The 140102-nt window shown below is 49.2% G+C and overlaps 4 protein-coding genes and 1 pseudogene across 4 annotated transcripts; 2 read left to right on the forward strand and 3 right to left on the reverse strand.

Annotated features, from left to right (window-relative positions):
• Nucleotides 1-17193: 17193 nt before the first annotated feature.
• Nucleotides 17194-21729, reverse strand: LOC135317677 (HMG box transcription factor BBX-like). The gene is made up of 3 exons (XM_064474100.1): nucleotides 20381-21729; nucleotides 18578-18776; nucleotides 17194-17259 (listed from the first exon to the last, which is right to left on the reverse strand). Exons 1-3 carry the CDS (start codon nucleotides 20417-20419, stop codon nucleotides 17225-17227), a joined length of 273 nt encoding a protein of 90 aa, XP_064330170.1. The 5' UTR covers nucleotides 20420-21729; the 3' UTR covers nucleotides 17194-17224.
• An 8128-nt stretch (nucleotides 21730-29857) lies between these two features.
• Nucleotides 29858-54318, forward strand: LOC135317470 (protein ELYS-like). Its single transcript, XM_064473764.1, has 24 exons — nucleotides 29858-29978; nucleotides 31185-31438; nucleotides 34209-34389; nucleotides 35177-35384; nucleotides 36655-36771; nucleotides 37734-37818; nucleotides 39799-39949; nucleotides 42389-42521; nucleotides 42609-42790; nucleotides 43265-43401; nucleotides 45463-45553; nucleotides 45641-45730; nucleotides 45893-46037; nucleotides 46538-46542; nucleotides 46808-46903; nucleotides 47671-47764; nucleotides 49234-49357; nucleotides 49487-49543; nucleotides 50757-50903; nucleotides 51653-51840; nucleotides 52012-52156; nucleotides 52251-52364; nucleotides 53873-54020; nucleotides 54106-54318. The coding sequence occupies exons 1-24, from the start codon at nucleotides 29858-29860 to the stop codon at nucleotides 54240-54242; spliced, it is 3150 nt and encodes a 1049-aa protein (XP_064329834.1). The 3' UTR covers nucleotides 54243-54318.
• A 5558-nt stretch (nucleotides 54319-59876) lies between these two features.
• LOC135317471 (olfactory receptor 14A16-like) lies at nucleotides 59877-60854 on the forward strand (annotated as a pseudogene).
• Nucleotides 60855-66756: 5902 nt separating this feature from the next.
• LOC135317472 (olfactory receptor 14C36-like) lies at nucleotides 66757-67716 on the reverse strand. The gene has a single exon (XM_064473766.1). It carries the CDS (start codon nucleotides 67714-67716, stop codon nucleotides 66757-66759), a length of 960 nt encoding a protein of 319 aa, XP_064329836.1.
• Nucleotides 67717-75857: 8141 nt separating this feature from the next.
• On the reverse strand, nucleotides 75858-99951 carry LOC135317473 (protein ELYS-like; the record flags this gene model as incomplete). Its single annotated transcript, XM_064473767.1, has 20 exons — nucleotides 99831-99951; nucleotides 98371-98624; nucleotides 95626-95806; nucleotides 94631-94838; nucleotides 93244-93360; nucleotides 92198-92282; nucleotides 90067-90217; nucleotides 87494-87626; nucleotides 87225-87406; nucleotides 86689-86750; nucleotides 83106-83192; nucleotides 82395-82403; nucleotides 82245-82330; nucleotides 80637-80760; nucleotides 80454-80510; nucleotides 79094-79240; nucleotides 78158-78345; nucleotides 77842-77986; nucleotides 77634-77747; nucleotides 75858-75986 (listed from the first exon to the last, which is right to left on the reverse strand). Coding segments are annotated over exons 1-20 (2580 nt in total), but the record flags the coding sequence as incomplete, so codon positions are not given.
• Between the last annotated feature and the right edge of the window lie 40151 nt (nucleotides 99952-140102).

Here is a 140102-nt window from a genome sequence, read left to right on the forward strand (position 1 = left end):
AGCGATTCCCATAGGATTCGTGGGTGGGTGATAGGTCCTAAACCCCCTGCAAGACACTCTTACCGGTAACCAAGGGCTGTAGGAATTGCCACAGTAAAATTCCTAGATGGGTCAGACAAATTCGAGGACCCAGGACCAGAAGAAAGGGAGCAAATTACCAGACATACCATCAGAAAGTCCATTGGGAATAATGATTAGAAATTGGAATGAAAGGGGCCCCAGAAAAGGAAAAAGTAAATTAAAATTGGTTCAATATTGTATGGTTGAATGGCCGAAGAAACCTTTAAGACCACTTGTCTTTTGGCCTGTTTTTGGATCTTTTGAAGACTGGATTTGCCAGGCCTTGAATATATATGTTAATTCAAAGGAACCTTTTAGTCAGGAGGAAAGTGAATATGCAGAATTATGGATCAGGACTTCACGTCCTTTTCCAGCCTCAATACTTACATTAAAGAAAAGAGATGAAAACTTTGAGGAAGAAGAAGGAGATAAAAATGAAAAAGGAAGGGAAAAAGATGATAAATGGGAACCACTGGATAACCTGCCGCCCCCATATCCTAATAATTCACCTCTGGCAGCGGCTTCCCCTCCAGTGGCCGTAGTATCTCCACCAGTCCCACCGTTATCCCTGCCTCCCCCACCAACAGCACCGGAATTAGATAAACCACCGGCTGCATGTACGAGAAGTAGGACTGCCGTATCTGAGGGGGCTTGTCTATATCCCTTACGAGAGGTACCCCTCGGAGGCAATCAGGGAGGCATCGGGTTTGTGGCAGTCCCATTAAATACCACAGATGTAAGAAACTTTAAGAAAGAAATGGGGACCCTATTAGATGATCCCCTCGGAGTATCTGAAAAACTAGATCAATTCCTAGGCCCCAATACTTATACCTGGGAAGAAATACAGTCCATTTTAGGAATCCTATTTACTGCTGAAGAACGGGGAATGATTAGACAAGTTGGAATAAGGATTTGGGAAAGACAGAATCAGGCAGGGCTCCCGGGAGATCAGAAATGGCCAAATGTGGATCCCCACTGGGATCATCAACAACCTCAAGGAAGACAGAATATGAGGGATTTGAGAACGTTAATCATACAGGGAATAAGGGAAGCGGTTCCCCGAGGGCAAAACATTAATAAAGCATTTAATGAACAACAAGGAAAAGAAGAATCTCCAACAGAATGGTTGGAGAGGTTGAGGAAAAGCTTACAAATGTATTCTGGAATTGATCCGAATACAGTGGCTGGGACCACAATCCTTAGAACACAATTCGTAGCTAAATCTTGGGGGGATATAAGAAGGAAATTAGAAAAGCTGGAAGACTGGCAAGAAAGAGGATTAGAGGAGTTACTTAGAGAAGCCCAAAAAGTTTATGTTAGAAGGGATGAAGAAAAACAGAAAGCAAAAGCAAAAATTTTTGTAGCAGCAGTAAGAGAAAGTCAGAAAAATAAGACTCCGTCTGGAGAGAAAAGGGAAAAAAAAAATAGAGCAGACACCCCCGCGACAACCTTACCGAGAGAGATTTACAACTCCCGTCTGTTACTACTGTAACAAGAGAGGACACGTTCAGAAGAACTGCCGAAAACGGGAACAAGATGAGAGAATGTTTAAAGAAGAATAGGGGTGTCAGGGGCTATATCTTCTGGGGACTCCAACATCAACAGAGCCCTTGATAAAATTATTAATTGGTCCCCATAAAGAGGAAGTTTTATTTTTAGTAGATACAGGAGCTGAGAAATCAACCATTCAAAAACTTCCAAAAGGAATAGAAAAAGGGAAGAGCTATATGTCTGTAGTTGGGGCAAAAGGAGAACCTTTTAAAGTACCAATTTTGAAAGATGTAGAAATAGAGACAGAAAAGAAAATTTGCCTTAATGATTTACTTTTGCTCCCTGAAGCGGAGTACAATTTATTAGGAAGGGATTTGATTTTGAAGTTAAATTTGGACATTCAGAGTAAAGGAGATAAATTGCAGATTAAATTATACACTTTAACACAAAAAGACGAAGAAGCTGTTAACCCCTCAGTGTGGTATAAAGAAGGGGAAATTGGAAAGATAGAAATGGACCCCATAAGTGTTCAAATTATAGATCCTTATCGCCCAATTAGAATCAAGCAATATCCTATACCCAGGGAGGGCCGAAAAGGATTAAAACCTGTAGTTGACAGACTTCTGGAAAAAGGAACTTTGGAACCATGTATGTCACCCCATAATACACCCATCCTCCCTGTAAAGAAGCCGGATGGCTCATACAGAATGGTACAGGATTTAAGAGCTGTAAATCAGCGAACGATCACTAAGTTCCCTGTGGTGGCAAATCCTTACACTTTACTGAGTCATATTTCTCCTAGATATACTTGGTATAGTGTAATAGATTTAAAGGATGCTTTTTGGGCCTGTCCTCTGGATGAGGAATCCAGAAATTATTTTGCCTTTGAGTGGGAGGACCCCGAAACAGGACGAAAACAACAATTAAGATGGACTGTGCTACCACAGGGGTTTACAGAGTCACCAAATCTATTTGGACAAACTTTAGAGAAAATCTTACAAGATTTTACATTACCCAAGGAGGTAGGGAATAATTTAGTGGATAAAGAGGCCCAGGAAGCAGCCCTGAGGACTAGGGCCGCTAAAATTAATGTAGTACAAACACAGGAGGACATCAGCAAAAAACACAGGAGACGAAAGAGAAGAAGTTTGCCCCTGAAGAAAAGAAAAATGGAAAAAATAGGGGCTAAGTTAGAACAAGGAAAATGGATATTGCCTGACCGGAGAGAAATTCTGCCGAAAGCCTATGCCAGACAAATATTGGAAGTTTGCATGCGCAAACACATTGGGGTACAAAGGCGTTAAGTGATCATTTCCTTAAACAATTTGGCTGTATTGGGATTTTTGAAATAGCAAAGCAGATTACACAAGGATGCTTAACTTGTCAAAAGGTAAATAAGAAAGTGTTTCGACAAGTAGCAATAGGAGGGAGAAAAACAGCTTACAGACCTTTCGAGAAAGTACAAATAGATTTTACTGAACTACCTAAAGTAGGGAGAATAAAATATTTATTGGTAATAATACATCATTTGACACAATGGGTAGAGGCTTACCCTGTAGCACGGGCTACAGCACAGATGGTGGTAAAAATTTTATTGGAACATTTGATACCTAGATATGGGATAATCCAGTACATTGATTCTGACCAGGGCACACACTTTACTTCCAGAATAATAAAACTATTATGTCAATCTTTAGGCATTCAGTGGGAATACCACACTCCATGGCACCCACAAAGTTCGGGGAAAGTAGAAAGAATGAATCAAACAATAAAACAACAATTGGCTAAATTAATGATTGAGACACAATTGCCTTGGACGAAATGCTTACCATTGGCACTGTTAAATATAAGAACTAAACCATACAGTGAGACTGGATTATCACCATATGAGATGTTATATGGCATGCCCTACTTTCAAGGGATGCCTTTGGGGAATAATATAATTGAAGACCATAGTATCCAAAAATATATAATTACCATTGGAAAAAGATTAAAAGAGTTAAGGGAGATTGGGATGGTGGCCCAGACACCACCTTTAGGATTTGCAATTCATCAGTTAGAACCAGGAGATAAGGTTCTAATAAAAACATGGAAAGAAAGAAACTTATCTCCCCTTTGGGAAGGACCTTTCCTTGTTTTATTAACTACAGAAACGGCTGTGAGAACTGCTGAAAAAGGGTGGACACATGTGTCGCGAGTGAAAGGTCCAGTGAAGGAGTGGACAGTCACATCTGAACCCGGAGAAACTAAGCTAACCATCAGAAGAACCTGATGAGGACATCGTCAAGGAACATAAGCTAAGTTGCTGTGGGAATTTTATTGTGACTACTCCTGTAGAATTGGTAAACGGAGAAGCTCCTAAATGAATACCCATTAGGGGAGACAATATGTCAATAACAAGGATCAGTTAAATATTGGTTCCTGGGAATAGCAATAGGCTATCCATGGTATACCCTGGATTTCTTTCAGACATAGCATACGAATCCTTAAATACATTGAGGTAACTCAGGAAAGGACACCCCTTAAGATTATGGAAGAGGGCAAGACCGGATAGGGAACTGGTGCTGTGGTTTGAAAAGGTCTGCCAAGGGCTGCAACCCCTTTGGGCCGTGACCGCCAATCACTATGGCCCTTACCGGACCTCTTCTAGTCCTGCTTGGGGTGAGTTCCTTAACCCTGGCTGTGACAAACAACTGCAGTCAATGTGTGATAACCACTAGAAGGGGACGGATAAGTTCCCAAGCTTTGGTATATCATACTGTCTACGACTGTAAAGGCCAGGAAATAGGAAGCTGCATTCATAATCTGACCCAGTATGCTTTATGCAGAGAAGGTAACAGGACCGTATGCTATGATCCAAAAGAACTCCCTTACCAATATTGGGTAGAAATGAAAACAAATTCGGAAGTAGGAAGACTAATTGGAACAAGTAAGGTTATAGCATTTTATCATGAAATAGAAACAGGGGTAAAATATGAAATTCCCACAGTTGCTAAAAATCTATTTGTAAATCTTGCTGAAAACATTGCGAAGTCACTGAATGTAACCAATTGTTATGTTTGTGGTAGGACAAACCAGGGTGAACGATGGCCATGGGAGGCTATGGAGAGCAATATAAGTAACCCCCAAGTCTGGAAAACAATGGGAAAGGGTAATAGGAAACAACAATGGGTGCTTCAGACGAGTATAATTGGAAGGAGTTGCTGGCAGAATCTAAAAGACAATGGAAGACCAGTAGGTAATCTAGAGTGTGAGGGAGGTTACCTATGGAATGAAACTCAGAACAATTGGGATAAGTGGGGAAACCCACTGGAGATGAATGATCAATCTAAGAATTGGACCAATGGAACAAATATACCAAAAGGTTGGCCAACTCCTGAAGGACAGTATTGGATTTGCGGCAAACTGGCTTATGCATATTTGCCAAAGAATTGGACAGGATCTTGTGTATTGGGAACTATAAGACCCAGTTTTTTCCTGTTACCCATAAGTCGGGGAGAGCGACTGGGAGTCCAAGTGTATGTTGAGGCTGATGAGTTAAGAAAAAAAAAAAACGTCATAAGCGGAGCTTACAAATTGGAAATTGGAAAGATAATGAATGGCCTCCGGAGAGGATTATTGCTTATTATGATCCAGCTACGTGGGCAGAAGATGGATCTTGGGGCTACAGGACCCCAATATATATATGTTAAATAGAATAATTAGATTACAGGCTGTGGTAGAAATAGTTGTAAATAAGACTGGAGATGCACTTGGATTAATTGCAAAACAGAACACCAAAATGAGAACTGCTTTGTATCAAAACCGCTTAGCTTTGGATTATTTGCTAGCACAAGAAGGAGGAGTGTGTGGAGAATTTAACCTTAGTAACTGTTGTCTAGAAATAGATGATGAAGGAAAAGCTGTAAATGAACTTGTAAAAGAAATTAAGAAAATCGCACACGTCCCAGTTCAAACTTGGAATGGAATCAATCTAGGAGAATTAGGGTGGAACTTTATGGATGGTAATTGGCTTACTAAAATTGGAATAGCTGTACTGGGGATATGTGGAGGACTGTTAGTAATTCCATGTTTAATACCCTGTTTTACTAGACTAATACACTCGGTTATACAAGGAATGCAGATAACTGCAATACCTGTTGATCCAGAAACAAGGAAAAAGAAAACTCATTCCTTGATGATAATAAAGACAAAAGAAGACCCAAAATTGATACCAATTCAGCAAGTATTGACTAGATTGGAAACAAAAACACGAATCAATGCCATAAAAAGAAAAGATGAGGGATTGTAAAATGTGTTCGTCTGATTCGTGTCAATATGGAACAATGCTAGAGTCACACGGTGAAGTGTGACCCTCTAGCATTTGACCGTTCTGTTTGTGCTTGTGTAACGGAGAGGCCGTTCAGTGTTCAATTGAATTGTTAACTGTCTTAATGGTTGGGATGTTGATTGACAATTTGTGTAGTTAATTGTTAAGAAAGAATTTTAGTTAGGAGTAGAAACTAACATCTGAGAATTTTAACAAGATAATAAATAATGCTTAGGCCAGACAAGACGGCATTAGCAATGAATGCTTCACTGTCAAGAGGCCTCCTAAAAGGATACAACTCAGTAACTTCAAGGACTAACAGTGGAAACATCTTGCTACAAAGGAGAGAAAGAAGATAAGGGAAGGCCACAAATCAGCCAGCAGTGATAACAGGGAACTTCTTGGCTCAGGAGGCGCTGAAGCATGAAAACTGGGGGAAAGGTAATTCCGGCAGGGGGAGATTGCGACCACCGACCCAATTCAGGACCAAAAAGACTTGCCCCCCCACACCTGTAAAGAGCATGCGTGCTCATCTACATGGCAAGCGTGGCTAATTTAAATACGGCTGACCAACGGCAAGTGGGATGCTTATCACTGACCAGTGAGTGTAAACTTAGGCGTGTTTTTACTAATTGTTATTAATTAAGTAACTGAATATAAACCCTGTAGTATCGTATGACGGTATGCACGTTAGGAGGAAGGATCCCCCGTGCATCCAGCGCTGCTTGCTTGTCTCTATTCAATAAATTGTATACTTTGATTAAAATTCCTTTGAAGGCTAAATTAATCATAACACTTTCAAGCACCCAAACTCCTCTTTTAACATCAAAGCCTTATAGCTAGGACTGCAAACCTCACTTTCAGGGTCCAAACCCCTCTTTTAACGCTCAAAGCCTCATTTGTAACAGCCAAACCCTCCCTTTCAGGGTTCAAATCCCTCTTTTAAAACCCAAAGCCTCAGTTTTAACACCCAAAGCTGCACTTCCAGCATCCAAACCCCACCTGTAACGCTCAGTGCCTCCTCTTTAGCTCCCAAACCCTCACTTTTAGCAGCGACTCCGGTCCCTTCATGCTCTAACCGTCAGTTTTTCTTTCAAAACCGTGCCTTTTAGAATCCAAACCCCTCGTTTAAGGCTAAAAGCCTCATCTATAGGCCCCAAACCCTCACTTTCAGGGTCCATACCCCACTTTTAAAGCTAAAAGCCTCCGTTTTAAATTCCAAACCCTCACTTCTAGGGTCTGTGGCGGTTTGGCCGGCAGCTCAGCCCCACACAGTCGCTCGCCCCCTCCCCACCGGTAGATGGGGGAGGGAATCAGAAGGGTAACGCTCGTGGGTTGGGATAAGAGCAGTTTCATAAATGAAATTAAAAGAAACAACAACAGAAATGCAACGGAAAGGAGAACAAGGAGAGGCGCAAAGCCCCGCGGGGTGGGGGGAAAGGGGTGGGAAGGGGGGGGGGGGCGGGAGAGGGGGAACGAACCGCCGGAACAAACCGCCCGCGCCGCAGCCGCTCACCCACCGCCGACCCGCCGCCGCGCCGCTCCCGAGCCGCCACTGCCCCCCCCACCCCCGCCCCCCCTTAATATCCTGGTCGTGGTGTCACGTGGTATGGAGTGACCCTGCCACCGGCCAGTCGGGGTCAGCCGCCCCCACCGCGGCCCCGCCCCTCCCAGCCCCCCCCACCCCCGCGGCAGAGCGCGGGAAGCCGGAAAGGCAGCCGCCCCCCGCGTTGAGGAGAATTAACCCCTTCTCAGCCAAACCCAGCACAGCCCCCTCCCCCTATTCCGCACCGCTCACGCCGTGCCCAGGTCCCACACCTGGGCTGCTGCCCGCCGAGTCAGCCATCGCTCCGTCGCTGCTGCACTCTGCTTGTGCCGCAGTTTGTCCTCCATGGCTTGGGAGGCTCGTACTCTGCTATCGTGGGTACAACACAGAGGTGACACACAATATTATATAGCAGTTCGCATTGCCCCATTCAGTTCATTGCCTGTTTTCGCCCAAAATCAAACCCCCTTGAGGCACACATCGGACTTCTCCGTCCTCCCGCACCACCCACCAAGTGCGCCCAGGCCCCCGAGCAAAAGCAATCCCACGAATGGCTTTGCCTTTGCCGGAGGCAGGGAGGACCCAGACTGTGTTGCCCAGCGTACTTTTTGCGTGGCTACAGGGGCTCCATCCCCTTCCCCAGTATGTAGGATTTCTGACTGGGCAGGGCCAGCTCGCCTGGCAGATCCCCTCCTGTTGACTAACCACGTGGCTTTTGCCAAATGTGCACCCCAGGGCTTGGGAGGGAAACTGTGGGCATGGGAAACCATTGGGATAGGAAACCATCCCAGGGCTGAGAAATCATTGCTGGCATGGGAAGCCATCACTGGGATGAGAAATCATCGTTGGGATGGGAATTCATGGCGGGGATGGGAAACCCTCATCGGGATGAGAGATCAGCAGGATGGGAAATCATGGTGATGGGCAGTTGCTGAGGCATGACAAATCCAGCCCTGGCAAGGCTGGCTCAGGCAGGTGCTGGCGGAATCATCGCCCTGGGGATGGAACCCCAGAACAGTGTTTGTCCCAAACAAACCCCACACTAACCCACCGCCATGGCAGGTACAGCAGCACGCTCCTGCTCCTCGTGGTGCTCCTGCCCTCCAGGTAACCCCCCAAGGGGCTCTGCCCACCAATATCTCACCCCACCACCCCTCTTTGCTTCCCCCAACAGAGAGGTTCCCTCTCCGGCTGCCCACGGCATCGCAGGTGCCCAGCATGAGCTTCACCACCCCAGCCATGCCAGCACCGGTCAGTGCCCACGTGCTGCCCTCTGTCCCGGGGCTGGCAGTGTCTGGTGAGCCTGCCCAGCTCCACACCGGCACCCACCAGCTGTCCCAGCCCACCGTCTGGCAGGCGGTGCCAGGGCCCCTGGGGGCCCCGGGGCAGGTGGTGCAGCTCCCCAGCGGGGTGCCACCTCCCCCAGTGGCACAGCTCCCTCACGGGGTGCAGCTCCCCACTGGGGTGCAGCTCCTCAGTGGGGTGCAGATGCCCATGGGGGTACAGCTCCCCACTGGGGTGCAGCTCCCCATGGGGGTACAGCACCCGCAAGGCATGCAGCTCCCCACTGGGGTGCAGCTCCTCAGTGGGGTGCAGATGCCCATGGGGGTACAGCTCCCTGCTGGGGTACAGCTCCCCACTGGGGTACAGCTCGCCACTGGGGTGCCTCTCCCACACGGGACGCAGCTCCATGCTGGGTTGCAGCTCCCCCACGGGGTGCAGCTCCCCCACGGGGTGCAGCTCCCCAGTAGGGTGCAGCTCCTCCATGGGGTGCAGCTCCCCCACGGGGTGCAGCTCCCCCATGGGGTGCAGCTAAACCATGGAGTGCCGCTCCCCACCATGGCTGCTCCCTGTCCCCCTGCCTACGGCTGGGGACAGCAGGTGGTGCCACAGGTGCTGGTGCCCCACCAGCCGAGGGGGATGGGGCCACGGACCCTGGACCAGCAAGAGCCCATGGACCCCACGGGCTCCTGCTCGCTGCGTGCCCCTGACCACACTGGCGACCCACCACCGTGCCGCCCCACGGCTCAGCCTTGGGTCCAGGAGCACCCTGTGCTCCACACCCTGCCTGGCAGCGCCCAGAAGCCATCGGAGGGCTTCAAGAAGGAAGTGGTGGCCATCGAGGACAGTGTCCCTGCTGCCAGCCCCCACCAGACCGGCCTGGCTCTGCCGACCTGCAGAACCAGGATGGAGCCTAAAGGTGAGCTCTGGGGGGTGGCAGAGCCCGCGGGCAGCTGCCCTGAGCCAAGGAAAGCTTGCATCACCCCGCGCTTGGGTTGGATCTCTTTGCTTTTTCAGCAGTGGAGACCACCCCGGCAGCCCCAGAGAAGCCCGTCGACCTGCCCGAGCAGGGGCCACAGGCCTTCGCTGAGGCCTGTCCTGAGCTGGCAGAGGACACCATGGCCAGCTTGGTGCTCTCCTGGCTCAACACCTTGGAGAGCGAGGACAGCCTCCCCGATGGGCCTGACAGCCCCAGCCTCGCCGCCTTCCTCCACGAGCTCCCCGACCTCTCCGAGTACGTGGCGGAGGGCGGCTGCCCCAAGGAGCCAGCAGCGGCGGCGGGGCTGGGGGACGGCGAGGTCTCTGTCGACGACGTCGACGACTTCACCAGCTTCCTCGGCCGGGTCCCTGACTTCTCCGAGTACGTGGCAAAGGGCGGCTGCCCCCATCAGCAAGTGGTGGCAGCAGGGCTGGGGGACAGCGAGGACACCATCCCTAACGGCCTTCCTTTCCCCAACAGCCTCATCAGCGCCGATTTCCTCGATGACCTCCACGACTTCTCCATGTACGCGGCAGATGGCGCCTGCCCCCAGGACCATGCGGTCGTGGCAGGGCTAGGGGACAGTGAGGACACCACCCTGACCACCAGTGTCCCCAACGTGACTGGCGAGGCCCTTGATGAGCACCCTGACCTCTGTGGGTATGTGGCGGAGGGCGGCTGCCCCAAGGAGCCACTGGTGGCGGCGGGGCTGGTGGATGGCGGGGACACCATCCCCAATGTCCCCGACTTGACAACTTCCCTTAACAAGCTCCCCCACCTCTTGGAGTACAGGGCAGAGGGCGGCTGCGAGGTGGACAAGTTGGCAGCAGTGATGCTGGTGGACGGTGAAAATATCCTCGCCGATGTCCCCGACAGCCTGGACACCACTGCCTCCTGCAGCGAAGACCCTGACCTGGAGTACGAGGCGGAGGGCGGCTGGTGCAAACGCCGCCTGCAATCGGGGATGCTGGGGGATGCCGACCCCTTCTGGGGGGTGCCGGCCTCCCCCTTGCAAGACACCAAGGGGAACCAGGGCGGGGTGTCGGCAGTCCTCCCCACCTGGTGGCGGCCGTTGGACACATCCGAAGAGAGCTCTCCGGAGACTGCATGGGAGACTTCTGAGGACAGTCCTGTGGACAGTCCCCAGAACAATCCCCTGCAGGCTCCTCCGGAGACAGCAGAGGAGACTTCTGAGGTCAGTCCTGTGGACAGTCCCCAGAACGATCCCCTGCAGGCTCCTCCGGAGACGGCAGAGGAGACTTCTGAGGACAGTCCTGTGGACAGTCCCCAGAACGATCCCCTGCAGGCTCCTCCGGAGACGGCAGAGGAGACTTCTGAGGACAGTCCTGTGGACAGTCCCCAGAACGATCCCCTGCAGGCCCCTCCAGACAGTCCCCTGCTCAGCGTCCTGCAGTTCCCAATGCTGAGTCCCTTGCCCAGCTCCCCAGAAGCACCCCCAGTGTCACCAGCCCCACATGGCCCAACTGGCGGAGACGGCGCTGCGGAGGCAGCCTCGGATGGGTCCGACCCACCTGCTGCTGCCGCCGGGCGTTGTGTCCTGCCAAGAGGGGCCCCGATGGGGAGAAGCGGGCGGCAAGCAGGCCAAGGGAAAGCTGGACGGCGACAGGGCAGTGCAGGTGGCAGCGGGCTGCGGGTGGGAAGCAGCAAGCGCAGAGCATCCAATACCACCAACGTGCCTGCCAAGAGACGTAGGACCCGAGAGGAAGCCAGAAGGCAAAGGCTCTTCATGGGGCGGAGAAGAAAGGTTTAATGCAGCGGCCCACCCAGACACCACAGCACGGAGGCCTTGAACTGCTGCTCTGGGACTCCCACCCCACGCCCCACCCCAGCCTTGTGACCCTCAACTGCTCCAGTCCCACAGACCCGTGCTGGAAGCTACGGCCCCCCGCTGCCCGGGGGCTGCGATACGTTCCAGGGAACACACAGCATTGCCAGGTGCCAGCACAGCCGGTGTCAGGGCCCAGCCGGGCCCCGCAGCTCCCGGCAGCACTGGGCCGCACGCCCCTGCAGCACCCCAGGGAGGCCCCAGGAGGCCCCGGCCCGGGAGGAAGCCGCGGAGCAGTGGGCGCAGGGGCAAGGCGGGGCAGACACGCTCACCGCTCCAGTGAGACACGGGAGTCCCCTCTGCCCGCCCTGATGGTGCCAGTCCTAGGCCCACTGGGTGCCACCTCTGATCCCACCGCCTTGACCCTGCGCTGCTGCCGGCATCCCCACCGCAGCCTGGAACCAGAGTCCCCAGGAGCAGCATCCCCACCCGGCGCTGAGGATGCTCCGCATCGTCCTGAGGGTGCCCTTGCTCAACTCCAGCCACAGTTTCCACCTGCTGGGGCACACAGTGAAGGTGGTGGGGCTGATGCCCCAACCACCCAACCCGGAACCCAATTCCTTGATGGCAGCCCCGAGACCCAGCGCAGCACTGGATGCCTCAAGCCCCCGCTGACGGCAAGAAGGACACGGCACCGGCGGCACCATCGAGCAGCAAGGCACGCACCAGGTCTGCCGCCAAACCTCAGCAGCCAAGCGGGCTGTGCTTGTCGCCCACGGAGGCCAAACCCCACGGGAGGGGCTGCCGCAGCAGCTGCACATGCCGCCACAACCTCCCAACGACTCCCCGCTGTCCTTCGGGCCCTGGGGGGGCTCACGGCTGCGCCCACCCCGCTGGAGGAGCAGGAGCAGTCGGTGCCCATCACACCCGAGCAGCGGCCCCAGCGGGAGCGTGTGAAGACGCTGGCCCAGGAGGAGCGGGAGCGGGCGGCCCTGCAGGTGTCACCGGCCAGCTGCACGTTTGTGTGCAGAGGGAGGCCAGCATGGACATAGCCAACGACTACGGCTACCCATAACCCACCGGCCCAGAACCGTCCCCCCCTCTTCGGAGCTGCCTTTTCCTCTCTAGCATTTGACTGCCGACAGAGCAGTGCCGCGGTGACGGCCTCGGTCAACACCTTCCTTCCGGCTGCCCTGCGAGGTCCTTGCACCTCTCGTGGTCAAGACAGTGTGATCCTGCTCTACCTCATTTGGCTGCAAGAAGAGTAAAGGAAGAAGCAGCTCCCAGAAGCCTCAGCAAACAGTTTGGCAAGGTCTTCTAGCCTGCTTCCACAGTCACAAGACCCAGTGCTGTTAGTATAATGTCTCGTTGCCTTCTCTAGAAAGGCACTGAAGCAGAATGGCCTCCCTGTCACTGCTCGCTACCAGCAGCAACAGAGGCCTCAGAAAGGCCAGGATTTCGAGTCTTTCACCAGCAGGCCAGGAGTAGTGCGTACTACGGGATGTGGCCACTTGTAGCCACTTGCAGTCCAGACGCTCAAGGTGGTTTTAGCTTCAACTGCGGTGGTTGTAGGCACTGAAGCTTAAACCCAAAAGGAAAGAGAAAAAGAACAGCTCTCCAGGCACACGCTGTTTGGAAGTTAAAGCAGAAGAAAGGCCAGCGTGGCACACGCTCAAGGACAGGGCTGCCTATAGCCCTTTGGCAGGGAAGCTTCTCCCCAGCCAAGCGCATTTCTCCTCCTCTCCTACAGTTCTCCTCCCTCTCTGTCCCCGTACCTTCAGCTGCAAGGTCTGACTGTGATTCAGCACTGCCCGGAAAGTGAACTGTCCCACGAGCCTTCCCTGCTCCTCACGTTCCTACTTCAGGCCCAAGAGAAACACGGGGGTGGAGAAACCAGAGCGCCTCACACACTGTGGGAAGACTGAACTTCAGTCGGTGAAGCACGGGTTTATTTCAGCTACGCAGTCAAAGGAAGACGAGCGCAAGGAGCAGACAAGAAGCTGCACCTAGGTAGCACGCCACGCTTGCCTACTCAGCGAGTCTAGGCTGCCACCCAGAGAAGGAGCAGATGTTCCCAGGCGGAGCGGGGTAACCTGAGGGTCACAAATGCCCACGGGGATTGAAAGCCAGAAGGGCTAGGACAGTGCGCTGTGCCACCTCCTCTTCCCTGTGGCTCCCCAAGTTCCATCATGCCCCAGAACCTTCCTTTCGAACAGTACATTGGACAGAAGCGCAATACAGCTCCAGGGAGCTTGCTGCTTCTGCGAGCCAGGAGGAGGCCAGAGGCCGCTGGACTCTTTGACCCATACTCACCCCCGGCTTAGAAACGCTGTGCAACCCCCAGCCCCCCACTCTGGAGAAACCACTCACGTAGACAGCCATGTCCTTTGGAGCTCTGCCGAGGCTGTCTCCAGGGAACGTTGTCCTGAAACGTGGTCCATGGTGACTGCTCTGGGAAGGATTGGCACAGACAGCTTGATGAAGGCTTGTCCCCGACTTCCCAGCAAGGGCCAGCACTTTCCCACATGGTTTTCAGGCTGGAAGGAGAAGAAACTACGTTCACATGGAGAAGGGTGCCCTGGCTCTCATTCCTGCTATGAGCATCACAGAATTAAGAACTGATTAGGCCAAGCAGCTCGGCTCTGAACCGCAGACAGTGCCTTCGGTCAGACCCTGCGGGTACCAAACAGAGAAGCAGCCGTGAGAATTCACGGGTCACAAGAGCACGTCAGTGGAGAAGCACTTGCATGGCAGCGAGCTGGGTGCGCTGCCTGAAGAAGCTCTCTGGCCTCTCTCAGTGTGCAGCAACTCGCCAAGAACAAGCAAGGGATGGTGCGGCTGAAAGGCACCGGCCCAGGGCAGGTGGCAACTAGGGTCCCACCTGGACAAGCCTTTCCTGTAAGGAGAAGCCATTGCTCCCCCCATCCAGTCCCACCTCCTCCCACTGGCACCTGCCAACTCTTCAACTTGTGCAGGCGGCTCAGGGGCAGTGCCAGGACAGCCTGCAAACGCAGCGTGAGGCCCTCCAGCAGGGCAGGCTCTCAGCACCCGCTTGTGCTCACTAAGAGCCCCCGTGAGCTCACGCCCGAGACCTCTGCAGGCACCTTTCCCACTCTGCTTCCACGCCATGCTGACAGTTTGCACGATGACTGGGAAGACACAGCATGCAGGACCAAGCGACCCTGTTAGAAGCTTGCACAGAGGACCTGGGGCACTCCGGGGGAGAAAATACTCATTTAAATTAAAAGAGCTGGGTGTTGGCTTTGCAGCGCCTCTCTCTGCCTGCGGGCATTTGCTCAGTGGGGGGGAGGGAGGGTGGGGGGTTAACGCATCCCCTGCCCACCCCGCGGGTGGCTGAGCTGGGCTGGGGATGGCTTATGTCCACAAACAGGTATTTTTACATTTAAGATAATATGATTCTATTTTTATAAATAATAGATTTATTTTTTTACAAATAAATATTTTGAAATTATAATATTTGTATTATGTATACGTCTATGTATAATATCATATACATATACACACATACATAGATATGTACCTACGCATCCCACCACAAATCCACAGAGGGAAAGGGGAGGGGGTGTCAGGAGGGACTGGGATGCGGGAGAGGGGTGACATGACCCCGGGGCCCAGGACTCACCGCAGTTCCTGCTCTCTGCACTGCCAGGCACATGGCACAGCTCAGGCACTTCTGTCTCTCTCTGTCTGTCTGTCTGTCCCTCCCTCCCTGTGCTGCAGCCCCGCTCACCCGACTGCCTTCCACCTCAGGGCACCCACGGGTGCCTCACAGCTCGCACCCCACGAGGCCGCCCCGAGGCACAGCTCAGGGGGGCCGGAGCGGGGCCCAGGCCCAGCTGGCTGCTGCCAGGACAGGCCCGGGGGCGGCCTGGGGCTGCGGGACAGGCCTCGGGGCAGGGGCTGGGGCCGGGGCAACATGGCCGCCCGGCAGCCCCTGCCCCAGGGCTCCAGCTCCCAGCATGCCCCGGGGCGCGCCTTCCCGCCGCCCGACCCTGCGCGGGCACCGCGCCCCCAGCCCGAGCCAGCCGCCCCCCCGCAGGCCCCACGGCCGCCCCCCCGGGGCTGCGGGACCCGCCGCCACAGAGACCGACAAGGCACCGGGAGCGCGCAGGGACAGAGACGTGGCAGAGGGAGCGGGGCAGGGGGACAGCGGGGAGAGGGGCAGAGGGAAAAGGCAGCGGGGAGAGAGAAAGGGAGAGGCCGGGACGCAGAGCGGGACACAGGGCGAGGGGAGGGCGGGAAACGACCCCGAGAGACTGAGACAGAGGGGCTGTGGGTCAGGGCAAGGAGGCGCAGAAGGGCACAACAGCCGCGGCCTCCAGGGTGGAGACGCAGGAGGAGCAGAAGGGGCCGGGGAGCAGGACGGAGGCCCCGAGAGCAGCAGGGCCGGCCGAGCGGGGGATACAGGCGGGAGAGAGGGGACAGGCGGCAGCACAGAGGGGAAACAGGCGGCCAGGACACGGCGACAGAGAAAGGAGAAGGCCAGGGAGCGGGAGAGAGGTGTAGGGAAAGGAAAACATAGCAACAGGCTGTAGGACAGACAGGGAGGAGTTAGAAAACACAGGCACGGAGTCAGACAGGGAAGGAAAGAAAAAACCAGTGATGGGAGATGGGAAGAGAGTAAAAATAGCAGTTCTGGGTAACTGCCCATTTCCTGATCACTGCCCAGGAACTGCTTGCACCGTATCCGATGGTCGCTCATGGGCCCTTCCCTGAGCCCGTCTGACCGTACGCCAGCAGCGTGGCGTTATAACCGTGCCAGGCGCTCTCCAGCACTCCCTGACCTTATCTCTGCTTCAGTCTTCACTGGGAAGGCTGGCCCTCAGGCATCCCAGGTCCCAGAGGAGAGAGATAAAATCTGGAGAAAGGAGGACTTCCCCTTGGTTGAGGAGGATTGGGCCAGAGATCACCTAGGCAAACTGGATCCTTGCAAATCCATGGCCCTGATGGCATGCACCCATGAGTGCTGAAGGAGCTGGCAGTTCTTGCCAAGCCACTCTCCATCATCTTTGAAAGAAAATGTCACTCCACTCTTCAAAAAGGGCAAGAAGGAGGACCTGGGAAACTATAGGCAGTCAGCCTCACCTCCATCCCTGAAAAGGTGATGGAGCAGTTCATCCTGGAGGTCATCTCCAGGCATGTAGAGGACAAGAAGGTTATCAGAAGCAGTCAACATGGGTTCACCAAGGGGAGATCACGCTAAGACCAACCTGATAGCCTTCTATGGTGGCGTGACTGGCTGGGTCGACGAAGGGAGAGCAGTGGATGTTGTCTGCCTCAACTTCAGTAAGGTGTTCGACCCTGTCTCCTATAACATCCTCACGATCAAGCTAAGGTAGTGTGGGTTGGTGAGGTGGACAGAGAACTGGCTCAACAACAGAGCTCAGAGGCTTCCACAACCTCTCCGGGCAACCTGATCCAGTGCTTCACCACCCTCCTAAAAAATGTCTTCCTTATATCCACTCTCAATCAACTCTCCTTTAGTTTAAAACCATTACCCCTTGTCCTGTCAAAGCAGGCCTTGCTAAAATGGTTGTCCCCATCTTTCCTATAGTCCCCCTTTAAGTACTGACAAGCTGCAATATGGTCTCCCCGCAGCCTTCTCTTCCCCAGATTAAATATCTTTGATTTCTCTTTCAGGCTGAACATCAGATGCTTCTTAAAGGGAAACACTGGGGAAGACAACCCTTTTCAAAGAAACTCACCTCTGCACGCGGAAACAAGGACAGCTTCTGACAAGCTTCCATAGAATTAGTCGCATCTGACTGGCAAGTACTCGAGGAAACCTGAAACAAGGAGTGTGGAGAGTAAGTCAAGACCTCAAGGGTGTTTCTTCCAAGCTAAGAACATGAGCGACCAAATCAAAATACCAGGGAGCAGAAACACAAAGCAGGCTTTAAGAGAAGATGGACACCCTAATGCTTCACAGTCCCGGACAGCTTAAATCAAATTAAAAGGTGAAAACATCGTTTGGCACCTATTTTAATGTATTTGACAATCGCCTCAGAAGAGAGCACAAAAATACCAGATTTTTTTTTTCTAAACTCTGCAAAGGAGTTTTGTGCAACAAAATACTAACCTGGTGATTTGGGGCTACGTACACAGGCACCTTGTGTTGGTGATGCTATGGACACCGCTCTACCTGTAACTTACGCTACCATTCCGAATAACAAAATTACTTAGAAGCTAAAAACCAAAAGTTGTTGAAGACACTGAGGGTTGCTAAGTGACAGAAATACTTATTGGAGAAATAATCCCAAACCACCGAACTGCGTGACAATAAGTAGTTAAGGGTACCGCAAACCCCAAACTGCTCAAATAACGTGCCTAAAGGTCTGCTTAGGGATGCTTATGAGAAGCAGTGCAAGAGTCATCGCTTCTGAAAGGAAAACACAAAGAAATTACTCTTCCAAAGCAACAGCCTCATTCAAATGGACACAGAGCTTAGCTGTACTATTCTTATTAGCCAGAAACATGTTAATCAAACGTCAGCCTGTAAAGAAATTGTATCAAGATGATACATCCATTAAATCATAGAATCATAGGATGACCTGAGTTGGAAGTTAGAACTCACGCCTCCCAGGTATAATGGGCAAAAGAGCACGTTTTCAGTGACATTAGATTGCGCTTCTCTGGATTTAAATACAAAAAGTTAGCTCCGCCGGTACATTCATCCGCGAGAACGTTAACACCTCCAACTTCATAGACACCCGTACATGATTTTTGTAAACAGCAAATTAATACACTCTATGAAAAAGAAGGCACATAATCAGCATGTTCCTTTTTGACCTGAAAAAAGAAAATCTCTAACAGCAGATAAGCCTGAAGTAAAACCCAGTCCAATCTGGACCCCAAATGGGGTTTGGGTTACGATGTGCCACATATCTGCCCTCGACTCTTGAAAGCAATCATGTGCTGAGGAAAATTTTAGGTTGTTATGCAGAGGTTTAACTCGAGTCTTGGCAACTTAATTTGGGCCGTGAAAGGTATCGGCACTGCAGCACCACGTGCAGTGAGGAAAACTGGTCTTGCAGTTCGATTCCAACGCCGCACCCTCAAACAAAACAAGGCTGCTACGTCTGAGGAACAGGGATGGAATCTCACCTGCCGTCCCAAAGTTACGCTGCGGCATTCCTTCACTTTTTGTCGCTTTCCCCAGGCTTGGTAAACCTTTTGCAGAGTCTGAAGCAAAGGCCCATAGCTTTTTCCTGTTTGTAACAGTGGATGTCCGGGCTTTCACAGGTTGGTTTGTTGTGGGCCACCACTTGTACCCTGGATTTGCCTTCATAAATGCATCCTTGTACTAGAAAAGAAAAGGAAAATTACCAGTCAGGCCAGTCATGACATTATACTGTCCACAGGGCAATAGGGGGCACTGCTTCTAAGAGGACTTCAGACAGTAAATAATGCTGAAATATCTTGATTCTTGATTTGACCTGCCTGAGCTGCGGCCAGAGCCATTCACCAAGGCCTTTCCCGAGCTGGCAGGGGACAAGCTCCAGTTTCAGGATGAGCAGTCTTTCACTGTAGACATCACTGAGACGCTCGCCTGGCTTGACACCATGGACAGTGAGGACGTGTCCCTGGTGGCCCTGACGGCCCCAGTTTGGCTGCCTACCTCCACAAGTTCCCTGACCTCTCCGAGTACGTGGCAGAGGGCGGCTGCCCTGATGACAGAGTGGTGGCAGCGGGACTGGGGGACAGCGAGGACACCGTCCCTGATTTCCTAGACTTGCCCAACAGCCGCACCAGCACCAGGTTCCTCAGTGAGCTCCATGACTTCGCAGGTACACGGCAGAGGGCAACTGCCCCAAGGACCAAGTGGTGGTGGAACAGCTAGGGGACAGTGAGGACACCATCCTGACCACCAGTGGTCCCAGCATGACTGGCGAGGCCCTTAATGAGCTCCCCGACCTCTCCGGGTATGTGGCAGAGAGCAGCTGCCCCAAAGAGCGAGTGGAGGCAAGGGGCTGGTGGATGGTGTCCCCACAATCCCCGATATCCCCGACTTGACAACCTCCATCAACAAGCTTCCCCCACCTCTTGGAGTAAAGGGCAGAGGGCACCTGCGATGTGGAGCAGTGGGCAGCAGTGATGCTGGTGGTTGGAGAAACCATCCTCCTCAATGTCCCTGACAGCCTTGCCACCACCGCCTCCTTCAGTGAAGTCCCCAGTGTCTTGGATTATGGAGCGGAGGGCAAGCGTCCTGAGGAACACCTGGCAGCAGTGATGCTGGGGACGATGAACCATTCTCAGGGGGGCCGGCCTCCCCCTTGCAGGACCTCAAGGGGAACCAAGGTGGGATGGCGGCAGCCCTCCCCACCTGGCTGCCCTTGGACACTTCTGAGGAGAGCTCTGCAGAGACTGCAGAGGAGACTTCAGAGGACAGGCCTGTGGAGAGTCCCCAGAAGGATCCCCTGCAGGGTCCTGCAGAGAGTCCCCTGCTCAGCCCCCTGCAGATCCCACTGCTGAGTCTTTTGGTCAGACCCCGGCTGCATCCCCAGTGTCATCCACCCCATAAGGCGTTATAACCGTGCCAGGAGCTCTCCAGCACTCCCTGACCATGACCACCAAAGACCTCTCTCTAACAAACCACCAAGTGCCTCCTCTTCATAAGCGAGCCACCAAACGCACACACAAGCACTGCTCTCTGCCAGGAGAGCCCTCACTAGCAGTTTAAATTAGCAATCAAGACTTGCAAGCACGCTTGACAGCAACACTGAGTTCCAGGATGACAAGACATGTAGATAAAATCTAGCCACTGCTTCACACCAGGAAAGTGATAAATGCCGGTCTTTTGCGTTACGCTGACATGAATGTTAGTAACGGGAGATAAAGGAACTGACCGGCCTCCAGCTGCGTATCAGTGACAGCTGCTTCCAGCTGGTTCTTTGACTCAAGGCTTACCTGGCCCACGGAACTGCTGGATCCTGCGGAGATGAGCATGCCGTTCTTGTCCTTTAGGAAGCTCCTCTGAGACCAATAGGCTGGATCAGAAGCAAAGGCTTTGCTGTGCCCTGGATTCCTAGGGTCACACACGCCTGTGCTGTCGCTGTTCACAGAAGTCACACACCTCCTTCCCGCATCCTTCTCTCCCTGCCTATTAACATTACAATTGCAGCATCAAACTACCAGCAATCAGGCTTTCACTAATAACTCATGGTCTAGTCTGGGTTTAAACCAAGTTCATCCGCAAGGCACAGCTTCATCTCCTAAGCACACTAGAGAAGATGCTGAGGTGGGAAGGCTTGTAGCTGTGGCTCATCTAGCCTAACCCACAGCCCAGGAGTTAATGACGTATGCCGCACTTTAGCTTTCGTCGTGCAGAACAATCCCTAGAGTCACACTGATGCAGCCTGCTTGATTTCTGGGTGCAACAAGCCCTCAAATACCAGATGTGTGGTTTCCTAAGCACAACTCTGCTGGATCGGTCAGCTCCAAAACTTAAAAAGCTCAACTCACCCCAAAAATGTTAACTTGCGCCCCTCTCCTGGTTTGGAATATCCACACAGCGAAGCACCACGGAAGCCTTGTTCACCAGACAGTTGCCGGACAAACCCCTTTGTGACACAGAGCAGCAAGTCAACAGGAGCACAGGCTGCACAAAGTCAGTGCTTGGCAGCAACCTCATCCAGAGCAGGAACTCCACTGGCAGAAAACCTCTTGAGCTTCCGCTGGACTTGGGAAGGGACTTCCTCAAGCCTCTTTCCTCCACGGCTACCCCAGCAAGCAGCAGTGGGGCAGCAGTGGGGCAGCGCTGCCCGGCTCCCCTCCTGCACCACTGACAAGCAACACAGCAGGCACGGTGCAAAAATCAGCCTCCACCAATGGCCCCAAGCGATCCGCATCAGAGATTCAAAAGAAGGAACGGCGCAACGAAACCACCAACAGAAACACACTGGTTACTACCAGGGCGGAGCAGCCGGCATGGTGTGTGCTATCCTAAAGCACTCTGAGCATGAGGGACACAGTTTCCCCTCAAACACAGCAAGTGAAATCCACCTGAGGGTGGCACCCCAGCGCCTCTCAAGGGAGGCCAGCCGTGCGGCCGTGTAGCCGAAACAACCAGCCAGAGAGCGCAGCGTGACCACAGCAGTGCCCAGCGCCTTACGAGACGCACTGCTGGCGCTGCTGCAGGGACAGGGCTTGTGTCCACCGGAACAGAGGCTGCTGTCAGCCCAGCGGCAGCCGCCAAACCCAAAAGAACCCTTACACCTGGCAGCATTGCCCCAGTCCGGGAACAAACCCTAAATCCAGAGGCGCCCCACACCTGGCTGCACCCACCAGACCTAGCAGCATGCACCTGACACAGCAACGCCCCCAAATCCTCAAGTTTCCCCCAAAATTGGCAGCAACCAGCAGACCCAGGCACACCCCCCAAAACCTGTCGGCGACCTGTCAGCACAATCAATATTTATACAGCTAAATAACAAAAGGATTAGACAATACTTTGTCTTCACTGCCCCCCAATCCATTTTCTTTCTCTTATTTCATTCTTTTTTTCCATTTTTAATTTCACCTTGTTTTGCTTGTGGTTTTTATATAAGACCTGCTTTTGTAGAAGCGTGAAAGGTCTCTGTGGTCCCTCTGCTCATGAATCCATTTGCTAAAATAATGTTTTTGAAATCCTCTTTTTTGAATACCTCTTTTTTACGTATCTTACTGACCAGTTCATTCATGTCTAATATTGAAAGCTTTTGAAAAGCAGGAACGGGTTCGGTTCTATACAGGACAGCGCTGCTCAGAAATGGACCCCAGTCCCTGCTGGCCTCAGCGACCCAGTGGCACACACTCCTGTTACCGGCTCATCTGGTGGCTGGCTGTACAGAAATGTGACCTTTTTTGCCGTGGCTGGGGGTGGTGATGGTGGTGTTGCTGGTGTTCTGTCTCAGCTCTATAATCCATAAAGGAACAGAGACTTTAAGGTGTATCATGTTACTGGTTTGACAGGACTTGCATGCTAGAGAAGAGTTGCTCAAGTGACTTGCTACTTTTACAGCCTCTTGCTAGAAGGAGCAAGAGGGAACAGGGAAGGGTGTAGAGGAGGACCGGAGCAGCCCCGTAGCTGGTGTGTGCCGCCAGCATCGCCCTCGTACAGCCGTCTCGCCAGCAAAACGCAGGAGGAACAGAGCAGCTTATGGCCACTGCACGAAGCAGCTGCAGCGCGGGAAGGGGAATTTAACTGCGAGGCTGTGAGGCACAGCACGCGTGGTAGCCGAAGCCCCGCGGGAAACACGCGGAGATGTCAAGCTCTCTAAAGGACCCTGAGATATGAACAGCAAGAACTTAGCAATTGTTGACCTGGTATTTCTTGCAGACGGAAGCAGCTGACGGCTTCCTCTTTATTTGCTCCTAGTCCAGTCCTTGGGCAGATAGGCCAGACCTTGCAGCAGGGCATGCCTGCTGGAGAAAAACTGCTAAAGCCGCCTCTTTGTTGCTGCTCCTGTAACCAGAGCGATAGAATTAACCAACCATAGATGTTGCTATACTCCTCGTACAGCCTTATCCAACTGGACGTTAAGTCTGGGGACATGGAGTATACCAATCAGTGTATTCTTTGATCTGCATTTTAGTCCCTCCGTAATCATTAATGTGAACGAAACAATAGACAATGTGCTTCTGTCAGAAAAGGATGACAAAATGTGGTTTCGTGTAGTGGGCTGAGAAAACTGGCCAGGACTGCCAAGATTAAGAGCCGAGTAGGTAAAAGGTAATTCCGACAGGGGCAGATCGCGACCACCGACTCACGGACCACCACCGACCCAAGTAACACCACCTACTCAAAAGAGAACAACAGAAGAGGATAACTGAGCCTGCGCAGTAATTTACATACGGAACGAGCAAGTTTGTACCAATCGGTAGAAAGGACAATAATGAATATCTATGAATATGTAACTTTTTGATCTATAAATTGTACGGGAAAGGTGCGTAAGGTAGGCACGTTAGGAGGAGCGACCCCGCGTGCATCCGGCGCTGTGAATAAAGAATGCCTGCTCTTTAATACTAAATTGGTGTTAGAGAGCTGTTTCTGATTTTACCGCGTTTTTCGGTAACACTCCTACCAGTCTGTCACGATCCACTGTCGGGCTGAACAATTTGGCAGAGGTTAAACCCCCTTGCTTTCCAACCGACCTCAGGTAATTCTGGGAGGTTGGGGGCGGCTGGGCTTAACTTCTGACTGACTCCAACGTGTTGCCGTGGCCAGGTTCCTTCTACATTCTCGGGAACAGAACTAAGACTCAAAACGGCATCAAAGTGCCAAGTCCCTTCATTTGGCCAGCGACGGAGACGCGAGAGAAAAGCAGAGAAAGAGAGAAAAAAGGGAGAACGGGGGGAGAGAGAAAACGAGAGCGACACGAGAGTGTTGTAATAGCTACCGCCGCGGGTCTGGGGCGGTCCGTCCCTCCGTGCGGTCCCTCCCTCCCTGCGGTCCGTCCCTCCGCGCGGTCCGTCCCTCCGTGCGGTCCGTCCTTCCATGCGGTCCGTCCCTCCGTGCGGTCCGTCCTTCCATGCGGTCCGTCCCTCCGCGCGGTCCGTCCCTCTGTGCGGTCCGTCCCTCCACACGGTCCCTCCCTCCGCGCGGTCCGTCCCTCCACACGGTCTGTCCCTCCGCGCGGTCCGTCCCTCCGCGCGGTCCGTCCTTCCCCGCGGTCCGTCCTTCCGTGCGGTCCGTCCTTCCCCGCGGTCCGTCCCTCCGTGCGATCCGTCCTTCCCCGCGGTCCGTCCTTCCCCGCGGTCCGTCCCTCCGTGCGGTCCGTCCCTCCACGTGGTCCGTCCTTCGGTGCGGTCCGTCCCTCCGCACTGTCCGTCCCTCCGTGCGGTCCGTCCCTCCGTGCGGTCCCTCCCTCCATGCGGTCAGTCCCTCCGTGCTGTCTGTCCCTCCGTGCGGTCCCTCCCTCCGTGCGGTCCGTCCTTCCCCGCGGTCCGTCCCTCCGTGCTGTCTGTCCCTCCGTGCTGTCTGTCCCTCCGTGCGGTCCGTCCCTCCGCGCGGTCCGTCCCTCCGTGCGGTCCGTCCCTCCATGCGGTCCGTCCCTCCGCGCGGTCCCTCCCTCCGTGCGGTCCGTCCCTCCGTGCCGACTGTGAGATTTGATTCTGCGCTTTTGAACAACTGAGGAGACGATAAGCAGTGAGTCACGTGTCTCTCTGATAATGTTTTCCTAGCGTAAGCTTACCTGGGGCTTGGGGCATGATATAATTCAATAGGCTGGAAAAGGAGAAAGAGGACAGTTACCCTTTTTCCTTGTGGTAAAGCTGCACTTGAGCCTGAGCTCTCAAGAAACACTGCTGAGTTTATTTCAGTAAAACTGAAATCGAGGGGTTCTAAGGCAGTGTTGCAAAGCCCTTCAGAATTCAAGGGACACCTGGAATTATAAACGTGAAACGTTCTTTTTTCCAGGTCATAGACGTTAAATAAGTCCATCAATCGCTCTCTGAGAGCTTGCTTGCATCTTTTTCTATATTTCAATATTGCTGGAAATGTTTTCAGTTTTCAAGTCCTTTAATGACGGTTCACGGTTTTTAGTATTTCGTATAAAACCAAGATGTTGCTGCTGACCCCACCTATTGAATAGCTGCGTGTTTTAATTGCCCAAGCCTCTGGCTGAGTATTCACGCCATTGAACGTTACTCACTGAAGGTGTGTGCGTGAGGCGTGAATCCAGCCTTCGTACCCAGGTGGCGAATAGGAGTTTCCCCAGGGACGGATCCAGAGCAGGGAATTAAGCTCTCACTCTGCACTGCGCTTTGGAGGAGGAGCGGGTTTGTGCCCCTTCTCCGAGTGGATGGTGAGCTGAGGGGTATTTCGCCCTTAGGGAACCTGAAGTTAAGCCAAAGAATGTCGAGTGAGTTCAAAACCCTGCCCAAGCCTTTGGAACATCCCGGCTCTATTCACTGAGGCAAAGGAGTATTTTAGTTGAGCAACACTTATGCTGGGTAAAATGAGAGGGTGAGAGGCTTTTGCTGCTTCAGATACTCATGGAAATGTCATTTTAAACGTGGTTCTTCAGACGAGATAAGTCTGCACCTCTTTTCTTAGCAGGACAAAACTTCTGAGCCTGTTCCCAGAGATAGAAAGAGCAGAGGAATTCCGTGGAGTTCCATGGTGGAGGGGAAAGATCCCAACCCAAAGGGTGCCGTGCTGACAAGCAGTGGGAAATACGCGATGCCAGCTCTTCCTGCGTAAGTATGGAATGAATTGGACTGACCGAGCAGTGAACAAGAGAAACCACGCGCAGAAGTGTGAGTGGCAATGCAACCGAACTGGCCAGCGCCTGTAGTGACGGGGGAGGAAGCACTGTCATTGCGTCTTAATCTTAAAATCTGTGATACTGTCTCATGTTGCAGTAGGGTGGTCCCCGTGTTCATGCCCCTGGAAGCTGGTTAAACCTGTGCTGTGCTAAGAACGTGTATTTCTGCAAAGCATTTTGGTGGTGTTTGTAGCGGAGTCGTTCTCTTGGAGAGGTCGTTTTGGTTCTGTTTGATGTGGCAAAGGCTCCTTGCAAAACGTAAGAAATTGCCGCTGGACTGAGATGTCCCCCCCCTCTGACTTCTATGAACTCCCGTGTGTGGAAGGGACGGAACTTTTCCTGTTGCTGTAAATTAAGAAAACACTCCTGTGTGCTGAGAGGAGCGGCTGTTTTAAACTGTGCTTGGTAGCACTTCTGTTTTGCTGCCATGGATCTCCTTCTGGAGAAGCTGTAACACAGGCTCCTTCCCTTTCTAAAATGTAATCACTCAGAGACGAACTTGATCGGAGACTAACTTGGTGCTGTGCCTGCAATGTACATTTGCCGCCTGGCAAAGGAGAGGTGGGATTCATTTCACCTGATTTCTAGCTGTCCAAAAGTTATTTTTCTGGTCTGAGCTAATTTCTTGCTTGGTCAAAGGAAAGGGAGAGTTCTGCAGCAGGAAAATTGTTCCCCCCTCCCTCTTCTGGTCTTGTGGCTCTAGAAGAGTAGTTTAATCTGAAGGCCTATGTTTTAGAAGGTGAATGTGGAGTGAGAAGAATTCCACCTGTTCTCTTCCTTTGATAAAATCCAAAGCTTGGAAAAGTTTTCTTTGAGCCATCTTTAAACTTTTCTCTCCCACCAGGCCCTCTCCCCCTCCAGGGAAGCTTCTGTGCGAGGAAAGAAGGAAAAGCCTCCCTTTTTGCCAGAGGAGCCATCGCCCTCTTCTTCCTCCTCATCCTGCTCTGGTGATCCTAGTCCAGATGAGTTGTTGTGTCTCATTTGTGAAGATACAATGTCCGATGCCGCTGTTAGTGCCTGCTGTGGAAACAGTTCCTGTGACGGATGTAAGTGCAGCTCCCACGGTTGTTACTTCAAAACATCACACCTGATCTTCTGAAAGCAGAAAGAGGAGATCAGGGAATTACTTTGTCACCAGCTCTATTTAAGACTTAAGCAGAGCCTGAACAGGAAAGGACTTTTCTCACTTAAAGGGAAAAAAGGCAGGAAGCTTTTTTCCCTTTTTACGTATGTAGTTAAATCCTCTTGACAGGCGGAAGGAGGAGTTTGAGAAGAGAGCCTAACTGCGCAGGTGATTACAGTATTAGATATCGAACGCGTTTGGTTTGTCCGCAGCCCTTTCCCTCACACAAAATTATAGAGCCATCTCTGGTGCCTTCCTGTGGTCTGCAGCCAACGGGGAGCTGGGCATTTAATCCACACTCCTCTCCACGGGAGAGGTGGTTAAAAACTTCAGAGCTGTGCCGGTTGTAGCTGGGATAGAGTTAATGTCCTTCAGCGTCGCTGGCAGAGTGCTGAGGGCACACTGATGTTTCAGCTGCTGTTAAGTAGCGGCTCCGTGTCGCTAAGTAGCGCCTCTGCTAGTCAGGGGCCTCTCCAGCTTCCCGAGCTCTGCCCGACAGGTATGAGTGGCCGCGCCAGGGACCCCTCTGCCCGCCCAGCTCCATCAGGGGTGATGCCCAGGTGCGAGGGCAGAAGGAGGCCCCGAGCCGTGCGTCAGTCGGCCAGAGTGAGTCGGCCAGCGTCAGTCGGCCAGCATCGCCTGCCCGCACTCAGCTGGCTGGCGTCAGTCAGCGTCAGCGTCTGTTGTCGGGAGTCAGTCAGGACTTAATCCTGTCGGCACCGCTGACCCCCCGTCTGGGGTGTGGGGCTGAGCGCGGTGGTTCAAGTGCCGCCTTAGGCCCGTCAGTCAGGGTGGCTGTGTCAGCCTTGGCTGGCAGCTGTCACCTGCCTTTGGGCACACGGTGCCGTGTCCTGCTCTGCTGAGGGCGGCTCCTCATTCCCTGCCTGCTTCAGCTCGTTTTCCTGCTTCCACGTGCCTGGGCTTTGCTGGTTTAAGGCAGTGAAACGAACTTAATCAGGCTTCCCTTAACTTTGTGTCTTCTGCCTAGTGAGCCGTCGGACAGAGCTTTGGAGGAAGAATGGTGAGAAGCCTTTGCTGGTGGGGTGGTGTTTTACTGGTGTGGAGGAGAGGATACTTCAGTTGGTGGGAGCGAGTCCCCAAACCCCTGGGCCTGTCGCGTGGGCTGCCAACGTTTCCGCAGCTCCCCTCGTCGGGCGGCTGTTTGCAAGGGGTGTGTTTGAGCACTGGGGGTTCAGCAGCCGCCGGGCCCTGGCCCTGGGCAGCCTGCTCTGGGGGACCCTGCCTGCGCAGGGGCTGGACCAGCTGCCCCCAGGGATTCCGGAAGGCCTTTCTCTCCCTTGTGACTCCGTGACTCTGGAACTGGTGCTGCGAGGGGCCAGCGCTGTGGGAGCGCTGGGAACGTTGTCTTCCCTGGGCTCTGCCTCTGTCGGGACGGCTGCGTGTGCGCTCTGCCCTGAGACACTCGGCGCCTGCGCCCGCCTGTCCAGGTACGCCAAGCAGTGTGCAACAGAGCACACTTTCAGGAGGGACCTGAGGAGCTTTTGCTAGCTTGGCCGCGTTGGAGAGGGACTGCAGCTCCTGCATGCAGGAATAGTCGTGTTGGAGAATAACCATGGGAGGCAGCTGGGTAAAGGGGCTCTAGTGTCAAACGCTGATGTGTCTCGGGTTTGGGTTTGTTCATGTAAAGGGAAATGAAATCTGTGGTCTGCATCAGATACGGGATCGGGGCTGTTGGGGGCTGTATTTCTGGGGAAAATGTCACTGAGCCAGTCATGAATAGTAATTCAAAAAGCTCTATAATTGTGATCTTTCCCTGCTGTTCAACAAAGCGGATGCTGTTTTTCTCAACAGAGCATAGTTTTTCTTCCATTTCTTCTTCTTTGGCTTCTTCCCACTCTTTGTCCTCTTTCCTTAGACAATGTGACCCGAGCAGTGTCAGGCAATGGTGTCCCTTCTCTGACCACCAAGTAACGCTTCCCTGAGATCACTTTAGCTTCCACATCTGGCTGAGTGAAAGAATGACGCCCGTCAGCCTCAGCCTCCCTCCGTGCGAGAGTGAGCCTCTACGTGCACGAGGGAGTCCAGAGCTGACTGAGAGTGCCTTGGGTGCTGCCCTTTCTAAAAGCGAAGGGGTTTCTTGCAGCTCTCCTTGCAAAGTGAGTGTGTGGTTTGACACGTGCATGAGCTAGCAGGACGGCTTACGGCCACAGAATGGAGATGGGCAAATCCCCTCTCCTTCTCCCCGGTGCAGTGTCCTGCCTCCTTCCTTGTGCCAGCTTTTATGCTTGCTGGCTCTCTCTGCAACCCCGTTTCACTCTCTAAGCTGGTGGGAAACTCTCTGCTCTTGTGGGTGCGTTCCCTGTCTGCTTGGGGAGTTAATGTGGCTCCTAAGGAGCTCTAAACCGTGTGCAGGTCAGGGCAAGGGAAGGCACAGGGATACAGGAGCAGAAGGAAGGAGCAGATGGAGAGATGGGGGCAGCAGCAAGGCCTCTCTTTTGGTGGCACTGAAGTGAACCTGGTTTGTGACATCACGTCTGCAGCTGCGACTGACCGTATCTTTAGCTTTTCCTTCAGTAAGCCCGTAACATTGTTGGCCTTTGAATCTGACTTTCATGTACTACATGTCAGTCAACGGTGACATCCCAGAACACTGACTTGGCTGGATGTGATTCTGCTCAAACATGTAATTTCTCAACTTGTTCTTTCTTATTTATTTTCTGGAGCTTTTTAATGCAAAACTCACTCTCTGACTCGTGCCGCCTTGCTTGACTTGACTCCAGTGTCTTGGGCTTTTTCCCGTGTTGTTTATCCTGTCAGTACCCCTGCGTCCCTTTTTGTTGGTGATCTCGTAGGCATCAGAAAAGCAAAGGATTCTGCTTTTGCTCTGCTGTGAGATCCAAACCTGTCCTGAGTGCCCTTTTGTTAAGGAAAAGAGCCGCAGGAGGTGGCCGGGAGATTATTCACGGCAAAGGGATGAAAGTTCTGTCAATCTCAGAAATGTCGATGGCTGTCAGGAGCCTCTTTTGGCATTTTCGTCTCTATTCACAGTGAAGAATGCGAGACCTCGCGGCTCAGGTAACGAGCAGCCTGCTGCAGTTTCCCGAGGTGACCATTCAGGCTCTTGGGGAAGATGAGCTCACCCGAGGGTCTGTGCTGCGCGGGCGGTTTTCCAGAGGTGAGCCTTTTCCTTGAAATTGGGTCTTGCTGTGAAGTTGTTACTGCCTGGAGGTGACCTGAGGCACGGGGTCACAGCATCAGCTGTGTCAGGTTGGTGCTGCTCAGGTGCGTCAGGTTTTGGGAGAACAGAAAGGATGAGCTATGACAAAATGATGAAAAATGTTAACATTAAAACATTAGTAGAGTTAAACTTTGAAAGGACAACAGCCTGCGGCAGTCTTGAGCTATTAAAATAACACGGGCAAGTCAGTGAGCCCTCCTCAACTTCTAATGGAATGAAAGGCAGTTTACAAAAGAGTCCTGGTGTGGTTTTGGGCTGTATTTATTGGTACCATCATAACATCCCGTGCAGAACTAGTTCTCCCACAGTGTTAGAGAGGCAACCCCCCCTGCTTTTTCTTTCCTAGCCTGACTAAAAACAGAAGGAAGAGGAAAGCCCTGTTGGGCGCTGCAGCCAGGTTTGCAGAGCATTTAATGGGACACAGAGGAGTGTCCCAGGAGAGCTGCTGAGAGCGGCTGAGCAGATGAGGTAGCTGACTTTGTCGGTGATCTGAAGGTAGAGCCGGGGGCCTGCCTGGGTGTCCGGGCTTCTGCTGAGACCATGTAGAATCTCTCTGTGTGACTGTAAGTGCAGTAGTTGAGTTAATACTCCCTTTGTGTTGGAAGTAGTTCAGTGAAACTAAATGTGCTAACTTCTCTCTGTGATCAGCGTGTGTAAAAGTTGAAATTGGCTCCCGCAGTGCCCATTTTAAGGTAATTCTTTGTTGAAGTCCAAATCCCTGCCCAAAGTAGGCGTGTGTCGAGCAAAGTTAGTCAACTAGAAAAGAATTGGCTGAGATTTTGCCATATTTGAAGTATGCTTTAGGAGTTGTATTCTCATATGTATTTAGATGATTTCTAGCAAAACCAAGCTGAATATGGTATAAAGACTAGAGACCAATCTATTGTAATCTTTATCCCAAACAAGCAGAACTCTTCAGTGCAGGAATGACAAGTCCAAATGCAAAATCATAAGGTGGTTCATTTTACGATGCATTGGTTGAGGATTCAGTGGGTGATTTTCAATAATCCACCCGAATTCGGTAAGCCTCTCTTGCTCTGTGAGCTACTTCTGTTGAAGCAAAGGGGCAGTGATTGTGATTTTCCCGTTGTTTTCAACCCTCTCTTGGGAGTTTGCTTTAGCCAGCCTTTTCTCTTCTTCCAGGGAGAGATGGGCTGGCCTGGCTGGCGTGTGGCCCTCAGCTGGAGGTCGTGAGCGCTGTGACGGGAGAGCGGCTCTCTGCACACCGTTTCAGTGGAGCCCGTGAGCAGCCTCCCACCATCCGCGTGGTGAAGGAGGTTTCCTGGCAGACGGGAACGGGGCTGCTGGTTGGCTTGAGAGAAGCAGAGGGAAGTGTTCTCTGCCTGTACAACCCTGGAACATCGAGCGTGGTTACAGCAGTAGTTCTGCCAGGAAGGGTGGGTGCTTTTTAATGGGGGAAACGTTGTCAGGTGCTGCATAACGCTGTTTCAGGAGCAGCTTTGGAGCGTCTCTTTGCTAGGACGTCCATTTTCTCTATTGTGTCATCATACTGTCACTGCAGAGTGTCCAGTCGAGAGCACCTTGATGTGAAATCGTGGGGTTAACGGTACCGTTATCCTTTGAGTTTGCTGAGAGTCAAACAAGTTTTCTGGTTTTACAGTAGAGCACGTAGTTACCTCATTCTCCACTTTGACAAAAAGGCCTGGAAAACTACCTTTTTTTTTAGCCAGAGTGACAAAGAACTCGTCCTCACCCTGCCTTTCAAGTGTTGGTAACATACATGTCCTGAATGGTTCATTATGTCAGAAATACTGTCTTTAAAACATCTCAGATGTCCATGGCTGTGCTGTAGCTGACTTCGGCACATTCCCAGGAGTCTCGGACTAGCAAGCAGGTGACTTTGGAGCAAAGCACATTTTTCTGTTGACTTAGGATGGGAAAAAACAGGCTTCACTGCGTTACCTGGCAGGTGGTTACAGACTGACTTTCAGCCTGAAGCCCTTGAACCTCTGCTTATTGCATATGGTGCTTGTGCCGGTGGGATACTCTGGTGTAACGTTGCTAATTTTCCCTGCCTTCTCTAACCCATAAACTCAAATGACGTCCTTTCCCCTCGGCTCCTTATCTGAGTGTAGACAAGAGTCACCTTAAGGTAATGGAACATCAAGGTTCCCTCTGTCTTTACCACCTTAGAATCTGCGACAGATAAATACTTCCGTAGTACTCAGCTTTCCAGAGCGTGGTTTGGTTTGACTTGCTAGAATCCAGGCGGGGTTTGTTTGTCTGTAGCGCTACAGTGTGACTGCGGGCAGTGAGCGTTTGTGTGGTGGTGATTTCTAACGAGCTGAGCTGGGTTGGTGCTCCGCTGTGTGGGTTTGCCGATCGTCCTGATAAATCTCAGCGTTTGAGATGGAAAGGCAAGCTGTGTGCTGACATAGACGTGCAGTCATTCAGACTTGTAAAAGCAAATCTGAATTGACAACATTAACGGTATTAAATTGGTTTATAACAGTTGCATGTTTCAGAGCTCTGGAATGGTATTTTCCCCACTTTTGCTGGTTTGTGTGAGGCAGAAGGGCAGCATGCAGAGTCAGGGAGCTGAGACAGGATTTCTGCGTTCGTTCCCAGAAGGAGCTGGCAGCAGTGTAGGAGAGTGTGCAAAGCCAGTGGCTGGTGCCGTGGGAAAACAGGCAGTTCCAGGAGCTTCTACAGGGAAAACTGAAGCGTTAAAACTGGGAACCTGTATGCAAAAGTGGAAAAGGTGGATTTGGGGCCAGTTGTACAACAACAAAACGAGACCTTAAAAGAAAAAGAAGTTAACAGCAACACGGGAACTTTGGCTGATTCCGCAGCACGATATGTGCAGTGTTTCTGCTTTCCTCCTGAGAGTCATCAAGGCTTGGAGCAGCAAGAATTCGAATAATCAACGCACTTTTGGTGGTGCTTTGAGTAGCTGAGATGATTGGAGATTTCATCTGATTTCCAGGAAGTGTGAAACAATATAAAGTTGTCTGAAATACTGCGGGCACTTCTAGGAGTAGAATTCTTGTGGCCCAGGGGAAAGGTAAATTCTGTAGCAGATTGCCAGGCAGCGCAGTCACGGCAAGTGCTTGATACGGGAGAGGAGAGAACTTTGGGGCTTCGAGGTTTGGTCAATTTTTCCCCACCTCTGGGGAGAAAACCCAATATATTAAAAAAAAGGACTCCTTGTGGTGCTCACTGCTCTGTTCCGTTGTCGTGTAACAGGTTGCTGTTGATGTAAAGCTCCCTGGTGTCACTGTGTGACATTATGCAAGGAGGCTGAAGGGCAGCCCGTGTTCTTTTGTTGTGGAGCCTTAGTGCAGGAGCCCTCACGTGCTGGTGTCTCTGCTGGAGCCGTCAGGGCTGTCCCGGGAGGGGCTGCAGGTGCGGAAAGGTCTGTCTTCATCAGGGCCTTGTACTAAAGCTGCTGGCAGGCGGCTCCGCGTGTTACAGAGCAGCGTGCGCGTCTCCTCAGCCGGAGCTGGCTTTTGGCGAACCAGCTGCTGGGCTTTTTGCCGCTGTTTCGGCACTGAAAACTTTTCTGCTTTCCCTGGTTGCTCTGTTGATTCTAAATGAGGACTGGTGTAGCTTTCCCTAAGCTGGTATCTCCCTTCCGCTCTCTGTAACAATACTCCCTTGCCGTGGCAGCGGTGTGTCTCCCCTGCAACTTGGCCGCTGCCGCGTCTGACTGAGAGCCGAGATTTGCCCTAGTACCTGTTTGGCAAAGAAGGCGTGGGCTGTATCCCAGTGCTGACGGGCTGGGGGCCGTGGGAGAGCGAGAGTGAGTTTGGCCTTTCTTACTCCAGTCCCTTAAATACGGTCAAGTTTCTTGCATTTAACGGATTTTCTGTGTTGTCTTTGAGTTAATGGTTTCTAAGTAGAAAATGGAACTTGGTAAGCTGTGATAATAGACTGCACCATTGCAGTTGGAGTGAGCTCAGCGAAATCCCTGCAGGAAACCCCGTAAACGGAAGGCAGTAACGGATGTTTGTACAGGACATTTTTGGGGGTTGGTTGGTTTGTTTGTTTTGTCTGGATATAATTGGGATCAATGCTGTGTTTTTAAGTCTGAGAAACCTGTATTTACTTTCTTGCTTCTGATGGGCTGATTCTGGCTTCACTTTTGAGTGATTTCTCTCAAAGCTTGTCAAAGAGCTGAAATACTAACTTGTAGTTTTCCTGTAGGTAACTGCTGTAGAGCCCATAACTAACCCCGGAGGAGCCAGCGTGAGGCCTTGGCACCTGCACCGGGCTCTGCAAGGGTTTTGTGGCGTGGCAGCGGTGGCGACAGATGTTGGTCATCTGCTTGTGGTGGACCTTGGTTTGGATGATCTCTCTTGCAGTCAGAGGGAGAATGAACCATCGGGTGAGCTTGCGGTTTCTAAACTTGAACGGAAAAGTAAGAAAACTTGTGTCTTTTCAATCAACAACACGCATCCCACTTTGAAGCTACTGCTGTGCAGACGTTTATGACTGCTGATGACAGGTGGCGGTTTGACATCGTCTGGCCCTGAAAGGATTAAAAATGGGAGTGGCTTCATACTCCTCCTAAGGTTACAAATACCCCCTCCCACCAGGGTCCCTCTGTCACGGTGATTCTCACCAGTGAGGGGTAGGAATCTGACCATCTGAGTCGGTGCAGCTGCCTGACAGGAAGGTGTGTCGGACGTGCCCTATTTCCTGGGAATGTTCTTCTGCTTCTGTTCATTGACTCGGGGCAAAGTTGAGGCTTGTTTTTTAAAGTAAATATGCCTTACCAAAATCCCTGCATTTCACCAAACGGAACCTGTACTTGGTGTACTCGGATTGCATACGCTGTTTTTGCTCTTACAAGAGTGGCCTTGGGAGCTGGTCTCACTTCAAGTAGCTTCACCGTGAGGCCCAAACTGCTGATGTGCAGAGCCCAGGAAGAATTTGTCTATGGAGGTTTCGCTTTCACCTGGTTTTGAAATAGGAGCGAGGATACCTGTCCAGTCAGAGAGTTCCTATGTGCTCTGAATGCGTACAAAATGGGAAGAGCAGACAAAGTATTGCATCAATGGGTATTTTGCCGGGGACGGTAGAATTAGATCATCCATGTTGTCACGTCAGTGTTTCAAATGCAACCTGAATGGCCTAACGCATTCCTTTATTGTGTGGTTTTGTGCGTGTAGCTCTAGTAGTTGTCACCAGAATTGCTGCTGGAGTTCCACTAAGAAGAGAAATGGTGACCGGGGAAGGGAGACATCTCTGCCTTCAGTTACAGTGTCCTTCAGGAACAGCAATATCGACCCTGTGCTACATCAGCAGAAGCAACCAGCTCGCCGTGGGTTTTTCCGACGGCTCCCTGTCACTGTGGAATATGAAAACTCTGCAGCGGGAGTAAGTCGGCCTTTGCACTTGGTCACGCCTGGAGGTGCAGGGCTCTCAAGTCTCTGCTTGAGGAGGAAGTCTGTTAATTGAAAGAGCCCTTTTTCAGGGAGGGAAATGTGGAGTGTAATCTTGGCCTGTTTAGGAATCCCCTTCTGAAGTAGCCATTGAGCCATACCTGGATTCAGTGGGCCGCCTTCTGCCCAGCGGGCTGGGATTGTTCTCCTTATTGTGCCCGTGGGCTGAGGAACTGCGGAAAGCTCCCTTCTCTGGGTTCTGTCAAGCAGTCAGGGTGTGAGAGAGCTGCTTTCCATAAGGCAGTTTGTTCCACCAGCAGTATTCAGTGACAGCAGGAGTTGTGTGTGTTTCAATGAAAGAGATTGTAGACATTATTTCTCAGAAGCAGCTCCTGCAATGAGGGCACCCATTGAAAGGCTGAAGTATGTTAATGATGGGATTGTGGTGATCATATTCTTTAAAGCGTCCCGGTTGAAAGGAGTGAGACGTGAAGGATCAAGAGCTGATCTGTGGCTGAAAAGACATTCTCTCCCACATTTCAGCCTCGAGCAAAAGAGGGGACTGACCCATGCCAAGGCAGCGATGCATGGGAATGAAAGTCTGCTTGGAACACTTGGAGGGGGAATAAGGGTCATGTCAAGGGATAAGCAACAGAGAAATGAGGGAGATGATTTCAGCTCTGCCAAAGAGCAATCCCCCCTGGAATATCTGACCCAATTCAGATCGGGATTCACTTAAGCAAATCTGCAGTGACTCACCGGGAACTATTGGCGGCATGAATAGAGAGTGGAGGGATAGTGAGGTGGCAGGAATAGATTGTGAAGGTGCAAGGAAGGTTCAGAAGACTGGAGGAGAAAGGCTTTAGATAGTCCAAGTAAAGAAACAAGACACTACTGGTGTTTGGCGCTGTTTTCAGCTTGTGCAGAAGAGAGGCTGCATTTTCAGTTCAATATTGAAGCAGGCGACAAGAGTAGGAAGAATCTTTTGCCTGGCAGCTGAAGGAATCTTTCATGTTCCTGCTCCGCAGGCAGAGGAGGAGATAAAGCCAGGTTATTGCCCGTGATGGACAGTAATTTCCTCACCTCGTGGCTGTTGCATCAAAAGCAGTCGCTCCCGTGACTCCCTTGTTTGAGACGGGAGTGTGACCTTCTGTGCCTTGAGGAGAAGCACGTCAGGGGCTCTTTGCTCAGAAGATGCTTCTCCCCTTCTACAAACAGGCAGGGCCACCAGGCTCACCTGCTTTCTGTTTTTGTTAACCCTGCAGGCACCACTGTCAGCTTGAAGGAGGAAGGATTCCTGTCTGCGCCGTTACTTTTCAAGAGCCTGAGCACGATCCTCGCAACTGCTGCTACTTGTGGGCTGTTCAGTCGACGCAAGAAAGGTGAATAAAAGCTTACTATCGGCCACTGGGATTTTTTTTTTTTTTTGAGCATTTGTTCACCTAGAGTTGACCCACGTGTATTTGTTTTGTTGAATTAGCCGTGCAGGAGATTCTCTCCGGTATGGAAGGGGCTGACGGTGCGATTTGTACAGGATGTAACAGGGATGGAGAGGGACCTACTAGTTCCTCCCTGCTGAAAGGCAGCAAAGCGACAGTGGCTCTATTTCTGTGCTGGCATTCTTCAATGGCTTCCTTTGTTTCCTGATGACTGCTTCATGATTTGCCTGATATTCACACCGTGGTATTAAAATACCATGGAGCGCAGTGGAGGCTGCAGCTCCAGAGCACTGACGGTGCGGATCCACCAGCCTGCTGCCCCTAAAGGAGGAGGTGACAGCATGGCCGGTTCCCTGGTGCCAGCCTGAGCCTTGGTGAGCCAGCTCAGCTCGGCTGGCAGGGAAGGTGCTCAGCAGCCAAGTCGGTGGTTTCCTGCTGGGCTAATGACTGAAAGGAGGGTGTGGAAGGTGCCGTGTGTGCAGGGGAGGGACTGGAGCTTTGGTGGGAAGGGAAGGGGAGAAAGATCTGCCCCTTTCAGCATCAGCAAGCTATTTACTCAGCTCGGCTGCTCATGGAGTGGCAATCTTTTTCAGTTTGACTGTAAAGCAGTTTTGATTGCGAGCTCTTCAATGCCAAGAACTGTTCCCAACCATTTTTACTCCATAGAACATCTTGAAGCTTCCAGATTGTATGGGTAGCCTTTGCCCCAGAAGCTGTTAGTGTCCAAATTTCCTCCTTTGTGGTTTAGCGGCTAAATGTGACCAATTCTCAGGTTTTGGGAAGGGCTGTTTTTCTTTTCAGCAAGACAGTGCTATTCAGGAAACCTCAGCCTAGACCTAAGGAAAGGGTAACGAGGACTATAAAGCAGCTTTGTAACCAAATGTCATCATTTGTACCTTTTCCAGTGAAGGCGATGCCGTGAGTTTACATCTGTTGCAGTTAGCGTTCGCAGACAGGAGGCCCTTGGCTTCAGGACAAGTCATGTACGAGGTAAGACGTGCACGTCCGTGAAAGGATGGAAAGAGTCCTTTTCCCTAAGGGAGTATCAGTGAAGTTGGCAGGGGGAATATTGACCATGACAATTCAGAGATGACTTAAAAAGAAAGAATCTTTTGCTGAGTCTTCCCGGGCACGGCCTTTGTCCATACTTTTTGAAAAGAAGTCGTACAATTTCATACCGCCGTGTCGTGTGTTCCAGGCAGGGCCGCCTGCAAAGAGCCCGTATAAATTCAGTTCCCGAAGAGGCAGCAGCTTTTACAAATAAAATGATTCTTCATTTAAACACCAAGTGAATGGCCTGTAGGAAGAGAAGACAGGGCTTTGAGTAGCTCTGTTTAACCAAACTGCAGAGTTGAATAAGGTTCTGTCTGTCTCCCTTCCTTAAAACACGGGCGTACAGCTTTATTCTGTTCCGGTCTTCAGGTTTAAATTCTTGTTTTCCCTTTGAGCTCTGTCAGCAGGACTTCACATGACGCTCACCTGCAGGGTCTCTTCGGTGCTGGTCCTGAAACTTAGTAGCTCTAAAGAGAACTCTTTCTACTTTTTGGCTGCGTTACCTACGAACTCTGCTCTTGAAGCCAGCAAAATAGGCAAATACAGTAAAGAGTGGTCTGATTTGGTCAAAAAAGTATATGTAAATTTTGAGAAGTGGCTCCAAAGAGGTTGTGTTTAAAATAGAGATGAACTAGCCTTACCTCTCTGTTATCTAACAGATAGAAGACGCGTTTTTAGAACGTATTATTTTATTCAGTGTTATGCCTGAAACCCTTGCAAAATCTTTTGGATGGGAAAGTAATCTTAATTCAGAGCATGTCTTTCCTGTTGAGGTGCGGTAGGAGAGGATCTGTGCTCTACAGCCTTGATATTTATTAGTAGTATTTCCTAGAATGGTTAAGAGAAAGCTTGCCTGTTCTCAGAGTAGGTGAGTTACATGTAACATATCAGGTCATACGAGAATGGATTGTCTCACGCCAGTTCCTTCTAGAGCTCTGAAACTTTAGGAAACTTGGGTAGAATGAGGTACAATCAATTTTTTTATTTTCTGGTAGGTTTTTGGAGATTTTTAGCTGCTTAGCTTTTGGTTTTGTTTGGTTGGTTTTTAATTGTAGAGCTGCTCTTTGTCCACAATCCACACACCCATGTGTTGTAGGGTAGAGCATTTGACCAAGTGCTGTATTTGGAAAGACAGTATTTCAGTCAATGCTTGCTTAGCAAATGGTGGTCTCAGAGGTTCCACACAATCCTGCTGGAGTTTCTGTAGGTCTCAAAGTAGTTGGCTGACTCTGTAGTAATTCGTGCCCCTAAACGCCTTGCCCACGTGCATGCCATGTCCGCCGGGTTGTTTTGCTGTTGGCTGCACTTGGTGAAGGCAGGGAGGCATATTTCACCCTTTAGTCCCTGAGGAGGTGAGAGGAGGAGCTGGCAGGAGCTGACGTGGTTTGAGAGAAGGCTGTGACTCAGTAAGACGTTCTCATGGCTACTCCCGAGGGATGGGCATTCACTCTAGCGGTGTGTGCCTATAGATAATGCCTCGCAAGAGAGCTTTGGCTGCTGGAAGGCCGTGACTCCTCTAACTTCATCAGTTCTGTGATCAAGTCATGGAGCAAAGCGCTTTGCATGCCTATGTATGGCATTATTTCAGATCTCTCTTTCTAGATAAATACGTAGGTTTGTGAAGAAACCGGGATGGTGCAAGGAATTCTGCAAAACACATTTAGAACCAGTAATGCGAGGGAAATGCTCAGTTCTGAAAATGTGCAAAGCTTTTACGGCCAAACTTACCCGTTACGGTTTGACACTCAGTTCTCTTGCTTGTCAGCTGTAGTTTCTCTTTGCCATCAGATTAAGCGCCTGGGAGAGATACAGTACAATATGCAGGTTCTATTAGACATGGACATTCTTTCCTACTGAGGTGTAATGTCTGCTTTTCTCTCAGAATGACCTTTCTCTCGCCTGTGATTTTTTCCGCAGGGTTTGGCATCCTGTGTTGAAAAGTACAGTTTGGATCTGACGGGTGGAGCCTTTCCCTTGAGAGGGCAGGGCAGCAAGGCCAAACTACTCAGCTGTCAGGCTGTAGAAATCTTTCCCAACTGCATTGACAGAGAAGGCAGCGTTGATGAAGGTTTGTTCCTGATGCCCGTCTTTGGTTGTTCTAAACTAGATGGTTTTGGCATCCAAGCAGTGAATGCTGTTCCATACCCACAGCCTGAAAGTCTTCAATATCTGTATAGACTAACTTCTTGGGCTTATTTCAAAGGAAAAACTGGGTGCTTAGGTTCTGTGGGACTTGTTAAAATAAACCCTATTTTTCCCTTCAATGCTTGCTGACATGCTGTAGCGATGTCTGGTGGGGTCACCTCTATAACACCTGTCAGTCATTTTATTCCTCCAGCTCTCGTCTTTGAACAGTCAGATCATCCCCTCCATTGCTTAGGAATGTTCCCTCAACTTTCTTTTTTCCCCTCTTCCAACTTATGCCTGCACCTGCATCCAGCTGGCGGCCGGTCACGAGTGCTGTTCCCCAGGGCTCGGTCCTGGGGCCAGATCTGTTTGATACCTTCCCCAAGCACCTGGATGAGCCGGCAGTGTGCCCGCGTGGCCAGGAAGGCCCCCAGCATCCTGGCTTGTATGAGAGATAGTGTGGCCAGCAGGAGTAGGGCAGTGATCGTCCCCCCCTACTCGGCGGTGGTGAGGCTGCACCTCGAATCCTGTGTTCAGTTTTGGGCCCCTCACTACGAGAAAGATACTGAGGCGCTGAGTGTGTCCAAAGAAGGGCAGCGAAGCTGGTGAAGGGTCTAGAGCACAAGGTTTAGTTGGGATCTTAGGGAAAATTTCTTCACAGAAAGGGTTGCGAAGCAGTGGAACAGGCTGCCCAGGGAAGTGGTGGCGTCACCATCCCTGGAGGGAGTTAAAAGACGTGCAGACGTGGCGCTGTGGGACAGGGTTTAGTGGTGGGCTTGGCAGTATGAGGTTTACAGTTGGGCTCGATGATCTTAAGGGCCTTTTCCAACCTAAATGATTCTACGAGTCTATGATCTGCCTGTGCACTTTGCCCTCTCTGTGTCTAATAGGTTCCTACACCTACAAGCTCTTAAAGCAAGAGCTTCTGGCTTCCCTTGTCCGGATCGACAGTTAAAACTCCTCTGGTGTCTTTCACTACCTTGCAATAATGAGATGTGCATCTCTGGGTTTGCACATCCAGTGATGCTCTGAGCACATCTCTGAGCCGGCTGCAGTGATAACTTTCACAGCCTTTTGTTTGGGTGTGTGAATGCCCTTCCCTCTCTTCTTACTGGCCTTAACTTATGTCTGCTGTTACAAAGACCACACTGGCATGACTTTCTAGGCTATTTGTGTTTATTAGCTTTGTCTTAGTCCTGAAGAGGCAGCTTCCACCTCTTTTGGGGTGCCATCCTCTAACAACAGCGTGTCAAAATCTAATGAAAACCCCTTTGGATTTTCTCCACCTGTGTCATGATTCTGAGGAGAGGGCCTTCTAAAACCTTCTCAAAAACAACCAACAGGCGCACCCACCAAAAAACCCAAACCAAAACCAACAAAAAAGGCCCTTTCGGTCCCCTTTTCATGAAGCCTGAGGCATGGAAAAATGCTTGTAATTTTTCTGATGGCTCCTCATTAGCTTTTATCCAGAAACTATTCAAGTTGTGGGCCCACATGAGCTTCTGTTGGATGTGGGTTGAGGTTAGAAATGAAGCTGGCTTCTGATTTATGGAACTAATTGACATCTTCAAGGGCAGTTTCAGCGGCTCACACAAGTGAAAGGGCCCAGGAGTTCACGATGAAACACAGTAAAGCGTGGGAGGCTCCCTGAGCAGCCCTGATGAACTCAGCAGAGAACAGAGACCCATTTTGCCAAACGACCTGTCTCCTGGTTCCCTGCTCTGTCAGGGTAAAGGATGCACCCCCCACTTTGCTCACATCTGGAGAATGCCTTCTCCCCAGAGACGACAGACCATGCCACTTCTTGAGAGAAGCCGAGTGTAACATGGTCAATGTTTGATGTTAAACTCTTTGTTCCAACCTCCTGTTTGTTGGGGTTGGGTTTTGGTGTTTGTTTTGTGTGATAATTGTGTTCTTTCATTCTGACTGTGCTGGAAAGGAGCTATTCGTAACACCCGTAATCGAGTCGAATCTGGAAATTAAGAATGCCAGCTGAGTGATCAAGTGTATACGACAAGAATTTGTATGCTTTCTAAAAGCAGCAATGTATGTTTTCCTAGGGTGGTGGGTTGTTTTTTGGTTTTTGTTTTTTTCTAACCATCTTGATGCACTCTTACTGTATGGGAGACTTGATTACCTGACAATTGTGTATTGGGTTTGTCTTAGGACGGATACAGGTTGAACTCGCAAAGGGGGGCAGCATGACTGAAACCTATCACAGAGGTGATGCTGTGGTGTACATTTTTAAAATTCTTCTTAGTCAAGTGTTGCGTTTCATGAGTGACGTAACAGAATGAAGCCAAACTAGAAAGTGATGTTTTGAAAATGTCAGATAGATTGTATTTTCTCCCAATAAGAAACAATGTCTTGTCTTTTCCAGTCATATCTCCTGACATCAGTGTCTCCGTCTTCAGCTGGCAAGTGAACACACGCGGCCAGGGAAAACCATCTACTTATTTGGGTGTATTTGACTTGGACTGCTGGTATGAGGCTCAAATGCCAGGCTCACTAAGGTAGGTTTTTATGAAGCTGGTTTCAGTATCCCTCCCCATAATTCACTGGAAAGTCAGCGTTTAGCTTCTGCGCTTGTTTTCTTTCAGGCCAGAAGAATCCCTTCAGGACTGCCCCTATTTTGCACTGTGGTCACTGGACGCTGTAACAAGCACGACTGCTCCAAACCTCCTTCTGGATGTTGTGGTGCAGGAGCGCAGCCTAAGCTGGAGAGTTCCTCCTTCTTACCCACAACCTGAGCTGTGTTTTCACCCAAGCACCTATAATTTTGGTAGGTATTACACGGCTTTGAGTAGTGATAAGCTTAAACCGAGCTCAAATGCCATTTATTGGTTCTCCTGGTCACTGTTTGTCGCGCAAAAACCCAACCAAACCGAAACACCCCAACCCCGCACCCACCCAACCGTGATGACGTTGTGCTGACCAAGTGTGTGCTGTTGTGACACCTGCCTGACAGGCGGCTGGGTCTGGGGGTTGGGTGCTTCTGCAACGCAGCCCGTGAGGTGGTGCTGGTGATCAGATGAAATGACTCTGGGCTGAAGCTCAAAGCGCAGCACCTCGATAGCCCCGGAGGTAAAATTTCTACCCTCAGCCATTATTTTTCTAAAAAAGGCTGTAAGTGATGTCATGAGGAAAACGGGTACTCAGTTGTACCTTTCCAGAGGTTGCTGTGACAAAAATGTAAACTGGTGCTACCATCACGGTGAGAGTATGGAATGTTGTCCAACGTTCGTTGTCTCTGCAGATGGCACGTGCCTGCTGAGCTCTGGAGTTGTTCATGTGACGTGCAGCGGCTTCCAGAAGGAGGTGAGCTTTTACTGTGTCTTTATGGAGAATGTCAAGAGATGGAGCTTTCCTAAGCTTTCCATGGCGCTGCTTTCAGTGTCAGGGATCATTTAATGCTCCTCCTGCCCATCCACACGCGTAACTGCAATTGTACCCTGCCAGTTTTAACAAATGTAATGTTTGAGGTCCCCTCTTGGGAGTGTAAACCCACCGTTGCCTCCCGTTGAAGCACGATCAGGGCCTGAATGTCTAGAAAGGAAGAGAGCGCTGCTCTAGGAGCAGGAAGAGAAAGTCGGGGAAAGCTGTTCCTTCTCTCTCATCAATGAGTGCAACTGCCTGCGTGGTCCTGAGTTCGGGTTTTGATCCCTGATGAGCTGGGAAAAGAGGACAGAATGGAGAAAAGGAAGCATCGTTCCCTCAGAACAACCTTCAGGCAGAGGAGCACTTGGTAGGAAGGGGAGAGCAGTCTTTCCCTGCCCTCATCTTCCTCTCTACTGGATTCCTCACCAGATCTGTGGGGGTGCGTTGGGGCAAAGAGCACTTGTGCACAGTGTGGTAGCTAACATGAACGTCTTGGCAGGTTGGCCTGGCCCATAGGCTGTTTCTTTTGCAAGCCTGATGTAGGCTCTTCCATTCAGATTGGGTGATCTGATGTCAGCTCCACGTTGGGAATAATTGGGAAATGCAGAAATTTGTCATACCCTTTGCTGAATTGAGACTAGATCATTCAGAGGCTTGTTAGGCATTTGAGCAGGAATTGCTTGTGAATGTGAGTAAGACAAATGTCAGAATTAGGCACAAGAAGCTTGGTTTGGGGTTTTGTTTGCCTCCGTAAGTCGTACTCGGTGTGTTTCCTTGTCTGAGGCTGGTTTTCAGAAAAAGATGGAAATCTGATGTGTGTATTTGAACGTGTAGAAATGGCTTTGAATGTGATGATTTTATTTAGAAGGGAAAGATACTTGTGAATGTGCTTAAAAAGCCAAAGAAAGAAGCAAACAAAAAGCAAAAGCCCTAAAAAGGAAAATTTGTTGAGGGCTCAGTCTTGGGCCCCTCGGGACAAGAAGGACATAGAGTTGCCGGTGCGTGTCCAAAGAAGGGCAACAAAGGTGGGGAAGGGTCTGGAGAACAGGTCTCATGAGGAGAGGTTGAGGGACCTGGGGTTGTTTGGCCTGGAGGAGAGGAGGCTGAGGGGAGACCTTATCGCTCCCTGCAGCTGCCTGACAGGAGGCTGTTGTGAGGTGGGGGTTGGTCTCTTCTCCCAGGTCACTAGCGATAGAACGAGAGGAAACAGCTTCAAGCTGCACCGGGGGAGGTTTAGGTTGGATATTAGGGAAAATGCCTTCACTGCAAGAGTGGTCAGGCCTTGGAAGAGGCTGCCCAGAGAGGTGGGGGACTCACCATCCCTGGAGGTATTGAAAAGACATGTAGACGTCGCACTTGAGGGCCTGATTTAGGAGACATGGTAGTGTTGGGTTGACAGTTGCGCTCATTGATCCTAGAGGGCTTTTCCAACCTTAAGGATTCTATGTTTCTATGTTCATTTCACCTGGAAGAAGTACCAGAACACCAGCTGCACTAAGCTACTCCTTAACAGTGCACGTCTGTGCCTGCCTGTGCTTTGCCCTTCTGAAGGATCGCCACGGCATTAGAACAGAGTGTTTGAAGCGCCTAAACCTGAAACCTATTAGAACATCAATGTTTCACTTCTTTTCTGTCATCTTGGGAAATGACAACTTAATGTTTGGGGTGTCGTAACTCCTTCATGTCTTCATAGCCTGGAAAGCTGCTTGATCTTGGCTTCGCTGCTTCCATGCAAACGTTGCAGAGTTCTGTTTGTTCTGTCCCCTTCGCGCATTCCTGATGGCAAACTTCTCTGCACCCCATGTGCCATGGGTATAAGCAGGGCACGTTGCTGGGAATAGTTAATTGGAACGCAGTAAATTGAGAGGATAATGCAGAGGCATGCAAATAAAGATTAGAATTAGCCTTTGGGAAGTTGACGTGTCAGGGGAAAAATTCCATGTGCTCCTCACAGCAACAAGCAGCCCAGCCTGTGATGCCTGAGTGAGTGTAGGGTTAGAAACAAGCACTTACTGTTGGTGGTTCGGATGTTGACAGCAGGTGGGATTCTCCTTTGATTTCGCCTGTTACTTTTAGGAGGAGCAGTTAGACGCGGTCTTGTCAGCTGCTGCCCAGACAGGTTCTGTAGGGCTTCTGACTGGCTGCATTAAGCTTTGGACATCTAAAGGTAAGACTTGTTATGTTTTTTTTATGTTGCATGGTTTCTTCGTTTGGAATTCTTGATTCATTTCTTTTTTGTTCTCTCTTTTTAAAGAGCAGCCAAGTTCTGCTGCTAATTTACAGTTTGCCCTTGACTGGACGTGGAGCAGAGTGATCTATACAAAAGACGAATTTGAGCAAATCTGTGAGTACTAGTGCAGCCATGCTGCAAACCTAGAGTCAGTCTTTCCAGTTGAGCTCATTCAGTGATCTGCTGGTAGATGGTCTTGCCCGCAGATCTGGAAGTGCACTTTGAAACTCTGCAATGGCTCTGTAGGCTAACGATTTCATACCTGTTCTTGAAAAGGTGTTGCGCTGTTTGACGGCTCCTGCAGCTCCACTGACCCGCAGAGGTTACAGGCTCTGCAGCACCGCCAGTTGCTTTTGAGCAACCTTAGCACAGTCTTGAACTGTTTTCTAACAGAGGCACAAGAGCTCCCTGGAGAAGGTTTGTCACAGTATTTCTAACTCTCTGGTATGTCTTATGAAGATTTGGAACGATGCTGGGGCTGTAATTGTGGAAAGAGGAGCTTCTGTTGGTTTTGCTGATTGGCAGAAAGTCAGATGTAGCGGGGAGAAGGGGCTTAAATGGGAGGGGTTGGGGCTGCCACTTACCGCGCGTTGAGCTCAGGGCAAGAGTTTGTTGGGGAGCTGGTGCGAGTGGGTGGGGAGGCTGCGGTCAGCAAGGAGCTGTGCAAGCACCCGGCTTGAAATTACAGCAACGGGATGTGGCACTGTGACAAATACTCCCTTTGATTGTCAGCTAGCAGTGCGTGATTGCATGCAAATATTGGATTGGAAATGACTAAAATCAGAGAGGAAGCCTAAATGAGTAACATGTGAAGTGAGTTGCATGAGTTTCTGTAGCTGTTTCTATTAGAACTTGTTCCTGGCATATTGAGGAGAAAAGAGAAAATCCCTTTGCTAGAGTAAACGTCTCTGCTACGTGAAGAACAGGTGCCTTATCCATGAGTGGATTTAGTAGTTCCAACTTCACTTTTTTTTATTAAACCTTTAGTGAATCTTCTTCTTTGTAAGGGTTGCTTGTGATTGTGGGCTTTTACTTCAGAGAAGGACGTGATAGGGAGTGAAAAATGCACAGGCAAAGATTTCTACCATGTTATTTTTCTACTTTCTCTTTAGTGCAATGAGGGGAGCTTTATAAAAAACAAAAGAAATTGCACACCAACAGTCCTCTTAAGCTTCTTTTCATGTTTTGCAGACTTGACAAATAAGCTGGCGGTGACCAGCCTCGCAGCTTTGTATGCACGAGTGGTCCTCTGGTTCTGTGGGTCCCGCCTCCTGCCCGAGGGCTCAGGTAAGCCTAAACTGTCACGCGTCTGTAGCAGTCAGTGCTTCCTATGAACACGTGCTTCCCCATGGTTTTGTCAAGGCTTCCTCAATACCAAGTCATGCCCGTTCAGTGACAGCAGATGCTGAAGTTCTGCTGCTGAAATTGAGATTTCACTGTTTTTTCAACTACGTCGTGTAGAATGATGGAAGCAGTTTCTTTCCGGGGTGTTTCTCAGAAACAGCACTAAGCCTCTGAGGGAGGGAGTTGCTCGTGCCCACAGCTTGAAATCCTTGGGATTGTAAACAAGTAACTCCTAAAGCCCAACACGGGAATGCTTGATTTTACAGTAAAAGCCTGACGTGCGTGTTTTGAACTTTTTACGGATTGTTTGAGGAAAAAATACACCTTGGAAATAGTTCATCATTTGGATGGGTTATAAATCCTATTGTCAGCCTTAACTGCCTTACGCATGTTCACATGACATGTTTAAAAACCCATTCCCTTTGAGAACTGGGGTGTTTTTTTTTAGAGTGAACTTCAGCTGACACTACATGTTCTGGATGCCACATCACCTGTAAGCTTGAAATGGCACTTAGGACAAGGAGGAATTGACTCCTGTGTCGTAGGTCTCTTTTAGCAAAGGCAGAAGGAGGCTGGGCTTCTTTCAAAGTCGGAGGCTTGCCTGTGCTTTTGATGCTTAGCTTGTGTGTTCTTCTGTCTTTTTAGTCAAAAACTGTAGGTTGAAAATGTGATATGACTTCTTTAACTTACTTCTTATTTATTGCCTGTAGGTGACGAGATGCGTTTCTCTAGACCTTTCTACAATTATCCTCTGATTGGGAGCTACTACGCTGGTCATCGACAGCAACTGGAGCGTTTATCAAGGTAGGACGTGCAGGAAAGCTCTAGAGCAGTTCCACTGCAAATTCAGAAGCGGCAGCGAGTGGCTTTTCCATCAGCAGCTGTATTTGCTACGCTTCATGCATTTGCTGGCAACACTCTTGACTGGAGTGATGCGTGTGTCCTGCTGAACAGAGAGGTTCCTTTCCCGTGTTGAAATGTTGATATATACCTCTGCTTAGTGCCCTTTGTTGGTATCATCATTGTTTTGACGTGCACGTAATTCATTGGCAATTCTGTGTCATTTGTTACCACTGGAAAAGGTCGTGTGGTGAGGACAGGATCAGTCACGGCCAGGTCAGCAAGGCACGGCCTTTGCAGAGCAATTGTTCTGGGCACAGAAGAAAGCGTGTTTTAGAAACAAACAAAAAACAAAGCAAAAATAATCTCTCTCAATGACCAGTGATAGATGGCGATAAGGGGATTAGCCCAAATCTCCCACTCCCAAGCACCGCGGTGTCGTTGAAGGAGATGGGCAGAGTCACATGCAGCTGGCACGGCCAGCGCTCTCCTGGCGACTGGATAAAAGCCCCTTCCTCACGGGAGCTCCCTTTCCTGGGCTGGCTCACGAGCATAATGGTGATGTGCCTTGGGTTAGGTGAGAACAGATTTTTCTTTGGCAACTGTTCTGTAACCTAAAGAAAGTCCTCAAGTAGCCGTGGCTGTGGCACCGTGAGCAAGGTGCAGCAGGAGGAGTCCAGGTGGAAGCTGCTCTATGTCAGGCGCTGGCTTTCAAGCTCCTCTTCCTGCGCGTCCTTCTCAGGTAACTCTCGTACAGGCTCACGGGCTCCTTAGAAGCACCACCTCCAGCGTGCTGCTTCTGCTCGTCCTCCTCGGGAAATGAAAGGCTGGCGTCGCAGCCCGCAGGAGCCTGCGATGGGCTTCTGAGGAATGCAGTGTTTCACAGGCCAGCCCTCCGTCACTGTGATGGCACGTGCAGAGGCGCAAACGTGCTGCTTCAGGGGATACCAGAATTCAGCTGCGGGCTCAGCTTTCTGACCGTGACTGTTTTTCAGTAACAGAAGCGAGGTGCTGAGACCAAAGCCTGACATTGCCGTGCTGTGGTCTCACCGCTGTGCGTGGGAACGCTCCCGCTGGGGGCGTGAGGTTTGGGGTAGCTTTGCTCACACTGCCCTTGTATTACAAGGAATGCGGCACAAAAGAAAAACTGAAAACTAAAAGGTCGCTGCAACTTTCCCCTTAATAAGGGAGCTTTTGGGATTCCTATTTGGAGCTCCTTTAATAATTCACTAGGATCTAATGAGCACCTTTCACCTGACTCCGAAATTTCTTTCCAGTCTACTTCAAGTCACGATCGTGCCTTTGTCTGTTTGTTCCTTTCTTGGAGTCGTGGGAGCTTTAGCTGGGTTTGTTCTGGCTGGAGGAAATCTGTGACACCGAGAGGCTGGAATTAGTGTTTTCCTCTGTCAAATCCTCGCTACGTTTTGTTCCAGAGGCAAATGGGACTCTGACTGCCTGATGATCGATGGGATGGTTTCCCAGTTGGGAGACCGAGTTGAGGAGATGTGGCAGAGAGATGAAGGAGGAACGGGGAAATACCCACCTCCTAGCTTACAGGTGAGTGTTGTGTTCCCTGAAAACAACCACCACCACCACCACAAACCCCAGCCCCAGCCCAGCCCTCCCCCAAAGCCAATGATTTCTCAAAGAGAGGACTTTTAAAAAGCTTCTACCTTTTCATTCCAGGCACTGCTGGAGCTCTATTTGCTAGAAGGCGTTGAAGAAAGCCACAAACATGCAATCGTATCCCTTGGAGTTATTTCTGTCACACCTCCAGTATACGCGCATCAGGGGTCTGAAATGTCTGTCACCTACGCGTTCGATGCATTTTCTAATTTGTGCTTCAAACACACTGCGGATGAACACGTGTAGTTAAGAATTAAGTCGCAGACAGAAGCATTGTTGGATTTCTTTGTACTGTGGATTGTTTAGGAATTTTTAAAATGTTTTGTTGCAAAGTCTTTTCTGATGTGAGAAAACAGGTTTACTAAGCAATGTTAAAGGTAGAAAGCTCCCCTAGATTTTCTCAAAATGTAAACTGTTTTTCATTTTTGAAGCACCCACAGCTGTAGCAAACAGCTGCTTCCTCGAGCGATGCACTAGAATGTGCTGCTTCAGAGCAAAAGGATTTCTGACAGCGGTGTACCAGGACCTGATGTTGCTGAAATCATCCATTTTCCAGCACAGCTAAGAGGGCTTGCTTTTGTGCTGTTACAAGTGCGGGCACACAGAATAATAGAGAGAGAGAAGGGAAAAGTCGTTGGGCAGAAACTGAATTTTTAAGCTGCCGAAATACACTGTGTTGCTTTGGTTGTGTGTTGCCTGACCCGAGAGGGGAGCCTAGAGAGCAGGGGCTTTAAAGCTGTTGCACCCCGGAGCTCTCTGATGAGAATAGACCCCCCAAAACAGCTGTCAGAAAGAGAGAGTGACACTGCCGATGAGTGATCCACATACTGGTTTAAATCCAGTTTTAATCATGCAGAGCTAAGCTGTGCTGTAAGGACACCCTAATTTCAGTTGTTTTATATACGCTGGAAAGGAGGGAAGAAACCAGCTGTAGAATTTGTTTGCTTTAATAATCAAGCATTGGCTGTTCTCGTGTTTTGAATGTCCAGCTGGTGGCTCCAGTGACTAAAGAGGGAGCCTGTGTTTCCAACGGAACTGTTTAAATATCGAAAGGCAACCTTTCTGAATGCCTTAGAGAAATCAGAGAGTCTGTCTTTCTGGTTATTTATTCAGAATGCAATTTTGTTGTTAGGGCCTGACTATCTTCAGGTTGCAACAGCATAAAATGGCAAGACTAATACATGAGTATTTTCTGCGTCCTACCACTATGATATTCTTATTTCCTTTTATTATCTATTAATGTTCTATTAACAATAGTAATAATGTTATTTCATGTGATAAATTGTTGGTCTTGCAAATCTATTAGCCTTAATTAGATACTTGATATCAGACAATTTACTTGCTGCTAGACATCACGCATCCCTTTCCGAACAAAACAGAACCTTCCGTCGACTCCTTCGCAGCTGCCTTTGCCATCCCTTCGGGCCTTGTTAAGCGTATCCAAGGATTTTGGCTTCTAGACCACAAGGATTATGATGTAAGCATGTGACAGTTTAGTTGGGCACACATTGCAATACAATGCTATGATCTATCAAATGATGTAAAAACCCTGGTGCTTAGCTGATACCAGGTGATAAAACATGGGAAGCTTCTTTTGTAATGCTGCTTCAGCAGCACCTTCAGCAATACGTGATGATCTGCAGTTTGGTTTTAATTACGTTGAGAGGAAATGGATTAAGACAATGAAGAAGTCAGCGTTAATGCTTGACGTGTGACTTGCCAAAGCCATCTGTTCAGGTTGTTCTCAGCAGAGCAGTCGAGCGCTTTCTCAAAAGCAGTGGTTTGGGGACTTTAACTATTCAAACTGCCATCCTGGCAGCAAGATTTGAGACAGAAGACCGCCAAAGTGACTCTTCAATCTAATTCATGTTCCCTCTGATGCTGAAGGTTGTTCTTTGCCCGTCACAATGTTAATATAACCTGTTTGCCTGGGAGAATGACTTGTCTTTATGAGAGGTGATGTTTGCCTACGGAGATTTGGTTATCCTGGCCAGGTGTGAATCCCTCCTGTCAAAGGACTCCCTTTGTTCTGTACGGCTCACGGAATATCTTTTTTCTGCAGACACTTCAGCATTTATATTTACCTGTCCGGTACCAAGCCCTTCATTAGTCACCATCTAAGTTTATTCAACAGAGATTCACCCTTACTGAAGACACTTTTGAATCGTTTTGTTGTGCGCGTGTGTGTCTCTATATCTTAAGAAACCTGATCTCTACCTTCTGCAGAACTCCCTGGCCCTGCTGGTTGAACCAACTGCAACCAAACCTGTGTCGTGGCAAGACGTGCGAATTCTTCAGTCCCTCATGTGCCAAGGAGAGCATAGGCGAGCCCTCAGATACACGCAGGTGATGAAGCTCTCGGCCTCCAGCTGTAGCGAAGTGCGGCTTTTCCTCACTGTGCTGTTGTCCAATAGGTAAAGAAATATCTGCCACCATTTTGGCACTCAAATACTGTGAGAGGTGGAGAACAAACACTAGAAATCACAATCCCCTGCACTTCCTTTGAACTTTGAGCACAATATCTGGGGGGCATCTTTTTGGTGATACCATTAAGATGCCTTTACGTCTCACAAAATTAACTACAGGTGCATGGCGGAGGCTTGGGCTCTGCTGCAGGAGCACACCACTCAGTTAAAGGAGGAAGAGCTATTAAAAGACATGTATGACATCTGTCGGGAGCTGGGACTAGTGGAAGACTTCCTGAGGCTGCCTTTCACAGACTCTGAACAAGTAAGTGTGGGCAAGAGGAAAATCTGAACCCCCTCTTTGCCAAGAGAAGAGGCAGGGTCATCATATATGTTTTCAAATGTGTTATTTCTCATAGAAGTGTTTGGAGAAATTTTTACGGACTCATGAGATTCTTTTAGTCCAGCATCTGCAGCGTGCCAACTGTACGGCAGCCCCACAGCTGAACCGGGCGATGAACGTTCATCTCATGGTAAGCGTAAAAGTTCTGCCAAGTGTGCAAGGTTCTCTCAGGGGTTACTAACTAGATTTAACAGTGCTCAATAAGAATCCTGCTTTCTTTATCACACCCTTCTTTGAAATACTTGCAATAAGCATCTGCACCTTTCGTTACAGCTGAACTTAAAAGTTGAACAAAAACTTTCACTTCTCCAAAGCGACCCTGTGAAGTTGGAAATTCTGTGTTCAGGGCTGTTGTTGACTCCACGTCAAATAGTTTGTTTGTGTCTGAGGATTAAATAAGTGTCGTGGTTTAGCCGGCAGCTCAGCCCCACACCGTCGCTCGCTCACTGCCCCACTGTTAGATGGGGGAGAGAATCAGAAGGGTAACGCTCGTGGGGTGGGATAAGAACAGTTTAATAATTAAAATTAAAAGAAACAACAGTAGAAATGCAATGTAAAGGAGAACAACGAGAGGTGCAAAGCCCCGGGGGAGGGGGGAAGGGAGGGGAGAGGGGGAACGAACCGCCGAAACAAACCACACGCGCCGCAGCCGCCCACCGACCCGACACTGCGCCGCCTCCGCGCTGCCACTGCCCCCCCTCAATATACTGGTCATGGTGTCACATGGTATGGAATGAACCTGCCATTGGCCAGTCGGGGTCAGCCGCCCCACCATGGCCCCGCCCCTCCCAGCCCCGCCCCCCCGCCACACGGCAGAGCGCGGGAAGCTGGAAAGGCAGCCGCCCCCCACGGTGAGGAGAATTAACCCCTTCTCATCCAAAACCAGCACAATAAGTATCTTTCCTGTCAGCCACTCTTACCATTCAGATATTCAGGGACGTACGTTATGTAGGGTTCGGATGATTGGAAGTTGTTTGGGTCACTGTGGAATGAAGAGTGTGTTGTATGTCATCTCTGGTATCTCACACGCAGCTCTGGGTGCCAACCCACAGGCAACATTTGCATCATGGGTTGTTCTTTTTATTATTTCCTCAAGTTATAGCGTGAGGTCTGCAATTCCACAGCTTTCGTTTTACCACTTTTAGGACAGAAATTCTTACTTAACTTCTGAGTCTCAAAATAGGCAGGTCAAATTCTGTGTTATGTGAACTTCTGTTGTGGTTCTGTGACCCATTTGCTGCTTTCCAGAACCATAGTTTCCCAGGGAAGCAAACTTGTGGGGTGGTTCTGGAAGGTTGAGGTCCTGCGTTTGAAAGCTTCCATCCCGGGGGAAGGGGTGTGTAGGCAGCTTTCTCTTCCTCATTTTAATCCTCACTTCCTCTTGTCCAACGTAACCCGCCGCTGCCCTGGAGATTCAGTCACCTGGGGCAGTGGCGTTTCAGGAAAAACAAGGGAAAGGCACTATTTTGTCAGCCATGTGAAGCTTGTGGGTGCTGACAAGCGTGTCAGAATGAGGTTCTGCAGGGTGCCGGCATGGTTTTAGCTTAAAGTTGTAGGTTCTGCTATTATTCTAGTCTTCCTTCCGCTTGGCTAAATATACAGGGTGAAACTTCTTGCTTTACGCTTTTTGTTCACCAGAACGATCGTGCTCCTCGCTGGAGACAGAGAGCAGTTGCCAGAAATTCTCTCTCAGCCCAGCACGGCAAGACCCTTCCTAGAGGTCAGAGGCAGCTGGCTGTAGAGAGAGCCAAGCCTTACCATCTGCCTTCGTCCGGACCAAGAGAAGGTAATTTTTAGGGGGGGAATATAACGCACAACTAACCATCGCTTTGATTGCACAAGGCTGATCGTTTTTCCCTCGTGCTTTACAGCTGCAAGACCAAAGCCAATCTCGACAGTAACAAAACCAGCTAATGCAGGAAATGTGGATCCAAGGGCACCTTTCAGCAGTCGTGTGTTGGCCAAAGTTAGAGAGTTATGGGTAGGAAATGAGCAGAAACCCAGTTGAGAGAGAGTTTTTCTGTTATGATAATGTTTGTTATGCAAAATACATATATTTATATTATGGTAAATGTGTTTAGAGAATTTAAGATGGCTAAAACTAAAACCCTGATTACCATCAAGCTATTGGTGTATGGATCTTGCTAGACTTGATTGTGTGATCAAATAGTAACCTTTTCCCACTTGCTAACATTTTTCTGCCTTATTTACTTAAAAATAGGCAGAATGATAAAGAGCAGGAAAGAGGCCAGTAGCTGTCAGATGATTTTCCTACAGGTGGTGTGGCCAAATCAACCTCAGTTCTGGTATATTTGGCCTTGAGGGCAATGAAGGTCAGTTACTGCCCTTCTCTGCTGTCCTTTTGTCATGAGAAAAGACCAAGGCCTTGGGCAGATCGTACTATAAGGACATGCCCGGCGTGCAAATAAGGCTGCAGATAACTAAGTAGTTTAATCCCCCATCAGAACCCCTTCTCATGGAAGATGACTCTCAGGGTTGTCAGCGCAATCCATTTATTTGCTGCAATTTCATCCCTTCCCATGTAACCAACCATAAATAGCTTCTGGTGGAGAAGAAGCAACCTCCAGGCAGAAGCCAGCTCATAGCCTCTTGTGAGTTGTTAGGCAATGCTTGTAACCTCTTAGCCTAGGCCAGTCGGCAAATACGATGAAAGAATAGAATTTCACGTGGTAAGATTGCATTTGTTTCTTATGTTGTTGGTACTTTTGTCTTCTGTGCAAAACTTGCAGGTTTCCATCGCAGGAATGCTGTTCTCACCAAAGCAGTCACGATAATGAGTGCCTTTGAGATGCTCGGAGAGAAATGTTCTGCGGTTCCTTCTGAATTACAGCTGTTCCTCAAATAAAAAGCGTTTTCCAATGCACTGAGCTGTGTGGGTGACCCATACGTGAGGCAGAGGGAAAAATGCAGGTGACGGTGCCTGATGTGCCTGTTGGTTCAGGTCACTCACTCCTGGGCCGTGCATCACCCGGCGTGGTTCAAGAGCAGGCTCATCCCACAGCAGCCAACAGTGTGGTGTGCCTTGCTCTTGAACTTGGTTTAAACCCAGACTAGGCCATGAGTTATTAGTGAAAGCCTGATTGCTGGTAGTTTGATACTACAATTGTAATGTTAATGGACAGAGAGAGAAGGATGCAGGAGGGAGGTGTGTGACAGGCTCAGGGAAGAGCCCATGAGCGACGATCGGGTATGGTGCGAACAGAGGCTGGGTGCCCGTTGTGCGCCAAGAGCTCTTCAAAGCCCCCCGCACTCGGGAGAACCACAAGCTGTGCCAGGTGGGATTAGCACAGAGTGGTGCTACATGGAGTAAATGGGTCGCACTGATCACCCAGCGGGCTTGAGTAGGGAACCCCAGTGGCCCAGGAATCCTGGAAGTGACCATGGGCTGGGCAGAGGGCAAAGACCTTGGAATATCCCCAGAGGAGGGGGTGCCACGTGCTGAAGAGGCCCCACTGTGGAACAAACTGCCAGAAAATGAGCAGCAGTGTGCCCTGCTCACTGATGGGTCCTGTCGCCTTGTGGGGAAGCATCGGACGTGGACCATGGCTGAAATACAGATATGGGCAGGCCCGGCAGTGGACTATATCACACTCCCACAGAGCCGCCAAGGCAAGCGCCATGTGCTTACAGTGGTGGAAGCAACGCCCGGCTGGCGGGAAACATACCCCGTGCCCCACGCCACCGCCCGGATCACTCTCCTGGGGCTCGAAAAACAAGGGCTGTGGCGACATGGCACCCCAGAGAGAACTGAGTCAGACAACGGGACTCATTTCTGAAACACCCTCACAGACACCTGGGCCAAAGGGCACGGCACGGAGCGGGTGTATCACACCCCCTGTCACGCACCAGCCTCTGGGAAAACAGTCTGGGTTCTTCCTGCCTCAGGCAAAGGCAAACCCATTCGTGGCACTGCTTTTGCTCGAGGACCCGGGGGCACTTGGGGGTGATGCGGGAGGATGGATGAGTCCCGATACCGTCTTTAAACCAGAAACCAGACACAGGAGAGCCTTGGCTGTCACAGGAAAGTTCAGCGGTATCTCCACCCCCAAACACCAGCTCTCCCAGAAAGGCGCTCTCGTTCCTCCAGTCTTCTGCAACAGGAGAAAGAAATGGAAATGAGCAAATAAGAGCAGGCATCAGAGAATGAAAGAGCATTTCAAGAAGAAACAGATCTTATGTTTGCCCTGCTGATGCTTCCACGCGCCCAAAGCTCCTCCTTGCCCGAGGGAAGCCTTGCCTGCAACCTGAGGAGTGCCCAGGTGGCCAAGGAGGCCAACAGCACCCGGGCTGGTATCAGGAATAATGTGGCCAGCAGGATCGGGGCAGGGATGGTGCCCCTGTGCTCGGCACTGGTGAGGTCACACCTTGCATATTGTGTTCAGTTTTGGGCCCCTCAGTGCAAGAAGGACACTGAGGTGCTGAAGCGTGTCCAGAGAAGGGCAGCGCATCTGGGGAAGGGTCTGGAGAGCAAGCAGGTCATATGAGGAGAGGTTGAGGGACCTGGGGTTGTTTGGTCTGGAGGAGAGGAGGCAGAGGGGAGACCTTATCGCTCTCTACAAGTACCTAACAGGAGGTTGTAGTGAGGTGGGGGTTGGTCATTCAGGTTACTAGTGTAGAACGAGAGAAAACGGCTTCAAGATGCATCAGGGCAGGTTTAAATTGGGTATTAGGAAAAATTTCTTTGCTGAAAGAGTGGTCAGATATTGGAAGAGGCTGCCCAGAGAGGTGGTGGAGTCGCCATCCCTGAAGGTGTTCAAACAATGTGTAGATGTGGCAGTTCAGGGCATGGTTTAGCAGACATGGTAGTGTTGGGCTGATGGTTCAACCTGATGATCCTAGAGGTCTTTTCCAATCTTATTGATTCTATGGTTCTATGATCCTATGGAAGGATTTGCTAAAATTGATTTCTCCTGGCATGCACCCTGGCTGAAATACAAATATGGGCATGCCTGGCTTCTCCTTTAACTGTTCCTGAAGTAGGAAACACTCCTTACGGTGCCCTTGAGTTGCCTTTCGAGTTCAGACTGAGTTTGGAACTGGACCCTTGCTGAGTTTGGAAGGTGCTGCCCTTGAAGACGAGCTGTGCTGAGCTCTGCAACCATGTCACAGCTCTGGCTCTTCAATGGAACACCACATGCCCGTTTGGAGAAAGGAGATCCTTCCCTGTCACCTTCCTGCTGTCCTGTTTAACGATGGGGCAATATAAGTGATTGTCCTGCCCAAATCGTTTCCTCACAGGAGAAATAACAGTGCTGGAAAGCCGTGTCTCCCCCAGCTGAGGGGGGGAGCATCAGGGATTCCTGCAGCCTGTTTCACAGCAGGTTCCCCCGGAGCCCCAGGGACACCTGGAGGGAGCCGCGAGGGGCAGAGAAAGGGCTGCCTTGGGCTGTTCCTCTGCTGCCGAGCTGGGCTGGGCTCCTGGCGTGGAGGGAGCTGCTGGCAATGAGGCAGCGCTGCCGAGAGACAGCTCTGCCCAGGAGCAGCTCCTCTGCCAAGCGCAGCAGGGCTGAGGGCAGACATGATAAATGAGAGAGGCTGAAGTCAGTCTGGGGAGGAAGAATGGCTGAGATCTCACTGGGGGAGAAATCTTCACAGAATTTGAAACATTAAGTCTCTGGTTGTTGGCCAGTGAAGATTCAGTTGCTGGAGGGATCTCCTGAGGTTGGCACCTCCCACAGCTTTTAGGGTCTTTCAGGAGGACTCTCACAGTTTGTCTAGTGCAGAGGAGGTGTCATACTGCGGAGCTGGGTATCCCTGCTGCACCATCCGAGGGACGGGGCAAGCCAGCCCCCTCCTCCCTTCTGCCAGGGATGGCTGCAGTGGGATGAAGGTGGGTGCGCACCCAGGGCTGCCCAGGGCTGTCCTTCAGAGCAGGGTCCCTGCACCCCAGGGGACTCTGTGCTGCGGCAGGGACTCTGCTCCATGCCAGGGTCAGCGCTCAGCCTGCCCGGGGAGCTCCCTGGGGCCGTGGGGACAGGCTGTGGGTGGAAGGAGCGGTGTTCGGCAGTGCAGGGCTGGGTTCTGCTGCTGAGAGGGTGCTGTGTGTGTCAGGACAAGGTGGGGATTGACGTAAAGAGAAGGAGCTTTCCAGGGTCTGTTTTCAATTTCCTACTTGGGGAAGGATGAGATGATGGGGAGATGGGAGAAATAGAATAGGAGCTGTAATGTTTGAACAACTACTGAGTCTCCTGAGCTGTAACTCTGAGTGACCAGCATGTCTACTGGGAGCCTCCTGAAGTGCCTTCAGCCACTCCTCTGCCTTTGGACTGCACCAGCATCACCTCTGCTGGCCCCACCAGGGCTGTCCTGACCTGCCCTTTCCCACCTGCAAAGAGGAAGATGTGCCCAGGCAGTGCCCTGCAAACAGGCAGGTTTCTGTAGGGCCAAGGTGAGCACACAGAGGTTGGGATGGGCCTGTGAGCACTGACAGGGAGAAGACATGGCACAGACAAACACCTCTGAGGAAGAAAATGTCCAGACAGCAGAGGTATGATCAGGGAATGAGAGGAAATTAAAATGAGAAATGCTGTGGGAAGGAGGGCAATGTTGATGTCTGGGAGCTGGCGTGCACAGCTGGGTGAGGGTAACGCTTCCCTGAGCGCTCGGCTGTCTCTCTGCTGCCTCTCTGAGCCAGACCATCACTGCATTCGTCCTTGTTTCTGCACTAGCCTGTGATATTGTTCCTCTTATCTAGTTCTTGCTGTCAGGCTCTTCGGGGCATGGGAGTTGCAGCAGCCAAGTCAAGCCCTGATCTTGAGATTCCTCCCAAGCAAGTGTCTCCATGGGAATGAAGTGCCCAAGCTCTTCTCTAACTGTGGGGCTGTGGGCAAAGCAGTCTGTGTGGCTGGGGAACGCGCTGTGTGCCCGTGACTGAGCTCTCTTCAACAGGACACTGGGGCATCTCCTTGGGGTATCCTTCCAACCTCCAGCTTCAGGTCTCCTTGGCAAGATTTGGGTGCTGAGACCTTGCTCAGATACCTTAAGTAAGGTTGAGACATTTAGCGATCCCTCAGCTGTCAGCAGTGTCTGGTGTCTGTTCAGGGTAACATGGGAGTGCGATTGGTCTCTGACACCCAAAGGTGTCAGTGCAGGGCACTTGGGAATAAGCCCTTCCAGCAACCCTCACTTTGCCCTAAGCCACAGTGAATCCCTTTGCCTCTTAGGCAGCTCTCACAGTCAATAACTCCATGTGCAGCAGAAATGCAGGAACTTCTGACTTCAGAGAACCAGACGTGGCATGTGAAGAAAATTAATAAGCGTCCTTTCTTATACTCACTTTCCTCAGCACTGGAGTGGAGATGTGAACAAGCCCTTCTGCGATTGGCGTGGTTTTGTCTGACAAATGCTGAATATCCAGCCTGTTCCCCCGCCACATTCCCACGTACCCTGTGCAGCAGGGCAGGGATGACTCCTCGAGAGGCCACACACAGAGTCCTGGCTGCTCAGCCAGCACACAGTGAGGCTCAAGTCAGGGACCTGAATGAAACTTTCCCCAGAGGTATAAAAAGTTTTGCGAGACACAGTGGGAGGATCTAAAAGAAATGGCATAGTTTTTGCTCAGAGAAACCTGTCTTAACTTGTCTTTGTCTTTTCCTATAGGACCCACACCCAGATGCAGCAGATGTCCAACAGCAGCTCCATCACCCACTTCCTCCTCCTGGCGTTCACAGGCACGCGGGAGCTGCAGCTCCTGCACTTCTGGCTCTCCCTGGGCATCTACCTGGCTGCCCTCCTGGGCAACGGGCTCATCGTCACCGCCATCGCCTGCGACCACCGCCTCCACACCCCCATGTACTTCTTCCTCCTCAACCTCTCCCTCCTCGACCTGGGCTCCATCTCCACCACTCTCCCCAAATCCATGGCCAATTCCCTCGGGGACACCAGGGACATCTCCTACGTGGGATGTGCTGCACAGCTCTTTTTCTTTTTCTTTTAAATGTCAGCAGAGTTTTTTCTCCTCATGGTCATGGCCTACGACCGCTACGTGGCCATCTGCACACCCCTGCACTACGGGCCCCTGCTGGGCAGCAGAGCTTGTGCCCACATGGCAGCAGCTGCCTGGGCCGGTGGGTTTCTCAATGCTCTGCTGCACACAGCCAGTACATTTTCACTCCCCCTCTGCCATGGCAATGCCCTGGGGCAGTTCTTCTGTGAAATCCCCCAGATCCTCAAGCTCTCCTGCTCAGACACCTACCTCAGGGAAGTCGGGATTCTTGTCGTTAGTGCCTGTTTAGCCTTTGGCTGTTTTGTTTTCATCCTTTTCTCCTACGTGCAGATCTTCAGGGCTGTGCTGAGGCTCCCCTCTGAGCAGGGACGGCACAAAGCCTTTTCCACGTGCCTCCCTCACCTGGCCGTGGTCTCCCTGTTTCTCAGCACTGGCACATTTGCCTACCTGAAGCCCCCCTCCATCTCCTCCCCATCCCTGGACCTGGTGGTGGCAGTGCTGTACTCGGTGGTGCCTCCAGCAGTGAACCCCCTCATCTACAGCATGAGGAACCAGGAGCTCAAGGATGCCGTGGGGAAACTGATCACTGGATGTTTTTCAGGTGCAAGAAACTGCTTGTTGCCTTCTCCACAGCACTCAGAATGGAACTCATGACAAGCCTATTTTACCTTGAAATATTTTCGGGGTGTGTGCAAGTGCACAATGAAGTTTTATTATCTATCCCACTTCTAATTCACTGTCTACTGTTGAATTTGACCCAGAGATTGTGTAAATGAGGAACTGTGCTCTCTGTGTATTTAAAGAGAAAAAAAAGGACCCTGCATCAACATTTTGTGCAACACCCTTCCTCTGAGACCTCTATGAAGCTGCAGGGGCCGTGCCTGTGGACATAGGTGGGGGGAAAAAGAGTCCCGGCACAGCAGCACTGCCAGGGAGCAGCAGCTCTTGGTCTTTTCAGAGCTGCTCTCTTCCCACGTCCACACTCTCCTCCTGAGCTGCTGAGCGGGTGTAAGGCCTGAGTGCTCTTGGAGATTGGTCACGGTCCTGCTGTGTTCTAGTGCTGTGCGTTCAGGAAGGCACATAACACCACAACACCGTTTCCATCAGGAAAGGGCATCTCCTGAGTGCAGTACCTGAAGGCTTATGTCTTCTTCCAGAGTTGCTCTCAAGAGCAGGCCCAAGAATGCTCTCAAGAGCATGCCCAAGGAATCGGTTCATTGTTTTGCTTGCTCTCCATGGGCTCAGTGTGATGAGGTCATGGTCCCAGTATGACCTTCAAGGGACTGAGGGCTGGTTCAGGTGCTGCTTGTTGGTGGCCAGCACCCATGCAGGTGGTGAATGGTCTCTGACTGACCCTCCTGGGGCTCTGGAGCATGTGACAGGGCTGATGGCAGGTGAATGTTTATCTGGAGGGACTTGGGAGGTGCCAGGAGAGCAGAGGGGATGTGCAGGGAGGGACAGCGTGTGCCAGGGACTTGGCAGTGAATGGACCCCACCGAGCACCAGCCTGTCCAGCACGGTGTCGCCCAGAAACAACACTCTAGATCTGGGTGTGAAGTGGCAAACAGGAGCTCAGCAAGCCCAGGGGACACAGCAGGGGCAGGGAAAGGAGCCTGGTGGGTGATTTGTCTTACCCTCAGTGAACCACAGCCCACTTTCTCTGCAGCGCAGCACCGCCAGCTCGGGGGCTGTGGGGAGCATGGGGGCAGGGTGCAGGAATGGGCGGCCAGGCCAGCACAGGCGTGCTTAGCTGGGGAAAGGCATCTTGTGGGGAGATGGGATGTGCTGGGAGAGGAGCAGGGCACTGTGTGTGTGCCCGTGAGGCATGGAGAGAGACATCCTTTGGTGCAGGTGCCCGGTTGGGGCAGGCTGCCCTGTCCCTGGGGCAGCAGGAGCTGCCTGAGGAGCCCCTGGGCCAATTCCCTCCTGTCGTGCTGGGAGCAAGTTTGGCACGAGGGGCTGCAGAGTGCCTGGGCTGGATGAAGGTTTGTTGCCCTGATGTACTGGACCATTTCTTCTGTGGTTTTTGCCCCAGTGCTGGCACTCTCCTGCAGTGAAACCATGACACTCCTGCTCTCTGCTTTCAGAACCTGGTGCTTAGGCCCAGTCTCCCAGTTTCTGTTCACGCCGGCATCCCTTGTGTGCACCAGCGCTGCCACCCTGGGGCAGCCCTCCTGCCCAGCTGGGCACGCAGGCGGCCTTCTCCGCCTGCTCCTCTCACCTCGCTAGTGCCACTCTTTTCTACAGCCTCTCTCATCGTTGTCTAAGTGATGCCCAGAACAGCCCCCCGAGACAGTCTGACGATGCCCTTTTCCAACACCATCCCCGCCCCTGCTCAATCCTCTCACCTACAGCCTGTGGGGCAGAAAGGATGGGGGCAGGGACACACTTGACAGCTTGTTGACAGCTGGACTGAAGAAGTGGAGTATGTGGTGGGTGGGAAGTTGGCTGAATGATGAGGGTCAAATATCATCCATGGTACAAAGTCCTCCTGGCAGACACTTACTGGTTGCTTCCCTCAGTGACCAGCCCTTGACCCCCATGTGGAACCTTTTTAGTATCCCTCTGTATGATGGGACAAAACACATTTTCAACTCCTTGTGGATGATGCCAAGTTACAGGAAGACCTTGATCCATCTCACATAGTCAACTCCAGTGTGATCAACACTGTTCTAGCCAGGAGTATGTAGCACAGCAGTATATGGGCTGTTATTGGAGAAGCTGACTCCATCTGAGCAACACCCAGCACAATGGCATTCAGGTATCTTTCCAACCCCAGTAATACTCACATTCAATGACTGTCTTGTCTTGGGAGAGCTGTTTGAAGACAGAAGAAACAGAGGAAGAAGAAAGATTAGAGAGCCAGAACTAGTGATATAAATCGCACCAGTATAAATACAGCAGTTCCTCTGAGGAACCTTTTTCCACTCAAAGTATTGGTAGGAAATCCCTCTGATAAATTTGATGAACCAAGCTTACTTTTATCTGCTCAGGTCCTGGGCTACAGGGCCACAAGGAGGGTGACGGTTGGGTACATCTTGTGTGGTCAGTTGTGTCTCGGGAACTCCCAATCCAGGAGGAAGCCAAAGGCTGTGAAGGGGTCTGTGAGGTCACTTGTGCCTCTGGAGGTGACAGGCCAAGAGCAGGACCGTGGCTGGGAAAGGGACTGTGAGGTCACTTCTTTCTGAAAGAGCCGGTGGGTCAGCCCTTGACCCATGGCTGGGGTATGGGCTTGTAAGCTGACACCTGCCAGCGTCTCCGAGAGGCTGGCAGAAGGCACCTGGCTGGCACAGCAACCGTGAGATCCCCTCTGCCGAAGGAGCCGGGCTCACTGCACGAAGGGGGCTTCTGTTCTGGGTGTCGTGTCTCTGCTGCCCGGGGGCCTGATGGGGCAGCAGCAGGCACGCAGCTTGGCCGTGTCTATGGAGAAGCTGAAGGGCGGCAGCCTGCGGGGATGATGGTGAGGTTACTTCTGGTGCTCAGGGGAAAGGCCACGGGAAGGCTGCCGTGCTGGGACGCCTGCTTGAAGGGTGGTTTCCCAGTGGTGGAGCTTTCCTTGGAGGGAGGGAAGAGCAGGCGAGAGCAGCACTGCCATGCAGGGCAGCCTGGGAGGTGGGGAGTGGCCATGACAAGGAAGAGATGTCCCTCAAAGGGTCGTGCTGTGGTACATGAAGTCCTCCCGAAGGAGGATGGGATCAGTCCCTCTCTGTGTCTCACAGAACAGAGCGTGAGGACAGACAGACGTCAGTGACTGTATGGCAATGGCAGGTGAGAGCAAGGTGGGAAGTGAGGGGGGTGTCTCCAGTGTGCAGGGAAGAAGCATCGGCTGTGGGACAGCACAGGACAAGCTCTGGTAGAGATGGCAAAGAGCGCTGGCAAGGCTGGGAGCTGCCAGGAGAACCCAAGGCTTTGTCCCCGTGGCTCTGGCAAGTGTCTCTGCCAGCAAGGCCTATGAGGAGACACGTTGTCCTCAGGCACGGGGGCCTCCTCGCCTCCTCGCACACCCCAGTGAGGCTGGGCACTGCCATACCCTTGTCCTTCACTCACCATCACAGACCCCACAGCCCCCTGCCCCAGGAAGGGCCCTGAGCGCTGTGTGAGGGACAGGGTCTGCCTTCCCCGGGGCTGGGGCTCAGAGCTTGGCCTTTCTGCTTCATGAGGCAAAGCCAGGGTTTCCCCAGCATCCGAGCTGCCGGCACATTACCTTGGCCTCCCTGGAGTCACGGCTTCCAGTTATCTGCCCTAACGAGTCCCTGGGGAGCCTTTCTCAGCAATGGCCCTCCTCAGAGGGACTCAGTCCTGCTTCAAGACACTTCAGGGTTTTTTTCTGACTTTAACTTAAGGAAAGGTTTGCGCAATCTCCTCTCAGTCCCAAGGTTGAAGGACTCGGCACCAAAGACGCGATGGGGCTCATTAAAAGAAAGAAAGCCCAAACGAGCTCTATTTCTTCCTCTAATTTTCTTCAAGTCTTGTACAGTTAATTAGAGAAGTTTCCTGGTGACTTATGGAGAAAGGTTTCAAGGAGCTTCTAATAAAAAGGACTTTTTATTTTAAAGGGTGTAGATTAATATTTTTCAGTTTAGAGAAGAGGCAATGGCAGCACTCTCCAATAGATACTGACCCAGGGTCTCTCCTAGGGAGACCTGGACTGGTCAGGGAAGCTGTCCCTTCAGGTCTGACACAGTAAGGACAACCTCCCACCGCACCTCCCCAGCCCCAGCATGTCTCTCGTCAGGCACCTGCGTCTTGTGCTGCTTTTCCTTACATCAGACTGCTCCACTGGTCTCTGCAGCTGGGTGTTGCAGCTCCTTCATACCAGCTCCCACCTGCTTTCCTTTGAGAACTGGCTGCACACAGGCAAAGGGGGATGGTTCTTATTTTTTGAACAAACAAAGTAAAACCGATAAGGTTCACCATTGAAGTAAAACCCACCCCTCAATTGTATGCCAAGTAAAACCTGCCACAAATGAGGTTCACCTTCCACAAGGCAAAATCATGCAGGAAATGTTTTTGACAGAAAAGATATGATAAAAAAACACAATTAAAGAGTTGGGTAAAGACACATTTAGAAAGACTATGGAACAACAGGCAGCCTTTAACTCCCTTCTGCTCAAAGCAGCAACTGTGTATTTGAGAGGTGCCTGAATGAGCAAAGAGTGAGGGGAAGGGAAATCTGGAGAGCAATTGCAAGCGTTTCTGTGCAGATGGGCTGCTGGAAAGGTGATGTCAGACGTGGTCAGTTTAGGTAGGACAGGTGGGAATGCGTGAAAGATGAGGGAGATGAAATGCACAGCCTAATAGACAGAGCACTGACAATGCAAGTCTAGTGGAAGGTCAATAGCTCTGCTCTTGCTATTAATGCACATCCTGAAAACTCCTCATTTCGAGAAACCATGGGGAAACACTGACATTTCATTGCAAGTATTCAGCTGTTTCAGCTGAGGCGGTCGTGCTCATCCTTTGAAACACGTGTCAGAAATTCTCTGGTTTCCAGGCAGCGCTCCGCTGTCTGACTGTGAGTGTCCAGCGCTGCCTCTGGAGGAGCCAGTGTCTCTGCAGCCCATGCCTGGCACTGGCAGCTGTCACAGGGGACCTGCTGGAGACGAGAGGCCCTCGGAAGTGTCAGCTGGAGCCTGGGCAGAGGGTCCCAGGGCACCTACACTGGCACCACGTGCCCGTGTCCCTGTAACTGCATCCCAGCCCAATCCTGGGATCACTTGCCTTTGCAAACAAAGGCAGTACACGAAATCCCCCCACGGATCAGGATATTAAAACAAGACAGAACAAAGCAAGGAGGACAGCAACATCAACAGTGTCTGAAGCTTCAAGTTGCAAGAGGACACTTCCTCCTCTCTACATCTTTCATTCTATTTCCTTGTTGCTTCGGTTTTTTTTAATCTTCTCAACATTTCCATCATACCTACTGCATTAAGAAAGATAATTTTGTGTCTTGCACGTTGATTTAGTGCTTTCCCTATGGTTGACTGCCCCTTGGGCGATCTCTCACTTTGTGGGGCTCCAGGCAGTGACACGGTCCATGCACGTGTTGCGGGCGCTGCAGGCAGCTCCACATTCCTCTCCTGGAGGATGCCTGTGCCCTGCCGCGCGCTGGGACGGCGCAGTATGGCAGTGTCTCAGTGAGCATGCACCGCCTCCTCTGTCAATTGACATCAAGGGATGTGTCCTAAACCCAACCCTTGATCTCTAACAGCCACCAAGGTGACGATGAGCTTTCTGCTCAGGCCCTTTGGGGGGAAATTCCTGGGCCTGTTGTTGACATCAGCTTTGGAAGAACAGCCAAATCTTGAGGTCCTGCCTGATGGAGGCATCATTTTCTTACAGAGATGCTGTGAGAGTGTCAGCTCTGAAAAGGCGTTACAAAAAACATCAATACAGATTTGAGGTAATAGACAGGGATAGGTTCATTTATAAGGAGGGTAAGATGAATACAATCGATTATGTAGGAACGTAACAACAATAAATAATAGAACAGGTAGAGCTAAAAAAAAATAAATCAGTAAACAAAGTAAAGGTCTTCATTGGGATACACTAAATGTCATTTTTGGAGAGTGATGGAAAGTTTATTGATATTGACAACTATCCATGAAATCACTTGCTTAATGGGCTGCTTGAGCTCCTGGTTCCTCATGCTGTAGATGAGGGGGTTCACTGCTGGAGGCACCACCGAGTACAGCACTGCCACCACCAGGTCCAGGGGTGGGGAGGAGATGGAGGGAGGCTTCAGGTAGGCAAATGTGCCAGTGCTGAGAAACAGGGAGACCACGGCCAGGTGAGGGAGGCACGTGGAAAAGGCTTTGTGCCGTCCCTGCTCAGAGGGGAGCCTCAGCACAGCCCTGAAGATCTGCACATAGGAGAAAAGGATGAAAACAAAACAGCCAAACACTAAACAGGCACTAACGACAAGAATCCCGACTTCCCTGAGGTAGGTGTCTGAGCAGGAGAGCTTGAGGATCTGGGGGATTTCACAGAAGAACTGCCCCAGGGCATTGCCATGGCAGAGGGGCAGTGAAAATGTACTGGCCGTGTGCAGCAGAGCATTGAGAAACCCACCGGCCCAGGCAGCTGCTGCCATGTGGGCACAAGCCCTGCTGCCCAGCAGGGTCCCGTAGTGCAGGGGTGTGCAGATGGCCACGTAGCGGTCGTAGGCCATGACCGTCAGGAGAAAAAACTCTGCTGACATTAAAAAGACAAATAGAAAGGCTTGTGCAGCACATCCCATGTAGGAGATGTCCCTGGTGTCCCCGAGGGAACTGGCCATGGATTTGGGGAGAGTGGTGGAGATGGAGCCCAGGTCGAGGAGGGAGAGGTTGAGGAGGAAGAAGTACATGGGGGTGTGGAGGCGGTGGTCGCAGGCGATGGCGGTGACGATGAGCCCGTTGCCCAGGAGGGCAGCCAGGTAGATGGCCAGGGAGAGCCAGAAGTGCAGGAGCTGCAGCTCCCGCGTGTCTGTGAACGCCAGGAGGAGGAACAGGGTGATGGAGCTGCTGTTGGACATCTGCTGCATCTGGGTGTGGAGCACTGAACAGGGAGGTAAAGGAAGTGAGAAGTTAGGACAGATTTCTTTGAGAAAAAACCTGTTGTGTTTCTTACAGAAACGCCCCCAACTGCCTTTCACTTTTCAGGGAGACCTTTAGTGAGCTCAGGTTGGTGCTGGCGGAGGGAGAGTGCCCCAGGGAGCAGGAGGCTCTGCTGTGGGCTCTGCAGGAGTCATCCCAGCCCTACAGCAACAGGTAAATAGGAACGGGGGGTGATCTCAGTATAAATTGACTCCTGATATCAAATAGCTTTTCAGCATTGTCGCTCCCAACTCACCTGAGTGCAGAGCAGAGCTGAGAGGATTGTGTTTTGTGTCTTCTGTTCCAGTTGCCCCACCACAGCTGAGGGGTCCTTTAGGTGCAGAAACCCCTGGCATTTCTGCTGCACTGCAGGGGAAATCTTGTGGGTCCCAAGAGGCAAAGGGACTGTCCCTTAGTGCAGATCTCCAAACCCCTCCAAACCCCTCCAAACCCCATTGTACCTGAGGAGATCTCAGCTCTGCCCTCCCAGCCAGGGACACAGAGGGCTCATTACAGCTGCCCACTCACAGCCACCCAGCAGCATTTCCATGGCTGTAGCCGCGAGGCACCTTCCCCATGGGGCTCTCGCATGACACAGAGATGCCCTGGGAGAGCTTTGCCCTGCTGGAGGGCATCCTGCAGCCCAGCAGCACCTCCCAAGGAAACACTCCCATTGCCTACATTTGTTACATCCTGAGAAGAGGGTGAGATTATTGCCAGCCTCACACACTGCAGTACCCAGAGCCCCAAAGTTTAACAAGCTGGGAGTTGGATGTTTTTCCTCCATGGACATACGTGCATGACAGTACTTGCAGCCTTGGTGTCTGTGCTGCACTCGAATCCCCACCCCCGCCACCACTGACTGTAACAGTAAGAACAAGGACGACAGAGAGAAGAGGAGAACATGCCAAAGTACCCTGCCAAGGGAGGCAGGAGAGGGACACCCAGTCAGACACACTCGTTGGTGGTGAGGCTGCTGGAAGGGCAACTCCTGGCCATGTCCCCAGTGAGTGAAAAGAGCAGGGGGTTGCTCCAGGGAAAGCATCTGCACTGCAGGGGATGGCAGGGAGACGCCTGAGTCCCTCCTCCCACAGCATTGCTGGCAGCATCTTTCTTCCTCCCTGCCCATGCCTCTGCTGCATGGAGCTCTTGGCCAGGACCTCTTTCTCTGTCCCCACGTCTCCTCCCTCTCCCTGCTCACAGAGCCCATCCCACACACACTGTGTGCTCAGCTCTGCCCTGCAGACACCTCCTGGCAGCAGGGCCCTGCCCAGGGACAGCTCTGTGCGCGCAGGGGATAAGGAGCAGCTCAGACAAGTCCTGACGAGAGCTGGGGTCTCCGTGCCTACCCCAGAGCACAGAAATACATTCCCATCTCCCACAGCCCACCCAGACAACCAAGAAGAGAAAACGAAAAGCACAGACTTCTTTCACACCCTTTCAGGTAATGCACTACCTTGACATCCATCTTTAAAATAACCCTCTGCAAACGTGCACAGAGTCTGAGCAGCCTGACCCACGCTGCACCCTCTGGACAGCAGAAGGAGCCTGCCCTGCCAGGGTCACTCCTTTCTCCCATAGCTTGTCCCCACAGCGCTGTGGGGAGCTGCCTGAGCAGGCAGAGTCCCTGCCCCAGCACACAGACCCCTGGGGCGCAGGGACCCTGCTCGCAAGGACAGCCTTATGCACCCCATGATGCACACACAGCTGCAAAACCCTGCAGCCATCCCTGGGCGAAGGCAGCCGCCGTGCCCTGTCCTTCTGATGGTGCAGCAGGGAAGTGCTGCTCCTCATCACATCCTCCTCCTCCTCTGTGCAAGGGCAACTGTGAGAGTCCTTCTCAAGGATCACCTCTGCTGTGGGATGGAGCAGCTGTTGGATATCCCTCCAGGAACACCAGCTGCGTTCTCCTGAAGCCACAGACTTAGCATGTAGAGGGCTGGGAAGATTTCTCACACAGTGGTCTCTCAGCCTCGTCCCACCCCTGACTGCCTTTCCCCTCTCCCTGCCCGGCTCCTCTGCCCTCGGTGCCTGCAGGCAGTGCCCTCAGCCCTGCTGCGCTTGGCAGAGGAGCTGCTCCTGGGCAGAGCTGTCTCTCGGCAGCGCTGCCTCATTGCCAGCAGCTCCCTCCACGCCAGGAGCCCAGCCCAGCTCGGCAGCAGAGGAACAGCCCAAGGCAGCCCTTTCTCTGCCCCTCGGGGCTCCCTCCAGGTGTCCCTGGGGCTCCGGGGGAACCTGCTGTGAAACAGCCTGCAGGAATCCCTGATGCTCCCCCCCTCAGCTGGGGGGAGACACGGCTTTCCAGCACTGTTATTTCTCCTGTGAGGGAACGATTTGGGCACGACAATCACTTATATTGCCCCATCGTTAAACAGGACAGCAGGAAGGTGACAGGGAAGGATCTCCTTTCTCCAAACGGGCATGTGGTGTTCCATTGAAGAGCCAGAGCTGTGACATGGTTGCAGAGCTCAGCACAGCTCGTCTTCAAGGGCAGCACCTTCCAAACTCAGCAAGGGTCCAGTTCCAAACTCAGTCTGAACTCGAAAGGCAACTCAAGGGCACCGTAAGGAGTGTTTCCTACTTCAGGAACAGTTAAAGGAGAAACAAAGACACTGTGTGGGCACTGCTGGATTTAGTAAGGGCAGGGGTAGAGAGATGTGAGATTCTCTGTGCCCTCTTTGCCTCAGCCTTCCCCAGCAAGGTCTCCTGGCCTCTGGGACTCAGGGCAGGACTCTGGAGGAGATCAGGCAGCGGGGGATGGGATCAAGCCAGGGCTCACTTGAGCAAACGCAATCCCTCCCAGCCCATGGGACAGGAGGGGCAGCATCGCGGGGAGCTGAGTGAGCAGGCCAGTGTCCCAGGGAAGCCACTCCCCATTGTCTTCCAGTGGCCGTGGAGCCTGAGGGAGCTCCCTGAGCATGGGGAAAACGCAAACGTCGCATGCACCTGTCACCAGTGCCCAAAGGACTTGCGGAGGAGCGAAAGGCCGTGCCCCAGACCGTGTTCTCTTGGATCCCACTGCTGGCTGACTGAAGGAGAAGGTGACCGGATTTACTCAGGTTGGCTTGTCTGTCGCCATCCTCTTTGTTACCAACCACATGGTATCCAGGAAAGATTCAGCCAAGGTCCTGCTCCTAAAGTGGATGTAGACTCGACAGTGTCACAGGACAGGGACTGCCTCGGCGGGCAGTAGCTCTGCAGGGAAGGGTCTGCAGGGCTTTGGGTTCCATTAGGCAAGAGATGAGCCATCAGCAAAGGTGGCCAACAGCACCCTGGGCTGTAGGAGCGCTAGCACGGCCAGGGGAAGTGATTATCTCCCTCTGCTCAGCGCTTGTTACACCACACCCAGAGGACTTGCCCAGGTTTTGGTTCTACACAGTGTCAGAGAGACATGGGCGAGCTGGAGGGACACAGAAGTTCATTGGAGGGCCACAGAGGTGGCCACGGCTGGAGCACTTGTCCTCTTAGGAGAGGCCAAAGGAGCAGCGCTTGTACACCCTGGAGCATGGAGGCTTTGCGGGGAGGATGTACTAGGCTTGCATCGCCTGTGGTGAGGCTTCCAAGAAGACACTGTGGTGCAAGGCAGGAGCACAGGAGGCAACGAGCTGAAACACGAGTGGCTCAGGCTCAATATAGGGAGAAACTTCTGCAATGTGAGGACAGTCAGACACGGGAAGCCGTTTCCCGGAGAGTGTGCGCTGCCTCCATCCCTGGAAGTTTCAAAGACCCATCTGGATGAAACCATGAGAAAGCTGGTGTGATCCTGCTTCGAGGAGGATGTTTCCTACAGATATCTAGGAAGGTGCCTTCCAGCCTGAATGAGGCTCTCATTCCTCCCCGTGGCGAGTAATTGTGTTGCCATTAAATGGTAACAGCTAGAAAGGAGAGGGAAAGTGCTGTTCTAAAAACTTCATGCCAGAACATAATACGGAGAAACAACTGTCTTGTCAAGGAAGAATGTATGGGAGGCATAACGTTAAAGAAATAAAGTTTACTGTCATCAAGAAGAAGAAGAAATTATTTGAGAGCATAGTACTGCTGCTGGATTTACTAAACGTAGAAACAAGGCAAATTACATGGCATGTTGACCCCAGCTGGCCGCTAAGCCCCTCCCCAGCTGCTCGCTCACTCCCCCTGAGCGGGGTGGGGGAGAGCATTGGAAAGTCATAAAAAATCAAGGGTCAGAACAAGGAATTTGCCTCAGGTTGCTTTCCTTCCTCGGCCTTTGCTGAGGGGACTGAATAACCTCCTCTTTTGATAGAGCCAGAGAATGGTTTGGATTGGAAGGGACCTTAAAGATCATCTAGTTCCAAACCCGTGCCATGGGCAGGGAAGGATGAATCTGTCCCTGGGTGGGATCAAGCCACCAGCCTTTCAGTTAACAGCCAAATACGCTGGCCAATGGCACCACAGAGACTCCCAAAGTGAGCTGTGTAGTGCTTCCCATCGGCAGGCAGATGCTCGGCCATTTCCAGGGAAGCAGGGCTTTGTCACGTGTAATGGTGACTTGGGAAGAGAAACACCATCACCCTGAATGTCCACCCTGCTTTCCCTGACCCCCGGACCTCCCCTCCCACGCCATTTCTGGGAGCAGCCCTGTCTCGTTCCCCGCCCACTGCAGACCAACCACTTGCAGTACAGTGCTGGGCACCAAACGCACTCCTCCTGCAGCCTTGCACAAGCGCTCCGACCTCAAAGAGCACGGAGGTGCCTCGGGGAGGTCCTCCCCTCACCAAGGTGAGCTGCCTCAGCTGGTGTGTTTAGGATGCATGAATGGTAACTGGAGAAACAGGGACATCCCTTGACGAGGAGATGGAAAGCCTTGAGAGCTTCTTAGCTCCTCAGTTAGTCATTAGGTAGTGATTGGCAGTGCCTACGGATGCAAGAGGCGGGTGGAGGGAACTCTAGCAAGAAGCAAGGTGTTGGTTGAGGGTTTTAGCAAATAGGATCATAGAACCATAGAATCAATAAGATTGGAAAAGACCTCTAGGATCATCAGGTTGAACCATCAGCCCAACACTACCATGTCTGCTAAACCATGCCCTGAACTGCCACATCTACACATTGTTTGAACACCTTCAGGGATGGCGACTCCACCACCTCTCTGGGCAGCCTCTTCCAATATCTGACCACTCTTTCAGCAAAGAAATTTTTCCTAATACCCAATTTAAATCTGCCCTGATGCATCTTGAAGCCGTTTCCTCTCGTTCTACACTAGTAACCTGAACGACCAACCCCCACCTCACTACAACCTCCTGTTAGGTACTTGTAGAGAGCGATAAGGTCTCCCCTCTGCCTCCTCTCCTCCAGACCAAACAACCCCAGGTCCCTCAACCTCTCCTCATATGACCTGCTTGCTCTCCAGACCCTTCCCCAGATGCGCTGCCCTTCTCTGGACACGCTTCAGCACCTCAGTGTCCTTCTTGCACTGAGGGGCCCAAAACTGAACACAATATGCAAGGTGTGACCTCACCAGTGCCGAGCACAGGGGCACCATCCCTGCCCCGATCCTGCTGGCCACATTATTCCTGATAACAGCCCGGGTGCTGTTGGCCTCCTTGGCCACCTGGGCACTCCTCAGGTTGCAGGCAAGGCTTCCCTCGGGCAAGGAGGAGCTTTGGGCGCGTGGAAGCATCAGCAGGGCAAACATAAGATCTGTTTCTTCTTGAAATGCTCTTTCATTCTCTGATGCCTGCTCTTATTTGCTCATTTCCATTTCTTTCTCCTGTTGCAGAAGACTGGAGGAACGAGAGCGCCTTTCTGGGAGAGCTGGTGTTTCGGGGTGGAGATACCGCTGAACTTTCCTGTGACAGCCAAGGCTCTCCTGTGTCTCTTTTCTGGTTTAAAGACGGTATCGGGACTCGTCCATCCTCCCGCATCACCCCCAAGTGCCCCCGGGTCCTCGAGCAAAAGCAGTGCCACGAATGGGTTTGCCTTTGCCTGAGGCAGGAAGAACCCAGACTGTTTTCCCAGAGGCTGGTGCGTGACAGGGGGTGTGATACACCCGCTCCGTGCCGTGCCCTTTGGCCCAGGTGTCCGTGAGGGTGTTTCAGAAATGAGTCCCGTTGTCTGACTCAGTTCTCTCTGGGGTGCCATGTCGCCACAGCCCTTGTTTTTCGAGCCCCAGGAGAGTGATCCGGGCGGTGGCGTGGGGCACGGGGTATGTTTCCCGCCAGCCGGGCGTTGCTTCCACCACTGTAAGCACATGGCGCTTGCCTTGGCGGCTCTGTGGGAGTGTGATATAGTCCATTGCCGGGCCTGCCCATATCTGTATTTCAGCCATGGTCCACGTCCGATGCTTCCCCACAAGGCGACAGGACCCATCAGTGAGCAGGGCACACTGCTGCTCATTTTCTGGCGGTTTGTTCCACAGTGGGGCCTCTTCAGCACGTGGCACCCCCTCCTCTGGGGATATTCCACAGTCTTTGCCCTCTGGCCAGCCCATGGTCACTTCCAGGATTCCTGGGCCACGGGGGTTTCCTATTCAAGCCCGCTGGGTGATCAGTGCCACCCATTTACTCCATGTAGCACCACTCTGTGCTAATCCCACCTGGCACAGCTTGTGGTTCTCCCGAGTGCGGGGGCTTTGAAGAGCTCTTGGCGCACAACGGGCACCCAGCCTCTGTTCGCACCATACCCGATCGTCGCTCATGGGCTCTTCCCTGAGCCTGTCACACACCTCCCTCCTGCATCCTTCTCTCCCTGCCCATTAACATTACAATTGTAGTATCAAAATACCAGCAATCAGGCTTTCACTAATAACTCACGGTCTAGTCTGGGTTTAAACCAAGTTCAAGAGCAAGGCACACCACACCGTTGGCTGCTGTGGGGTGAGCCTGCTCTTGAACCACGCTGGGTGATGCACGGCCCAGGAGTGAGTGACCTGAACCAACAGGCACATCAGGCACCGTCACCTGCATTTTTCCCTCTGCCTCACGTATGGGTCACCCACACAGCTCAGTGCATTGGAAACGCTTTTTATTTGAGGAACAGCTGTAATTCAGAAGGAACCGCAGAACATTTCTCTCCGAGCATCTCAGAGGCATTCATTATCGCGACTGCTTTGGTGAGAACAGCATTCCTGCGATGGAAACCTGCAAGTTTTGCACAGAAGACAAAAGTACCAACAACATAAGAAACAAATGCAATCTTACCACGAGAAATTCTATTATTTCATAGCATTTTCCGACTGGCCTAGGCTAAGAGGTTACAAGCATTGCTCACAAGAGGCTATGGGCTGGCTTCTGCCTGGAGCTTGCGTCTTCCCCACCAGAAGCTATTTATGGTTGGTTACATGGGAAGGGATGAAATTGCAGCAAATAAATGGAGTGCGCTGACAACCCTGAGAGTCATCTTCCATGAGAAGAGGTTCTGATGGGGGATTAAACTACTCAGTTATCTGCGGCCTTATTTGCACGCCGGGCATGCCCTTATAGTACGATCTGCCCAAGGTCTTGGTCTTTTCTCATGGCAAAAGGACAGCAGAGAAGGGCAGTAACTGACCTTCATTGCCCTCAAGGCCAAATATACCAGAACTGAGGTTGATTTGGCCACACCACCTGTAGGAAACTCATCTGACAGCTACTGGCCTCTTTCCTGCTCTTTATCATTCTGCCTATTTTTAAGTAAATAAGGCAGAAACAAAGCAGAAACATGGCAGCAAGTGGGAAAAGGTTACTATTTGATCACACAATCAAGTCTAGCAAGATCCATACGCCAATAGCTTGATGGTAATCAGGGTTTTAGTTTTAGCCATCTTAAATTCTCTAAACATATTTACCATAATATAAATATATGTATTTTGCATAGCAAACATTATCATAACAGAAAAACTCTCTCTCAACTGGGTTTCTGCTCATTTCCTACCCATAACTCTCTAACTTTGGCCAACACACGACTGCTGAAAGGTGCCCTTGGATCCACATTTCCTGCATTAGCTGGTTTTGTTACTGTCGAGATTGGCTTTGGTCTTGCAGCTGTAAAGCACGAGGGAAAAACGATCAGCCTTGTGCAATCAAAGCGATGGTTAGTTGTGCGTTATATTCCCCCCCTAAAAACTACCTTCTCTTGGTCCGGACGAAGGCAGATGGTAAGGCTTGGCTCTCTCTACAGCCAGCTGCCTCTGACCTCTAGGAAGGGTCTTGCCGTGCTGGGCTGAGAGAGAATTTCTGGCAACTGCTCTCTGTCTCCAGCGAGGAGCACGATCGTTCTGATGAACGAGAAGCGTAAAGCAAGAAGTTAAATAGTTACAAGAAGTTCATAGCACGGAGCTGTCGGTGCTATTTCGAATTAGGGAATACGTTTCCTCTACAGGTGCAGTAAAATACACCCCCTGCACAGAGCGGCAACCAGTTCTGCCCATCAGCGCACACCAGCTTCACCCGGAATTTTAGCCAAGCGGAAGGAAGACTAGAATAATAGCAGAACCTACAACTTTAAGCTAAAACCATGCCGGCACCCTGCAGAACCTCATTCTGACACGCTTGTCAGCACCCACAAGTTTCACGTGGCTGACAAAACAGCAGCCTTTCCCTTGTTTTTCCTGAAACGCCGCTGCCCCAGGTGACTGAATCTCCAGGGCAGCGGCGGGTTACGTTGGACAAGAGGAAGTGAGGATTAAAATGAGGAAGAGAAAGCTGCCTACACACCCCTTCCCCCGGGATGGAAGCTTTCAAACGCAGGACCTCAACCTTCCAGAACCACCCCATGAGTTTGCTTCCCTGGGAAACTATGGTTCTGGAAAGCAGCAGATGGATCACAGAACCACAACAGAAGTTCCCATAACACAGAATTTGACCTGCCTATGTTGAGACTCAGAAGTTAGGTAAGAATTTCTGTCCTAAAAGTGGTAAAACGAAAGCTGTGGAATTGCAGACCTCACGCTATAACTTGAGGAAATAATAAAAAGAACAACCCATGATGCAAATGTTGCCTGTGGGTTGGCACCCAGAGCTGCGTGTGAGATACCAGAGATGACATACAACACACTCTTCATTCCACAGTGACCCAAACAACCTCCAATCATCCGAACCCTACATAACGTGCGTCGCTGAATATCTGAATGGTAAGAGTGGCTGACAGGAAAGATACTTATTGTGCTGGTTTTGGATGAGAAGGGGTTAATTCTCCTCACCGTGGGGGGCGGCTGCCTTTCCGGCTTCCCGCGCTCTGCCGCGTGGCGGGGGGGCGGGGCTGGGAGGGGCAGGGCCATGGTGGGGGCGGCTGACCCCGACTAGCCAATGGCAGGTTCATTCCATACCATGTGACACCATGACCAGTATATTGAGGGCGGGCAGTGGCAGCGCAGAGGCGGCGCGGCGTTGGGTCGGTGGGCGGCTGCGGCGCGTGTGGTTTGTTTCGGCGGTTCCTTCCCCCTCTCCCCTCCCTTCCCCCCTCCCCCGGGGCTTTGCGCCTCTCGTTGTTCTCCTTTACATTGCATTTCTACTGTTGTTTCTTTTAATTTTAATTATTAAACTGTTCTTATCCCAACCCACGAGCGTTACCCTTCTGATTCTCTCCCCCATCTAACAGTGGGGCAGTGAGCGAGCGACTGTGTGGGGCTGAGCTGCCGACTAAACCACGACACTTATTTAATCCTCAGACACAAACAAACTATTTGACGTGGAGTCAACAACAGCCCTGAACACAGAATTTCCAACTTCACAGGGTCGCTTTGGAGAAGTGAAATTTTTTGTTCAACTTTTAGGTTCAGCTGTAACGAAAGGTGCAGATGCTTATTGCAAGTATTTCAAAGAAGGGTGTGATAAAGAAAGCAGGATTCTTATTGAGCACTGTTAAATCTAGATAGTAACCCCTAAGAGAACCTTGCACACTTGGCCAGGACTTTTACGCTTACCATGAGATGAACGTTCATCGCCTGGTTCAGCTGTGGGGCTGCCGTACAGTTGGCACGCTGCAGGTGCCGGGCTAAAAGAATCTCATGAGTCCGTAAAAATTTCTCCAAACACTTCTATGAGAAATAACACATTTGAAAACTTATATGATGACCCTGCCTCTTCTCTTGGCAAAGACGGGGTTCAGATTTTCCTCTTGCCCACACTTACTTGTTCAGAGTCTGTGAAAGGCAGCCTCAGAAAGTCTTCCACTAGTCCCATCTCCCGACAGATGTCATACATGTCTTTTAATAGCTCTTCCTCCTTTAACTGAGTGGTGTGCTCCTGCAGCAGAGCCCAAGCCTCCGCCATGCACCTGTAGTTAATTTTGTGAGACGTAAAGGCGTATTAATGGTATCACCAAAAAGATGCCCCCCAGATATTGTGCTCAAAGTTCAAAGGAAGTGTAGGGGATTGTGATTTCTAGTGTTTGTTCTCCACCTCTCACAGTATTTGAGTGCCAAAATGGTGGCAGGTATTTCTTTACCTATTGGACAACAGCACAGTGAGGAAAAGCCGCACTTCGCTACAGCTGGAGGCCGAGAGCTTCATCACCTGCGTGTATCTGAGGGCTCGCCTATGCTCTCCTTGGCACATGAGGGACTGAAGAATTCGCACGTCTTGCCACGACACAGGTTTGGTTGCAGTTGGTTCAACCAGCAGGGCCAGGGAGCTCTGCAGAAGGTAGAGATCAGGTTTCTTAAGATATAGAGACACACACGCGCACAACAAAACGATTCAAAAGTGTCTTCAGTAAGGGTGAATCTCTGTTGAATAAACTTAGATGGTGACTAATGAAGGGCTTGATACCAGACAGGTAAATATAAATGCTGAAGTGTCTGCAGAAAAAAATATTCCGTGAGCCGTACAGAACAAAGGGAGTCCTTTGACAGGAGTGATTCACACCTGGCCAGGATAACCAAATCTCCGTCGGCAAACATCACCTCTCATAAAGACAAGTCATTCTCCCAGGCAAACAGGTTATATTAACATTGTGACGGGCAAAGAACAACCTTCAGCATCAGAGGGAACATGAATTAGATTGAAGAGTCACTTTTGCGGTCTTCTGTCTCAAGTCTTGCTGCCAGGATGGCAGTTTGAATAGTTAAAGTCCCCAAACCACTGCTTTTGAGAAAGCGCTCGACTGCTCTGCTGAGAACAACCTGAACAGACGGCTTTGGCAAGTCACACGTCAAGCATTAACGCTGACTTCTTCATTGTCTTAATCCATTTCCTCTCAACGTAATTAAAACCAAACTGCAGATCATCACGTATTGCTGAAGGTGCTGCTGAAGCAGCATTACAAAAGAAGCTTCCCATGTTTTATCACCTGGTATCAGCTAAGCACCAGGGTTTTTACATCATTTGATAGATCATAGCATTGTATTGCAATGTGTGCCCAACTAAACTGTCACATGCTTACTTCATAGTCCTTGTGGTCTAGAAGCCAAAATCCTTGGATACGCTTAACAAGGCCCAAAGGGATGGCAAAGGCAGCTGCGAAGGAGTCGACGGAAGGTTCTGTTTTGTTCGGAAAGGGATGCGTGATGTCTAGCAGCAAGTAAATTGTCTGATATCAAGTATCTAATTAAGGCTAATAGATTTGCAAGACCAACAATTTATCACATGAAATAACATTATTACTATTGTTAATAGAATATTAATAGATACTAAAAGGAAATAAGAATATCATAGTGGTAGGACGCAGAAAATACTCATGTATTAGTCTTGCCATTTCATGCTGTTGCAACCTGAAGATAGTCAGGCCCTAACAACGAAATTGCATTCTGAATAAATAACCAGAAAGACAGACTCTCTGATTTCTCTAAGGCATTCAGAAAGGTTGCCTTTCGATATTTAAACAGTTCCGTTGGAAACACAGGCTCCCTCTTTAGTCACCCGAGCCACCAGCTGGACATTCAAAACACGAGAACGGCCAATGCTTGATTATTAAAGCAAACAAATTCTACAGCTGGTTTCTTCCCTCCTTTCCAGCGTATATAAAACAAGTGAAATTAGGGTGTCCTTACAGCACAGCTTAGCTCTGCATGATTAAAACTGGATTTAAACCAGTATGTGGATCACTCATCGGCAGTGTCACTCTCTCTTTCTGACAGCTGTTTTGGGGGGTCTATTCTCATCAGAGAGCTCCGGGGTGCAACAGCTTTAAAGCCCCTGCTCTCTAGGCTCCCCTCTCGGGTCAGGCAACACACAACCAAAGCAACACAGTGTATTTCGGCAGCTTAAAAATTCAGTTTCTGCCCAATGACTTTTCCCTTCTCTCTCTCTATTATTCTGTGTGCCCGCACTTGTAACAGCACAAAAGCAAGCCCTCTTAGCTGTGCTGGAAAATGGATGATTTCAGCAACATCAGGTCCTGGTAAACCGCTGTCAGAAATCCTTTTGCTCTGAAGCAGCACATTCTAGTGCATCGCTCGAGGAAGCAGCTGTTTGCTACAGCTGTGGGTGCTTCAAAAATGAAAAACAGTTTACATTTTGAGAAAATCTAGGGGAGCTTTCTACCTTTAACATTGCTTAGTAAACCTGTTTTCTCACATCAGAAAAGACTTTGCAACAAAACATTTTAAACATTCCTAAACAATCCACAGTACAAAGAAATCCAACAATGCTTCTGTCTGCGACTTAATTCTCAACTACACGTGTTCATCCGCAGTGTGTTTGAAGCACAAATTAGAAAATGCATCGAACGCGTAGGTGACAGACATTTCAGACCCCTGATGCGCGTATACTGGAGGTGTGACAGAAATAACTCCAAGGGATACGATTGCATGTTTGTGGCTTTCTTCAATGCCTTCTAGCAAATAGAGCTCCAGCAGTGCCTGGAATGAAAAGGTAGAAGCTTTTTAAAAGTCCTCTCTTTGAGAAATCATTGGCTTTGGGGGAGGGCTGGGCTGGGGCTGGGGTTTGTGGTGGTGGTGGTTGTTTTCAGGGAACACAACACTCACCTGTAAGCTAGGAGGTGGGTATTTCCCCGTTCCTCCTTCATCTCTCTGCCACAACTTCTCAACTCGGTCTCCTAACTGGGAAACCATCCCATCGATCATCAGGCAGTCAGAGTCCCGTTTGCCTCTGGAACAAAACGTAGCGAGGATTTGACAGAGGAAAACACTAATTCCAGCCTCTCGGTGTCACAGATTTCCTCCAGCCAAAACAAACCCAGCTAAAGCTCCCACGACTCCAAGAAAGGAACAAACAGACAAAGGCACGATCGTGACTTGAAATAGACTGGAAAGAAATTTCGGAGTCGGGTGAAAGGTGCTCATTAGATCCTAGTGAATTATTAAAGGAGCTCCAAATAGGAATCCCAAAAGCTCCCTTATTAAGGGGAAAGTTGCAGCGACCTTTTAGTTTTCAGTTTTTCTTTTGTGCCGCATTACTTGTAATACAAGGGCAGTGTGAGCAAAGCTACCCCAAACCTCACGCCCCCAGCGGGAGCGTTCCCACACACAGCGGTGAGACCCCAGCACGGCAATGTCAGGCTTTGGTCTCAGCACCTCGCTTCTGTTACTGAAAAACAGTCACGGTCAGAAAGCTGAGCCCGCAGCTGAATTCTGGTATCCCCTGAAGCAGCACGTTTGCACCTCTGCACGTGCCATCACAGTGACGGAGGGCTGGCCTGTGAAACACTGCATTCCTCAGAAGCCCATCGCAGGCTCCTGCGGGCTGCGACGCCAGCCTTTCATTTCCCGAGGAGGACGAGCAGAAGCAGCACGCTGGAGGTGGTGCTTCTAAGGAGCCCGTGAGCCTGTACGAGAGTTACCTGAGAAGGACGCGCAGGAAGAGGAGCTTGAAAGCCAGCGCCTGACATAGAGCAGCTTCCACCTGGACTCCTCCTGCTGCACCTTGCTCACGCTGCCACAGCCACGGCTACTTGAGGGCTTCCTTTAGGTTACAGAACAGTTGCCAAAGAAAAATCTGTTCTCACCTAACCCAAGGCACATCACCATTATGCTCGTGAGCCAGCCCAGGAAAGGGAGCTCCCGTGAGGAAGGGGCTTTTATCCAGTCGCCAGGAGAGCGCTGGCCGTGCCAGCTGCATGTGACTCTGCCCATCTCCTTCAACGACACCGCGGTGCTTGGGAGTGGGAGATTTGGGCCAATCCCCTTATCGCCATCTATCACTGGTCATTGAGAGAGATTATTTTTGCTTTGGTTTTTGTTTTGTTTTTTTTTTTTTTTTTCTAAAACACGCTTTCTTCTGTGCCCAGAACAATTGCTCTGCAAAGGCCGTGCCTTGCTGACCTGGCCGTGACTGATCCTGTCCTCACCACACGACCTTTTCCAGTGGTAACAAATGACACAGAATTGCCAATGAATTACGTGCACGTCAAAACAATGATGATACCAACAAAGGGCACTAAGCAGAGGTATATATCAACATTTCAACACGGGAAAGGAACCTCTCTGTTCAGCAGGACACACGCATCACTCCAGTCAAGAGTGTTGCCAGCAAATGCATGAAGCGTAGCAAATACAGCTGCTGATGGAAAAGCCACTCGCTGCCGCTTCTGAATTTGCAGTGGAACTGCTCTAGAGCTTTCCTGCACGTCCTACCTTGATAAACGCTCCAGTTGCTGTCGATGACCAGCGTAGTAGCTCCGAATCAGAGGATAATTGTAGAAAGGTCTAGAGAAACGCATCTCGTCACCTACAGGCAATAAATAAGAAGTAAGTTAAAGAAGTCATATCACATTTTCAACCTACAGTTTTTGACTAAAAAGACAGAAGAACACACAAGCTAAGCATCAAAAGCACAGGCCAGCCTCCGACTTTGAAAGAAGCCCATCCTCCTTCTGCCTTTGCTAAAAGAGACCTACGACACAGGAGTCAATTCCTCCTTGTCCTAAGTGCCATTTCAAGCTTACAGGTGATGTAGCATCCAGAACATGTAGTGTCAGCTGAAGTTCACTCTAAAAAAATACCCCCAGTTCTCAAAGGGAATGGGTTTTTAAACGTGTCACGTGAACATGCGTAAGACAGTTAAGGCTGACAATAGGGTTTATAACCCATCCAAATGATGAACTATTTCCAAGGTGTATTTTTTCCTCAAACAATCCGTAAAAAGTTCAAAACACGCACGTCAGGCTTTTACTGTAAAATCAAGCATTCCCGTGTTGGTGCTTTAGGAGTTACTTGTTTACAATCCCAAGGATTTCAAGCTGTGGGCACGAGCAACTCCCTCCCTCAGAGGCTTAGTGCTGTTTCTGAGAAACACCCCGGAAAGAAACTGCTTCCATCATTCTACACGACGCAGTTGAAAAAACAGTGAAATCTCAATTTCAGCAGCAGAACTTCAGCATCTGCTGTCACTGAACGGGCACGACTTGGTATTGATGAAGCCTTGACAAAACCATGGGGAAGCAGGTGTTCATAGGAAGCACTGACTGCTACAGACGCGTGACAGTTTAGGCTTACCTGAGCCCTCGGCAGGAGGCGGGACCCACAGAACCAGAGGACCACTCGTGCATACAAAGCTGCGAGGCTGGTCACCGCCAGCTTATTTATCAAGTCTGCAAAACATGAAAAGAAGCTTAAGAGGACTGTTGGTGCGCAATTTCTTTTGTTTTTTATAAAGCTCCCCTCATTGCACTAAAGAGAAAGTAGAAAAATAACACGGTAGAAATCTTTGCCTGTGCATTTTTCACTCCGTATCACGTCCTTCTCTGAAGTAAAAGCCCACAATCACAAGCAACCCTTACAAAGAAGAAGATTCACTGAAGGTTTAATAAAAAAAAGTGAAGTTGGAACTACTAAATCCACTCATGGATAAGGCACCTGTTCTTCACGTAGCAGAGACGTTTACTCTAGCAAAGGGATTTTCTCTTTTCTCCTCAATATGCCAGGAACAAGTTCTAATAGAAACAGCTACAGAAACTCATGCAACTCACTTCACATGTTACTCATTTAGGCTTCCTCTCTGATTTTAGTCATTTCCAATCCAATATTTGCATGCAATCACGCACTGCTAGCTGACAATCAAAGGGAGTATTTGTCACAGTGCCACATCCCGTTGCTGTAATTTCAAGCCGGGTGCTTGCACAGCTCCTTGCTGACCGCAGCCTCCCCACCCACTCGCACCAGCTCCCCAACAAACTCTTGCCCTGAGCTCAACGCGCGGTAAGTGGCAGCCCCAACCCCTCCCAGTTAAGCCCCTTCTCCCCGCTACATCTGACTTTCTGCCAATCAGCAAAACCAACAGAAGCTCCTCTTTCCACAATTACAGCCCCAGCATCGTTCCAAATCTTCATAAGACATACCAGAGAGTTAGAAATACTGTGACAAACCTTCTCCGGCGAGCTCTTGTGCCTCTGTTAGAAAACAGTTCAAGACTGTGCTAAGGTTGCTCAAAAGCAACTGGCGGTGCTGCAGAGCCTGTAACCTCTGCGGGTCAGTGGAGCTGCAGGAGCCGCCAAACAGCGCAACACCTTTTCAAGAACAGGTATGAAATCGTTAGCCTACAGAGCCATTGCAGAGTTTCAAAGTGCACTTCCAGATCTGCGGGCAAGACCATCTACCAGCAGATCACTGAATGAGCTCAGCTGGAAAGACTGACTCTAGGTTTGCAGCATGGCTGCACTAGTACTCACATATGTCATCAAATTCGTCTTTTGTATAGATCACTCTGCTCCACGTCCAGTCAAGGGCAAACTGTAAATTAGCAGCAGAACTTGGCTGCTCTTTAAAAAGAGAGAACAAAAAAGAAATGAATCAAGAATTCCAAACGAAGAAACCATGCAACATAAAAACCACATAACAAGTCTTACCTTTAGATGTCCAAAGCTCAATGCAGCCAGTCAGAAGCCCTACAGAACCTGTCTGGGCAGCAGCTGACAAGACCGCCTCTAACTGCTCCTCCTAAAAGTAACAGGCGAAATCAAAGGAGAATCCCACCTGCTTTCAACATCCCAACCACCAACAGTAAGTGCTTGTTTCTAACCCTACACTCACTCAGGCATCACAGGCTGGGCTGCTTGTTGCTGTGAGGAGCACATGGAATTTTTCCCCTGACACGTCAACTTCCCAAAGGCTAATTCTAATCTTTATTTGCATGCCTCTGCATCATCCTCTCAATTTACTGCGTTCCAATTAACTATTCCCAGCAACGTGCCCTGCTTATACCCATGGCACATGGGGTGCAGAGAAGTTTGCCATCAGGAATGCGCGGAGGGGACAGAACAAACAGAACTCTGCAACGTTTGCATGGAAGCAGCGAAGCCAAGATCAAGCAGCTTTCCAGGCTATGAAGACATGAAGCAGTTACGACACCCCAAACATTAAGTTGTCATTTCCCAAAATGACAGAAAAGAAGTGAAACATTGATGTTCTAATAGGTTTCAGTTTTAGGCGCTTCAAACACTGTGTTCTAATGCCGTGGCGATCCTTCAGAAGGGCAAAGCACAGGCAGGCACAGACGTGCACTGTTAAGGAGCAGCTTAGTGCAGCTGGTGTTCTGGTACTTCTTCCAGGTGAAATGAACATAGAAACATAGAATCATAGAATCCTTAAGGTTGGAAAAGCCCTCTAGGATCAATGAGTGCAACTGTCAACCCAACACTACCATGTCTCCTAAATCAGGCCTCAAGTGCCACATCTACGTGTCTTTTCAATACCTCCAGGGATGGTGAGTCCCCCACCTCTCTGGGCAGCCTCTTCCAAGGCCTGACCACTCTTGCAGTGAAGGCATTTTCCCTAATATCCAACCTAAACCTCCCCTGATGCAGCTCGAAGCCGGTTCCTCTCGTTCTATCGCTAGTGACCTGGGAGAAGAGACCAACCCCCACCTCACAACAGCCTCCTGTCAGGCAGCTGCAGGGAGCGATAAGGTCTCCCCTCAGCCTCCTCTCCTCCAGGCCAAACAACCCCAGGTCCCTCAACCTCTCCTCATGAGACCTGTTCTCCAGACCCTTCCCCAGCTTTGTTGCCCTTCTTTGGACACGCACCGGCAACTCTATGTCCTTCTTGTCCCGAGGGGCCCAAGACTGAGCCCTCATCAAATTGTCCTTTTTAGGGCTTTTGCTTTTTGTTTGCTTCTTTCTTTGGCTTTTTAAGCACATTCACAAGTATCTTTCCCTTCTAAATAAAATCATCACATTCAAAGCCATTTCTACACGTTCGAATACACACATCAGATTTCCATCTTTTTCTGAAAACCAGTCTCAGACAAGGAAACACACCGAGTACGACTTACGGTGGCAAACAAAACCCCAAACCAAGCTTCTTGTCCCTAATTCTGAGATTTGTCTTACTCACATTCACAAGCAATTCCTGCTCAAATCCCTAACAAGCCTCTGAATGATCTAGTCTCAATTCAGCAAAGGGTATGACAAATTTCTGCATTTCCCAATTATTCCCAACGTGGAGCTGACATCAGATCACCCAATCTGAATGGAAGAGCCTACATCAGGCTTGCAAAAGAAACAGCCTATGGGCCAGGCCAACCTGCCAAGACGGTCATGTTAGCTACCACACTGTGCACAAGGGCTCTTTGCCCCAACGCACCCCCACAGATCTGGAGAGGAATCCAGTAGAGAGGAAGATGAGGGCAGGGAAAGACTGCTCTCCCCTTCCTACCAAGTGCTCCTCTGCCTGAAGGTTGTTCTGAGGGAACGATGCTTCCTTTTCTCCGTTCTGTCCTCTTTTCCCAGCTCATCAGGGATCAAAACCCGAACTCAGGACCACGCAGGCAGTTGCACTCATTGATGAGAGAGAAGGAACAGCTTTCCCCGACTTTCTCTTCCTGCTCCTACAGCAGCGCTCTCTTCCTTTCTAGACATTCAGTCCCTGATCGTGCTTCAACGGGAGGCAACGGTGGGTTTACACTCCCAAGAGGGGACCTCAAACATTACATTTGATAAAACTGGCAGGGTACAATTGCAGTTACGCGTGTGGATGGGCAGGAGGAGCATTAAATAGTCCCTGACACCGAAAGCAGCGCCATGGAAAGCTTAGGAAAGCTCCATCTCTTGACATTCTCCATAAAGACACAGTAAAAGCTCACCTCCTTCTGGAAGCCGCTGCACGTCACATGAACAACTCCAGAGCTCAGCAGGCACGTGCCATCTGCAGAGACAACGAACGTTGGACAACATTCCATACTCTCACCGTGATGGTAGCACCAGTTTACATTTTTGTCACAGCAACCTCTGGAAAGGTACAACTGAGTACCCGTTTTCCTCATGACATCACTTACAGCCTTTTTTAGAAAAATAATGGCTGAGTGTAGAAATTTTACCTCCGGGGCTATCGAGGTGCTGCGCTTTGAGCTTCAGCCCAGAGTCATTTCATCTGATCACCAGCACCACCTCACGGGCTGCGTTACAGAAGCACCCAACCCCCAGACCCAGCCGCCTGTCAGGCAGGTGTCACAACAGCACACACTTGGTCAGTACAACGTCATCACAGTTGGGTGGGGGGGGGGTTGGGGTGTTTCGGTTTGGTTGGGTTTTTGCGTGACAAACAGTGAACAGGAGAACCAATAAATGGCATTTGAGCTCGGTTTAAGCTTATCACTACTCAAAGCCGTGTAATACCTACCAAAATTATAGGTGCTTGGATGAAAACACAGCTCAGGTTGTGGGTAAGAAGGAGGAACTCTCCAGCTTAGGCTGCGCTCCTGCACCACAACATCCAGAAGGGGGTTTGGAGCAGTCGTGCTTGTCACAGCGTCCAGTGACCACAGTGCAAAATAGGGGCAGTCCTGAAGGGATTCTTCTGGCCTGAAAGAAAACAAGCGCAGAAGCTAAACGCCGACTTTCCAATGAATTATGGGGAGGGATACTGAAACCAGCTTCATAAAAACCTACCTTAGTGAGCCTGGCTTTTGAGCCTCATACCAGCAGTCAAAGTCAAATACACCCAAATAAGTAGATGGTTTTCCCTGGCTGCGTGTGTTCACTTGCCAGCTGAAGACGGAGACACTGATGTCAGGAGATATGACTGGAAAAGACAAGACATTGTTTCTTATTGGGAGAAAATACAATCTATCTGACATTTTCAAAACATCCCTTTCTATTTTGGCTTCATTCTGTTACGTCACTCATGAAACGCAACACTTGACTAAGAAGAATTTTAAAAATGTACACCACAGCATCACCTCTGTGATAGGTTTCAGTCATGCTGCCCCCCCTTTGCGAGTTCAACCTGTATCCGTCCTAAGACAAACCCAATACACAATTGTCAGGTAATCAAGTTTCCCATACAGTAAGAGTGCATCAAGATGGTTAGAAAAAAACAAAAACCAAAAAACAACCCACCACCCTAGGAAAACATACATTGCTGCTTTTAGAAAGCATACAAATTCTTGTCGTATACACTTGATCACTCAGCTGGCATTCTTAATTTCCAGATTCGACTCGATTACGGGTGTTATGAATAGCTCCTTTCCAGCACAGTCAGAATGAAAGAACACAATTATCACACAAAACAAACACCAAAACCCAACCCCAACAAACAGGAGGCTGGAACAAAGAGTTTAACATCAAACATTGACCATGTTACACTCGGGTTCTCTCAAGAAGTGGCATGGTCTGTCGTCTCTGGGGAGAAGGCATTCTCCAGATGTGAGCAAAGTGGGGGGTGCATCCTTTACCCTGACAGAGCAGGGAACCTGGAGACAGGTCGTTTGGCAAAATGGGTCTCTGTTCTCTGCTGAGTTCATCAGGGCTGCTCAGGGAGCCTCCCACGCTTTACTGTGTGTCATCGTGAGCTTCTGTGCCCTTTCACTTGTGTGAGCCACTGAAACTGCCTTTGAAGATGTCAATTAGTTTCATAAATCAGAAGCCAGCTGCATTTCTAACCTCAACCCACATCCAACAGAAGCTCATGTGGGCCTACAACTTGAATAGTTTCTGGATAAAAGCTAATGAGGAGCCATCAGAAAAATTACAAGCATTTTTCCATGCCTCAGGCTTCATGAAAAGGGGACCGAAAGGGCCTTTTTTGTTGGTTTTGGTTTGGGTTTTTTGGTGGGTGCGCCTGTTGGTTGTTTTTGAGAAGGTTTTAGAAGGCCCTCTCCTCAGAATCATGACACAGGTGGAGAAAATCCAAAGGGGTTTTCATTAGATTTTGACACGCTGTTGTTAGAGGATGGCACCCCAAAAGAGGTGGAAGCTGCCTCTTCAGGACTAAGACAAAGCTAATAAACACAAATAGCCTAGAAAGTCACGCCAGTGTGGTCTTTGTAACAGCAGACATGAGTTAAGGCCAGTAAGAAGAGAGGGAAGGGCATTCACACACCCAAACAAAAGGCTACGGCAGTTATCACTGCAGCCGGCTCAGAGATGTGCTCAGAGCATCACTGGATGTGCAAACCCAGAGATGCACATCTCATTATTGCAAGGGAATGAAAGACACCAGAGGAGTTTTAACTGTCGATCCGGACAAGGGAAGCCAGAAGCTCTTGCTTTAAGAGCTTGTAGGTGTAGGAACCTATTAGACACAGAGAGGGCAAAGTGCACAGGCAGATCATAGACTCGTAGAATCATTTAGGTTGGAAAAGGCCCTTAAGATCATCGAGCCCAACTGTAAACCTCATACTGCCAAGCCCACCACTAAACCCTGTCCCACAGCGCCACGTCTGCACGTCTTTTAACTCCCTCCAGGGATGGTGACGCCACCACTTCCCTGGGCAGCCTGTTCCACTGCTTCGCAACCCTTTCTGTGAAGAAATTTTCCCTAAGATCCCAACTAAACCTTGTGCTCTAGACCCTTCACCAGCTTCGCTGCCCTGCTTTGGACACACTCAGCGCCTCAGTATCTTTCTCGTAGTGAGGGGCCCAAAACTGAACACAGGATTCGAGGTGCAGCCTCCCCACCGCCGAGTAGGGGGGGACGATCACTGCCCTACTCCTGCTGGCCACACTATCTCTCATACAAGCCAGGATGCTGGGGGCCTTCCTGGCCACGCGGGCACACTGCCGGCTCATCCAGGTGCTTGGGGAAGGTATCAAACAGATCTGGCCCCAGGACCGAGCCCTGGGGAACAGCACTCGTGACCGGCCGCCAGCTGGATGCAGGTGCAGGCATAGGTTGGAAGAGGGGAAAAAAGAAAGTTGAGGGAACATTCCTAAGCAATGGAGGGGATGATCCTACTGTTCAAAGACGAGAGCTGGAGGAATAAAATGACTGACTGGTGTTATAGAGGTGACCCCACCATACATCGCTACAGCATGTCAGCAAGCATTGAAGGGAAAAATAGGGTTTATTTTAACAAGTCCCACAGAACCTAAGCACCCAGTTTTTCCTTTGAAATAAGCCCAAGAAGTTAGTCTATACAGATATTGAAGACTTTCAGGCTGTGGGTATGGAACAGCATTCACTGCTTGGATGGCAAAACCATTTAGTTTAGAACAACCAAACACGGGCATCAGGAACAAACCTTCATCAACGCTGCCTTCTCTGTCAATGCAGTTGGGAAAGATTTCTACAGCCTGACAGCTGAGTAGTTTGGCCTTGCTGCCCTGCCCTCTCAAGGGAAAGGCTCCACCCGTCAGATCCAAACTGTACTTTTCAACACAGGATGCCAAACCCTGCGGAAAAAATCACAGGCGAGAGAAAGGTCATTCTGAGAGAAAAGCAGACATTATACCTCAGTAGGAAAGAATGTCTATGTCTAATAGAACCTGCATATTGTACTGTATCTCTCCCAGGCGCTTAATCTGATGGCAAAGAGAAACTACAGCTGACAAGCAAGAGAACTGAGTGTCAAACCGTAACGGGTAAGTTTGGCCGTAAAAGCTTTGCACATTTTCAGAACTGAGCATTTCCCTCGCATTACTGGTTCTAAATGTGTTTTGCAGAATTCCTTGCACCGTCCCGGTTTCTTCACAAACCTACGTATTTATCTAGAAAGAGAGATCTGAAATAATGCCATACATAGGCATGCAAAGCGCTTTGCTCCATGACTTGATCACAGAACTGATGAAGTTAGAGGAGTCACGGCCTTCCAGCAGCCAAAGCTCTCTTGCGAGGCATTATCTATAGGCACACACCGCTAGAGTGAAAGCCCATCCCTCGGGAGTAGCCATGAGAACGTCTTCCTGAGTCACACTCTTCTCTCAAACCATGTCAGCTCCTGCCAGCTCCTCCTCTCACCTCCTCAGGGACTAAAGGGTGAAATATGCCTCCCTGCCTTCACCAAGTGCAGCCAACAGCAAAACAACCCGGCGGACATGGCATGCACGTGGGCAAGGCGTTTAGGGGCACGAATTCCTACAGAGTCAGCCAACTACTTTGAGACCTACAGAAACTCCAGCAGGATTGTGTGGAACCTCTGAGACCACCAATTGCTAAGCAAGCATTGACTGAAATACTGTCTTTCCAAATACAGCACTTGGTCAAATGCTCTACCCTACGACACATGGGTGTGTGGATTGTGGACAAAGACCAGCTCTACAATTAAAAACCAACCAAACAAAACCAAAAGCTAAGCAGCTAAAAATCTCCAAAAACCTACCAGAAAATAAAAAAATTGCTTGTACCTCATTCTACCCAAGTTTCCTAAAGTTTCAGAGCTCTAGAAGGAACTGGCATGAGACAATCCATTCTCGTATGACCTGATATGTTACATGTAACTCACCTACTCTGAGAACAGGCAAGCTTTCTCTTAACCATTCTAGGAAATACTACTAATAAATATCAAGGCTGTAGAGCACAGATCCTCTCCTACCGCACCTCAACAGGAAAGACATGCTCTGAATTAAGATTACTTTCCCATCAAAAAGATTTTGCAAGGGTTTCAGGCGTAACACTGAATAAAATGATACGTTCTAAAAACGCGTCTTCTATCTGTTAGATAACAGAGAGGTAAGGCTAGTTCACCTCTATTTTAAACACAACCTCTTTGGAGCCACTTCTCAAAATTTACATATACTTTTTTGACCAAATCAGACCACTCTTTACTGTATTTGCCTATTTTGCTGGCTTCAAGAGCAGAGTTCGTAGGTAACGCAGCCAAAAAGTAGAAAGAGTTCTCTTTAGAGCTACTAAGTTTCAGGACCAGCACCGAAGAGACCCTGCAGGTGAGCGTCATGTGAAGTCCTGCTGACAGAGCTCAAAGGGAAAACAAGGATTTAAACCTGAAGACCGGAACAGAATAAAGCTGTACGCCCGTGTTTTAAGGAAGGGAGACAGACAGAACCTTATTCAACTCTGCAGTTTGGTTAAACAGAGCTACTCAAAGCCCTGTCTTCTCTTCCTACAGGCCATTCACTTGGTGTTTAAATGAAGAATCATTTTCTTTGTAAAAGCTGCTGCCTCTTCAGGAACTGAATTTAGACGGGCTCTTTGCAGACGGCCCTGGCTGGAACACACGACACGGCGGTATGAAATTGTATGACTTCTTTTCAAAAAGTATGGGCAAAGGCCGTGCCCGGGAAGACTCAGCAAAAGATTCTTTCTTTTTAAGTCATCTCTGAATTGTCATGGTCAATATTCCCCCTGCCAACTTCACTGATACTCCCTTAGGGAAAAGGACTCTTTCCATCCTTTCACGGACGTGCACGTCTTACCTCGTACATGACTTGTCCTGAAGCCAAGGGCCTCCTGTCTGCGAACGCTAACTGCAACAGATGTAAACTCACGGCATCGCCTTCACTGGAAAAGGTACAAATGATGACATTTGGTTACAAAGCTGCTTTATAGTCCTCGTTACCCTTTCCTTAGGTCTAGGCTGAGGTTTCCTGAATAGCACTGTCTCACTGAAAAGAAAAACAGCCCTTCCCAAAACCTAAGAATTGGTCACATTTAGCTGCTAAACCACAAAGGAGGAAATTTGGACACTAACAGCTTCTGGGGCAAAGGCTACCCATACAATCTGGAAGCTTCAAGATGTTCTGTGGAGTAAAAATGGTTGGGAACAGTTCTGGGCATTGAAGAGCTCGCAATCAAAACTGCTTTACAGTCAAACTGAAAAAGATTGCCACTCCATGAGCAGCCGAGCTGAGTAAATAGCTTGCTGATGCCGAGAGGGGCAGATCTTTCTCCCCTTCCCTTCCCACCAAAGCTCCACTCCCTCCCCTGCACACACGGCACCTTCCACACCCTCCTTTCAGTCATTAGCCCAGCAGGAAACCACCGACTTGGCTGCTGAGCACCTTCCCTGCCAGCCGAGCTGAGCTGGCTCACCAAGGCTCAGGCTGGCACCAGGGAACCGGCCATGCTGTCACCTCCTCCTTTAGGGGCAGCAGGCTGGTGGATCCGCACCGTCAGTGCTCTGGAGCTGCAGCCTCCACTGCGCTCCATGGTATTTTCATACCACGGTGTGAATATCAGGCAAATCATGAAGCAGTCATCAGGAAACAAAGGAAGCCATTGAAGAATGCCAGCACAGAAATCGAGCCACTGTCGCTTTGCTGCCTTTCAGCAGGGAGGAACTAGTAGGTCCCTCTCCATCCCTGTTACATCCTGTACAAATCGCACCGTCAGCCCCTTCCATACCGGAGAGAATCTCCTGCACGGCTAATTCAACAAAACAAATACACGTGGGTCAACTCTAGGTGAACAAATACTCAAAAAAAAAAAAAAAACCAGTGGCCGATAGTAAGCTTTTATTCACCTTTCTTGCGTCGACTGAACAGCCCACAAGTAGCACCAGTTGCGAGGATCGTGCTCAGGCTCTTGAAAAGTAACGGCGCAGACAGGAATCCTTCCTCCTTCAAGCTGACAGTGGTGCCTGCAGGGTTAACAAAAACAGAAAGCAGGTGAGCCTGGTGGCCCTGCCTGTTTGTAGAAGGGGAGAAGCATCTTCTGAGCAAAGAGCCCCTGACGTGCTTCTCCTCAAGGCACAGAAGGTCACACTCCCGTCTCAAACAAGGGAGTCACGGGAGCGACTGCTTTTGATGCAACAGCCACGAGGTGAGGAAATTACTGTCCAGCACGGGCAATAACCTGGCTTTATCTCCTCCTCTGCCTGCGGAGCAGGAACATGAAAGATTCCTTCAGCTGCCAGGCAAAAGATTCTTCCTACTCTTGTCGCCTGCTTCAATATTGAACTGAAAATGCAGCCTCTCTTCTGCACAAGCTGAAAACAGCGCCAAACACCAGTAGTGTCTTGTTTCTTTACTTGGACTATCTAAAGCCTTTCTCCTCCAGACTTCTGAACCTTCCTTGCACCTTCACAATCTATTCCTGCCACCTCACTATCCCTCCACTCTCTATTCATGCCGCCAATAGTTCCCGGTGAGTCACTGCAGATTTGCTTCAGTGAATCCCGATCTGAATTGGGTCAGATATTCTAGGGGGGATTGCTCTTTGGCAGAGCTGAAATCATCTCCCTCATTTCTCTGTTGCTTATCCCTTGACATGACCCTTATTCCCCCTCCAAGTGTTCCAAGCAGACTTTCATTCCCATGCATCGCTGCCTTGGCATGGGTCAGTCCCCTCTTTTGGTCGAGGCTGAAATGTGGGAGAGAATGTCTTTTCAGCCACAGATCAGCTCTTGATCCTTCACGTCTCACTCCTTTCAACCGGGACGCTTTAAAGAATATGATCACCACAATCCCATCATTAACATACTTCAGCCTTTCAATGGGTGCCCTCATTGCAGGAGCTGGTTCTGAGAAATAATGTCTACAATCTCTTTCATTGAAACACACACAACTCCTGCTGTCACTGAATACTGCTGGTGGAACAAACTGCCTTATGGAAAGCAGCTCTCTCACACCCTGACTGCTTGACAGAACCCAGAGAAGGGAGCTTTCCGCAGTTCCTCAGCCCACGGGCACAATAAGGAGAACAATCCCAGCCCGCTGGGCAGAAGGCGGCCCACTGAATCCAGGTATGGCTCAATGGTTACTTCAGAAGGGGATTCCTAAACAGGCCAAGATTACACTCCACATTTCCCTCCCTGAAAAAGGGCTCTTTCAATTAACAGACTTCCTCCTCAAGCAGAGCCTTGAGAGCCCTGCACCTCCAGGCGTGACCAAATGCAAAGGCCGACTTACTCCCGCTGCAGAGTTTTCATATTCCACAGTGACAGGGAGCCGTCGGAAAAACCCACGGCGAGCTGGTTGCTTCTGCTGATGTAGCACAGGGTCGAGAGCGCTGTTCCTGAAGGACACTGTAACTGAAGGTAGAGATGTCTCCCTGCTCTGCTCACGGTTGCTCTTCCTTGTGAAACGCCAGCAGCAGCTCTAGTGACAACTGTTAGACCTGCACGCACAAAACCACACAATAAAGGAATGCGTTAGGCCATTCAGGTTGCATTTGAAACACTGACGTGACAACATGGATGATCTAATTCTACCGTCCCCGGCAAAATACCCATTGATGCAATACTTTGTCTGCTCTTCCCATTCTGTACGCATTCAGAGCACACAGGAACTCTCTGACTGGACAGGTATCCTCGCTCCTATTTCAAAACCAGGTGAAAGCGAAACCTCCATAGACAAATTCTTCCTGGGCTCTGCACATCAGGAGTTTGGGCCTCATGGTGAAGCTACTTGAAGTGACACCAGCTCCCGAGGCCACTCTTGTAAGAGCAAAAACAGCGTATGCAATCCGAGTACACCAAGTACAGGTTCCGTTTGGTGAAATGCAGGGATTTTGGTAAGGCATATTTACTTTAAAAAACAAGCCTAAACTTTGCCCCGAGTCAATGAACAGAAGCAGAAGAACATTCCCAGGAAACAGGGCACGTCCGACACACCTTCCTGTCAGGCAGCTGCACCGCCTCGGATGGTCAGATTCCTACCCCTCACTGGTGAGAATCACCGTGACAGAGGGACCCTGGTGGGAGGGGGTATTTGTAACCTTAGGAGGAGTATGAAGCCACTCCCATTTTTAATCCTTTCAGGGCCAGACGATGTCAAACCGCCACCTGTCATCAGCAGCCATAAACGTCTGCACAGCAGTAGCTTCAAAGCGGGATGCGTGTTGTTGATTGAAAAGACACAAGTTTTCTTACTTTTCCGTTCAAGTTTAGAAACCGCAAGCTCACCCGATGGTTCATTCTCCCTCTGACTGCAAGAGAGATCATCCAAACCAAGGTCCACCACAAGCAGATGACCAACATCTGTCGCCACCGCTGCCACGCCACAAAACCCTTGCAGAGCCCGGTGCAGGTGCCAAGGCCTCACGCTGGCTCCTCCGGGGTTAGTTATGGGCTCTACAGCAGTTACCTACAGGAAAACTACAAGTTAGTATTTCAGCTCTTTGACAAGCTTTGAGAGAAATCACTCAAAAGTGAAGCCAGAATCAGCCCATCAGAAGCAAGAAAGTAAATACAGGTTTCTCAGACTTAAAAACACAGCATTGATCCCAATTATATCCAGACAAAACAAACAAACCAACCAACCCCCAAAAATGTCCTGTACAAAAATCCGTTACTGCCTTCCGTTTACGGGGTTTCCTGCAGGGATTTCGCTGAGCTCACTCCAACTGCAATGGTGCAGTCTATTATCACAGCTTACCAAGTTCCATTTTCCACTTAGAAACCATTAACTCGAAGACAACACAGAAAATCCGTTAAATGCAAGAAACTTGACCGTATTTAAGGGACTGGAGTAAGAAAGGCCAAACTCACTCTCGCTCTCCCACGGCCCCCAGCCCGTCAGCACTGGGATACAGCCCACGCCTTCTTTGCCAAACAGGTACTAGGGCAAATCTCGGCTCTCAGTCAGACGCGGCAGCGGCCAAGTTGCAGGGGAGACACACCGCTGCCACGGCAAGGGAGTATTGTTACAGAGAGCGGAAGGGAGATACCAGCTTAGGGAAAGCTACACCAGTCCTCATTTAGAATCAACAGAGCAACCAGGGAAAGCAGAAAAGTTTTCAGTGCCGAAACAGCGGCAAAAAGCCCAGCAGCTGGTTCGCCAAAAGCCAGCTCCGGCTGAGGAGAAGCGCACGCTGCTCTGTAACACGCGGAGCCGCCTGCCAGCAGCTTTAGTACAAGGCCCTGATGGAGACAGACCTTTCCGCACCTGCAGCCCCTCCCGGGACAGCCCTGACGGCTCCAGCAGAGACACCAGCACGTGAGGGCTCCTGCACTAAGGCTCCACAACAAAAGAACACGGGCTGCCCTTCAGCCTCCTTGCATAATGTCACACAGTGACACCAGGGAGCTTTACATCAACAGCAACCTGTTACACGACAACGGAACAGAGCAGTGAGCACCACAAGGAGTCCTTTTTTTTAATATATTGGGTTTTCTCCCCAGAGGTGGGGAAAAATTGACCAAACCTCGAAGCCCCAAAGTTCTCTCCTCTCCCGTATCAAGCACTTGCTGTGACTGCGCTGCCTGGCAATCTGCTACAGAATTTACCTTTCCCCTGGGCCACAAGAATTCTACTCCTAGAAGTGCCCGCAGTATTTGAGACAACTTTATATTGTTTCTGTCATGGTTTCAGCTGGGATAGAGTTAATTTTCTTCACTCTAGCTGGTATAGTGCTGTGCTTTGAAATTAGCATGGAAAAAAACCTGTTGAGATAACACACAGATGCTTAGGCTGTTGCTGGGCTTTGCACGCTCTCCTACACTGCTGCCAGCTCCTTCTGGGAACGAACGCAGAAATCCTGTCTCAGCTCCCTGACTCTGCATGCTGCCCTTCTGCCTCACACAAACCAGCAAGAGTGGGGAAAATACCATTCCAGAGCTCTGAAACATGCAACCGTTATAAACCAATTTAATACCGTTAATGGTTTCAATTCAGATTTGCTTTTACAAGTCTGAATGACTGCACGTCTATGCCAGCACACAGCTTGCCTTTCCATCTCAATCGCTGAGATTTATCAGGACGATCGGCAAACCCACACAGCGGAGCACCAACCCAGCTCAGCTCGTTAGAAATCACCACCCCACAAACGCTCACTGCCCGCAATCACACTGTAGCGCTACAGACAAACAAACCCCGCCTGGATTCTAGCAAGTCAAACCAAACCACGCTCTGGAAAGCTGAGTAATACGGAAGTATTTATCTGTCGCAGATTCTAAGGTGGTAAAGACAGAGGGAACCTTGATGTTCCATTACCTTAAGGTGACTCTTGTCTACACTCAGATAAGGAGCCGAGGGGAAAGGACGTCATCTGAGTTTATGGGTTAGAGAGGGCAGGGAAAATTAGCAACGTTACACCAGAGTATCCCACCGGCACAAGCACCATATGCAATAAGCAGAGGTTCAAGGGCTTCAGGCTGAAAGTCAGTCTGTAACCACCTGCCAGGTAACGCAGTGAAGCCTGTTTTTTCCCATCCTAAGTCAACAGAAAAATGTGCTTTGCTCTAAAGTCACCTGCTTGCTAGTCCGAGACTCCTGGGAATGTGCCGAAGTCAGCTACAGCACAGCCATGGAAGTCTGAGAGGTTTTAAAGACAGTATTTCTGACATAATGAACCATTCAGGACATGTATGTTACCAACACTTGAAAGGCAGGGTGAGGACGAGTTCTTTGTCACTCTGGCTATAAAAAAAGGTAGTTTTCAAGGCCTTTTTGTCAAAGTGGAGAATGAGGTAACTACGTGCTCTACTGTAAAACCAGAAAACTTGTTTGACTCTCAGCAAACTCAAAGGATAACGGTACCGTTAACCCCACGATTTCACATCAAGGTGCTCTCGACTGGACGCTCTGCAGTGACAGTATGATGACACAATAGAGACAATGGACGTCCTAGCAAAGAGACGCTCCAAAGCTGCTCCTGAAACAGCGTTATGCAGCACCTGACAACGTTTCCCCCATTAAAAAGCACCTACCCTTCCTGGCAGAACTACTGCTGTAACCACGCTCGATGTTCCAGGGTCGTACAGGCAGAGAACACTTCCCTCTGCTTCTCTCAAGCCAACCAGCAGCCCCGTTCCCGTCTGCCAGGAAACCTCCTTCACCACGCGGATGGTGGGAGGCTGCTCACGGGCTCCACTGAAACGGTGTGCAGAGAGCCGCTCTCCCGTCACAGCGCTCACGACCTCCAGCTGAGGGCCACACGCCAGCCAGGCCAGCCCATCTCTCCCTGGAAGAAGAGAAAAGGCTGGCTAAAGCAAACTCCCAAGAGAGGGTTGAAAACAACGGGAAAATCACAATCACTGCCCCTTTGCTTCAACAGAAGTAGCTCACAGAGCAAGAGAGGCTTACCGAATTCCAGTCGATTATTGAAAATCACCCACTGAATCCTCAACCAATGCATCGTAAAATGAACCACCTTATGATTTTGCATTTGGACTTGTCATTCCTGCACTGAAGAATTCTGCTTGTTTGGGATAAAGATTACAATAGATTGGTCTCTAGTCTTTATACCATATTCAGCTTGGTTTTGCTAGAAATCATCTAAATACATATGAGAATACAACTCCTAAAGCATACTTCAAATATGGCAAAATCTCAGCCAATTCTTTTCTAGTTGACTAACTTTGCTCGACACACGCCTACTTTGGGCAGGGGTTTGGACTTCAACAAGGAATTACCTTAAAATGGGCACTGCGGGAGCCAATTTCAACTTTTACACACGCTGATCACAGAGAGAAGTTAGCACATTTAGTTTCACTGAACTACTTCCAACACAAAGGGAGTATTAACTCAACTACTGCACTTACAGTCACACAGAGAGATTCTACATGGTCTCAGCAGAAGCCCGGACACCCAGGCAGGCCCCCGGCTCTACCTTCAGATCACCGACAAAGTCAGCTACCTCATCTGCTCAGCCGCTCTCAGCAGCTCTCCCGGGACACTCCTCTGCGTCCCATTAAATGCTCTGCAAACCTGGCTGCAGCGCCTAACAGGGCTTTCCTCTTCCTTCTGTTTTTAGTCAGGCTAGGAAAGAAAAAGCAGGGGGGGTTGCCTCTCTAACACTGTGGGAGAACTAGTTCTGCACGGGATGTTATGATGGTACCAATAAATACAGCCCAAAACCACACCAGGACTTTTTTGAAAACTGCCTTTCATTCCATTAGAAGTTGAGGAGGGCTCACTGACTTGCCCGTGTTATTTTAATAGCTCAAGGCTGGCGCAGGCTGTTGTCCTTTCAAAGTTTAACTCTACTAATGTTTTAATGTTAACATTTTTCATCATTTTGTCATAGTTCACCCTTTCTGTTCTCTCAAAACCTGACGCACCTGAGCAGCACCAACCTGACACAGCTGATGCTGTGACCCCGTGCCTCAGGTCACCTCCAGGCAGTAACAACTTCACAGCAAGACCCAATTTCAAGGAAAAGGCTCACCTCTGGAAAACCGCCCGCGCAGCACAGACCCTCGGGTGAGCTCATCTTCCCCAAGAGCCTGAATGGTCACCTCGGGAAACTGCAGCAGGCTGCTCGTTACCTGAGCCGCGAGGTCTCGCATTCTTCACTGTGAATAGAGAAGACAATGCCAAAAGAGGCTCCTGACAGCCATCGACATTTTTGAGATTGACAGAACTTTCATCCCTTTGCCGTGAATAATCTCCCGGCCACCTCCTGCGGCTCTTTTCCTTAACAAAAGGGCACTCAGGACAGGTTTGGATCTCACAGCAGAGCAAAAGCAGAATCCTTTGCTTTTCTGATGCCTACGAGATCACCAACAAAAAGGGACGCAGGGGTACTGACAGGATAAACAACACGGGAAAAAGCCCAAGACACTGGAGTCAAGTCAAGCAACGCGGCACGAGTCAGAGAGTGAGTTTTGCATTAAAAAGCTCCAGAAAATAAATAAAAAAGAACAAGTTGAGAAATTACATGTTTGAGCAGAATCACATCCAGCCAAGTCAGTGTTCTGGGATGTCACCGTTGACTGACATGTAGTACATGAAAGTCAGATTCAAAGGCCAACAATGTTACGGGCTTACTGAAGGAAAAGCTAAAGATACGGTCAGTCGCAGCTGCAGACGTGATGTCACAAACCAGGTTCACTTCAGTGCCACCAAAAGAGAGGCCTTGCTGCTGCCCCCATCTCTCCATCTGCTCCTTCCTTCTGCTCCTGTATCCCTGTGCCTTCCCTTGCCCTGACCTGCACACGTTTTAGAGCTCCTTAGGAGCCACATTAACTCCCCAAGCAGACAGGGAACGCACCCACAAGAGCAGAGAGTTTCCCACCAGCTTAGAGAGTGAAACGGGGTTGCAGAGAGAGCCAGCAAGCATAAAAGCCGGCACAAGGAAGGAGGCAGGACACTGCACCGGGGAGAAGGAGAGGGGATTTGCCCATCTCCATTCTGTGGCCGTAAGCCGTCCTGCTAGCTCATGCACGTGTGAAACCACACACTCACTTTGCAAGGAGAGCTGCAAGAAACCCCTTCGCTTTTAGAAAGGGCAGCACCCAAGGCACTCTCAGCCAGCTCTGGACTCCCTCGTGCACGTAGAGGCTCACTCTCGCACGGAGGGAGGCTGAGGCTGACGGGCGTCATTCTTTCACTCAGCCAGATGTGGAAGCTAAAGTGATCTCAGGGAAGCGTTACTTGGTGGTCAGAGAAGGGACACCATTGCCTGACACTGCTCGGGTCACATTGTCTAAGGAAAGAGGACAAAGAGTGGGAAGAAGCCAAAGAAGAAGAAATGGAAGAAAAACTATGCTCTGTTGAGAAAAACAGCATCCGCTTTGTTGAACAGCAGGGAAAGATCACAATTATAGAGCTTTTTGAATTACTATTCATGACTGGCTCAGTGACATTTTCCCCAGAAATACAGCCCCCAACAGCCCCGATCCCGTATCTGATGCAGACCACAGATTTCATTTCCCTTTACATGAAAAAACCCAAACCCGAGACACATCAGCGTTTGACACTAGAGCCCCTTTACCCAGCTGCCTCCCATGGTTATTCTCCAACACGACTATTCCTGCATGCAGGAGCTGCAGTCCCTCTCCAACGCGGCCAAGCTAGCAAAAGCTCCTCAGGTCACTCCTGAAAGTGTGCTCTGTTGCACACTGCTTGGCGTACCTGGACAGGCGGGCGCAGGCGCCGAGTGTCTCAGGGCAGAGCGCACACGCAGCCGTCCCGACAGAGGCAGAGCCCAGGGAAGACAACGTTCCCAGCGCTCCCACAGCGCTGGGCCCTCGCAGCACCAGTTCCAGAGTCACGGAGTCACAAGGGAGAGAAAGGCCTTCCGGAATCCCTGGGGGCAGCTGGTCCAGCCCCTGCGCAGGCAGGGTCCCCCAGAGCAGGCTGCCCAGGGCCAGGGCCCGGCGGCTGCTGAACCCCCAGTGCTCAAACACACCCCTTGCAAACAGCCGCCCGACGAGGGGAGCTGCGGAAACGTTGGCAGCCCACGCGACAGGCCCCGGGGTTTGGGGACTCGCTCCCACCAACTGAAGTATCCTCTCCTCCACACCAGTAAAACACCACCCCACCAGCAGGGGCTTGTCACCATTCTTCCTCCAAAGCTCTGTCCGACGGCTCACTAGGCAGAAGACACAAAGTTAAGGGAAGCCTGATTAAGTTCGTTTCACTGCCTTAAACCAGCAAAGCCCAGGCACGTGGAAGCAGGAAAACGAGCTGAAGCAGGCAGGGAATGAGGAGCCGCCCTCAGCAGAGCAGGACACGGCACCGTGTGCCCAAAGGCAGGTGACAGCTGCCAGCCAAGGCTGACACAGCCACCCTGACTGACGGGCCTAAGGCGGCACTTGAACCACCGCGCTCAGCCCCACACCCCAGGCGGGGGGTCAGCGGTGCCGACAGGATTAAGTCCTGACTGACTCCCGACAACAGACGCTGACGCTGACTGACGCCAGCCAGCTGAGTGCGGGCAGGCGATGCTGGCCGACTGACGCTGGCCGACTCACTCTGGCCGACTGACGCACGGCTCGGGGCCTCCTTCTGCCCTCGCACCTGGGCATCACCCCTGATGGAGCTGGGCGGGCAGAGGGGTCCCTGGCGCGGCCACTCATACCTGTCGGGCAGAGCTCGGGAAGCTGGAGAGGCCCCTGACTAGCAGAGGCGCTACTTAGCGACACGGAGCCGCTACTTAACAGCAGCTGAAACATCAGTGTGCCCTCAGCACTCTGCCAGCGACGCTGAAGGACATTAACTCTATCCCAGCTACAACCGGCACAGCTCTGAAGTTTTTAACCACCTCTCCCGTGGAGAGGAGTGTGGATTAAATGCCCAGCTCCCCGTTGGCTGCAGACCACAGGAAGGCACCAGAGATGGCTCTATAATTTTGTGTGAGGGAAAGGGCTGCGGACAAACCAAACGCGTTCGATATCTAATACTGTAATCACCTGCGCAGTTAGGCTCTCTTCTCAAACTCCTCCTTCCGCCTGTCAAGAGGATTTAACTACATACGTAAAAAGGGAAAAAAGCTTCCTGCCTTTTTTCCCTTTAAGTGAGAAAAGTCCTTTCCTGTTCAGGCTCTGCTTAAGTCTTAAATAGAGCTGGTGACAAAGTAATTCCCTGATCTCCTCTTTCTGCTTTCAGAAGATCAGATGTGATGTTTTGAAGTAACAACCGTGGGAGCTGCACTTACATCCGTCACAGGAACTGTTTCCACAGCAGGCACTAACAGCGGCATCGGACATTGCATCTTCACAAATGAGACACAACAACTCATCTGGACTAGGATCACCAGAGCAGGATGAGGAGGAAGAAGAGGGCGATGGCTCCTCTGGCAAAAAGGGAGGCTTTTCCTTCTTTCCTTGCACAGAAGCTTCCCTGGAGGGGGAGAGGGCCTGGTGGGAGAGAAAAGTTTAAAGATGGCTCAAAGAAAACTTTTCCAAGCTTTGGATTTTATCAAAGGAAGAGAACAGGTGGAATTCTTCTCACTCCACATTCGCCTTCTAAAACATAGGCCTTCAGATTAAACTACTCTTCTAGAGCCACAAGACCAGAAGAGGGAGGGGGGAACAATTTTCCTGCTGCAGAACTCTCCCTTTCCTTTGACCAAGCAAGAAATTAGCTCAGACCAGAAAAATAACTTTTGGACAGCTAGAAATCAGGTGAAATGAATCCCACCTCTCCTTTGCCAGGCGGCAAATGTACATTGCAGGCACAGCACCAAGTTAGTCTCCGATCAAGTTCGTCTCTGAGTGATTACATTTTAGAAAGGGAAGGAGCCTGTGTTACAGCTTCTCCAGAAGGAGATCCATGGCAGCAAAACAGAAGTGCTACCAAGCGCAGTTTAAAACAGCCACTCCTCTCAGCACACAGGAGTGTTTTCTTAATTTACAGCAACAGGAAAAGTTCCGTCCCTTCCACACACGGGAGTTCATAGAAGTCAGAGGGGGGGGACATCTCAGTCCAGCGGCAATTTCTTACGTTTTGCAAGGAGCCTTTGCCACATCAAACAGAACCAAAACGACCTCTCCAAGAGAACGACTCCGCTACAAACACCACCAAAATGCTTTGCAGAAATACACGTTCTTAGCACAGCACAGGTTTAACCAGCTTCCAGGGGCATGAACACGGGGACCACCCTACTGCAACATGAGACAGTATCACAGATTTTAAGATTAAGACGCAATGACAGTGCTTCCTCCCCCGTCACTACAGGCGCTGGCCAGTTGGGTTGCATTGCCACTCACACTTCTGCGCGTGGTTTCTCTTGTTCACTGCTCGGTCAGTCCAATTCATTCCATACTTACGCAGGAAGAGCTGGCATCGCGTATTTCCCACTGCTTGTCAGCACGGCACCCTTTGGGTTGGGATCTTTCCCCTCCACCATGGAACTCCACGGAATTCCTCTGCTCTTTCTATCTCTGGGAACAGGCTCAGAAGTTTTGTCCTGCTAAGAAAAGAGGTGCAGACTTATCTCGTCTGAAGAACCACGTTTAAAATGACATTTCCATGAGTATTTGAAGCAGCAAAAGCCTCTCATCCTCTCATTTTACCCAGCATAAGTGTTGCTCAGCTAAAATACTCCTTTGCCTCAGTGAATAGAGCCGGGATGTTCCAAAGGCTTGGGCAGGGTTTTGAACTCACTCGACATTCTTTGGCTTAACTTCAGGTTCCCTAAGGGCGAAATACCCCTCAGCTCACCATCCACTCGGAGAAGGGGCACAAACCCGCTCCTCCTCCAAAGCGCAGTGCAGAGTGAGAGCTTAATTCCCTGCTCTGGATCCGTCCCTGGGGAAACTCCTATTCGCCACCTGGGTACGAAGGTTGGATTCACGCCTCACGCACACACCTTCAGTGAGTAACGTTCAATGGCATGAATACTCAGCCAGAGGCTTGGGCAATTAAAACACGCAGCTATTCAATAGGTGGGGTCAGCAGCAACATCTTGGTTTTATACGAAATACTAAAAACCGGGAACCGTCATTAAAGGACTTGAAAACTGAAAAAATTTCCAGCAATATTGAAATATAGAAAAAGATGCAAGCAAGCTCTCAGAGAGCGATTGATGGACTTATTTAACGTCTATGACCTGGAGAAAAGAACGTTTCACGTTTATAATTCCAGGTGTCCCTTGAATTCTGAAGGGCTTTGCAACACTGCCTTAGAACCCCTCGATTTCAGTTTTACTGAAATAAACTCAGCAGTGTTTCTTGAGAGCTCAGGCTCAAGTGCAGCTTTACCACAAGGAAAAAGGGTAACTGTCCTCTTTCTCCTTTTCCAGCCTATTGAATTATATCATGCCCCAAGCCCCAGGTAAGCTTACGCTAGGAAAACATTATCAGAGAGACACGTGACTCACTGCTTATCGTCTCCTCAGTTGTTCAAAAGCGCAGAATCAAATCTCACAGTCGGCGCGGAGGGAGGGACCGCACGGAGGGACGGACCGCACGGAGGGACGGACCGCGGGGAAGGACGGACCGCGCGGAAGGACGGACCGCGCGGAGGGACGGACCGTGTGGAAGGACGGACCGCGGGGAAGGACGGACCGCGCGGAGGGACGGACCGCACAGAGGGACGGACCGTGTGGAAGGACGGACCGCGGGGAAGGACGGACCGCACGGAGGGAGGGACCGCACGGAGGGACGGACCGCGGGGAAGGACGGACCGCGGGGAAGGACGGACCGCGCGGAGGGACGGACCGCGCGGAGGGACAGACCGCACGGAAGGACGGACCGCCCCAGACCCGCGGCGGTAGCTATTGCAACACTCTCGTGTCGCTCTCGTTTTCTCTCTCCCCCCTTTCTCCCTTTTTTCTCTCTTTCTCTGCTTTTCTCTCGCGTCTCCGTCGCTGGCCAAATGAAGGGACTTGGCACTTTGATGCCGTTTTGAGTCTTAGTTCTGTGCCCGAGAATGTAGAAGGAACCTGGCCACGGCAACACGTTGGAGTCAGTCAGAAGTTAAGCCCAGCCGCCCCCAACCTCCCAGAATTACCTGAGGTCGGTTGGAAAGCAAGGGGGTTTAACCTCTGCCAAATTGTTCAGCCCGACAGTGGATCGTGACAGACTGGTAGGAGTGTTACCGAAAAACGCGGTAAAATCAGAAACAGCTCTCTAACACCAATTTAGTATTAAAGAGCAGGCATTCTTTATTCACAGCGCCGGATGCACGCGGGATCGCTCCTCCTAACGTGCCTACCTTACGCACCTTTCCCATACAATTTATAGATCAAAAAGTTACATATTCATACATATTCATTATTGTCCTTTCTACCGATCGGTACAAACTTGCTCGTTCAGGATGTAAATTACTGCGCAGGCTCAGTTATCCTCTTCTGTTGTTCTCTTTTGAGTAGGTGGTGTTACTTGGGTCGGTGGTGGTCCGTGAGTCGGTGGTCGCGATCTGCCCCTGTCGGAATTACCTTTTACCTACTCGGCTCTTAATCTTGGCAGTCCTGGCCAGTTTTCTCAGTCCGCTACACGAAACCACATTTTGTCATCCTTATCTGACAGAAGCACATTGTCTATTGTTTCGTTCACATTAATGATTACCGAGGGACTAAAATGCAGATCAGAGAATACACTGATTGGTATACTCCATGTCCCCAGACTTAACGTCCAGTTGGATAAGGCTGTACGAGGAGTATAGCAACATCTGTGGTTGGTTAATTCTGTCACTCTGGTTACAGGAGCAGCAACAAAGAGGCGGCTTTAGCAGTTTTTCTCCAGCAGGCATGCCCTGCTGCAAGGTCTGGCCTATCTGCCCAAGGACTGGACTAGGAGCAAATAAAGAGGAAGCCGTCAGCTGCTTCCGTCTGCAAGAAATACCATGTGAACAATTGCTAAGTTCTTGCTGTTCATATCTCAGGGTCCTTTAGAGAGCTTGACATCTCCGCGTGATTCCCGCGGGGCTTCGGCTACCACGCGTGCTGTGCCTCACAGCCTCGCAGTTAAATTCCCCTTCCTGCGCTGCAGCTGCTTCGTGCAGTGGCCATAAGCTGCTCTGTTCCTCCTGCGTTTTGCTGGCGAGACGGCTGTACGAGGGCGATGCTGGCGGCACACACCAGCTACGGGGCTGCTCCGGTCCTCCTCTACACCCTTCCCTGTTCCCTCTTGCTCCTTCTAGCAAGAGGCTGTAACAGTAGCAAGTCACTTGAGCAACTCTTCTCTAGCATGCAAGTCCTGTCAAACCAGTAACATGATACACCTTAAAGTCTCTGTTCCTTTATGGATTATAGAGCTGAGACAGAACACCAGCAACACCACCATCACCACCCCCAGCCACGGCAAAAAAGGTCACATTTCTGTACAGCCAGCCACCAGATGAGCCGGTAACAGGAGTGTGTGCCACTGGGTCGCTGAGGCCAGCAGGGACTGGGGTCCATTTCTGAGCAGCGCTGGCCTGTATAGAACCGAACCCGTTCCTGCTTTTCAAAAGCTTTCAATATTAGACATGAATGAACTGGTCAGTAAGATACCTAAAAAGGAGGTATTCAAAAAAGAGGATTTCAAAAACATTATTTTAGCAAATGGATTCATGAGCAGAGGGACCACAGAGACCTTTCACGCTTCTACAAAAGCAGGTCTTATATAAAAACCACAAGCAAAACAAGGTGAAATTAAAATGGAAAAAAAAAATGAAATAAGAGAAAGAAAATGGATTGGGGGGCAGTGAAGACAAAGTATTGTCTAATCCTTCTGTTATTTAGCTGTATAAATATTGATTGTGCTGACAGGTCGCTGACAGTTTTTGGGGGGTGTGCCTGGGTCTGCTGGTTGCTGCCAATTTTGGGGGAAACTTGAGGATTTGGGGGCGTTGCTGTGTCAGGTGCATGCTGCTAGGTCTGGTGGGTGCAGCCAGGTGTGGGGTGCCTCTGGATTTAGGGTTTGTTCCTGGACTGGGGCAATGCTACCAGGTGTAAGGGTTATTTTTGGTTTGGCGGCTGCCGCTGGGTTGACAGCAGCCTCTGTTCCGGTGGACACAAACCCTGTCCCTGCAGCAGCCCCCTTTTAACACTCAAAGCCTCATTTTTAACACCCAAAGCCACACTTCCAACGTCCAAACCCCTCTTTTAACGCTCAGTGCCTCCTCTTTAGGTCCCAACCCTCACTTTTAGCAGCGGCCCCAGTCCTTTTATGCTCAAACCATCATTTTTTCTTTCCAAAGCCTCACGTTTTAGAGTCCAAACCCCTCGTTTAAGGCTAAAAGCCTCATCTTTTGGTCCCAGACCCTCACTTTCAGGGTCCAAAACCCTCTGTTAAGGAATAAAACCTCAGTTTTTAATTCCAAATCTTCAGTTTTAGGGTCCAAACCCCTACTTTTAAGGGACAAACCCTCATTTTTAGGTCCCAAACCCTCACTTCTAGCATCGAATCTGGTCTTCTAGTGCTCAAACTGTCACTTTTTCCTTCCAAACCGTGAGTTTCAGAGTCCAAACCCCTGTTTTAAGGCTCAAAGCCTCCTTCTTAACACTCAAATCCTCACTTTCAGGGTTCAAATCCCTCTTCTAACTCTCAAAGCCTCAGTTTTCAGTTCCAAACCTTCACTCTCAAGGTCCAAAGCCCACTTTTAAGGCTCAAGGCCGCATTTAGAGGACCCAAACCCTCACTGTTAGGGTCCAAACCTGTCTTTTTTACTGTCAAAGCCTCATTTGTATGTCACAAAGCCTCACGTTTAGGGTCTAAATCCATCGTTTAAGGCTCAAAGCATCATTTTTATGCCCCAAACCCTCCCTTTCAGGGTCCAAACCCCTTTATTAAGGCTCAAAGCCTCATTTTTAACAGCCAAACCCTCACTTCTAGGAACCAAAGCTCTCGTTCAACAGCCAAAGCCTCATTTGTAACACCCAACGACTCACTTTCAGCGTCCAAACCCCGGTTTTAACACTCATTGCCTCCTTTTTAGGTCCCAAACCGTGAGTTTCAGGGTTCACGCAGGAGGAGCAGAAGGGGCCGGGGAGCAGGACGGAGGCCCCGAGAGCAGCAGGGCCGGCTGAGCGGGGGATACAGGCGGGAGAGAGGGGACAGGCGGCAGCACAGAGGGGAACCAGGCGGCCAGGACACGGCGACAGAGGAAGGAGAAGGCCAGGGAGCGGGAGAGAGGTGTAGGGAAAGGAAAACATAGGAACAGGCTGCAGGACAGACAGGGAGGAGTCAGAAAATACAGGCAGGGAGTCAGACAGAGAAAGAAAGAAAGAGAAAGGAAGAGCAAAAGTGAAGGGAACTGGGGAGAGAGCAAGAATGGTAATTCTGGGCAACTGCCCCAGTTGTTGATCAATGCCCAGCGACTGCGTTACTGGGAACAAGAAATGTGCTGCCTGCAAAAGCCCTGCCCTGGGCCCAATCCGGCACCCTGATATGGGTGACGAGCATCGCCTTGCAGAGTGGCCAGGGCTGGGGAAAAGTAACCGAGCTGAGGGGGAAAAAAATCACCCAGCTGGTTTTTTGTTGGTTTGCTTGTTGGTTTTGCTTCTAAAAATCCCTGAGGCTTTTCACCATTGGCAATAGCGTGCAGCAGCTGTGCTGAGTCAGCATTATTTCAAGGTCTGATTTTAAATCTTGGCTTCTCACACCCTCCACAGGCTCTTGCCAGTTGTTCTTGTTTCTTTCTCTCTCCGCTTCCTCCAAGTGCCCGCTTTGCTCTCCAGGCTGCCAAATTATCTCCCCTCCGCCAGCACCTCCCCGTACTCAGCTCTGGCAGGAGGGACTCAGTGCGTCGCTCCAGCTCGCTTGTGCCTTCGTGTTTCACTTCAGATCGAACAACTCGCCCCTTGCAGAGCCCTCTGTTCCTCATCTGTTCCCGCTGTTTGGTGGGAAACAAACCCCACAGGGTGAGGCTGTGCTGTAACCAGCTCGCACCCCGCTGAGCAACACCACTATCGATCGGCCTGAATCACAGCCCTTTGGGCTGGCGAGCTAACAAAGCGCGGCTTAGCCATTCTAATGCCTCATGTCAGTATCAACAGAGAGTGCCATGAGCTGTGGGAAATGCACCCCAGCGCCTGCACCCACTGACGGCACTTACCCCTTGGGTGCAAAGGGGTGGCAGCTTGGGCTTCTGCCCAGGCACGCTGACACTGAGCTCTGAACCCATGCTTCACTGCAGCCCCAGGTGAGCGCGTAACGGTCCCTGGGGCCGGAGGAACGGCTCCTTACTGCAACGCTCAGCCTGGCTCACAAGTCAGCTAACAAGCCCCAGTGCTGCAGGGGACAGCTGGCGGTATTTATTGTGCGCTCCTAACCTGATCCTATTGAGAGCCTCGCGTGACCACGTCTCGCATCAAACTTGCCCAGAGTATGAAAACTTGCATGGAATTTTTTCCTGCTTCATCACTTTGCTGCAGCTCAGTATTGATTCAGGTATCGCTTTGTGCCTGCTGAGGAAGCAAGTTCTGGGAGGCTGCCCTGAGGGGGCTGCATGGGGGTGCCAGACCCCACAGAGGCTGCATTTAACCTCTTTTAAGACTATCAACAGGTTGCACTTCCCGAGAGAGATGAGCAGCCTCCTCCCAGGCAGGGCTTTGGAGAGGGGACGAAGGGAGAGAGGGGCCTGGGCCATGCCAACGCCCCCAGGGCCTGCGAGGCCCCCCCAGTCTCTTCCCAGGACAGCTGCTCTCAGTGGCTGAGCCCCCGGCGGGGTCTGGGCAGACGGAGGTGCTGTGGGAGCGTGACAGTGACAGGCCTGGACACTGAGAGCGCCGCTGACCGTGCTGTATTTCAGCCGCTTGCTTGGAAAAGGGCAGCCGCTCACCCTCCCTGAGCTGCCGGCAGGGCTTTGGTTCTCATCCCTGACAGCTCTGGATATTAAGGGCGTCAGCAAATAGAAAGCTCCGGGAAGGGAACGGTTATAAAGGGGAAAAGGAGAACAAACACATTGGCAGTGAGAGCATCCCTGCGTGAAGGGCAGTGCGCGCTCCGAGCTTGAGGGGGAAGGAAAACTTTGGGGCTAAGATGTGGCTTATGGCACAGCAGTCCTCAAAGAAATGCAGCTGTGTTGCGCAGGCTTGACTACTCTACGTACACAGATATTTGTATAGTAAGAAAGCGGCTGAGACACAGCCCAGGGATGTCGCTTCTGCTGCACAGCACTACAGCCGGGGCTCTCTTACGGTGGCCACCGCGGTGACAACGTGGCATCAGCAAGTCTGCGCTTAATCGGCTCTGTGCTCCCCAGCCCCACGGCAGTGTGCCGCACCAGAGGTTAATAATGGGGAAACCTCAAAACCTCCCGCCCAAGGGAAAGCTGCAAACCTTGAAGTCCTTCAGGCAGGAGCGTCTCAATAGCCCTTTGATGTCCTGCTGTAAAGGGCTTCCCAGTGTTAGAAGCTTTTAGTTTTCCTCCACATGAAAAGCAGTTCAAAACCGTAAAGGGCTGAGCTGACTTGATCCCAGATGCAGACCTTCACACCTCCCAGCAACCTGAAAACTCCCCGGGGCCAGATCTCCCCCTGCCGGAATTACCTCTTACCTACTTGGCCCTTAACCTTGGCGGTCCTGGCCGGTTTTCTCAGCCCGCTACACGAAACCACATGTTGTCATCCTTTTCTGACAGCAGCACGTTGTCTGTTGTTTCGGTCACATTAATGATTGCCGAGGGACTAAAACACAGATCGACAGATACGCTGATTCGTACCCTCCATGTCCCCAGAATATAACAACATCCCTGGTTGATTAATTTCATCACTTTGGTTACAGCATGACTATTAGCGGTACTTGATGGCGTGACTTGGTTTCCTATCCCCTTTGCTCCTTAAGCTCAGGGGTTAAGCTAGCCTGAGAGTGCTGTAGGAAAGCATCAGCCTTTAGGCAACGTTGAGAGTAGCTTTTCAGAATGAAGCTACAGTATTTAGCGGCAAAGAACAAGTCAATAAAATTATTGAAAGATTTCTGAGCCGTTAGGTGACTGCCAGCCTTCTTTCTAAGCTAGCTCCAAATGTCACACTCATTGAGCTGATCTTACAGTTTTGAGTTAACTAATGGATGTATCAGGTCAGCTGTTCGTTATCGCTAACGAAAACACATTTTGTCAAATACTTGATCAGCAGGGGGTGAATTTGATCTGGTGCGTGTATAAAAGACTCACCCCACGTGCATGGCATAACCTGAAGACAGCATGTTGGTCCAAGTCTTGTGGCACATACCAAAGTATTTAGGTTTTTAAATAATCAGGAAATCCGGAAATACAAGTGCAAATTATGAGAAGCAGATGGTTTTGTTTCCTTTTGAGGAATAATGGCACGGGCGTTGTCCTCTGGAATAAAGAGAACTACTTCACGGGATAAGAAATGTGTTTGTGCAGATGTGAACAAAAATCAATCAACAACCCACTGCTGGGGGTGTGTGTGTGTATTTCCCCCCAACAGAGACATGGAAGACTGGCAATTTAGTAAAGTGTGACAATGAAGTATTTTGAGCTGTAATAAAGAAAACCCATTAACCTCAAAAATTTAATTTTTTTTTAGAGCCAGTAGCCAAGGAGCAGCCGAATGTAATTACTTGGTGAAATACTTTGTGCAAAATGGGTGTTTGGAATATTGACACGGCAAGAAAATGTGAAAATATGCTTTAGTAAAAAGTAGGATATTAAAGCACAGGGGAAAGTGTGTTGAGCGAACAAAGCACATTTCTGTCACAGTCAGTAAACACCATTAAAATTAAACGGCGGGGAAAGCAAATGGACTATTTTTATCAAATAGGAAATTAACCAAGATACCCAATATATGGTATATACACACAAATACAATAATGTTAAAAATCGGGAATGCGGCAGAGTTAAAGGACGGTGAACATTTCTGTGCACTCGCCTACGTTTGTTCATGCCCTTCACGTAGATGCTACTTAGTGAACCAGACAAAGGAGGAGGAGTTGTGATTTCCAGATACGTAAAGCTAAAATACAACTTCCAGCCCCGGTTCCAGAGGACTTGCCGCTGACGTCCTTACACCTAAATCAAGTAAACTTACGTCCTTGCATGAGCTAAGCAGTGCCAGACTAAGAGAGATGATTTGGTTTGTAAGCATTTGTGCTTGCAAGCATCTCAAGCAGATTTATTCCACCTGAGTGTGATCCATTCATGGAACCACAGCCAGAGGGAATGCAATAGCTGACTGACTGTGGCTTTTGACTGACCTGAAGGCCAGAAATATTTCCCTTCAAAAGTTCTCTCACCAACAGGGCCGAAGCAGGAGTTTTACAATACTCAGCTTTTTACTGTCTCTCTGGTATGACTGACGCTTGCTGGACAGGCCCAGTGTTGCCTGACATTGGGAGAGACCCTGTTCTTACTTGGCTTGAATAGAAATGATCAGATATTGAAAGAAACAAGTGGATGATGAATGTACTTGTAACAAACCTAGTATAGTGTTTCTTATTCAAAGCTGTGATTTGAAATAGCTTTTGCAGCAAGAGCGAAGAGCCTCACATGCAAGCCTGGCATTGGTATGGCTTGAAATAGCTGCTCTATAAGGGAATTTCGTTTGTAACCCGAGTCACTCTCTGATAGACTAGCATGAGTCCACATACCTCCATGTGCGTCCTGCAGTCAGAATCTCTCTCTTTGTGCCTCCCATTTCTTCTGAGTTAATTACCATTTTTCCTAACAGTTCTGTTAGGAAAATGGCTTGTCCTCCATTGGTTAGGGTGGTTCCTGCTGTGGTAATTCCTATAACATGCAACTCAAATCCCGGGTTACAACAATTTGAAGGTATTTCCATTGCAGTCTCCACCCCTGGTCCATTTGGATCAGACCATCAGGTTTGACGTTGTAATGAACTCCTCCCCTTGCCCCTGCTCTGGTTCGGACTTACCCACAGACTGTAGTCCTTTAGGGTTGTCCCTGCTCCAAGGGGAGCCTTACCCGGGAGCCACAGTCTCTCCAGGGGCACACCTGCTGCAGCATGGACTTATCCAGAGCCACAGTCGCTTTGACTCGAGTTTGCACTGGAGTTCCAGCCTGTCCAGTGCAGCAGCACAGAAACAGCAGCGGGGCCCTGGCCATCTGCCAGCCCAGGCGCATCGCCATGGCTGTTATCAGAGTGTTCCCAGGCCCGGCAGGGGAAGGGGATAAGCAGCACAGCGAGCAGTGAAAGCAAAAAGCGCCACTAATGAGCACTAGATTTTAAGGCATGCAGTAAGTCAGGCGAGCCCCCAGCAAGCACAGAAGCCTGCCATACAATAGCTGAACAGCAATAACCGCTATAAAGTCCATCTAGCACATTCAAATAAAATCTGTCGTTATCTCAAACCTTTTGGGCCCCACGTTGGGCGCCAAAATGGATTGTCGTGGTTTAGCCCCAGCCAGCAACCAAGCACCACGCAGCCGCTCGCTCGCTCCCCCCTGGTGGGACGGGGGAGAGGATCGGAAGAGTAAAAGTGAGGCAACTCGTGGGTTGAGATAAAGACAGTTTAACAGGTAAAGCAAAAGCTGCGCACAGAAGCAAAGCAAACCAAGGCATTCATTCACCCCTTCCCACGGGCAGGCAGGCGCTCAGCCATCCCCAGGAGAGCAGGGCTCCATCATGCGTAACGGTTACTTGGGAAGACAAACGCCGTCACTCCAAACGTCCCCCCTTCCTCCTTCTTCCCCAGCTTTATATCCTGAGCATGGCGTCGTATGGTACGGGATACCCCGTGGGTCACTTTGGGTCAGCTGTCCCGGCTGTGTCCCCTCCCGGCTCCTTGTGCACCCGGCAGAGCACGGGGAGCTGAAAAAGGCCTTGACCAGTGTAAGCGCTACTCAGCAACAACTGAAACATCTCCACATTATCACCGCTGTTTCCAGCAAAAATCCCAAACACAGCCCCATACCAGCTACTACGAAGAAATTTAACTCTACCCCAGCTGAAACCAGGACACTCGGTCTTGAACAGCCTTTGTGAGAGCGACTGTTCTTATGACCCCACTGAGAGAGCTTTGGGTTTTTTTCTTTTTCTGCTTCTGCTCATACGTGAATGTACCGTAGTAATGTTACCTCAAACGGGTATCTTCTTCTTGGATGAAATGGAATAGGGCAGCAGTTAGTAGTGTTACCCTGAAAAGCGGGTTGGTTTGTTTGCTTCACCCACCTTTGTGCAAAAATGAATTAAATAAAATACCTCCGGGCTGTGTGTAGGTTGGCGTTTTGCACCCTGGGCGAAGGAACCTGCCTTTTTGGGATAACAGTAGCGGTTAAGAAAGGATCACAGTTAGAAGTGGCAACTAACACCTGAGAATTTTAACAAGGTAGTACATAATGCTTAGGCCAGAGAAGAGGCTATTGTTACCTCACACGTGTATATTTCTGTTTATTATCCTTGGATGATACAGAACAGCGCAGGAGATATTTGCAGTTAAGAAAGACTCATAGTTGGGAGCAGAAAGCAACACCTGAGAACTCGAACACCTCACTCAGTGAGGGGTCCCAGCCGGCTCCTGCTGCCTTCCAGCAGCACCTCAGGCCTGTGGGGCTCGCCTGCCTGGAACGTGGGTGCCACCGTCTCGTCGAGGGCACCCAGGCACAGTACGAGGAGGGGGCTGGAGCCCAGGGCTCATGGCGGGAGGTGCAGGGCGGTCCCTGCGGCCCAGGGGCAGCCTTTCTCCCGGGCCAGCAACGCAGCAGGTGGGAGCGAGCCCCAGGAAAGGGGCCCTCAGCCCCCACCGCCCTCCTCCCGCTCCCACATCTGGCCATCTCTGAGGCCACAGCCCCCCCACCCCCAAACCCCCCATATTTGGCCACACGCGTCGCCCACAGGCACAATCGACATCACAATGGGCTCCTGCTGCCAAGAGCCACCTCGCTGTCGCTCGGGCCCTATAAAAGCAGGGCCCTGCAGCTGGCCCACACCGCGCCGGGCTCTCAGGCCCTCGCGTGCCCGGCGTGCGGGAAGGGAGAGGAGCCGGAGCAGCGAGGCCGAGGGCTGCCCGCCTCTGCGCGCACGCCACGGAGCCCCTCCCCGCACCCGCGCAGGAGGAAGGCCTGTCCCGGGAGGAGGAAGCAGAGGCAGCGGAGGGGGAGGAACAACACCAGCCCCCGCGGCGTGAGCGCCATCGACCCCGCACCTCCGATGGACGCCGTGCAGCGCGTGTCTCCGGAGCCCCCAGGGACCGCCGTGGGGCCTGCGCATGCCTGCCTGCCTGCCAGGGAGCGGCCGCAGCGACGAGGCGGTAACTGCCCTTAAAGTGATGCTTTGGGACTTAAACCTGATCCTTTGAATATCAGAAGATGGCCGTAGGCCATAAACGTGGGGGTTTGGGACCCTAAAAACAACACTTTAATCCTTAATAGAGGGATTTGCACCCTATACGTGAGGGTTTGGGACCTAAAAATGAGGCACTGAACGTTAAAAGAGAGGTTTCGCCCATCCAAGTGCAGCTTTGGGTGTTTGAAAATGAGACTTTGAGAGTTAAAACAGGGCTTTAGGTCCTAAAAGTGAGGGTTTGGCTGTTAAAAATGAGGCTTTGAGCTTTAAGAGAGAGGTTTGGACCCTAGCAGTGAGGTTTGCGGTCCTAATTATAAGGCTTTGAGCATTAAAAGAGGGGTTTGGGTGCTTTAAAGTAAGTCTTTGGGACGTGAAACTGAGGGTATGTCCCTAAAAAGGAGGGGTTTGGACCCTAGCAGTGAGGTTTGCAGTCCTAACTATAAGTCCTTGATGTTAAAAGAGGTGTTTGGGTGTTTTAAAGTGAGTTTTGGGGACCTGAAAATGAGGCACTGAGCGTTAAAAGAGGGGTTTGGACCCTGAAAGTGCGGCTTTGAGTGTTAAAACTGAGGCTTTGAGTGTTAAAAGAGGGCTTTAGGTCCTAAAAGTGAGGGTTTGGCTGTTAAAAATGAGGCTTTGAGCTTTAAAACCGGGGTTGAGACACTAAAAGTGAGGTTTGCAGTCCTAATTATAAGGCATTGAGCAATAAAAGAGGGGTTTGGACCCTGAAAATGAGGGTTTGGGACTTAAAAATGAGGCACTGTGCATTTAAAAGAGGGGTTTGGACCCTGAAAGTGCATGTTTGGGTGTTAAAATTGAGGCTTTGAGCAGTAAAAGAGGGCTTTGGCCATTAATAATGATGGTTTGGTACCTGAAAGTGAAGGCCTGGATGCTAGAAGCAGGGGGTTTGGACCTAAAAATGAGGCACTGAGCAGTAAAAGAAGGGTTTGGACGCTGAAAGTGAAGGTTTGGAACTTAAAAAATGAGGCTTTGAGCCTTGAAAGAGGGGTTTGGACTCTAAAAATTACTATTTGGAACAAAACAATGATGGTTTGACCATAAAAAGTCCAAGTTCGATGCTAAAAATGAGGGTTTGTGACCTAAAAATGAGGCACTGAGCGTTTAAAGAGGGGTTTGGGTAATAGAAGTAAGGGTCTGGAATTTAAAAAAGAGGGTTTGTCCCTGAAAAGGAGGGGTTTGGACCCTAGCAGTGAGGTTTGCAGTCCTAACTATAAGTCCTTGATGTTAAAAGAGGTGTTTGGGTGTTTTAAAGTGAGTTTTGGGGACCTGAAAATGAGGCACTGAGCGTTAAAAGAGGGGTTTGGACCCTGAAAGTGCGGCTTTGAGTGTTAAAACTGAGGCTTTGAGTGTTAAAAGAGGGCTTTAGGTCCTAAAAGTGAGGGTTTGGCTGTTAAAAATGAGGCTTTGAGCTTTAAAACCGGGGTTGAGACACTAAAAGTGAGGTTTGCAGTCCTAATTATAAGGCATTGAGCAATAAAAGAGGGGTTTGGACCCTGAAAATGAGGGTTTGGGACTTAAAAATGAGGCACTGTGCATTTAAAAGAGGGGTTTGGACCCTGAAAGTGCATGTTTGGGTGTTAAAATTGAGGCTTTGAGCAGTAAAAGAGGGCTTTGGCCATTAATAATGATGGTTTGGTACCTGAAAGTGAAGGCCTGGATGCTAGAAGCAGGGGGTTTGGACCTAAAAATGAGGCACTGAGCAGTAAAAGAAGGGTTTGGACGCTGAAAGTGAAGGTTTGGAACTTAAAAAATGAGGCTTTGAGCCTTGAAAGAGGGGTTTGGACTCTAAAAATTACTATTTGGAACAAAACAATGATGGTTTGACCATAAAAAGTCCAAGTTCGATGCTAAAAATGAGGGTTTGTGACCTAAAAATGAGGCACTGAGCGTTTAAAGAGGGGTTTGGGTAATAGAAGTAAGGGTCTGGAATTTAAAAAAGAGGGTTTGTCCCTGAAAAGGAGGGGTTTGGACCCTAGCAGTGAGGTTTGCAGTCCTAACTATAAGTCCTTGATGTTAAAAGAGGTGTTTGGGTGTTTTAAAGTGAGTTTTGGGGACCTGAAAATGAGGCACTGAGCGTTAAAAGAGGGGTTTGGACCCTGAAAGTGCGGCTTTGAGTGTTAAAACTGAGGCTTTGAGTGTTAAAAGAGGGCTTTAGGTCCTAAAAGTGAGGGTTTGGCTGATAAAAATGAGGCTTTGAGCTTTAAAACCGGGGTTGAGACACTAAAAGTGAGGTTTGCGGTCCTAATTACAAGGCATTGAGCAATAAAAGAGGGGTTTGGACCCTGAAAATGAGGGTTTGGGACTTAAAAATGAGGCACTGTGCATTTAAAAGAGGGGTTTGGACCCTGAAAGTGCATGTTTGGGTGTTAAAATTGAGGCTTTGAGCATTAAAAGAGGGCTTTGGCCATTAATAATGATGGTTTGGTACCTGAAAGTGAAGGCCTGGATGCTAAAAGCAGGGGGTTTGGACCTAAAAATGAGGCACTGAGCAGTAAAAGAAGGGTTTGGACGCTGAAAGTGAAGGTTTGGAACTTAAAAAATGAGGCTTTGAGCCTTGAAAGAGGGGTTTGGACTCTAAAAATTACTATTTGGAACAAAAGAATGATGGTTTGACCATAAAAAGTCCAAGTTCGATGCTAAAAATGAGGGTTTGTGACCTAAAAATGAGGCACTGAGCGTTAAAAGACGGGTTTGGGTAATAGAAGTAAGGGTCTGGAATTTAAAAAAGAGGGTTTGTCCCTGAAAAGGAGGGGTTTGGACCCTAGCAGTGAGGTTTGCAGTCCTAACTATAAGTCCTTGATGTTAAAAGAGGTGTTTGGGTGTTTTAAAGTGAGTTTTGGGGACCTGAAAATGAGGCACTGAGCGTTAAAAGAGGGGTTTGGACCCTGAAAGTGCGGCTTTGAGTGTTAAAACTGAGGCTTTGAGTGTTAAAAGAGGGCTTTAGGTCCTAAAAGTGAGGGTTTGGCTGATAAAAATGAGGCTTTGAGCTTTAAAACCGGGGTTGAGACACTAAAAGTGAGGTTTGCAGTCCTAATTATAAGGCATTGAGCAATAAAAGAGGGGTTTGGACCCTGAAAATGAGGGTTTGGGACTTAAAAATGAGGCACTGTGCATTTAAAAGAGGGGTTTGGACCCTGAAAGTGCATGTTTGGGTGTTAAAATTGAGGCTTTGAGCAGTAAAAGAGGGCTTTGGCCATTAATAATGATGGTTTGGTACCTGAAAGTGAAGGCCTGGATGCTAAAAGCAGGGGGTTTGGACCTAAAAATGAGGCACTGAGCAGTAAAAGAAGGGTTTGGACGCTGAAAGTGAAGGTTTGGAACTTAAAAAATGAGGCTTTGAGCCTTGAAAGAGGGGTTTGGACTCTAAAAATTACTATTTGGAACAAAACAATGATGGTTTGACCATAAAAAGTCCAAGTTCGATGCTAAAAATGAGGGTTTGTGACCTAAAAATGAGGCACTGAGCGTTTAAAGAGGGGTTTGGGTAATAGAAGTAAGGGTCTGGAATTTAAAAAAGAGGGTTTGTCCCTGAAAAGGAGGGGTTTGGACCCTAGCAGTGAGGTTTGCAGTCCTAACTATAAGTCCTTGATGTTAAAAGAGGTGTTTGGGTGTTTTAAAGTGAGTTTTGGGGACCTGAAAATGAGGCACTGAGCGTTAAAAGAGGGGTTTGGACCCTGAAAGTGCGGCTTTGAGTGTTAAAACTGAGGCTTTGAGTGTTAAAAGAGGGCTTTAGGTCCTAAAAGTGAGGGTTTGGCTGTTAAAAATGAGGCTTTGAGCTTTAAAACCGGGGTTGAGACACTAAAAGTGAGGTTTGCGGTCCTAATTATAAGGCATTGAGCAATAAAAGAGGGGTTTGGACCCTGAAAATGAGGGTTTGGGACTTAAAAATGAGGCACTGTGCATTTAAAAGAGGGGTTTGGACCCTGAAAGTGCATGTTTGGGTGTTAAAATTGAGGCTTTGAGCAGTAAAAGAGGGCTTTGGCCATTAATAATGATGGTTTGGTACCTGAAAGTGAAGGCCTGGATGCTAAAAGCAGGGGGTTTGGACCTAAAAATGAGGCACTGAGCAGTAAAAGAAGGGTTTGGACGCTGAAAGTGAAGGTTTGGAACTTAAAAAAATGAGGCTTTGAGCCTTGAAAGAGGGGTTTGGACTCTAAAAATTACTATTTGGAACAAAACAATGATGGTTTGACCATAAAAAGTCCAAGTTCGATGCTAAAAATGAGGGTTTGTGACCTAAAAATGAGGCACTGAGCGTTAAAAGACGGGTTTGGGTAATAGAAGTAAGGGTCTGGAATTTAAAAAAGAGGGTTTGTCCCTAAAAAGGAGGGGTTTGGACCCTAGCAGTGAGGTTTGCAGTCCTAACTATAAGTCCTTGATGTTAAAAGAGGTGTTTGGGTGTTTTAAAGTGAGTTTTGGGGACCTGAAAATGAGGCACTGAGCGTTAAAAGAGGGGTTTGGACCCTGAAAGTGCGGCTTTGAGTGTTAAAACTGAGGCTTTGAGTGTTAAAAGAGGGCTTTAGGTCCTAAAAGTGAGGGTTTGGCTGTTAAAAATGAGGCTTTGAGCTTTAAAACCGGGGTTGAGACACTAAAAGTGAGGTTTGCGGTCCTAATTATAAGGCATTGAGCAATAAAAGAGGGGTTTGGACCCTGAAAATGAGGGTTTGGGACTTAAAAATGAGGCACTGTGCATTTAAAAGAGGGGTTTGGACCCTGAAAGTGCATGTTTGGGTGTTAAAACTGAGTGGTTGGAGTGTTAAAAGAGAGCTTTAGGTCCTAAAAGTGAGGGTTTGGCTGTTAAAAATGAGGCTTTGAGCTTTAAGAGAGAGGTTTGGACCCTAGCAGTGAGGTTTGCGGTCCTAACTATAAGGCTTTGAGCATTAAAAGAGGGGTTTGGGTGCTTTAAAGTAAGTCTTTGGGACGTGAAAATGAGGGTATGTCCCTAAAAAGGAGGGGTTTGGACCCTAGCAGTGAGGTTTGCAGTCCTAACTATAAGTCCTTGATGTTAAAAGAGGTGTTTGGGTGTTTTAAAGTGAGTTTTGGGGACCTGAAAATGAGGCACTGAGCGTTAAAAGAGGGGTTTGGACCCTGAAAGTGCGGCTTTGAGTGTTAAAACTGAGGCTTTGAGTGTTAAAAGAGGGCTTTAGGTCCTAAAAGTGAGGGTTTGGCTGTTAAAAATGAGGCTTTGAGCTTTAAAACCGGGGTTGAGACACTAAAAGTGAGGTTTGCAGTCCTAATTATAAGGCATTGAGCATTAAAAGAGGGGTTTGGACCCTGAAAATGAGGGTTTGGGACTTAAAAATGAGGCACTGTGCATTTAAAAGAGGGGTTTGGACCCTGAAAGTGCATGTTTGGGTGTTAAAATTGAGGCTTTGAGCAGTAAAAGAGGGCTTTGGCCATTAATAATGATGGTTTGGTACCTGAAAGTGAAGGCCTGGATGCTAAAAGCAGGGGGTTTGGACCTAAAAATGAGGCACTGAGCAGTAAAAGAAGGGTTTGGACGCTGAAAGTGAAGGTTTGGAACTTAAAAAATGAGGCTTTGAGCCTTGAAAGAGGGGTTTGGACTCTAAAAATTACTATTTGGAACAAAACAATGATGGTTTGACCATAAAAAGTCCAAGTTCGATGCTAAAAATGAGGGTTTGTGACCTAAAAATGAGGCACTGAGCGTTAAAAGACGGGTTTGGGTAATAGAAGTAAGGGTCTGGAATTTAAAAAAGAGGGTTTGTCCCTGAAAAGGAGGGGTTTGGACCCTAGCAGTGAGGTTTGCAGTCCTAACTATAAGTCCTTGATGTTAAAAGAGGTGTTTGGGTGTTTTAAAGTGAGTTTTGGGGACCTGAAAATGAGGCACTGAGCGTTAAAAGAGGGGTTTGGACCCTGAAAGTGCGGCTTTGAGTGTTAAAACTGAGGCTTTGAGTGTTAAAAGAGGGCTTTAGGTCCTAAAAGTGAGGGTTTGGCTGATAAAAATGAGGCTTTGAGCTTTAAAACCGGGGTTGAGACACTAAAAGTGAGGTTTGCAGTCCTAATTATAAGGCATTGAGCAATAAAAGAGGGGTTTGGACCCTGAAAATGAGGGTTTGGGACTTAAAAATGAGGCACTGTGCATTTAAAAGAGGGGTTTGGACCCTGAAAGTGCATGTTTGGGTGTTAAAATTGAGGCTTTGAGCAGTAAAAGAGGGCTTTGGCCATTAATAATGATGGTTTGGTACCTGAAAGTGAAGGCCTGGATGCTAAAAGCAGGGGGTTTGGACCTAAAAATGAGGCACTGAGCAGTAAAAGAAGGGTTTGGACGCTGAAAGTGAAGGTTTGGAACTTAAAAAATGAGGCTTTGAGCCTTGAAAGAGGGGTTTGGACTCTAAAAATTACTATTTGGAACAAAACAATGATGGTTTGACCATAAAAAGTCCAAGTTCGATGCTAAAAATGAGGGTTTGTGACCTAAAAATGAGGCACTGAGCGTTTAAAGAGGGGTTTGGGTAATAGAAGTAAGGGTCTGGAATTTAAAAAAGAGGGTTTGTCCCTGAAAAGGAGGGGTTTGGACCCTAGCAGTGAGGTTTGCAGTCCTAACTATAAGTCCTTGATGTTAAAAGAGGTGTTTGGGTGTTTTAAAGTGAGTTTTGGGGACCTGAAAATGAGGCACTGAGCGTTAAAAGAGGGGTTTGGACCCTGAAAGTGCGGCTTTGAGTGTTAAAACTGAGGCTTTGAGTGTTAAAAGAGGGCTTTAGGTCCTAAAAGTGAGGGTTTGGCTGTTAAAAATGAGGCTTTGAGCTTTAAAACCGGGGTTGAGACACTAAAAGTGAGGTTTGCGGTCCTAATTATAAGGCATTGAGCAATAAAAGAGGGGTTTGGACCCTGAAAATGAGGGTTTGGGACTTAAAAATGAGGCACTGTGCATTTAAAAGAGGGGTTTGGACCCTGAAAGTGCATGTTTGGGTGTTAAAATTGAGGCTTTGAGCAGTAAAAGAGGGCTTTGGCCATTAATAATGATGGTTTGGTACCTGAAAGTGAAGGCCTGGATGCTAAAAGCAGGGGGTTTGGACCTAAAAATGAGGCACTGAGCAGTAAAAGAAGGGTTTGGACGCTGAAATTGAAGGTTTGGAACTTAAAAAAATGAGGCTTTGAGCCTTGAAAGAGGGGTTTGGACTCTAAAAATTACTATTTGGAACAAAACAATGATGGTTTGACCATAAAAAGTCCAAGTTCGATGCTAAAAATGAGGGTTTGTGACCTAAAAATGAGGCACTGAGCGTTAAAAGACGGGTTTGGGTAATAGAAGTAAGGGTCTGGAATTTAAAAAAGAGGGTTTGTCCCTAAAAAGGAGGGGTTTGGACCCTAGCAGTGAGGTTTGCAGTCCTAACTATAAGTCCTTGATGTTAAAAGAGGTGTTTGGGTGTTTTAAAGTGAGTTTTGGGGACCTGAAAATGAGGCACTGAGCGTTAAAAGAGGGGTTTGGACCCTGAAAGTGCGGCTTTGAGTGTTAAAACTGAGGCTTTGAGTGTTAAAAGAGGGCTTTAGGTCCTAAAAGTGAGGGTTTGGCTGTTAAAAATGAGGCTTTGAGCTTTAAAACCGGGGTTGAGACACTAAAAGTGAGGTTTGCGGTCCTAATTATAAGGCATTGAGCAATAAAAGAGGGGTTTGGACCCTGAAAATGAGGGTTTGGGACTTAAAAATGAGGCACTGTGCATTTAAAAGAGGGGTTTGGACCCTGAAAGTGCATGTTTGGGTGTTAAAACTGAGTGGTTGGAGTGTTAAAAGAGAGCTTTAGGTCCTAAAAGTGAGGGTTTGGCTGTTAAAAATGAGGCTTTGAGCTTTAAGAGAGAGGTTTGGACCCTAGCAGTGAGGTTTGCGGTCCTAACTATAAGGCTTTGAGCATTAAAAGAGGGGTTTGGGTGCTTTAAAGTAAGTCTTTGGGACGTGAAAATGAGGGTATGTCCCTAAAAAGGAGGGGTTTGGACCCTAGCAGTGAGGTTTGCAGTCCTAACTATAAGTCCTTGATGTTAAAAGAGGTGTTTGGGTGTTTTAAAGTGAGTTTTGGGGACCTGAAAATGAGGCACTGAGCGTTAAAAGAGGGGTTTGGACCCTGAAAGTGCGGCTTTGAGTGTTAAAACTGAGGCTTTGAGTGTTAAAAGAGGGCTTTAGGTCCTAAAAGTGAGGGTTTGGCTGTTAAAAATGAGGCTTTGAGCTTTAAAACCGGGGTTGAGACACTAAAAGTGAGGTTTGCAGTCCTAATTATAAGGCATTGAGCATTAAAAGAGGGGTTTGGACCCTGAAAATGAGGGTTTGGGACTTAAAAATGAGGCACTGTGCATTTAAAAGAGGGGTTTGGACCCTGAAAGTGCATGTTTGGGTGTTAAAATTGAGGCTTTGAGCAGTAAAAGAGGGCTTTGGCCATTAATAATGATGGTTTGGTACCTGAAAGTGAAGGCCTGGATGCTAAAAGCAGGGGGTTTGGACCTAAAAATGAGGCACTGAGCAGTAAAAGAAGGGTTTGGACGCTGAAAGTGAAGGTTTGGAACTTAAAAAATGAGGCTTTGAGCCTTGAAAGAGGGGTTTGGACTCTAAAAATTACTATTTGGAACAAAACAATGATGGTTTGACCATAAAAAGTCCAAGTTCGATGCTAAAAATGAGGGTTTGTGACCTAAAAATGAGGCACTGAGGGTTAAAAGAGGGGTTTGGGTAATAGAAGTAAGGGTTTGGAATTTAAAAAAGAGGGTTTGTCCCTGAAAAGGAGGGGTTTGGACCCTAGCAGTGAGGTTTGCAGTCCTAACTATAAGTCCTTGATGTTAAAAGAGGTGTTTGGGTGTTTTAAAGTGAGTTTTGGGGACCTGAAAATGAGGCACTGAGCGTTAAAAGAGGGGTTTGGACCCTGAAAGTGCGGCTTTGAGTGTTAAAACTGAGGCTTTGAGTGTTAAAAGAGGGCTTTAGGTCCTAAAAGTGAGGGTTTGGCTGTTAAAAATGAGGCTTTGAGCTTTAAGAGAGAGGTTTGGACCCTAGCAGTGAGGTTTGCGGTCCTAACTATAAGGCTTTGAGCATTAAAAGAGGGGTTTGGGTGCTTTAAAGTAAGTCTTTGGGACGTGAAAATGAGGGTATGTCCCTAAAAAGGAGGGGTTTGGACCCTAGCAGTGAGGTTTGCAGTCCTAACTATAAGTCCTTGATGTTAAAAGAGGTGTTTGGGTGTTTTAAAGTGAGTTTTGGGGACCTGAAAATGAGGCACTGAGCGTTAAAAGAGGGGTTTGGACCCTGAAAGTGCGGCTTTGAGTGTTAAAACTGAGGCTTTGAGTGTTAAAAGAGGGCTTTAGGTCCTAAAAGTGAGGGTTTGGCTGTTAAAAATGAGGCTTTGAGCTTTAAGAGAGAGGTTTGGACCCTAGCAGTGAGGTTTGCGGTCCTAACTATAAGGCTTTGAGCATTAAAAGAGGGGTTTGGGTGCTTTAAAGTAAGTCTTTGGGACGTGAAAATGAGGGTATGTCCCTAAAAAGGAGGGGTTTGGACCCTAGCAGTGAGGTTTGCAGTCCTAACTATAAGTCCTTGATGTTAAAAGAGGTGTTTGGGTGTTTTAAAGTGAGTTTTGGGGACCTGAAAATGAGGCACTGAGCGTTAAAAGAGGGGTTTGGACCCTGAAAGTGCGGCTTTGAGTGTTAAAACTGAGGCTTTGAGTGTTAAAAGAGGGCTTTAGGTCCTAAAAGTGAGGGTTTGGCTGTTAAAAATGAGGCTTTGAGCTTTAAAACCGGGGTTGAGACACTAAAAGTGAGGTTTGCAGTCCTAATTATAAGGCATTGAGCAATAAAAGAGGGGTTTGGACCCTGAAAATGAGGGTTTGGGACTTAAAAATGAGGCACTGTGCATTTAAAAGAGGGGTTTGGACCCTGAAAGTGCATGTTTGGGTGTTAAAATTGAGGCTTTGAGCAGTAAAAGAGGGCTTTGGCCATTAATAATGATGGTTTGGTACCTGAAAGTGAAGGCCTGGATGCTAAAAGCAGGGGGTTTGGACCTAAAAATGAGGCACTGAGCAGTAAAAGAAGGGTTTGGACGCTGAAAGTGAAGGTTTGGAACTTAAAAAATGAGGCTTTGAGCCTTGAAAGAGGGGTTTGGACTCTAAAAATTACTATTTGGAACAAAACAATGATGGTTTGACCATAAAAAGTCCAAGTTCGATGCTAAAAATGAGGGTTTGTGACCTAAAAATGAGGCACTGAGCGTTAAAAGAGGGGTTTGGGTAATAGAAGTAAGGGTCTGGAATTTAAAAAAGAGGGTTTGTCCCTGAAAAGGAGGGGTTTGGACCCTAGCAGTGAGGTTTGCAGTCCTAACTATAAGTCCTTGATGTTAAAAGAGGTGTTTGGGTGTTTTAAAGTGAGTTTTGGGGACCTGAAAATGAGGCACTGAGCGTTAAAAGAGGGGTTTGGACCCTGAAAGTGCGGCTTTGAGTGTTAAAACTGAGGCTTTGAGTGTTAAAAGAGGGCTTTAGGTCCTAAAAGTGAGGGTTTGGCTGTTAAAAATGAGGCTTTGAGCTTTAAAACCGGGGTTGAGACACTAAAAGTGAGGTTTGCAGTCCTAATTATAAGGCATTGAGCAATAAAAGAGGGGTTTGGACCCTGAAAATGAGGGTTTGGGACTTAAAAATGAGGCACTGTGCATTTAAAAGAGGGGTTTGGACCCTGAAAGTGCATGTTTGGGTGTTAAAACTGAGTGGTTGGAGTGTTAAAAGAGAGCTTTAGGTCCTAAAAGTGAGGGTTTGGCTGTTAAAAATGAGGCTTTGAGCTTTAAGAGAGAGGTTTGGACCCTAGCAGTGAGGTTTGCGGTCCTAACTATAAGGCTTTGAGCATTAAAAGAGGGGTTTGGGTGCTTTAAAGTAAGTCTTTGGGACGTGAAAATGAGGGTATGTCCCTAAAAAGGAGGGGTTTGGACCCTAGCAGTGAGGTTTGCAGTCCTAACTATAAGTCCTTGATGTTAAAAGAGGTGTTTGGGTGTTTTAAAGTGAGTTTTGGGGACCTGAAAATGAGGCACTGAGCGTTAAAAGAGGGGTTTGGATAATAGAAGTAAGGGTCTGGAATTTAAAAAAGAGGGTTTGTCCCTGAAAAGGAGGGGTTTGGACCCTAGCAGTGAGGTTTGCAGTCCTAACTATTAGTCCTTGATGTTAAAAGAGGTGTTTGGGTGTTTTAAAGTGAGTTTTGGGGACCTGAAAATGAGGCACTGAGCATTAAAAGAGGGGTTTGGACCCTGAAAGTGCGGCTTTGAGTGTTAAAACTGAGGCTTTGAGTGTTAAAAGAGGGCTTTAGGTCCTAAAAGTGAGGGTTTGGCTGTTAAAAATGAAGCTTTGAGCTTTAAAACCGGGGTTGAGACACTAAAAGTGAGGTTTGCAGTCCTAATTATAAGGCATTGAGCATTAAAAGAGGGGTTTGGACCCTGAAAATGAGGGTTTGGGACTTAAAAATGAGGCACTGTGCATTTAAAAGAGGGGTTTGGACCCTGAAAGTGCATGTTTGGGTGTTAAAATTGAGGCTTTGAGCATTAAAAGAGGGCTTTGGCCATTAATAATGATGGTTTGGTACCTGAAAGTGAAGGCCTGGATGCTAAAAGCAGGGGGTTTGGACCTAAAAATGAGGCACTGAGCAGTAAAAGAAGGGTTTGGACGCTGAAAGTGAAGGTTTGGAACTTAAAAAATGAGGCTTTGAGCCTTGAAAGAGGGGTTTGGACTCTAAAAATTACTATTTGGAACAAAACAATGATGGTTTGACCATAAAAAGTCCAAGTTCGATGCTAAAAATGAGGGTTTGTGACCTAAAAATGAGGCACTGAGCGTTTAAAGAGGGGTTTGGGTAATAGAAGTAAGGGTCTGGAATTTAAAAAAGAGGGTTTGTCCCTGAAAAGGAGGGGTTTGGACCCTAGCAGTGAGGTTTGCAGTCCTAACTATAAGTCCTTGATGTTAAAAGAGGTGTTTGGGTGTTTTAAAGTGAGTTTTGGGGACCTGAAAATGAGGCACTGAGCGTTAAAAGAGGGGTTTGGACCCTGAAAGTGCGGCTTTGAGTGTTAAAACTGAGGCTTTGAGTGTTAAAAGAGGGCTTTAGGTCCTAAAAGTGAGGGTTTGGCTGTTAAAAATGAGGCTTTGAGCTTTAAAACCGGGGTTGAGACACTAAAAGTGAGGTTTGCAGTCCTAATTATAAGGCATTGAGCAATAAAAGAGGGGTTTGGACCCTGAAAATGAGGGTTTGGGACTTAAAAATGAGGCACTGTGCATTTAAAAGAGGGGTTTGGACCCTGAAAGTGCATGTTTGGGTGTTAAAACTGAGTGGTTGGAGTGTTAAAAGAGAGCTTTAGGTCCTAAAAGTGAGGGTTTGGCTGTTAAAAATGAGGCACTGAGCTTTAAGAGAGAGGTTTGGACCCTAGCAGTGAGGTTTGCGGTCCTAACTATAAGGCTTTGAGCATTAAAAGAGGGGTTTGGGTGCTTTAAAGTAAGTCTTTGGGACGTGAAAATGAGGGTATGTCCCTAAAAAGGAGGGGTTTGGACCCTAGCAGTGAGGTTTGCAGTCCTAACTATAAGTCCTTGATGTTAAAAGAGGTGTTTGGGTGTTTTAAAGTGTGTTTTGGGGACCTGAAAATGAGGCACTGAGCATTAAAAGAGGGGTTTGGACCCTGAAAGTGCGGCTTTGAGTGTTAAAACTGAGGCTTTGAGTGTTAAAAGAGGGCTTTAGGTCCTAAAAGTGAGGGTTTGGCTGTTAAAAATGAGGCTTTGAGCTTTAAAACCGGGGTTGAGACACTAAAAGTGAGGTTTGCAGTCCTAATTATAAGGCATTGAGCAATAAAAGAGGGGTTTGGACCCTGAAAATGAGGGTTTGGGACTTAAAAATGAGGCACTGTGCATTTAAAAGAGGGGTTTGGACCCTGAAAGTGCATGTTTGGGTGTTAAAATTGAGGCTTTGAGCAGTAAAAGAGGGCTTTGGCCATTAATAATGATGGTTTGGTACCTGAAAGTGAAGGCCTGGATGCTAAAAGCAGGGGGTTTGGACCTAAAAATGAGGCACTGAGCAGTAAAAGAAGGGTTTGGACGCTGAAAGTGAAGGTTTGGAACTTAAAAAATGAGGCTTTGAGCCTTGAAAGAGGGGTTTGGACTCTAAAAATTACTATTTGGAACAAAACAATGATGGTTTGACCATAAAAAGTCCAAGTTCGATGCTAAAAATGAGGGTTTGTGACCTAAAAATGAGGCACTGAGCGTTTAAAGAGGGGTTTGGGTAATAGAAGTAAGGGTCTGGAATTTAAAAAAGAGGGTTTGTCCCTGAAAAGGAGGGGTTTGGACCCTAGCAGTGAGGTTTGCAGTCCTAACTATAAGTCCTTGATGTTAAAAGAGGTGTTTGGGTGTTTTAAAGTGAGTTTTGGGGACCTGAAAATGAGGCACTGAGCGTTAAAAGAGGGGTTTGGACCCTGAAAGTGCGGCTTTGAGTGTTAAAACTGAGGCTTTGAGTGTTAAAAGAGGGCTTTAGGTCCTAAAAGTGAGGGTTTGGCTGTTAAAAATGAGGCTTTGAGCTTTAAAACCGGGGTTGAGACACTAAAAGTGAGGTTTGCAGTCCTAATTATAAGGCATTGAGCAATAAAAGAGGGGTTTGGACCCTGAAAATGAGGGTTTGGGACTTAAAAATGAGGCACTGTGCATTTAAAAGAGGGGTTTGGACCCTGAAAGTGCATGTTTGGGTGTTAAAATTGAGGCTTTGAGCAGTAAAAGAGGGCTTTGGCCATTAATAATGATGGTTTGGTACCTGAAAGTGAAGGCCTGGATGCTAAAAGCAGGGGGTTTGGACCTAAAAATGAGGCACTGAGCAGTAAAAGAAGGGTTTGGACGCTGAAAGTGAAGGTTTGGAACTTAAAAAATGAGGCTTTGAGCCTTGAAAGAGGGGTTTGGACTCTAAAAATTACTATTTGGAACAAAACAATGATGGTTTGACCATAAAAAGTCCAAGTTCGATGCTAAAAATGAGGGTTTGTGACCTAAAAATGAGGCACTGAGCGTTAAAAGAGGGGTTTGGGTAATAGAAGTAAGGGTCTGGAATTTAAAAAAGAGGGTTTGTCCCTGAAAAGGAGGGGTTTGGACCCTAGCAGTGAGGTTTGCAGTCCTAACTATAAGTCCTTGATGTTAAAAGAGGTGTTTGGGTGTTTTAAAGTGAGTTTTGGGGACCTGAAAATGAGGCACTGAGCGTTAAAAGAGGGGTTTGGATAATAGAAGTAAGGGTCTGGAATTTAAAAAAGAGGGTTTGTCCCTAAAAAGGAGGGGTTTGGACCCTAGCAGTGAGGTTTGCAGTCCTAACTATTAGTCCTTGATGTTAAAAGAGGTGTTTGGGTGTTTTAAAGTGAGTTTTGGGGACCTGAAAATGAGGCACTGAGCATTAAAAGAGGGGTTTGGACCCTGAAAGTGCGGCTTTGAGTGTTAAAACTGAGGCTTTGAGTGTTAAAAGAGGGCTTTAGGTCCTAAAAGTGAGGGTTTGGCTGTTAAAAATGAGGCTTTGAGCTTTAAAACCGGGGTTGAGACACTAAAAGTGAGGTTTGCAGTCCTAATTATAAGGCATTGAGCATTAAAAGAGGGGTTTGGACCCTGAAAATGAGGGTTTGGGACTTAAAAATGAGGCACTGTGCATTTAAAAGAGGGGTTTGGACCCTGAAAGTGCATGTTTGGGTGTTAAAATTGAGGCTTTGAGCATTAAAAGAGGGCTTTGGCCATTAATAATGATGGTTTGGTACCTGAAAGTGAAGGCCTGGATGCTAAAAGCAGGGGGTTTGGACCTAAAAATGAGGCACTGAGCAGTAAAAGAAGGGTTTGGACGCTGAAAGTGAAGGTTTGGAACTTAAAAAATGAGGCTTTGAGCCTTGAAAGAGGGGTTTGGACTCTAAAAATTACTATTTGGAACAAAACAATGATGGTTTGACCATAAAAAGTCCAAGTTCGATGCTAAAAATGAGGGTTTGTGACCTAAAAATGAGGCACTGAGCGTTAAAAGACGGGTTGGGGTAATAGAAGTAAGGGTCTGGAATTTAAAAAAGAGGGTTTGTCCCTGAAAAGGAGGGGTTTGGACCCTAGCAGTGAGGTTTGCAGTCCTAACTATAAGTCCTTGATGTTAAAAGAGGTGTTTGGGTGTTTTAAAGTGAGTTTTGGGGACCTGAAAATGAGGCACTGAGCGTTAAAAGAGGGGTTTGGACCCTGAAAGTGCGGCTTTGAGTGTTAAAACTGAGGCTTTGAGTGTTAAAAGAGGGCTTTAGGTCCTAAAAGTGAGGGTTTGGCTGTTAAAAATGAGGCTTTGAGCTTTAAAACCGGGGTTGAGACACTAAAAGTGAGGTTTGCGGTCCTAATTATAAGGCATTGAGCAATAAAAGAGGGGTTTGGACCCTGAAAATGAGGGTTTGGGACTTAAAAATGAGGCACTGTGCATTTAAAAGAGGGGTTTGGACCCTGAAAGTGCATGTTTGGGTGTTAAAACTGAGTGGTTGGAGTGTTAAAAGAGAGCTTTAGGTCCTAAAAGTGAGGGTTTGGCTGTTAAAAATGAGGCTTTGAGCTTTAAGAGAGAGGTTTGGACCCTAGCAGTGAGGTTTGCGGTCCTAACTATAAGGCTTTGAGCATTAAAAGAGGGGTTTGGGTGCTTTAAAGTAAGTCTTTGGGACGTGAAAATGAGGGTATGTCCCTAAAAAGGAGGGGTTTGGACCCTAGCAGTGAGGTTTGCAGTCCTAACTATAAGTCCTTGATGTTAAAAGAGGTGTTTGGGTGTTTTAAAGTGAGTTTTGGGGACCTGAAAATGAGGCACTGAGCGTTAAAAGAGGGGTTTGGACCCTGAAAGTGCGGCTTTGAGTGTTAAAACTGAGGCTTTGAGTGTTAAAAGAGGGCTTTAGGTCCTAAAAGTGAGGGTTTGGCTGTTAAAAATGAGGCTTTGAGCTTTAAAACCGGGGTTGAGACACTAAAAGTGAGGTTTGCAGTCCTAATTATAAGGCATTGAGCAATAAAAGAGGGGTTTGGACCCTGAAAATGAGGGTTTGGGACTTAAAAATGAGGCACTGTGCATTTAAAAGAGGGGTTTGGACCCTGAAAGTGCATGTTTGGGTGTTAAAATTGAGGCTTTGAGCATTAAAAGAGGGCTTTGGCCATTAATAATGATGGTTTGGTACCTGAAAGTGAAGGCCTGGATGCTAAAAGCAGGGGGTTTGGACCTAAAAATGAGGCACTGAGCAGTAAAAGAAGGGTTTGGACGCTGAAAGTGAAGGTTTGGAACTTAAAAAATGAGGCTTTGAGCCTTGAAAGAGGGGTTTGGACTCTAAAAATTACTATTTGGAACAAAACAATGATGGTTTGACCATAAAAAGTCCAAGTTCGATGCTAAAAATGAGGGTTTGTGACCTAAAAATGAGGCACTGAGCGTTAAAAGAGGGGTTTGGGTAATAGAAGTAAGGGTCTGGAATTTAAAAAAGAGGGTTTGTCCCTGAAAAGGAGGGGTTTGGACCCTAGCAGTGAGGTTTGCAGTCCTAACTATAAGTCCTTGATGTTAAAAGAGGTGTTTGGGTGTTTTAAAGTGAGTTTTGGGGACCTGAAAATGAGGCACTGAGCGTTAAAAGAGGGGTTTGGACCCTGAAAGTGCGGCTTTGAGTGTTAAAACTGAGGCTTTGAGTGTTAAAAGAGGGCTTTAGGTCCTAAAAGTGAGGGTTTGGCTGTTAAAAATGAGGCTTTGAGCTTTAAAACCGGGGTTGAGACACTAAAAGTGAGGTTTGCAGTCCTAATTATAAGGCATTGAGCAATAAAAGAGGGGTTTGGACCCTGAAAATGAGGGTTTGGGACTCTAAAAATGAGGCACTGTGCATTTAAAAGAGGGGTTTGGACCCTGAAAGTGCATGTTTGGGTGTTAAAATTGAGGCTTTGAGCATTAAAAGAGGGCTTTGGCCATTAATAATGATGGTTTGGTACCTGAAAGTGAAGGCCTGGATGCTAAAAGCAGGGGGTTTGGACCTAAAAATGAGGCACTGAGCAGTAAAAGAAGGGTTTGGACGCTGAAAGTGAAGGTTTGGAACTTAAAAAATGAGGCTTTGAGCCTTGAAAGAGGGGTTTGGACTCTAAAAATTACTATTTGGAACAAAACAATGATGGTTTGACCATAAAAAGTCCAAGTTCGATGCTAAAAATGAGGGTTTGTGACCTAAAAATGAGGCACTGAGCGTTAAAAGACGGGTTTGGGTAATAGAAGTAAGGGTCTGGAATTTAAAAAAGAGGGTTTGTCCCTGAAAAGGAGGGGTTTGGACCCTAGCAGTGAGGTTTGCAGTCCTAACTATAAGTCCTTGATGTTAAAAGAGGTGTTTGGGTGTTTTAAAGTGAGTTTTGGGGACCTGAAAATGAGGCACTGAGCGTTAAAAGAGGGGTTTGGACCCTGAAAGTGCGGCTTTGAGTGTTAAAACTGAGGCTTTGAGTGTTAAAAGAGGGCTTTAGGTCCTAAAAGTGAGGGTTTGGCTGTTAAAAATGAGGCTTTGAGCTTTAAGAGAGAGGTTTGGACCCTAGCAGTGAGGTTTGCGGTCCTAACTATAAGGCTTTGAGCATTAAAAGAGGGGTTTGGGTGCTTTAAAGTAAGTCTTTGGGACGTGAAAATGAGGGTATGTCCCTAAAAAGGAGGGGTTTGGACCCTAGCAGTGAGGTTTGCAGTCCTAACTATAAGTCCTTGATGTTAAAAGAGGTGTTTGGGTGTTTTAAAGTGAGTTTTGGGGACCTGAAAATGAGGCACTGAGCGTTAAAAGAGGGGTTTGGACCCTGAAAGTGCGGCTTTGAGTGTTAAAACTGAGGCTTTGAGTGTTAAAAGAGGGCTTTAGGTCCTAAAAGTGAGGGTTTGGCTGTTAAAAATGAGGCTTTGAGCTTTAAAACCGGGGTTGAGACACTAAAAGTGAGGTTTGCAGTCCTAATTATAAGGCATTGAGCAATAAAAGAGGGGTTTGGACCCTGAAAATGAGGGTTTGGGACTTAAAAATGAGGCACTGTGCATTTAAAAGAGGGGTTTGGACCCTGAAAGTGCATGTTTGGGTGTTAAAATTGAGGCTTTGAGCAGTAAAAGAGGGCTTTGGCCATTAATAATGATGGTTTGGTACCTGAAAGTGAAGGCCTGGATGCTAAAAGCAGGGGGTTTGGACCTAAAAATGAGGCACTGAGCAGTAAAAGAAGGGTTTGGACGCTGAAAGTGAAGGTTTGGAACTTAAAAAATGAGGCTTTGAGCCTTGAAAGAGGGGTTTGGACTCTAAAAATTACTATTTGGAACAAAACAATGATGGTTTGACCATAAAAAGTCCAAGTTCGATGCTAAAAATGAGGGTTTGTGACCTAAAAATGAGGCACTGAGCGTTAAAAGAGGGGTTTGGGTAATAGAAGTAAGGGTCTGGAATTTAAAAAAGAGGGTTTGTCCCTGAAAAGGAGGGGTTTGGACCCTAGCAGTGAGGTTTGCAGTCCTAACTATAAGTCCTTGATGTTAAAAGATGTGTTTGGGTGTTTTAAAGTGAGTTTTGGGGACCTGAAAATGAGGCACTGAGCGTTAAAAGAGGGGTTTGGACCCTGAAAGTGCGGCTTTGAGTGTTAAAACTGAGGCTTTGAGTGTTAAAAGAGGGCTTTAGGTCCTAAAAGTGAGGGTTTGGCTGTTAAAAATGAGGCTTTGAGCTTTAAAACCGGGGTTGAGACACTAAAAGTGAGGTTTGCAGTCCTAATTACAAGGCATTGAGCAATAAAAGAGGGGTTTGGACCCTGAAAATGAGGGTTTGGGACTTAAAAATGAGGCACTGTGCATTTAAAAGAGGGGTTTGGACCCTGAAAGTGCATGTTTGGGTGTTAAAATTGAGGCTTTGAGCAGTAAAAGAGGGCTTTGGCCATTAATAATGATGGTTTGGTACCTGAAAGTGAAGGCCTGGATGCTAAAAGCAGGGGGTTTGGACCTAAAAATGAGGCACTGAGCAGTAAAAGAAGGGTTTGGACGCTGAAAGTGAAGGTTTGGAACTTAAAAAATGAGGCTTTGAGCCTTGAAAGAGGGGTTTGGACTCTAAAAATTACTATTTGGAACAAAACAATGATGGTTTGACCATAAAAAGTCCAAGTTCGATGCTAAAAATGAGGGTTTGTGACCTAAAAATGAGGCACTGAGCGTTAAAAGAGGGGTTTGGGTAATAGAAGTAAGGGTCTGGAATTTAAAAAAGAGGGTTTGTCCCTGAAAAGGAGGGGTTTGGACCCTAGCAGTGAGGTTTGCAGTCCTAACTATAAGTCCTTGATGTTAAAAGAGGTGTTTGGGTGTTTTAAAGTGAGTTTTGGGGACCTGAAAATGAGGCACTGAGCGTTAAAAGAGGGGTTTGGACCCTGAAAGTGCGGCTTTGAGTGTTAAAACTGAGGCTTTGAGTGTTAAAAGAGGGCTTTAGGTCCTAAAAGTGAGGGTTTGGCTGTTAAAAATGAGGCTTTGAGCTTTAAGAGAGATGTTTGGACCCTAGCAGTGAGGTTTGCGGTCCTAACTATAAGGCTTTGAGCATTAAAAGAGGGGTTTGGGTGCTTTAAAGTAAGTCTTTGGGACGTGAAAATGAGGGTATGTCCCTAAAAAGGAGGGGTTTGGACCCTAGCAGTGAGGTTTGCAGTCCTAACTATAAGTCCTTGATGTTAAAAGAGGTGTTTGGGTGTTTTAAAGTGTGTTTTGGGGACCTGAAAATGAGGCACTGAGCGTTAAAAGAGGGGTTTGGACCCTGAAAGTGCGGCTTTGAGTGTTAAAACTGAGGCTTTGAGTGTTAAAAGAGGGCTTTAGGTCCTAAAAGTGAGGGTTTGGCTGTTAAAAATGAGGCTTTGAGCTTTAAGAGAGAGGTTTGGACCCTAGCAGTGAGGTTTGCGGTCCTAACTATAAGGCTTTGAGCATTAAAAGAGGGGTTTGGGTGCTTTAAAGTAAGTCTTTGGGACGTGAAAATGAGGGTATGTCCCTAAAAAGGAGGGGTTTGGACCCTAGCAGTGAGGTTTGCAGTCCTAACTATAAGTCCTTGATGTTAAAAGAGGTGTTTGGGTGTTTTAAAGTGTGTTTTGGGGACCTGAAAATGAGGCACTGAGCATTAAAAGAGGGGTTTGGACCCTGAAAGTGCGGCTTTGAGTGTTAAAACTGAGGCTTTGAGTGTTAAAAGAGGGCTTTAGGTCCTAAAAGTGAGGGTTTGGCTGTTAAAAATGAGGCTTTGAGCTTTAAAACCGGGGTTGAGACACTAAAAGTGAGGTTTGCAGTCCTAATTATAAGGCATTGAGCAATAAAAGAGGGGTTTGGACCCTGAAAATGAGGGTTTGGGACTTAAAAATGAGGCACTGTGCATTTAAAAGAGGGGTTTGGACCCTGAAAGTGCATGTTTGGGTGTTAAAATTGAGGCTTTGAGCAGTAAAAGAGGGCTTTGGCCATTAATAATGATGGTTTGGTACCTGAAAGTGAAGGCCTGGATGCTAAAAGCAGGGGGTTTGGACCTAAAAATGAGGCACTGAGCAGTAAAAGAAGGGTTTGGACGCTGAAAGTGAAGGTTTGGAACTTAAAAAATGAGGCTTTGAGCCTTGAAAGAGGGGTTTGGACTCTAAAAATTACTATTTGGAACAAAACAATGATGGTTTGACCATAAAAAGTCCAAGTTCGATGCTAAAAATGAGGGTTTGTGACCTAAAAATGAGGCACTGAGCGTTAAAAGAGGGGTTTGGGTAATAGAAGTAAGGGTCTGGAATTTAAAAAAGAGGGTTTGTCCCTGAAAAGGAGGGGTTTGGACCCTAGCAGTGAGGTTTGCAGTCCTAACTATAAGTCCTTGATGTTAAAAGAGGTGTTTGGGTGTTTTAAAGTGAGTTTTGGGGACCTGAAAATGAGGCACTGAGCGTTAAAAGAGGGGTTTGGACCCTGAAAGTGCGGCTTTGAGTGTTAAAACTGAGGCTTTGAGTGTTAAAAGAGGGCTTTAGGTCCTAAAAGTGAGGGTTTGGCTGTTAAAAATGAGGCTTTGAGCTTTAAAACCGGGGTTGAGACACTAAAAGTGAGGTTTGCAGTCCTAATTATAAGGCATTGAGCAATAAAAGAGGGGTTTGGACCCTGAAAATGAGGGTTTGGGACTTAAAAATGAGGCACTGTGCATTTAAAAGAGGGGTTTGGACCCTGAAAGTGCATGTTTGGGTGTTAAAATTGAGGCTTTGAGCAGTAAAAGAGGGCTTTGGCCATTAATAATGATGGTTTGGTACCTGAAAGTGAAGGCCTGGATGCTAAAAGCAGGGGGTTTGGACCTAAAAATGAGGCACTGAGCAGTAAAAGAAGGGTTTGGACGCTGAAAGTGAAGGTTTGGAACTTAAAAAATGAGGCTTTGAGCCTTGAAAGAGGGGTTTGTACTCTAAAAATTACTATTTGGAACAAAACAATGATGGTTTGACCATAAAAAGTCCAAGTTCGATGCTAAAAATGAGGGTTTGTGACCTAAAAATGAGGCACTGAGCGTTAAAAGAGGGGTTTGGGTAATAGAAGTAAGGGTCTGGAATTTAAAAAAGAGGGTTTGTCCCTGAAAAGGAGGGGTTTGGACCCTAGCAGTGAGGTTTGCAGTCCTAACTATAAGTCCTTGATGTTAAAAGAGGTGTTTGGGTGTTTTAAAGTGAGTTTTGGGGACCTGAAAATGAGGCACTGAGCGTTAAAAGAGGGGTTTGGACCCTGAAAGTGCGGCTTTGAGTGTTAAAACTGAGGCTTTGAGTGTTAAAAGAGGGCTTTAGGTCCTAAAAGTGAGGGTTTGGCTGTTAAAAATGAGGCTTTGAGCTTTAAAACCGGGGTTGAGACACTAAAAGTGAGGTTTGCAGTCCTAATTACAAGGCATTGAGCAATAAAAGAGGGGTTTGGACCCTGAAAATGAGGGTTTGGGACTTAAAAATGAGGCACTGTGCATTTAAAAGAGGGGTTTGGACCCTGAAAGTGCATGTTTGGGTGTTAAAATTGAGGCTTTGAGCAGTAAAAGAGGGCTTTGGCCATTAATAATGATGGTTTGGTACCTGAAAGTGAAGGCCTGGATGCTAAAAGCAGGGGGTTTGGACCTAAAAATGAGGCACTGAGCAGTAAAAGAAGGGTTTGGACGCTGAAAGTGAAGGTTTGGAACTTAAAAAATGAGGCTTTGAGCCTTGAAAGAGGGGTTTGGACTCTAAAAATTACTATTTGGAACAAAACAATGATGGTTTGACCATAAAAAGTCCAAGTTCGATGCTAAAAATGAGGGTTTGTGACCTAAAAATGAGGCACTGAGCGTTAAAAGAGGGGTTTGGGTAATAGAAGTAAGGGTCTGGAATTTAAAAAAGAGGGTTTGTCCCTGAAAAGGAGGGGTTTGGACCCTAGCAGTGAGGTTTGCAGTCCTAACTATAAGTCCTTGATGTTAAAAGAGGTGTTTGGGTGTTTTAAAGTGAGTTTTGGGGACCTGAAAATGAGGCACTGAGCGTTAAAAGAGGGGTTTGGACCCTGAAAGTGCGGCTTTGAGTGTTAAAACTGAGGCTTTGAGTGTTAAAAGAGGGCTTTAGGTCCTAAAAGTGAGGGTTTGGCTGTTAAAAATGAGGCTTTGAGCTTTAAAACCGGGGTTGAGACACTAAAAGTGAGGTTTGCGGTCCTAATTATAAGGCATTGAGCAATAAAAGAGGGGTTTGGACCCTGAAAATGAGGGTTTGGGACTTAAAAATGAGGCACTGTGCATTTAAAAGAGGGGTTTGGACCCTGAAAGTGCATGTTTGGGTGTTAAAACTGAGTGGTTGGAGTGTTAAAAGAGAGCTTTAGGTCCTAAAAGTGAGGGTTTGGCTGTTAAAAATGAGGCACTGAGCTTTAAGAGAGAGGTTTGGACCCTAGCAGTGAGGTTTGCGGTCCTAACTATAAGGCTTTGAGCATTAAAAGAGGGGTTTGGGTGCTTTAAAGTAAGTCTTTGGGACGTGAAAATGAGGGTATGTCCCTAAAAAGGAGGGGTTTGGACCCTAGCAGTGAGGTTTGCAGTCCTAACTATAAGTCCTTGATGTTAAAAGAGGTGTTTGGGTGTTTTAAAGTGAGTTTTGGGGACCTGAAAATGAGGCACTGAGCGTTAAAAGAGGGGTTTGGACCCTGAAAGTGCGGCTTTGAGTGTTAAAACTGAGGCTTTGAGTGTTAAAAGAGGGCTTTAGGTCCTAAAAGTGAGGGTTTGGCTGTTAAAAATGAGGCTTTGAGCTTTAAAACCGGGGTTGAGACACTAAAAGTGAGGTTTGCGGTCCTAATTATAAGGCATTGAGCAATAAAAGAGGGGTTTGGACCCTGAAAATGAGGGTTTGGGACTTAAAAATGAGGCACTGTGCATTTAAAAGAGGGGTTTGGACCCTGAAAGTGCATGTTTGGGTGTTAAAATTGAGGCTTTGAGCAGTAAAAGAGGGCTTTGGCCATTAATAATGATGGTTTGGTACCTGAAAGTGAAGGCCTGGATGCTAAAAGCAGGGGGTTTGGACCTAAAAATGAGGCACTGAGCAGTAAAAGAAGGGTTTGGACGCTGAAAGTGAAGGTTTGGAACTTAAAAAATGAGGCTTTGAGCCTTGAAAGAGGGGTTTGGACTCTAAAAATTACTATTTGGAACAAAACAATGATGGTTTGACCATAAAAAGTCCAAGTTCGATGCTAAAAATGAGGGTTTGTGACCTAAAAATGAGGCACTGAGCGTTAAAAGAGGGGTTTGGGTAATAGAAGTAAGGGTCTGGAATTTAAAAAAGAGGGTTTGTCCCTGAAAAGGAGGGGTTTGGACCCTAGCAGTGAGGTTTGCAGTCCTAACTATAAGTCCTTGATGTTAAAAGAGGTGTTTGGGTGTTTTAAAGTGAGTTTTGGGGACCTGAAAATGAGGCACTGAGCGTTAAAAGAGGGGTTTGGACCCTGAAAGTGCGGCTTTGAGTGTTAAAACTGAGGCTTTGAGTGTTAAAAGAGGGCTTTAGGTCCTAAAAGTGAGGGTTTGGCTGTTAAAAATGAGGCTTTGAGCTTTAAAACCGGGGTTGAGACACTAAAAGTGAGGTTTGCAGTCCTAATTATAAGGCATTGAGCAATAAAAGAGGGGTTTGGACCCTGAAAATGA

Source organism: Phalacrocorax carbo, chromosome 26, assembly GCF_963921805.1.
Source record: "Phalacrocorax carbo chromosome 26, bPhaCar2.1, whole genome shotgun sequence".
NCBI classification, from domain to species: domain Eukaryota; kingdom Metazoa; phylum Chordata; class Aves; order Suliformes; family Phalacrocoracidae; genus Phalacrocorax; species Phalacrocorax carbo.

Bases quoted from the DNA above. Each gene is read 5' to 3' on its own strand.
- LOC135317677 (XM_064474100.1), bottom strand. From the start codon at position 20,419: ATGCTCATCTCCGCAGGATCCAGCAGTTCCGTGGGCCAG. The intron at 18,777-20,380 runs GTAAGCCTTGAG...TTTCTTTTCTAG, and splicing joins CCAGCAGTTCCGTGGGCCAG to TACAAGGATGCATTTATGAA. The intron at 17,260-18,577 runs GTGAGATTCCAT...TCCTTGTTTCAG, and splicing joins GCGTAACTTTGGGACGGCAG to GTTTCCTCGAGTACTTGCCA.
- LOC135317470 (XM_064473764.1), top strand. From the start codon at position 29,858: ATGCGAGACCTCGCGGCTCAGGTAACGAGCAGCCTGCTGCAGTTTCCC. The intron at 29,979-31,184 runs GTGAGCCTTTTC...CTCTTCTTCCAG, and splicing joins GCGCGGGCGGTTTTCCAGAG to GGAGAGATGGGCTGGCCTGG. The intron at 35,385-36,654 runs GTAAGTCGGCCT...TTAACCCTGCAG, and splicing joins ATGAAAACTCTGCAGCGGGA to GCACCACTGTCAGCTTGAAG.
- LOC135317472 (XM_064473766.1), bottom strand. From the start codon at position 67,716: ATGTCCAACAGCAGCTCCATCACCCTGTTCCTCCTCCTGGCGTTCACA.